The sequence below is a fragment of the Dryobates pubescens genome, chromosome 10 (assembly GCF_014839835.1).
Source record: "Dryobates pubescens isolate bDryPub1 chromosome 10, bDryPub1.pri, whole genome shotgun sequence".
NCBI lineage: Eukaryota > Metazoa > Chordata > Aves > Piciformes > Picidae > Dryobates > Dryobates pubescens.
In genome coordinates, this window is record NC_071621.1 from 33875561 (window position 1) to 34010735 (window position 135175).

At 43.9% G+C, this 135175-nt stretch overlaps 1 protein-coding gene across 1 annotated transcript; it reads right to left on the reverse strand.

Moving 5' to 3' along the window:
* Positions 1-11512: 11512 nt before the first annotated feature.
* On the reverse strand, positions 11513-73426 carry DEUP1 (deuterosome assembly protein 1). The gene is made up of 14 exons (XM_054164790.1): positions 73383-73426; positions 63620-63791; positions 60059-60154; positions 55339-55473; positions 51044-51157; positions 46452-46664; positions 42682-42827; positions 41964-42069; positions 38546-38743; positions 36342-36428; positions 32177-32376; positions 21613-21758; positions 14862-14902; positions 11513-11683 (listed from the first exon to the last, which is right to left on the reverse strand). The coding sequence occupies exons 1-14, from the start codon at positions 73424-73426 to the stop codon at positions 11513-11515; spliced, it is 1869 nt and encodes a 622-aa protein (XP_054020765.1).
* Between the last annotated feature and the right edge of the window lie 61749 nt (positions 73427-135175).

Sequence of the window (135175 nt, forward strand, 5' to 3'; positions counted from 1 at the left end):
GCTCTTTAACATCTTTGTTGATGATCTGGATGAGGGCATTGAGGCCATCATCAGTAAATCTGCAGATGACACCAAGCTGGGGGCAGGAATTGAACTGCTGGAGGGTAGAGAGGCTCTGCAGAGGGACCTCGACAGGCTGGGCAGATGGGCAGAGGCCAAGGGCATGAGATTGAACACATCCAAGTGCCGGGTTCTGCACATTGGCCACAGCAACCCCATGCAGAGCTACAGGCTGGGGACAGAGTGGCTGGAGAGTGACCAGGCAGAGAGGGACCTGGGGGTGCTGGTTGATGGTAGGCTGAACATGAGCCTGCAGTGTGCCCAGGCAGCCAGGAGGGCCAATGGCATCCTGGCCTGCATCAGGAACAGTGTGGCCAGCAGGAGCAGGGAGGTCATTCTGCCCCTGTACACTGCACTGGTTAGGCCACACTTCGAGTATTGTGTCCAGTTCTGGGCTCTTCAGTTTAGGAAGGAGGTTGACTTGCTGGAAGGTGTCCAGAGAAGAGCAACAAAGCTGGGGAGGGGTCTGGAGCACATCCCTGTGAGGAGAGGCTGAGGGAGCTGGGATTGATTAGTCTGGAGCGGAGGAGGTGGCTCAGGGGAGACCTTCTTGCTCTCTACAGCTACCTGAAGGGAGGTTGTGGCCAGGTGGGGGTTGGTCTCTTCTCCCAGGCAACCAGCACCAGAACAAGAGGACACAGTCTCAAGCTGTGCCAGGGGAGGTTTAGGCTGAATGTCAGGAAGAAGCCCTTTTTCATCCCAGTATTTTAAGGCACTCAGTAAACATTAACCTTCAGAAGATTTTGGGGAAGGAATTTGCGAACCCTTGACCGCTGCTTAAATGCAGGCAGCTCCAACCCCAGCAGTTCCATGAGTCTGAAACAATTTTGCTGTTTAGGCTGGATTTTAAGAAGAAATCCCTCCCAGAAAGAGAGATTGGCCATTGGAATGTGCTGCCCAGGGAGGTGGTGGAGTCACCATCCCTGGAGGTGTTTAGGAAGAGACTGGATGAGGCACTTGGTGCCATGGTTTAGTTGATTAGATGGTGCTGGGTGATAGGTTGGACTGGATGATCTCAAAGGTCTTTTCCAACCTGGTGGATTCTGTGATTCTGAATGTGATGGTGTTGCAGTGCATTGAAGCACAGCAGGATGTATTGCTGTGCCAAGAAGTCGAAAGACCCTTCAAATCTTTATTTGCCATGCTGTTGCTTGGCATGGGGGTAGTGCCAGTGAAGTCAGTGGGGCTGTTTGTGCAGGTGCCAATGACAGACCGTGCCATGCTTCCTGCTATAGAATAGAATAGAATAGAATAGAATTAACCAGGTTGGAAGAGACCTTCGAGATCATCGTTTCCAACCTATCATCCAACACCACCTAATCAACTAAACCATGGAACCAAGCATCCTGTCAAGCCTCGCCCTGAACACCCCCAGCGACAGCGACCCCACCACCTCCTCAGGCAGCCCATTCCAGTGGGCAATCACTCTCTCTGTGTAAAACTTCCTCCTAACCTCCAGCCTAAACCTCCCCTGACGCAGCCTGAGACTGTGTCCTCTTGTTCTGGTACTGGTTGCCTGGGAGAAGAGACCAACCTCCGCCTCACTACAACCCCCCTTCAGGTAGTTGTAGAGAGCAATAAGGTCACCCCTGAGTCTCCTCCTATGGCCCTGAGTATTGCTCTGATGCCAAAAAAATTCTTACTCAAGCAAGGAAATGCAGTGCCCTGCTTAGGGCTTTGCCCTAAGGCTCTTGTTTCCACGGTGGGGTGAATCTATGGACAGCTACAGACTAACCCAGTTCAGAATGAGACAGGCACTGAGTGATGCTGGGATGGCTACAGCTAATGGACGTGTGCTGTGCCACTGCTGTTGGGAATGTCCAGGTGTGGCAGTGTAGGCTGGGTCCCTCCTGTTCCTGCCACATAAGCTACACCTCTGGTGTCCAGAGTGTCCAACCCAATAAGGTGGACACAGGAAGCTGTGTATTTCATACCCATAATATCCTGTGCCCTATGAATCCATCTGCAAAGTCATTTTCTTCCTCTTCCCTCTGCTCCTGTGGGAGATGCTCCCTGTTGGGTGATGCTGGGGGAGTATCTCAAGGCCTCTTAGGCCTGGCCAGGCCTAATGCCAGGAGGAGAAGTGGAGAAGCTGCAGGGTGGGGGTGGGGGCAGTCTCAGACAAAGCCAGCCTGAGACTAGCCTCGTGGGGTGGGGAACAAGGGGGAGAAAGAGCCCTGAGGGGTTTGGGTATACCCTCAGGTGGGGAGAAGGGAAGTGTTGGGAGGCTTTTGGGTGTGCTGTAGGGGACTCTGCATGCTTTGGGGATTCTTTTGTCACTGTGCTTGTAGCTCCTGTAGAACACTTGCTGCTTTGCCATTTACACTTTCCATCACTTCTGCAATCCATTCGTGTGAGTGTCATTCTTTTGCCCCTCCTCAGGGGCAAGACAGGATCTGCCTGGCCTCAAACCAGGACAGTAGGTTTGAACTATCCTGGCAAACTAAAGATGTTTTAGAAACAGAAGAATTGCTGACAACAAAAAGGAAGGGTTGGGATGAAGTGGTAGGTTGGTTGCTTCCCCCCATGAGTTGCAGCAGAGTTGAGATACATGCACAACAAACCGCAGACAAGATGGGCACCGTGGCATGTCTGGGAGAGTGAGAGCAGCAGGAAGTCTGCTGCAGAGCCCCTGTGCTCACCAAGACCGACAATTATCTGCTTTGGTACTGAGAACTGCTTCCTTCAGCTGGAGAGATCTGAAGTGATGCATCTGTGGAAGTAATTGCTTAGTCTGTGTCATCTCCTAGCTGTTTCTCTTCTGCCAGGCACCGAGTCCTTTTTGTACTATTTTTGTGTTATCCCCAGTCAGGGCTGGCTGCAGTGGAGTGCTCTCTGATAGTCTGCCCCTTGCTGAAAGGAGGTGTTCAGCTGGAATAAAATCCATGCCTCAGGAAGTGAGCAAAAGCGTGTGTAGTTTGAATACCTGTGTTCTGCAGGGTTCTCGGTGTCTTGGGCACCTGGGAGAGCAGCAAAGCTTCTGCTACCCTCTTCCATCGATTTCTCCTCTTCCTCATTTTGCATAGATTCTTAACCAGAGCTTTCCTGGCCCTGCTCATTCTGTGATACTTTCTGACAGCTCTAGCAAAGTCCTTGTGACTTCCCCATCTCCGTGTAACAGGTTTATTTCAGTCTGTTCCACCTGCAGGCCTCTTTTATCAGCCCAAGCAATAACTGCAGAATTTGGAAAGCCTTTCCTGAAACTTAGGTGATTTTTTTTCCCCTCCCCCCCTTCATTTCCTGCAGGTGTTGAGTCTGTGAAGCACAGGAGCAGTTAACTGTCCAGTAACAACTGAACAGGCAAAAGGTCAGTTGAGACAGCTAATTAAGATTACTTCTGTAATGAGAAGAGGAGGATCAGGGGAGACCTTATTGCTGTCTACAACTACCTGAAGAGAGGCTGTAGCCAGGTGGGGGTTCTCTTCTCCCAGCACCAGAACAAGAGGACACAGACTCAGGCTCTGCCAGGGGAGGTTTGGGCTGAATGTTAGGAAGAAGTTCTTCATAGAAAGAGAGATTGGCCATTGGAATGTGCTGCCCAGGGAGGTGGTGGAGTCACCATCACTGGAGGTGTTTAGGAAGAGACTGGATGGGGTGCTTGGTGCCATGGTTTAGTTGATTAGATGGTGTTGGGTGATGGGTTGGACTTGATGATCTTGAAGGTCTCTCCCAACCTGGTTAATTTCTCCTCTTCTCTTCTCTTCTCTTCTCTTCTCTTCTCTTCTCTTCTCTTCTCTCTTCTCTTCTCTTCTCTTCTCTTCTCTTCTCTTCTCTTCTCTTCTCTTCTCTTCTCTTCTCTTCTCTTCTCTTCTCTTCTCTTCTCTTCTCTTCTCTTCTCTTCTCTTCTCTTCTCTTCTCTTCTCCCTTCCCTTCCCTTCCCTTCCCTTCCCTTCCCTTCCCTTCCCTTCCCTTCCCTTCCCTTCCCTTCCCTTCCCTTCCCTTCCCTTCCCTTCCCTTCCCTTCCCTTCCCTTCCCTTCCCTTCCCTTCCCTTCCCTTCCCTTCCCTTCCCTTCCCTTCCCTTCCCTTCCCTTCCCTTCCCTTCCCTTCCCTTCCCGTCACTTTTTCTTATGCCCTCCCTTTGTCTCCTGTCATCTGCAAATTCTTCAGGTCACAGTGATAATCCTTTCAGAGTGGAATGTGTATTAGTATGAACCTATTGCTTATTTCAGCTCCTTGAAATGTGCAATTTTACTGTGTGCTAATTGAGGGGAAAAGAGTGTTACACATCCTGGATCGTTGCTCACACAGAAGTTGGAACTGATTGCACAGTTTGACTCTTAGGGAAAAAAAAGAATGTTTTACTCTCCAGTATACAATGAAGTTGGATTCTGACATGAATAGAATAGAATAGAATAGAATAGAATAGAATAGAATAGAATAGACCAGGTTGGAAGAGACCTTCAAGATCATCAAGTCCAACCTATCACCCAACACCATCTAATCAACTAAACCCTGGCACCAAGCACCCCATCCAGTCTCCTCCTAAACACCTCCAGTGATGGTGACTCCACCACCTCCCTGGGCAGCACATCCCAATGGCCAGTCTCTCTCTCTGTGAAGAATTTCTTCCTAACTTCCAGTCTGAACCTGCCCTGGCACAGCTTGAGACTGTGTCCTCTTGTTCTGGTGCTGGTTGCCTGGGAGAAGAGACCAACCCCCACCTGGCTACAACCTCCCTTCAGGTAGTTGTAGAGAGCAAGAAGGTCTCCCCTGAGCCTCCTCTCCTCCAGGCTTAGCAACCCCAGCTCCCTCAGCCTCTCCTCATAGGGCTTCATAGGGCATCTCCTACCAAATCCCCTTGTACTGGTATGGGATGTGAGAATGCACACTTGGGAAAATGGTGTGAAGCCTCTGTAGACAGGAACTGTCACCAAAACTCACTGGGCCATGGTAGGGAGGTAAGTGAATGGCAGTTGCCCAGATGTCAGCTCCTGCGAACCTCTCCGCGGAAGGTGTAACCGCGTCTCTGGTTTTTTAACCGTCTGTATTACCCCAACTGTCAGCTGCCTTGAAAAATGTTTTAGCAATAGAGTTTCAAGCCTTTTCCCAGCACACAATAGCTTGTGGGCAAAACTGAATGATTTATTATGAGCATTTTACCAGAAAACTCCTGCTGAGCTACTTCTTCAGCAGTGTCTTATGATACAGTTTCCAGGAGCGTTCATTAGCAGGTGAAGTCATTAACAACCTGCCGTTGCCTTCTGACGAGTCGCAGAAGCCATTTTTACAGCCAGTTTTTTCAAAGCATAAATCACATCTGAGTCAAAGAAAGATAAGGTTTGAAAGGGGGGTTATAAATGTCTTCAAAGTGCAAAGAAAAGAGAGGCATTGTGCAGAGTATCCTTGCAATGGGTAAACGCCTGTCTGTGTTAGATGTGGCCCCGGCTCCCAAGCATCGGCTGAGGGAAGCCGGCGACGCTGCCTGTGGTCTGAAGGAAGAGCCACACTATACTGTCAGAGCTAGAGAATCACACTGAAATCTGTATGCCTCATCTTACATAGAGGTGCTTAAGATATTGCTGTGACTTAAAGATGCTCTTTGTCTGTGTGCGTTTCAGTAAGGTTGGAAAAGACCTCAAAGATCATCAGGTCCAACCTGTCACCCAGCACCTCATCACTAACTAACCCATGGCTCCAAGTGCCACGTCCAATCCCCTCTTGAACACCTCCAGGGATGGGGACTCCACCACCTCCCTGGGCAGCACATTCCAGTGGTCAAGAACAAGAGGACACAGTCTCAAGCTGCACCAGGGGAAGTTTAGGCTCGAGGTGAGGAGAAAGTTCTTCACTGAGAGAGTCGTTCATCATTGGAATGTGCTGCCCAGGGAGGTGGTGGAGTCACCCTCCCTGGGGGTGTTCAAGAGGGGATTGGACATGGCACTTGGTGCCATGGTCTAGTCGTGAGGTCTGTGGTGACAGGTTGGACTCGGTGATCTTTGAGGTCTCTTCCAACCTTGGTGATACTGTGATACTGTTCAGTTGCTGTCATTTCACTCAGGGCCCTGTGAGAGGAAGTTTTGGGAAGTGAATAGAAGGGGCAATGGTTTTAAACCGGAGCAGGGTGGATTTAGGTTAGACGTAATGTGCTGCTCAGGGAAGTGGTGGAGTCCCCATCCCTGGAGGTGTTCAAGAGGGGATTGGATGTGGCACTTGAAGCCATGGTTTAGTTAGTCATGAGGTGCTGGGTGACAGGTTGGACTTGATGATCTTTGAGGTCTCTTCCAACCTTACTGATTCTGTAATTCTGTAAGGAATTTGTAATGGGGGCAGTGAAATACTGGAACACATGGCCTGCCCAGGGAGGTGGTGGAGTCACCATCACTGGAAGTGCTTAAGAAGAGACTGGATGAGGCACTTGGTGCCATCATTTAGTTGATTAGATGGTGTTGGGCGACAGGTTGGACTTGACGAGCTCAAAGATCTTTTCCAACCTGGTTAATTCTGTATTCTGTATTCTATTAGAGGATGTGGTGGAGGCCCCATCCCTGGAGACATTCAAGGTCAAACTTGATGGGGCCCTGAGCAACCTGATGTAGATGGAGATGTCCCTGCGCACTGCAGGGGGCTGGACAAGATGATCTTCAGGTTTCCCTTCCAAGCTGATGCATTTTGTGAGTCTATGAATTGGACAGGAATGGTCTGGCAGAACTATTGCCAGATGAAACGTGTTGGCAACTGTGTGTACATGACCTCTGTTTTTCCTTCACTGAAAAATGCTGGTGGCAACCTGAACCATTAGGCTTTTTATTTAAAATGAGTCTTTCAGCTGGGAGCCAAAAAACTGCTTTGCAGTAAAGCTTTGAAAAATCATGAAAGAAACCCAGCAGCTTACAAGAATTTTCCACTGCCCAAAGTAGAACAGAAATTTTCTGTATGCTTTGGGGAATCTGTTCTGGGCCCCTCAGTTTGAGAAGGATAATGAGATACCTGAATGTGTCCAGAGAAGGGCAGTGAGGCTGGGGAGAGGTCTGGAGCACAGCCCTGTGAGGAGAGGCTGAGGGAATTGTTTAGCCTGGAGAAGAGGAGGCTCAGAAGAGACCTTATTGCTCTTTACAACTACCTGAAGGGAGGTTTTGGCCAGGTGGGGGTTGGTCTCTTCTCCCAGGCAACCAGCAGCAGAACAATAGGACACAGACTCAAGCTGCACCAGGGGAGGTTTAGGCTCAAGATGAGGATAAAATTCTTCCCAGAAAGAGTAATTGGCCATTGGGATGTGCTGCCCAGGGAGGTGGTGGAGTCACCATCCCTGGAGATGTTCAAGAGGGGATTGGATGTGACACTTGAAGCCATGGTTTAGTTAGTCCTGAGGTGTTGGGTGACAGGTTGGACTTGATGATCTCTGAGGTCTTTTCCAACCTTACTGATTCTATGATTCCATGATTCTATGGTTCTACAGTCTGAACACTGCACCTTGTCCTCTCAAATGAACTTATGATTAACAATTCACTTTTCCATTCATATCCTTGGACTCTTCTGACTATTCCTGGTTTGATGATACACATACATCTCCAGTCCCTGTTCATAAGGCATATACTGAGGTGTTTAGGAAGAGACTGGATGGGGTGCTTGGTGCCATGGTTTAGTTGATTAGATGGTGTTGGGTGATGGGTTGGGCTCGATGATCTCAAAGGTCTTTTCCAACCTGGTCTGGTCTGGTCTGGTCTATTCTATTCTATTCTATTCTATTCTATTCTATTCTATTCTATTCTATTCTATTCTATTCTATTCTCACTCCATTCTATTCTCACTCCATTCCATTCCACTCCACTACATTCCATTCTATTCCATTCCACTCCATTCCATTCCACTCCATTCCACTCCATTCCATTCCACTCCACTCCATTCCATTCCATTCCATTCCATTCCATTCCATTCCATTCCATTCCATTCCACTCCACTCCATTCCATTCCACTCCACTCCATTCCACTCCACTCCACTCCATTCCACTCCACTCCACTCCATTCCACTCCACTCCATTCCACTCCATTCCATTCCACTCCACTCCATTCCACTCCACTCCATTCCATTCCACTCCACTCCATTCCACTCCACTCCACTCCATTCCATTCCATTCCATTCCATTCCATTCCATTCCATTCCATTCCATTCCATTCCATTCCATTCCATTCCACTCCACTCCATTCCATTCCACTCCACTCCACTCCATTCCATTCCATTCCATTCCATTCCATTCCATTCCACTCCACTCCATTCCATTCCACTCCACTCCATTCCACTCCACTCCATTCCATTCCACTCCACTCCATTCCACTCCATTCCACTCCACTCCACTCCATTCCATTCCACTCCACTCCATTCCACTCCACTCCACTCCATTCCATTCCATTCCATTCCATTCCATTCCATTCCATTCCATTCCATTCCATTCCATTCCATTCCACTCCACTCCATTCCATTCCACTCCACTCCACTCCATTCCATTCCATTCCATTCCATTCCATTCCATTCCACTCCACTCCATTCCATTCCACTCCACTCCATTCCACTCCACTCCATTCCATTCCACTCCACTCCATTCCACTCCATTCCACTCCACTCCACTTCATTCCATTCCATTCCATTCTTTATTATTTCTGCTGTCCATCTTTCTTTCAACAGCTTTCCATGTAGCTTGAAACGTGGTACCTTTGTACAAGCTATTTTTGCCCTGATAACACCAGGAATATGCTGCTTGCTTCAGAAACCTCTCAGTCCAGTTTCTACCTTTTAATGCTGTCTTAGCTTGCACAGATATTTCCCAGCTCCTTTCTTCCTTGGTTTTTTCCAACCCCAAGATGCATCTCCCCTTAAATTGAGGACATATATATTTAGTTTGTTCAGATGTCCTTCCATCATCTTTTGATTCAGGCTTAGTTCCTCCAGCTGAGTCTAGTAATTTTTCCTGAGTTTCTCTGTGGAAGGCTCTTTGATGTCCTCATTTTCGTTACTCCTTTTATTGCCAACTGAGCCAAACTGGTATTTAAAATCTCAGTATTTTGCTTAACTGTGGTGCAGGGCATTTTGTCTTAATGGAAGTACAGCTTCCAAAAACAAGCCACATTTTTGTTTGCTGTGGTCCTGAATATTAATGAGGCTCCTTTTACTCACAAGCTGGAGCTGTTTGACAGTCTGGTTTTATTTTTACCCAGATTTTTTCCAGGAAGTTGGCAACAGTATGTGCTGGAAAGCAGTTCTCCAGTCTCTCTTCCACTGAAATTGGTGGTTCATCAACACTGTCTGTAATTTCTGTTTCGCTTGCACAGCAACAGAGTTCAGCAGGAATTGCAAATAAAAGGGATCTCATCAGGATGCATTTCTTGGGGCGGGGGGGGGCACATGGAGTTGAGTTGGCTCTGCTCTGTTTTAGAATGTTTTCCTCTGTTGTGGAAAAATATAAAGAGTTTAGGCCCTTATCTCAGACTGACCACAAGCTGTCTGAAGTTAAAAGGTTTTCATCCTTGTTCCAGTGTAGAATCCTAGAATCCTAGAATCAGGAAGGTTGGAAGAGACCTCAGAGATCATCAAGTCCAACCTCTCACCCAACAGCTCACGATGAACTAAACCATGGCTTCAAGTGCCTTGAACTCCTCCAGGCATAGTGACTCCACCACCTCTACCACCTGGGCAGCACATTCCAATGGCCAATTACTCTTTATGGGAAGAACTTTTTCCTCACCTCCAGCCTAAACTTCCCCTGGCACAGCTTGAGACTGTGTCCTCTTGTTCTGGTGCTGCTTGCCCGGGAGAAGAGACCAACCCCCACCTGGCTACAGCCTCCTTTCAGGTAGTTGTAGAGAGCAATAAGGTCTCCCCTGAGCCTCCTCCTCTCCAGGCTAAGCAACCCCAGCTCCCTCAGCCTCTCCTCCTAGGGCTGTGCTCCAGACCTCTCCTCATAGGGCTGTGCTCCAGACCTCTCCCCAGCCACGCTGCCTTTCTCTGGGCACGTTCAAGTGTAGTTGAACAACGAGCCAACACAGTATCAAAACATCAATATCAAAACAGATGCTTTCCAAGATAGCATTCAAAAATTCTACAGTGTTCATGTAAAGCATGGAAAGCACCTGAGATCAGGCTCTGCCCCAGGTGAAGTCTGGAGGTCCAGTAAAAGGAGCAATGTGGGTGGTGTCAAAATATGAGCTTTGTCATAGAATCATAGAATAAGGAAAAGATCTCAGAGATCATCAAGTCCAACCTATCACCCAACACCTCAGGACTAACTAAACCATGGCTTCAAGTGCTATGTCCAATCCTTTTTTGCACACCTCAGTGATGGTGACTCCACCACCTCCCTGGGCAGCAGATTCCAATAGGCAATTACTCTTTCTGTGAAGAACTTTCTCCTCACCTCGAGCCTGCTCTGTTCCTCTCACAGACCTGCATGGCTTAGAGCAGAAGAAAGAGTGAGCTCCAATTTCTCATTTCAAGACTCCCAAAGGCTATTTCCATAGCCAAGAATAACCAGAGCATGGATAAGCTCTTTATACCAGGAGCTGTGACATGGTTAAAGCCCCCTGTCTTTCTTGTTCTGTGCAATCTAGAGAATTTCTACTGGCTGATTATACTTTCAAGGGAATCATTCAACTTATTAGCCTGCTGTACATCATAGAATTGAAAGTGTCTTACTTAATTTATGCTGCTGCAACAGGGTCTCTGTTGCACACAATTTAATAATACAGTAAAGTAAGTCATATAGTTAAGTTATGGCCTGTATCAGGAACAGTGTTGCCTGCAGGAGAAGGGAAGTCATTGTGCCCCTGGACTCAGCACTGGTTAGGCCACACTTTGAGTTCTGGGCCCTTCAGTTTAGGAAAGATGTTGAGTTGCTGGAAGGTGTCCAGAGAAGGGCAACAAAGCTGGGGAGGGGTTTGGAGCACAGCCCTGTGAGGAGAGGCTGAGGGAGCTGGGGTTGCTTAGCCTGGAGAGGAGGAGGCTCAGGGGAGACCTTCTTGCTCTCTACAACTACCTGAAAGGAGGCTGTAGCCAGGTGGGGGTTGGTCTCTTCTCCTGGGCAAGCTGCACCAGAACAAGAGGACACAGTCTCAAGCTGTGCCAGGGAAGGTTTAGACTGGATGTTAGGAAGAAGTTCTTCACAGAAAGAGAGATTGGCCATTTGAATGTGCTGCCCAGGGAGGTGGTGGAGTCAGCATCACTGGAGGTATTTAGGAAGAGACTGGATGGGGTGCTTGGTGCCATGGTTTAGTTGATTAGATGGTGTTGGGTGATAGGTTGGACTGGATGATCTCGAAGGTCTTTTCCAACCTGGTTAATTCTGTTCTATTCTACTCTATAATACTCCTAAACCTGTAGGATGATTATCTTATTGAAAGCTTGGTGTTAAAAATACATACCATTGGCACTGTGCCGAAATACATTAAGCAGCTAGTTGCAGATTTAGTTCCAAGAGACTCATGGCTGATTACTTGTTTTATTTTCTGGATTGTGTGATTGGCTTAAGTATGCCTGCTCTGCTGCATCCTGACATATTTCTGCAGAGTATTTTCAGAGTGTCTTTGCAGCTCTTCAAGGTGTGAATTTAAACGTTCTGCAAACTCCCTGGTGTGTTTCTCTTCCTCTTGAAGGAGCTTTTCTCTTGTCGCAAGGAGGGACATCTCAGGGGAAGACTGAGCAATGAACAGAAAACCATGGTTAGTAAAACCAGCAATTACTAGAATGTGTTTTAGAATCATACAATCATAGAATCAGTAAGGTTGGAAAAGACCTCAAAGATCATTCAAGTCCAACCTGTCACCCTACACCCCATGACTACCAAACCATGGCTTCAAGTGCCACATCCAATCCCTTTTTGAGCACCTCCAGGGATGGTGACTCCACCACCTCCCTGGGCAGCACATTCCAATGGCCAACAACTCTCTCTATGAGGAACTTCTCACCTCAAGCCTAAACTTCCCCTGGTGTAGTCCGAGCCTGTGTCTTCTTCTTCTGGTGCTGGCTGCCTGGGGGAAGAGACCACCCCCCACCTGGCTACAACTTCTCCTCAGGCAGTTGTAAAGAGCAATAAGGTCTCCCCTGAGCCTCCTCTTCTACATTATCAGATGTTAGATGTGAAAAACACCTTAATCTACAGCAGCTAATAAAACTCTCCAAGAAACCCTGAGTTTGGGCATGTATTTTCAAAGGCATTCAGGTGCTTAGGTAAGGTACTGTGAGCATGATGTTTGAAGGTTGGACTTGATGATCTCAGAGGTCCTTTACAACTTTAATGATTCTATGAATATCTGTGATAATCACACCATTAGGATGTAGACTTGCCCCAAATGATGTGAGTATTCTTAGACAGAATCAAGCTGCTTCAGAACCTCCACAATATTTGAACCAGATAAAGGTTATGGTTCATCACTTGTATTATTTAGACCAGGACAGAGGACAATAATCTTGCTTTGGGGATTACAGAGTAGAACTAGTGTTGAGTACTGCTGATTGCCTCCTGTAATTTTAACTCTCTGCTTCTGTGATGTGATACTTGATGAGGAAAGGAAGGAAAACTATTCCTATTTTAGTACTCTCCACTTTGAGCCCTGGTATTCTGGAGACTGTACGAAATCCTATTTGCTGCAAGCAGCTCTCTGAGAAATCTTTTCGTTTCATAAGCATTTAGTAGACCAAGACAGAAACCATACCAAAATTGCTCTTAAAACGAGTGTCATGGGATGCAGAGACATGTAAAGCAAAGGAGTCTTAGATGAATAGAATAGAATAGAATAGAATAGAATAGAATAGAATAGAATAGAATAGAATAGAATTAACCAGGTTGGAAAAGAACTTTGAGATCATCAAATCCAACCTGTCACCCAACACCATCTAATCAGCTAAACCATGGCACCAAGTGCCCCATCCAGTCTCTTCCTAAACACCTCCAGGGATGGTGACTCCACCACCTCCCTGGGCAGCACATTCCAATGGACAATTACTCTTTCTGGGGAGAATTTCTTCCTAACATCCAGCCTAAACCTTCCCTGGCACAGCCTGAGACTGTGTCCTCTTGTTCTGGTGCTGGTTGCCTGGGAGGAGAGACCAACCTCCACCTGGCTACAGCCTCCCTTCAGGTAGTTGTAGAGACCAAGAAGGTCTCCCCTGAGACTCCTCTCCTCCAGGCTAAGCAACCCCAGCTCCCTCAGCCTCTCCTCACAGGGCTGTGCTCCAAACCCCTCCCCAGCTTTGTTGCCCTTCTCTGGACACCTTCCAGCAATTCAACATCTTTCCTAAACTGAAGGGCCCAGAACTCAAAGTGTGGCCTAACCAGTGCTGAGTACAGGGCACAATGACTTCCCTGCTCCTGCTGGCCACACTATTCTTGATGCAGGCCAGGATGCCACTGGCCTTCTTGTCCACCTGGGCACACTGCTGGCTCGTGTTCAGCCTACCAGCAACCAGTACCCCCCAGGTCCCTTTCTGCCTGGAGGGAACAAGTTCTAATTATGTAAAGCAGCAATTATTGTGGTTTTGTTTGTTTGGGGGTTTGGGTTTATTTTGGTTTTGCTAATACTTAAGATGCTTTCATTGGAATGCCTTTATCAAAAGAAATGTGCAGTAATGTCTCCCTTGCCTGGAGATACCATGCTTGTTGAAATCAACTCACCGTTTCTTTGTGTAAATGAATGCGATGTTATGATCAACATTTAGCTGTGAAAAAAGTGTTTGAGCTGTAGTACAGAGTGAGAGAAAGATAATTTGATGTCATTGGAATTGTGTTGAGGAAGACTGGCATTTCTTCTCCAGCCCCTAATAGTCTCTGATTACATGAAAATTTTTCCAGGCATCAGCCTAAAACTACCACGCCAGGAAGAAGTGCTGGCACAAATTCTGGAGATCTTTAAGCTTAATTGCCAAGCAAATACCTTCAAATCAGACCTTCTCCTGGGAGAGGATATGGGGAAATGTCACTCAATCCCTGTAATCTTTCAGTGTCTTTCTCACCCTGCCCTCTGCAGGGATAAATATGGTCTGATGTGTTTGCTGTAGCTATCTGGAATAAAACTTTTTCTCAGTTCCTGTCTATCCTAGAGTATGCAGGTAAGTCAGGAGGCAGGAATGTGATAGTAATACATCCAAGGGTCTAGGTCAGGCACTCCAGAGACAGAGAATATGGCCAGGGGGATGATGCCTAGTAACCATTATTGGAGGTGTTTAAGAAGAGACTGGATGGGGCACTTGTTGCCATGGTTTAGTTGATTAGATGGTGTTGGGTGATAGGTTGGACTCCATGATCTCGAAGGTCTTTTCCAACCTGGTCAGTTCAATTCAATTCAATTCAATTCAATTTAATTCAATTCAATTCAATTCAATTCAATTCAATTCAATGCTATTCTAATGAAACCATATGTTTGGTAGATTTAATAACTGATTATCACTTTGGCACCTCGGGTTTTTGTTTTGCCTGGATCGTATGAAGGAGTTTCTCTGTCAGCACATCGAACAGGAATGGTTTCCAATGATTTAAATATTCAAATGTTTTGTGGCAAAGGCCAATGCTGTTACACCTGTACAGTTTGATCCCAGGCTCCACTGCCTCAGAGTGGAGTGTTGCCTATTTCCATGGCAATTAGAGGCAGGTTCGGTCTTCGCTTTCAGCTTGGTTTAAAACTGCCCTATAGCAGCTGTTCAGACCAAAATATACTACCCAGAGAGGTGCTTTAAGGCACTGCTCTAATGCACTATTTTATTTCAAACTCTTTGCAGCAGACTGGGAGATGAAATGCAGAGATTTCCTACAGGAAACCTCTTTTCTTTTCAAAGTACAGCAAGTAAGCGATAGCTGGAAATAAATGCTGAGTGAAATACCCTCCTTCCAGTCCGAGACAGGCTTTCTGATGTATTGGGCCCTGAAAATGAAATGCACAGCAAAGCAGAAGCTTCCTTTTCCCAGTCCCTTCAAATTAGTGTTTTATCAGGGCAGGAAAGTGACTTAATTTCCTGTGTATGAATAAGGAATCCAAAGGTGCTGGCTCACTTTGTGCCACAACAGTCTTCCCTCAATCCCTGCACTAGCAGGGCTGAGAAAGAATGTTAATCTTTCATAGTTTGAGAAACTCTGGAGGGAGATCATAGAATCATAGAATCAATAAGTTTGGAAAAGACCTCAGAGATCAGCAAGTCCAACCTGTCACCCAACGGCTCAGGACTAACTAAACCATGGCTTCAAGTGCCACGTCCAATCCTCTTTTGAACACCTCCAGGGACAGTGTTCCACCACCTCCCCTGGGCAGCATGTTCCAGTGGCCAGTAACTCTTTTTGTGAAGAACTTTCTCCTTACCTCAAGCCTAAACTTCCCCTGGCACAGCTTGAGACTGTGTCCTCTTGTTCTGGTGCTGGTTGCCTGGGAGAAGAGACCAACCCCCACCTGCCTACAACCTCCTTTCTTAAATTGAGGGGCCCAGAACTGGACACAGGACTCAAGGTGTGTCCTAACCAGTGCTGAGTCCAGGGGCAGAATGACCTCCCTGCTCCTGCTGGCCACACTATTTCTGTTGCAGGCCAGGATGCCTTTGGCCTTCTTGTCCACCTGGGCACACTGCTGGCTCACATTCAGGCTACTCTCAAGCAGTACTCTCAGGTCCCTTTCTGCCTGGCTGCTCTCCAGCCACTCTGCCCCCAGCCTGTAGACCACCTGCCTTCTGGTTATTTCTCATAAACACAAGCATGACTTCCCATCCATAAATCTCTGGTGTTTTCATATGAAGATTTGTTCCTGAGATTTTGAATGCCACAGCTACATGGACATTTATTCCTGCATAGGTTAGGTCACAAATCTGGCCTCTCGTGGCAGCTGGATTTGGGGATAAGAGTTCGCAGTACTGCTTTGAAGTATTTGAAGAAGGCTTTTGTATAATGAAGAAGACATTAGGTTTGGAGGCTTTACTTAAAGGATCACCATGTGTTTCACTTACTGAGTACCAGCTCTGAAGGCTGATTCAATCCTGAGCAAATAAAAGATTTCCAGCTAGAACTGTAAGGAACTGGGGAAATGTGAAGCTGAAATAGGAATTTAATAGGTACCATTGCCTCAAGGGACAAAGTCACGGTGTCCTTTTCCACATGGATGGCAGAGCTACACCAGTGCTAGTCTGCAGAAATGTGCCATCAAGTTATGAGAGATTCTCAGGGATTTATTGCAACAATGGATGACTTGTCATTAGAAACATATTTGCCTCCTAATCAAGTGATCTTTCCCAAATCCTCTAGTCCTGTGCTTGAGCTGGTAGTCACTTGGAGGTGTTTTTATTTGAGAGACACTGTAAACTCCAAATGAGACATTTCTGAGTTGAGAGAACAATGTTTATCATTCCCTCCTTCCCTGGGGGTCAGACATTGCTGACCATCATTTTAGATAGGTCCCTAACACACTGGGTTTTACACACTTTGAGAGAAGGTTGTATCTAAACAGGTCTAAAAGGCAACATTTCTTGTTAGCAACTAAGATTTGCCCTCCGAGCCTTTTGGTCTGTTCTTTCACTCTGTCCTTTATTGGTTTTGCTTTCTGTGCCTGAGGAAGTAAAACCATAAAGAGACTGCTTTAATTCATGTCTCAGATGAGATTCCTGCTCCCTAGTTCTGAATTTCTTTTCCTCAGAAAACACTTCTGTTATGTCTTTGGGTTTTGCAGCTGGAGCTGGATAGAAATGAGTCCATTGGTAAAGCTTCCAGCCTGGCTCATTTGGGGACTGAGGCAACCAGGACTTCACTTTTGAATTGCTGTAGTCACTCAGTTCTGTATTTCTTTGGTGTTTGTAAGGAGAATTGTTTTTTGCATCATCATTTACTGAAAATGAAGGAGTGCACCTGACAGAGAGGCATATTCCCACATACAAGTATCTGCCATTTATGTCTTCCCAAGCATGAACCAACCAAAGAGCTTAAGAATTCACTCTGGATTGCTGGGAAGAAGCACTTCAGGAAACTAGGTCTATTCTCCCTCACAGGATGCCTAATAAATTTGTCTAGAGTTGAGCTCTTTTTTGCCCTGTGAGTTGTCCCAGCGTTCTTGGATGTATCTGGGGGTGCTGGTCCATTGTAGGCTGAACATGAGCCAGCAGGGTGCCCAGGTGGACAAGAAGGCCAATGGCATCCTGGCCTGCATCAGAAATAGTGTGGCCAGCAGGAGCAGGGAAGTCATTGTGCCCTTGTACTCAGCACTGGTTAGGCCACACCTTGAGTCCTGTGTCCAGATCTGGGCCCCTCAGTTTAGGAAAGATGTTGAGTTGCTGGAATGTGTCCAGAGAAGGGCAACAAAGTTGGGGAGGGGTCTGGAGGACAGCCCTGTGAGGAGAGGCTGAGGGAGCTGGGGTTGCTTAGTCTGGAGAAGAGGAGGCTCAGGGGAGACCTTCTTGCTCTCTACAACTACCTGAAGGGAGGTTGTAGCCAGGTGGGGGTTGGTCTCTTCTGCCAGGCAACCAGCACCAGAACAAGAGGACACAGTCTCAGGCTGTGCCAGGGAAGGTTTAGGCTGGAGGTTAGGAAGAAATTCTTCACAGAGAGATTGGCCATTGGAATGTGCTGCCCGGGGGGGTGGTGGAGTCACCATCATTGGAGGTATTTGAGAAGAGACTGGATGGAGCACTTGGTGCCATGGTTTAGTTGATTAGATGGTGTTGGGTGATAGGTTGGACTCGATGATCTCTGAGGTCTTTTCCAACCTGGTTAATTCTATTCTATTCTATTCTAAGTGATTCCAGCAGCTATCATTTCTGTTCCTTCACAAATGCAATAGCTAATACACAGCAAATAGTTGCTGCAATTCCTCTAATTTCATCCATCAGCTGAATGCTGTGGAAACTTGATTTGTCTTATAGCACTTTCACCAGAGCAGGAGGAAAGCTCTAACTAACACTTGGGTTATTTTACTATGTAGTGGTCAGACTATGACTGGTCACATCACAGTGTTAAAGCCTTCTCACATTTAACTTCTTCCACTTTCCTGGAAAGTTCTAACACCAAGGCTAGAAATCAGGCTGGCTAATTTTAGTCCTTCTGAGGCTAAATTTGGGAGCTTCTGGGAGTAGTTTCCTCTTACCCTACACTGCAATACATCTCAGGCAGCAGGTACAGATGCCTGTCTTCAGCATGCTTCTGTCATGTAAGAAACCAAAGCTGAGATGCCTAGGAGATTGCTAAGCAACATAGGAAGGCTTTTAGAAGGCCCTAGTACCTAATCAGCTAGGTAACAGCAATACCCAAGAGTGAGAGGCATGGACTGCAGCATGCCTCACAGCAGGATTAAGACTGTCCAAATCAGTCCTAATAATGTCCAGTGGTAGAATTTCCACAACTTAATATTGCAATCTATTTATTAAGCAATTTTTCATCCTTGATGTTAGAAAGTTTCCTAATGCCTTACCTACAGGTTCAGTTTTTCTTGTCTTTCCAAGCCTTGAAAGTAAGAATAGACAAGAAGAGAAGCAGGAGAAGATATTTGTGACTAAAAGATCCAGACTGGGAAAGGCAACATACATAACTCCTTCCTCCTGCTGAAATGGAGAAATTTGTAGAAACAGGCTGTTCTGAAGCTGCAAATAATCTTATTGGCTAATTTACATTTATTTACTTGTTTGTTTATTGGACATTGGACTGTTCTGTGTGACAGAGAACTTCCTAGAGACTGGGAATGGATCACAAAACCTTTTTCTGAAGCAGTTAGTATCAAAAAGAGAGCACAGCCCAAAATACTGGTCAGAGAAACAGTGTTTCCCTCAGTTTGAGAGGCCTTGTAATGAGAATGTTTGGAGTTGTGGGAACTCCCAGTGAATCCCATCTGACTGTTCTCATTTACTCTGGGGCAAGAGTGGTGTTCTCTACACATCTAACCTCTAAATAAGAATGTGAAAGAGCAGGGAGTTCCAGTGGAATATTTACTGAGATTGTCTGCAGATTCTGTACTAGGAAGAGAGATGTACATCTTTGGCTAAAGTCCTAGAGACTATTTTCTTTTTCCCCTTAAATAGCAGCAGAGTAATTTTGGTAGGTATCAGGACATGACCTGCAATTCTGGTGTTTTCAATTGGTGCCTCAAATATCCCTCAGGAAAACACTCCTTCAGAAGTCTTGCCCATGCTGGGGGTTTCAGTTAGGTGAGACACCAGTCCTGAAAACTCTGTCAAAGAACTCCAGTTTGCAACAGATTGTATGGTTCCCCCCCTCCTTTCTCCTTGATGCAGTGGCTTTACATTTGAGCACAGAACTCTAGAGAACAGACTGCTGAATCAGCTCTGCAGTACAGCTGTGGTTATCCAATGTTGCTCCAAGTGATAATTTCATTTTGACAATCTTCTGAACTTGTCCCTGCTTCAATGCCACTTATTTGGACCTAGGCTCTCGACAAGAAATATCCCTTGTTTAATAGTTTCATTATGTACTTTACCCACACACCAGCTGGAAAGTGTTTTCCTTATAATCTAGTCAACTCTCTTGGCATCAACCTTGTCCTGAGTGCCAGCTGGGGAATAGTTTCTCTACAGCTTGCAAAAGTGTCTCAGAATGGATATTTTGCCTAGGCTGGAAACAGAAGCTTTGTGGTCTGCTGTCTCTGACACTTCTGACAGGAGAGTGGAAAACTGGTCTTTATCAGACTCTCCTGAAAATGTCCAGACTTCTTTCACAATTAGCAGTTTAAAGAGGGAAACTCTCAAACCATGTGTGGTGGGTTGGAAAGCAGATCCTCCCTTGCCTCCCACCAGGGCAAAAAACCCGAGACTCACACAAACAGATTGCAGAAGGGATGGAAAGTTTAAATGGAAAAGCAGTGAATATTCTACAGAGAACCACAAGCACAGTGACAAAAGGAGATCCCAAAGCATACCCAGAAGCATCCTGACACTCCCCTCTCCCCACTTGAGGGTACACCCAAAACCCCCAGGGCTCTTTCTTCCCCCCCCTCCACTGTTAGGCTAATCTCAGCTGGCCAGATCTGAGATTGCCCTTCCCCCTTTTCTTCTTGCCATTAAGCCTAGCCAGGCCTTAAAGGCCTTGAGATAACTCCCCCTCCATTACCAGACAGGGAGCATCTCCCATGAGGGCAGTGAGGGAAGAAAGAGGAAGTGTAGGACTTTGCAGATGGATTTATAGGGAGCAGGACATTGGGGGAATGCAATATGTAACTTCCTGTGTCCGTGCACTGGGCTGGGCACCCAGGGCACCAAAGGTGTATCTTGTGTGATAGCAGCAGAAGGCACCCAGCCTAAACTACCACACCATGAGAACCCAAAAGCCATTTACTTAAAATTCCTGTGAAGCATAAGAATATAAAAAAGGCAGGAAGGTCAAAACCCCAGGACTATGTGGCTCTCACTGTTCTGTGACTACTGGGACACAGCTTCTGGGACCATGATCAGTGAAGGACTGCACTGCAATCCCTGCTTCCCAGGCAGCTCATTGCTGCGGTGCTCCTTTATTAACAATGAGATTCTGGACTATGGATATAGTTTTCCAGCAGCCCTGCCTCTGATAGGAAAGGATGTGTGCACATTACTGTGGGCTCTAGTGCAGATTTAACAAATTACAGAAGATGTTAAGTGGGAGGATAAAGCTCAAGTTTATGGAGAGATCCAAGTTCAAAGAACTATGAAGAGTTTTCCCTAAGAAGTTGCCCTAGGCAAAGTGGGATTTATCCCACGATGCTGCATTCTTACTCTTTCCATTTCTGGGGAGGGGTTTGGAGCACAGCCCTGTGAGGACAGGCTGAGGCAGCTGGGATTGCTTAGCCTGGAGAAGAGGAGGCTCAGGGGAGAGCTATGTCCAGTTCCCCCTTGAACATCTCCTATCTCCCAGGCAACCAGCACCAGAACAAGAGGACACAGTCTCAAGCTGCACCAGGGGAGGTTTAGGCTGGATGTTAGGGGGAAGTTGTTCACAGAAAGAGTAATTGCCCATTGGAATGTGCTGCCCAGGGAGGTGGTGGAGTCACCATCACTGGAGGTGTTTATGAGGAGACTGGATGAGGCACTTAGTGCCATGGCCTAGTTGATTAGATGGTGTTGGGTAGATAGGTTGGACTTGATGATCTCAAAGGTGTTTTCCAACCTGGTTAATTCTATTCTATTCTAAGTGATTCCAGCAGCTATCATTTCTGTTCCTTCTCAAATGCAATAGCTAATACACAGCAAATAGTTGCTGCAATTCCTCTGATTTCATCCATCAGCTGAATGCTGTGGAAACTTGATTTGTCTTACAGCACTTAGGCAGCAAGTTTGCAGGCATTATGGAAATACACTTAAAGCAGAGTGCCCTTACAGAAGGCAACATGAAGCAGTGCCCCAATATAGAAAGCAATGAGCTCAAATGCAGAAATCTCTCTCACAGTTGTATAATGGGAGGTAATTATCACCATGGTTATTAGAGTAGAGGTATGGCCCAGTAGGGGATGTTTAATCCCCAGGAAAAGTGCATTCATGCTAGGGAAAGGTATTTCCATTTTTGCTGGAGCAGCACTGTATAAATAATAAAGATAACGGGGGTGATCTAATTCTTGGCTCCTCCAGGGCTGCCTTCAGTCCACAGAGAAATTGTGGAAAATAGATTTTGTTATGGGGAAAGAGTTACTTACTGAGAATTTGAGGTCTTCCACATTGCAAGCAGGGCTCAGACAGCTGCCTGTTCTGCCCTGTTCAGCAAACAGCACGCCAAAGCCCAAAGGATGCCTCACTGGTGGTGACGGAGGTTTATCTTCTACTCTTTTTTCATGACCTCTGTGGAGTGTATGAGAAGATAAAGTGCTATCACTTTCTGAACCACTGCTATTGCCCTGGAAATATAAAGCAGGACTACAGTTTCCACTGGCTGTGAACACAGCAGTCCGTTGCTGTGCCATTTCCTCTGTGTTTTGTGTTTGGAAAGTTCTAAAAGACAAACAAATAAATACATCAGAGGTATGAAAACCAGTATCAAAACTGAGCTGTCACAGCACAGCCAAGGGTGGGGGCTTGTGATTTTAGTTGTGCAATGATAATTACTTATCTATTCACATGGAATGGAATGGAGTGGAATGGAGTGTAATGGAATAGGATAGGATAGGATAGGATAGGATAGGATAGGATAGGATAGGATAGGATAGGATAGGATAGGATAGGATAGGATAGGATAGGATAGGATAGGACCAGACCAGACCAGACCAGGTTGGAAGAGACCTTTGAGATCATCAAGTCCAACCTATCATCCAACACCATCTAATCAACTAAACCATGGCACCAAGCACCCCATCAAGTCTCTTCCTAAACACCTCCAGGGATGGTGACTCCACCACCTCCCTGGGCAGCACATTCCAATGGCAAATAACTCTTTCTATGAAGAAATTCTTCCATGAAGAACTTTTTCCAGTCTGCTGAAGCAGACAGAGAATGCACACTCTGACACTGACTTCAGTGGAAAGCTGCTGAATTGCTGCAAATTGGTAATGTTTAATCCCAGGCCCATAAGCTGTCTACAACTACCTGAAGGGAGGTTGTAGCCAGGTGGGAGTTGGTCTCTTCTCCCATACAGCCAGTACCAGAACAAGAGGACACAGTCTCAAGCTGCACCAGGGGAAGTTTAGGCTTGAGGTGATGAGGAGAAAGTTCTTCCCAGAGAGAGTTGTTAGGCACTGGGATGTGCTGCCCAGGGAGGTGGTGGAGTCACCATCCCTGGAGGTGTTCAAGAGGGGCTTGGATGTGGCACTTGAAGCCACTTAGTCCTGAGGTCTTGGGTTGGACTTGATAAGCTCTGAGGTCTTTTCCAACCTTATTGATTCTATGATTCAATGAACATGTTTTTGTAACAGCATGTGAAGTCTTCAAGCTTACAAAAGAATCTCCAAGTATTTTATCATGATGTTCCATAACTCTTGTATCCCACTTACAGTCATCAGAATGGGTGAAAAGTTACATATTTGTATTCAATTCTATTCCTGTAAAGCAAAACCTATTATGGTTAACAGCATCTTTAACAGAAGAAAGCTATTTTCTTCCCATTGAAAATACCTTCTTCTCCTCCTCACAGTCAACTGAACAATTCTGAAACCATACTGATAAGAGCAGAGAATTTGGAGAGTAGCTTGCTCAGATGTCTGCTGACTTAAAGTTTCACAGTATCACACAGTATAACTAAGGTTGGAAGAGACCTTGAGGATCATCGAGTCCAAGCTGTCTCCACAGACCTCATGACTAGACCATGGCACCAAGTGCCACGTCCAATCCCCTCTTGAACACCTCCAGGGACAGGGACTCCACCACCTCCCTGGGCAGCACATTCCAATGACGAACGACTTGCTCAGTGAAGAACTTTCTCCTCACCTCCAGCCTAAACTTCCCCTGGTGCAGCTTGAGACTGTGTCCTCTTGTTCTGGCGCTGGTTCCCTGGGAGAAGAGACCAACCCCTTCCTGGCCACAACCACCTTTCAGGTAGTTGTAGAGGGCAATGAGGTCACCCCTGAGCCTCCTCTTCTCCAGGCTAAACAACCCCAGCTCCCTCAGCCTCTCCTCACAGGGCTATGCTCAAGGCCTCTCCCCAGCTTTGTTGCCCTTCTCTGGACACGTTCAAGTGTCTCGATGTTCTTCTTAAACTGAGGGGCCCAGAACTGGACACAGGACTCAAGGTGCAGCCTAACCAATGCAGAGTACAGGAGCACAATGACTTCCCTGCTCCTGCTGGCCACACTAATTTTCAGTTGAATCTTCACTTATATACCAAAATATGCAAAAAAAATTATTATGACTTTTGTATTACAGTATGTCTGACTGAGATTGCAAATTTCCATTCTACTTAGAGCTGTGGTTATGATAAAGTAGACATTTTAGTCTTGGGGTGGAATCCCTATACTTAAACAATATAGCTGCGTGGGGATTGGTCTCTTCTCCCAGGCAACCAGCACCAGAACAAGAGGACACAGGCTCAAGCTGTGCCAGGGGAGGTTTAGGCTGGATGTTAGGAAGAAATTCTTCCCAGAAAGAGTAATTGGCCATTGGGATGTGCTGCCCAGGGGTGTGGTGGAGTCACCATCACTGAAGGTGTTTAAGAAGAGACTGAATGGGGTGCTTGGTGCCATGGTTTAGTTGATTAGATGGTGTTGGGTGAGAGGTTGGACTTGATGATCTCGAAGGTCTTTTCCAACCTGGTTAATTCAATTCAATTCAATTCAATTCAATTCAATTCAATTCAATTCAACTTCTATTCTATTCTATTCTATTCTATTCTATTCTATTCTATTCTATTCTATTCTATTCCATTCCATTCCATTCCATTCCATTCCATTCCATTCCATTCCATTCCATTCCATTCCAGTAAGACAGTCTGAATGATACAGGAAAGCAAATTATAAGCATGATGCTGTAATATTGTTATTACTGTGATATTGTTATCATACATTGTAACATAAAACTCAGGGTGGCATGCACCAAACCTCTCAGTTTTCTAAATCACTTAAAACATTTACCTTTATGGGGGCAGAGTTTTCTGCTTTCTTTCATGTTTTGCTTTAAATCAATACACTGCTCTTTGGGCACAGGAGCATGTCTTTTTTTGTTCCCCCCCTCCACTACCTCCTCCCCACCCCCCACCTCCTCCCCCCCTGTTTTAAAGTCCATTCCATCTATTGTTTGGATGAAGGGCACAGTGGAAAAACTGCCACAACTGAAGATAGATGGCATGAATAATAAAATCACAGATAGTTTTTTCCCTTTTCATCTTGTGTGCTGACCTTTTTGGAAGTAATTTCCTCTGTAAACCCACAGTAAAGTCTATGTGATCTGTGTTCTTCCCCCTCCCCCCCACCCCAAACTGTTTCTCTATGTATTTAATAACAGTTATTACTGTTGTATTATAGCTTACTTCACTAAGACCAGAACTACTTTTGGTAGTTTTTAGACAGGAAAAACAGACACCACCCCAAACCCCCCAAGGATTTCTGTGAATAGATAAGGCAATGCAGGACTGTGAATAGTCCCTGTCCCTGGAGGTGCTCAAAAAGGGATTGGATGTGGCACTTGAAGCCATGGTTTAGTTAGTCATGAGGTGTTGGGTGATAGGTTGGACTGGATGATCTCTGAGGTCTTTTTCCAACCTTATTGATTCTATGATTCATTTTTGGAAGGAACTCCTCTTGCCACTGAAATCCACAGGATTGCTGGGACTGTTTGCTGCTGTGGAAAAACACACCACTTACATTTAGGTGCTTTAATGCGAACACTGTGCCTTCACTTCAGGCAGCTCTCACAGCTGGGGTTTAAATTTATGCCGGTTCAGTGATAAATAATATCTAAGAAGGGAGTTCTAGCCTGAATGCAAATGCAAAGATAGGCAAGTATCTGCAAATTTGTAACCAAATGCCCATTTGTTAACACCAGCAATGCAAATACCCCATAACTGCAGTTAAATAGCTTATGCTTCCAGGGAGTTTACTGTCACAGGTTATTTAACATGTACTTCACGAGAACAGTATCACCGTTGACTTGGTGACACGTGGGACAAAAAGTGAAAGAACAGTGTCCTGGCAAAGGGAATTTATACAGACAGGATTGATTTTTCCAGACATATATAAAATCAGCCTGCTCCCTATGTGATCAATGACTTCAGCGCTGCCAAACACACACTTTCAACACATTCCGCTGCTGACGTACTTAGTCTTAGAGAAAGAAAGCAACAGGTCTGTAATGACCCAAGTGTCTTCAGGATTAGTGGTGGTGTGTTTATCTTGTGAGTGTGGCTGCTAGCTTGATTTCTCAAAATGGTAAAGCAGTATTTTCCAGAAGAGATTGTGCTCTCTGCTTCCAGTTTGTCTGCTGCAACAACTGATACAGTGGTGATTATGGTTAAGAGTGCCTGATGTCCAAAGGGTAAGAAAAACCTCCTTAAGACAGACATGACACTGTCAAAACAGATCTTTTAAGAGACAGCTATAAGCATAGAATAGAGTAGAATAGAATAGAGTAGAATAGTGTAGAATAGAATAGTGTAGAATAGAATAGAATAGAATAGAATAGAATAGAATAGAATAGAATAGAATAGAATAGAATAGAATTAATAAGGTTGGAAAAGACCTTTGAGAGCATCAAGTCCAACCTATCACCCAACACCATCTAATCAGCTAACCCATGGCACCAAGTGCCCCATCCAGTCTCTTCTTAAACACCTCCAGGGATGGTGACTCCACCACCTCCCTGGGCAGCACATTCCAATGGCCAATCTCTCTTTCTGGGAAGAACTTCTTCCTAACATCCAGCCTAAACCTCCCCTGATGGAGTTTGGAACTGTGTCCTCTTGTTCTGGTGCTGGTTGCCTGGGAGAAGAGACCAACCCCCACCTGTGAGGGGTATGCTTGGGATTTCTGTTAGCTGCCTCATTTGTTAAAGGCTCCTGGGACTGCTTCTGTAAATGGGACTTTGAGACTTTGTAATGCAAGGGATTCTACAATGCTATAATAAAGGACTTCTGGGAGGTCCTTCTGAGATTCTGTGCTCTCTGCATTTCTGCAATCTCGTTGCTACACAGCAACAGGGTTCAGGCCTTCATTCGTCACCCAATGGCACCTCGTTAAAAGGGGCCCACAGCCACCTTACATACATAGAATACATAGAATAAACCAGGTTGGAAGAGACCTTCAAGATCATCGCGTCCAACCCATCAACCAATCCAACTCCGCCCAAGCAGCTAACCCACGGCACCAAGCACCCCGTCAAGTCTTCTCCTAAAAACCTCCAGCGATGGCGACTCCACCACCTCCCCAGGCAGCCCATTCCAATGTGCAATCACTCTTTCTGTATAGAACTTTTTTCTAACATCCAGCCTGAATCTCCCCTGGCGCAGCCTGAGACTGTGTCCTCTTGTTCTGGTACTGCTTGCCTGGGAGAAGAGACCAACATCCGTCTGTCTACAACCTCCCTTCAGGTAGTTGTAGAGAGTAATAAGGTCACCCCTGAGTCTCCTCTTCTCCAGGCTAAGCAACCCCAGCTCCCTCAGCCTCTCCTCGTAGGGCTTATGTTCCAAACCCCTCACCAACTTTGTTGCTCTTCTCTGGACTCGTTCCAGCAACTCAACATCCTTCCTAAACTGAGGGGCCCAGAACTGGACACAGTACTCGAGGTGCGGCCTAACCAGTGCAGTGTACAGGGGCAGAATGACCTCCCTGCTCCTGCTGGCCACACTGTTCCTGATGCAGGCCAGGATGCCATTGGCCCTCTTAGCTGCCTGGGCACACTGCAGGCTCATGTTCAGTCTACCGTCGACCAGCACCCCCAGGTCCCTCTCAGCCTGACTGCTCTCCAGCCACTCTGACCCCAGCCTGTAGCACTGCATGGGGTTGCTGTGGCCAATGTGCAGAACCCGGCACTTGGATGTGTTAAATCTCATGCCGTTGGACTCTGCCCATCTGCCCAGCCTGTCGAGGTCCCCCTGCAGAGCCTCTCTACCCTCCAGCAGATCAACTCCTGCCCCCAGCTTGGTGTCATCAGCAAATTTACTGATGATGGACTCGATGCCCTCGTCCAGATCATCAATAAAGATGTTAAAGAGCAAGGGGCCCAGTACTGATCCCTGGGGCACACCACTGGTGACTGGCTGCCAGCTGGATGTGGCACCATTCACTACCACTCTCTGGGCTCGGCCCTCCAGCCAGTTCCTAACCCATCTCAGTGTGCTCCCATCCAAGCCATGGGCTGACAGCTTGGCCAGGAGTTTGCTATGGGGAACGGTGTCAAAGGCCTTGCTGAGGTCCAGGTAGACTACATCCACAGGCCTCCCCACATCCACCAGGCGGGTCACCTGATCATAGAAGGAGATCAGGTTGGTCAGGCAGGACCTGCCCTTCCTAAACCCATGCTGGCTGGGCCTGATCCCTTGGCCATCCTCTAAGTGTTGCGTGATTGCACTCAGGATGACCTGCTCCATAATCTTTCCTGGCACTGAGGTCAGGCTGACAGGCCTGTAATTCCCTGGCTCATCCAACCGGCCCTTCTTGTGGATGGGTACCACGTTGGCCAGCTTCCAGTCATCTGGGATCTCTCCAGTGAGCCAGGACTGATGAAAAATAATGGAGAGTGGCTTGGCCAGTTCATCTGCCAGCTCTCTCAGCACCCTAGGATGGATCCCATCTGGTCCCATGGACTTGTGGGGGTCCAAGCTGCTGAGGAGAGCTCCTATCACTTGCTCATGGAACACAGGGAAACCATGCAGCTCCCTGGCTCCCTCTGCCAGTTCTGCAGGCCAGCTGTCTGGTAGACGTTCTTTCCAGCTAGTAAAAACTGAGGTAAAGAAGGTGTTAAGTACCTCTGCCTTTTCCTCATCCTGTGTTACAACATTTCCTTCCATGTCAACCAAGGAGTGGAGGTTGTCCCTGCCCTTCCTCTTGCTATTAATATATTTATAGAAGGACTTTTTGTTGTCCTTCACATCAGAGGCCAGTTTAAGTTCCAAATATGCTTTTGCCTCCCTAATTTTCCTCCTACCTTCAGCTCCCCCAGGCCTAGGATGTGTCTATTTTAGCAAAAAGATGCCACTCTTGCATGTCTTACTTTGTAATATTTAGAAACTCACTGTATACTGCGAGAAAGAGGAATCCATGCTGCTCTCTAAACTGTCAAGTATAACTTCCTGCAGTTTCCTGTATTTTCTATAGAGGTCTCCTACCCAACTGATGACTGTGCCCATGGCCTAGGATTCTAGGTGAGACATGCCTGAAAAAATGTTGGTTTGTTTTGTTTGGAAACCATTCCCCACCCCCCACCCCCACTGTGCAAACCTCTCTAGGTTTCTGAGTGCAAACAGGAGGGGAAGAGGAAAAAAAAAAACCAAGAAAAAGTACAGCTTCTGCAAATGACTCTTTCAAACACATCCCCCTCCTTCCCTGCCCTTCCACAAACACTCTGTTTTCTATTTTTCTGCCATGAATAAGAAGTCTCTTTGCCCTTTCTCCACTGCCATAATTACCATGGAAACAGAACTGCAAATTAAAACAGAAAGGACGTGATTGACGCTCACAATAAAATAAAACATAGCCCAGAGTTTAAATCAATCAGCATCAATTACCTGGGTTATCTGCATCCATTGGAGGGATCAAAATGGCAGTTTAGCTTTGTGAGCAAATCCTGAGGTAGTTCCTTGTTTCATAACAGAGAACTGACATTATAGAGAGGGCCCAGTCTTAAAGTGACTGCCTAGCTGATGTGTATATAAAGCACATGGGGCATATTCACATTGTCTGAAATCTGAGGGTGCATTTTACTCAGCTAAACAGCTTTTCATTTAGGAAATAAAATGCATGCTTTGGATCCTGAAAATCAGGCTCAATATCTATTTCATCAGATTAATTAGAATAGGAATGTAAATTGTGTTGATTAGTGTGGCTGAGGCTTCTGTTGTGAGAAAGGGTAACTCTCCCAGGTTTCTCTCTCCCACTTTTGATGTGAATTGCTCTTCAACAGCTATGAAATCAAAATCCTTCGTATTGTAGAATCACAGAATCATAGAATCAGTAAGGTTGGAAAAGACCTCAGAGATCAGCAAGTCCAACCTGTCACCCAACACCTCAGGACTACTAAACCATGGCTTCAAGTGTCACGTCCAATCCCCTCTTGAACACCTCCAGGGATGGTGACTCCACCACCTCCCTGGGCAGCACATTCCAGTGGCCAATTACTCTTTCTGGGAAGAACTTTCTCCTCACCTTGAGCCTAAATTTCCCCTGGCACAGCTTGAGACTCTGTCCTCTTGTTCTGGTGCTGGTTGCCTGGGAGAAGAGATCAACCCCCACCTGGCTACAACCTCCTCACAGGGCTGTGCTCCAGACCTCTCCCCAGCCTCGCTGCCCTTCTCTGGACTCATTCAAGTATTTCAATATCCTACTTAAACTGAGGGGCCCAGAACTTGACACAGGACTCAAGGTGTGGCCTAACCAGTGCTAACTACAGGGGCACAATGACTTCTTTGCTCCGGCTGGCTACACTATTCCTGATCAAGGCCAGGATGCCATTGGTCTTCTTGGCCACCTGGGCACACTGCTGGCTCATGTTCAGCCTACTGTCAACCAGCACCCCCAGATCCCTTTCTGCCTGACTGCTCTCCAGCCACTCTGACCCCATCCTGTAGCACTGCATGGGGTTGTTGTGGCCAAAGTGCAGCACCCGGCACTGGGACCTGTTAAATGCCATCCTGTTGGACTCTGCCCATCTGTCCAGCCTGTCAAGGTCTCTCTGGAGAGCCCTTCTACCCTCTAACAGATCAATACCTTCTCCCAGCTTGGTGTAGTCTGCAAACTTACTGCAAACTACACCCTCCCTGTTACCAATGAATAAAATATTTAGATTCCTATGAATTTTTACTCTCCTGCACTATGAAATATTGCTTACTTTACTTTTTAGTTTCATTACTGCAATGCCATGATTACAACATGTCTGAACACAGGGAAATAAGAAGGAAGTCATCACTACAGTGTTTTCTGTGAGTCTGGGTATTTTTTAAGTCTCGTTATTTTGCACTAACAAGGAGTGTATTGCAGTAATGATTTATTCAGGCAGTCTGAAATGATGTTGTTTGTTGGTTTTTTTTCAATCAGGTCACATAAGAACACCAGAAGTAGACAAGGCATTAAAATACCTCTAATGAAACTTCCAGCAAATGAAACTGGCAGGACATAAAGCTTTTCAGCAGGACTTGTGGTTCAACTTCTTATCAAGATAACCTCCTGTGGAGCAGTTTACCTCTCATGTTGGTTTTTAGATCCTTTCCTTGTCTTGTTTTTGTTTGGCAGTAAAATACATCCTGTCCTGTTTTGTAAAACCTGGAACTAAGAATAACTCAAACAGCACAGAAAAACTTTTGTAAGTTGTTTCATGTGCCAAACACTAAAATAACGCTCAAACATTTCTGGGACTTCACTTATTGCCAAATTCAGTTAGCCATCCAGAAAAACGTAGGAAATTCATAGAATCATAGAATAGTTTTGGTTGGAAAAGACCTTCAAGATCATCAAGTCCAACCATTAACTCTACCAAGTCTGATGCTAAACCGTGTCCCTTCAGCACCACATCTCTGTGGCTTTTAAAAACCTCTGGGGATGAGAATTCAACCACTTCCCCCAGGAGCCTGTTCCAGTGTTTAAATCCCTTTCAGTGAGTAAGTTTCATCTAGTACTCAATTTAAGTCTCCTCTGGTGCAACTTGAGGCCATCTCCTCTTGTCCCATCATTTGTTAGTAGGGTGAAGAGACCAACACCCACCTCACCATAACCTCCTTTCAGGGAGTTGTAGAGAGCAACAATGTCTCCCCTCAGCTTCCTTTTCTCCAGGCTGAACAAGCCCAGTGCTCTTAGCTGTTCCTCACAAGACTTGCTCTGCAAACCCTTCACTAGCTTTGCTGTCCTCTTCTGGACCAGCTCCAGCACCTCAATGTATTCCTTGTAGTGAGGGCCCTAAAACTGAACGCTGCTGGTCACACTATTACTGATACAGGCCAGGATGCCACTGGCCTTGTTGGCCACACGCTGGCTCACAATCAGCCATATTCAGACCCAAAGCTGTATGTATTTTAGAAATGTATTCATGTATTGAGTGCTGTGATCCATCAAATCATTTCCTAAACAATAAGCAGAGCAAAGGGAATGCTCTTGTTACTGACTCACAGGGTGAAGATCCTGAATACGAACACTTAGTCCTTCAACAGCTGCATTGTCTTCCTCTGTGCTGTTTGGATAGGGATACACATGACAGTGATAGCAACCACACATCTTCTTAACTTTCTGGGCAATTTGTTCACCCTAATAGGACACTAAAAAACCAAACCATTGTGTGGTTTTGCCTGTATCAGGATCCTCCAGACACTCATCCAGCTCTGCATAGGTAAGAATAGCGTAGCCCTTACATGCTCGCCACAGCACTTTCTCAAACGCTTCAACTTGTGCCATGTGAACTAACCCAGATATAAACCCCAGTTTGGCACCCATTCTTACATATCTACTTCATAGGTATGATATTTATGTTGGTGGGAGTTCTGAATGAATAGAAACAGAAAAAAAGCTTGGCCAATTAGATGTTTCCAAGAAACTTCGAGGAAGTTTCACATATGTGTACAGGTTGGACTTGATGATCCTTGGGGTCTCTTCCAACCTTAGTTATACTGTGATACTGTGATACAATCAAAAGCTTACCTCTCTGCCTTTCCTTGCATGTTTGAAGGGGTTTGGTAGAGGTGCTCTGTTTCTCTGTATGTATCCATGAGACCAAGCATGGATGTCTCTGTGTCACTTTGTAGTTTAACAAGACTATTTTGTAACCTTATATTGTCATGCTCCAGTTTGCGAAGGCAAGCTGTGAAATCTCCATGTTCGTTGTTAGATAAATCTATACTCTGTGACAGGAGATAAAACCATCATTAAATAGTTCCTTTCCCCCCCCACAGTAAATGGATGTTCATATTTTTAACAAACAAGGCAAAAAAAAAAGCAAACACAAAAGCAGGTAAACCTGGAGGTAAAACAATGTTCTGTGCTACAGAAAGACACAGCTACCATATATAACTGTGCAGTACTTAGAGCAAGCCATGAGAATTGCCTCCAGAAAAAACACAAAACACTGCAGATAGATGGAAAAAGAAGGGATAACAGCCTCTATAGCACAATAAACCAAATTAAACTTTCTCAGCAAACATGCATTCAAAATGTTGCTGTTGTAAATTCATCTCTTGCTTTGTAAAACTCGTGACATAAAAGCAGCCGTAACAGCTACAGCTGCAGACTGTATTGCTCCCTCCAGAAACAATTCCACCAAAAATACTATGAAAAATGATAGAAGTGCTTTACTATTCTAGATACAAGGTATGTCTACAGGCACAGTTTAATACTGTGTCAAGATACAGTCACCTTCAGTTTCAGAAGCAGTGAAGCCACATGAGCACAGCGCTCTCCAGCTGTGTTACTACACTCTGCTTCTCCGCTGGACTAGCACACATGGTATACAAGTCAAAACACTGCAAGTGTAAGCAGCATGAGCACCATGACCAGGGGCTAAAGAGGCACATTCACTATGGGAATCAAGAGGGGAAGATGGAGATTAGCTCTGGAAGCTGACTAGTCAGGAGAACCTAATTCTTTTTTGCCCTGTAACTTAGTCCATGAAGTTTATGCTGCTAATTTGGAACCTGAGCTAGCTAATTTGGAACTATCTCCCTGCAGAACACTGCATGGCATAGTGTAAATATATTTGCAACAACTCTATTGTCATTAACAGAAAATTCCCCAAAGATTTATCAGATTACATACAGAAGACTAAAAAATTACACCTTTTATTAAGTTGTGCTTTCATGTGTTTCTAGATGCACCTTACTCTTTGGGACCCTGGTAATTAATGAGTAGTAAGGATTTGATTCTTCATATACTGCTAGCAGAACTGTGTTCCTGTGCCTAAAAGCTTGTCTGTTCCTTATATTAACTGGTCTAATGTCATCTTGTCCTATAAACCTTGCATTGCTTAGATAGTTTTAGGGGACATTCATGACCCAAGCTCACATAGAAGTTCCAGAAAGTATAAGAAAATTTAATGCTTTGTGCAAGGATGAAGGGCAGAGATGCAGCTATGTCTCCTAAGTGGAGAGAAGTGGCAGAACAGAGGAAGAAGGAAAGTGCTCAGTCACTCTACCACTAACAGCTCGAGAATCAGCAGTGCAGTTATAATGGCATGACCCCCAGATCTGAGCTGGCACAGCTTTGGAAGTTTAAACAAATAACCCTGCCTGATGCATGACACAACACTGACCTAAGCTGGCACTAGTGTGAGTGGTTTGTGTAGTGCTCTACTGTAGGGTACAAACACATCCATAAAACCCTCTCATCTCTGCAATATTAGCATAAAATGCCTCACAGTCTTTAGTGTTTAGACCCTCACAACACACTAGTAGAATAGGAAAGAATTACAAACCCCACAAACAACCCTGATACCTGTAGGGACCGTGGTGTGTCTAGTAAGTGGATTTTGCTGTTAAAATTTATCAAACACATTAAAGCTCTTCTCAGTCTTTGTGAAGAGTATTGTACTTAGCACTGGTTAGGCCACACCTTGAGTCCTATGTCCAGTTCTGGGCCCCTCAGTTTAAGGAGGATATTGAAATACTTGAATGTGTCCAGAGAAGGGCAGCGAGGCTGGGGAGAGGTCTGGAGCACAGCCCTGTGAGGAGGTTGTAGCCAGGTGGGGGTTGATCTCTTCTCCCAGGCAACCAGCACCAGAACAAGAGGACACAGTCTCAAGCTGTGCCAGGGGAAATTTAGGCTCATGGTGAGGAGAAAGTTCTTCCCAGAAAGAGTAATTGGCCACTGGAATGTGCTGCCCAGGGAGGTGGTGGAGTCACCATCCCTAGAGGTGTTCAAGAGGGGATTGGATGTGGCACTTGAAGCCATGGTCTAGGTAGTCCTAAGGTGTTGGGTGACAGGTTGGACTCGATGATCTCTGAGGTCTTTTCCAACCTTATTGATTCTATGATTGTATGCAGTAGAGGTAGAGCTGCTGGCATGCACACATCCATCTATGTTTCCACAATAATATATTACATATACACATACATAATAATATAGATGCATGGATGGGCAACATACCACTGATAGACATAGATGCTATTTTAAGGGTGTGGCAAAAAGTGACAGTCTTTAATGCATTTGTCAGCCTACAGTAAGACAACTGGCAGGTTACAAATGCCCCTAGGATGCATTTACAAGCAACATTCCAGTGGTTTTTTTCTAGTGATAGATACAATAACTGCAGCTGTTCTGTAAGCAGAGGACATTTAGAAGCTTTTTGTGGAAGGCAGTGTGTATAAGATTTATTACCTCCATATAAACTACAGTTCTGCATGATACTTGGCACACTTTTTATGAATGGAACTTTAAATATCCCCCATTTGGAAAGAAATAAATGCTGAACTCTGCAAATAAGCTGGGGGTGGGGAGAATGTGTTCACTTTTTTTAAACTGTTATTTAAATGTCACATGAATAAAGGGGTAAAATAGTAATAAAAAAAAGGGATTTATTTTTGTATCTGTGAGAATGACTGGCTCAAAATACACATTTTCTGAAATAAGTGATGTCACTTACAAAAAATAGACTCCCAGAAACTGTTTATGGTATGGGCAGTTACTGAAAGAATTAGAATAGAATAGAATAGAATAGAATAGAATAGAATAGAATAGAATAGAATAGAATAGAATAGAATAGAATAGAATAAACCAGGTTGGAAGAGACCTTCAAGATCATCGCGTCCAACCCCTCAACCAATCCAACACCGCCCAAACAACTAACCCATGGCACCAAGCACCCCATCAAGTCTTCTCCCGAAAACCTCCAATGATGGTGACACCACCTCCTCCCCAGGCAGCCCATTCCAATGGGCAATCACTCTCTCTGTATAGAACTTTTTCTTAACATCCAACCTGAACCTCCCCTGGTGCAGCCTGAGACTGTGTCCTCTTGTTCTGGTACTGGCTGCCTGGGAGAAGAGACCAACATCCGTCTGTCTACAACCTCCTTTCAGGTAGTTGTAGAGTGATAAGGTCGCCCCTGCATCTCCTCTTCTCCAGGCTAAGCAACCCCAGCTCCCTCAGCCTCTCCTCGTAGGGCTTATGTTCCAAACCCCTCACCAACTTTGTTGCTCTTCTCTGGACTCGTTCCAGCAAGTCAACCTCCTTCCTAAACTGAGGGGCCCAGAACTGGACACAGTACTCGAGGTGCGGCCTAACCAGTGCAGTGTACAGGGGCAGAATGACCTCCCTGCTCCTGCTGGCCACACTGTTCCTGATGCAGGCCAGGATGCCATTGGCCCTCTTGGCTGCCTGGGCACACTGCAGGCTCATGTTCAGTCTACTGTCGACCAGCACCCCCAGGTCCCTCTCTGCTTGGCTGCTCTCCAGCCACTCTGACCCCAGCCTGTAGCACTGCATGGGATTGCTGTGGCCAATGTGCAGAACCCGGCACTTGGATGTGTTAAATCTCATGCTGTTGGACTCTGCCCATCTGTCCAGCCTGTCGAGGTCCCTCTGCAGAGCCTCTCTACCCTCCAGCAGATCAACTCCTGCCCCCAGCTTGGTGTCATCAGCAAATTTACTGATGATGGACTCTATGCAATTAGTTTGTTTCCAGTTCAATTAAGATCAAACCAATTCCTAGCAATGCTCATTTTCAGATGCTGTGTGAATGCCTCTTGGTTTTGATTATGCCACATGCCTTATTTTCATGCATTTCTTTCACATAAACCAGGTAGCTCTAAATCTGCTACAATCTCCATCTACATTTGCAAGAAATGTGATACTGAATAGAGGTTTCAAAAATTACCATGCAACTTTTACCCTCCTGGTTTTCCACCATCTCTTTTATCTCTGTGTTTTCAGCTTTGATAATCTTCCACTGGAAATCCAGCAGCTAGGGAAAGATTCAGCTCTTAGTTAAATACAAGCATATTACTGTTAACTTCACAATAGCACTGAGCATGGATAAATGTCAGTTTAATTGTACTATATATATATATATAAAATACAGCAATACTAAAGCAGAAAGAAGTCTTAAACCACCTATAAAATATATACAAATGTGATACCTCTGATTTTTTTGTTAACCTTTCTAAAAGAATTAATCACTTCACCTGGGGGTACTGGTTGATAGGAGGCTGAACACGAGCCAGCAGTGTGCTCAGGTGGCTGAGAAGGCCAATGGCATCCTCGCCTGCATCAGGAATAGTGTGGCCAGCAGGAGCAGGGAAGTCATTCTGCCCTATACTCAGCACTGGTTAGGCCACACCTTGAGTTCTGTGTCCAGTTCTGGGCCCCTCAATTTAAGAAGGATATTGAGATATGTAAGTGTGTCCAGAGAAGGGCAACAAGGCTGGGGAGAGGCCTTGAGCACAAGCCATATGAGGAGAGGCTGAGGGATCTGGGGTTGCGTAGCCTGCAGAAGATGAGGCTCAGGGGAGAGCTATGTCCAATCCCCTCTTGAACACCTCCAGTGATGGTGACTCCACCACCTCCCTGGGCAGCACATTCCAATGACCAATTTCTCATTCTGGGTAGAACTTTCTCCTCACCTCAAGCCTCAACTTCCCCTGGCGCAGCTTGAGACTATGTCCTCTTGTTCTGATGCTGGTTGCCTGGGAGAAGAGACCAACCCCCACCTGGCTACAACCTCCCTTCAGGTAGCTGTAGAGAGCAAGAAGGTCTCCCCTGAGCCTCCTCTTCTCCAGGCTAATCAACCCCAGCTCCCTCAGCCTCTCCTCACAGGGCTGTGCTCAAGGTCTCTCCCCAGCCTTGTTGCCCTTCTCTGGGCCCAGAACTGGACACAGGACTCAAGGTGTGGCCTAACCTGTGCTGCTTACAATTTCCATCCTTATATGCATGAGAATTTTTCTAAGCAGATTTATAGAATTCTTCAAAAGCTTTTGAAAGAACTGAGAAACTAGGAAACGTGTGAGATCCTCTGTTAAAGTGTTCTGATGATACAGTGCATTTATTTAATAACAACAATCTGGATGTTTTAGAACAGAATAGAATAAACCAGGTTGGAAGAGGCCTTCAAGATCATTGTGTCCAACCTATCATCCAACAGTACCTAATCAACTAAACCATGCAACCAAGCACCCTATCAACTCTCCTCCTTTTCCAGATCTTTGTCACATTAAAATGGTAACTCTATTTGATGGTCAGAATAATTACATATTAGAGTCACAAGTGACATTTGCTGGTGCTTCCTTGCTCCAGCGCCCACTGGACTGGCTTAGTAACACTTCACAGATACTACAGTGTGCACTTGCAGCCTGGAAAGCCAATCAGATCCTGGGCTGCATCAAGAGAAGTGTGGCCAGGAGGTCAAGGGAGGTGATTCTCCCCCTCTACTCAGCTCTGGTGAGACCCCACCTGGAGTACTGCCTCCAGTTCTGGAGCCCCTATTACAAGAGGGATATGGAGGTGCTGGAGGGTGTCCAGAGAAGGGCCATGAGGATGAGCAGAGGGCTGGAGCACCTCTCCTGTGAGGACAGAGTGAAGGAGTTGGGGCTGTTCAGTCTGGAGAAGAGAAGGCTCTGAGGTGACCTAATTGTGGCCTTCCAGTATCTGAAGGGGGCCTACAAGAAGGCTGGGGAGGGACTTCTTAGGATCTCAGGTAGTGATAGGACTAGGGGGAATGGAATGAAGTTGAAGGTGGGGAGATTGAGGCTGGAGGTGAGGAGGAAGTTCTTCACCATGAGAGTGGTGAAGCCCTGGAATGGGTTGTCCAGGGAGGTGGTTGGGGTGCCGTCTCTGGAGGTGTTTAAGCCCAGGCTGGCTGAGGCTCTGGCCAGCCTGATGTAGTGTGGGGTGTCCCTGCCCATGGCAGGGGGGTTGGAACTAGATGATCCTTGTGGTCCCTTCCAACCCTGACTGATACTATGATACAGCACTGCTGATGAAAATTACAGCAAGAAAAGAAACATCTTTTGTTCCCAGACAATGTGTGTCGTTATCAATAGTGTGGAGCAGAAGGATCTAGATTGGTTTTGACTGCTTACATACCTGTTGTTTTGCTAACAATTTGTCTTTCATCTCCAACTCCATTTTTAACTGCTTTTCCAGAAGACTAGCTCTCTCCATGATAGTTGCTATAGTAATCTCCTTCTGATGAAGCTCTTCTGTCAGGTCAGAGATTTCTGTCTTCATTCTTTCCTGCTCAGAGCAATGGGACTGCTCCTCTCGATAAAGATGGTTTCTTATCTGTAGCAAATATGTTTCAAAATGAGAAAAAACAGTGCAGTAAATGTGATTGCATCACTTGCTACCTACCAGGGCCTTTTCTGTTGTTGCTTCCAAGACACTGACTCTTATAACCAAACCAGAGATTTTCAGATTGTATAATGAAATACCTTCACATGCCAGCACACATAGCTTTATTCATGTTTACATCTCTTTTCAACCCTTTTCTTGTGCCATCTTGTGCCTATTTACTATTACAAAGGAACAAAATACAGGGCATTTAAATAAACATTTTAAAACTAAAGTCCATTTTAAGAACAGGAATTTATGGCAAAGAATATCCAAGGAATTACCCATCCAATAAACCTAAGTATGATTTATCTATATTGTGCCTACAGTTAATTTAGACTGCATTAAGCTTATTTTAAATCTAAATTACCTTAGGAGCAACATAAATAAATCAATCTAGTAAGTCTTTAATGCAAAACTGTTAGAAGCTATGCTAGAAATAAAGAGTATATATATGGTAAATCATGAGAATTATTCTTGACATATATATGTCAAGAATATATATGTCTCAAGCTGTGCCAGGGGAAGTTTAGGCTGGAGGTGAGGAGAAAGTTCTTCCCAGAAGGAGTAATTGGCCATTGGAATGTGCTGCCCAGGGAGGTGGTGGAGTCACTGTCCCTGGAGGTGTTCAAAAAGGGATTGGACGTTGCACTTGAAGCCATGGTTTAGTTAGTCCTGAGGTGTTGGGTGACAGGTTGGACTTGATGATCTCTGAGGTCTTTTCCAACCTTATTGATTCTATGATTCTATGAAAACACAAATATAGACAGGGTGGAACATGGCTTAAGACCAGTCTTGAGCAGAAGGTTTTGGGGGTGTTGACTGATGAAAAAGTCAGCATGATCCAGCAGCATGCACTTTCAGCCCGTAAGTCCAACCATATCCTGAGCTGCATCTAAAGAAGTGTGACCAGCAGGACAAGGGAAGTGATTCTCCCTCTCTGTGCTTTTGAGACCCCATCTGGATTACTGTGTCCAGTTTGGTGCCCCCCAACACAAGAAGGATATCAAACTGCTGGAGCAGGTCCAGAGCAGGGTGAGAGAGTTTGGGCTATTAGAATAGAATAAACCAGGTTGGAAGAGATCTTCAAGATCATCGTGTCCAACCTATCATCCAACACCACCTAATCAACTAAACCATGCAACCTAATCAACCTAATCAACTAAACCATGCAACCAAGCATCCTGTCAAGCCTCATCCTGAACACTCCCATCCTGGAGAATAGAAAGCCTTAGGGGACACCTTAGAGGAGCCTTTCAGTTCCTGAAGGGAGCCTGCAAGAAAGCTGGGGAGGAACTTTTTACAAGGGCTTGCAGTGATAGGATGAGGGGAAATGACTTTAAGATGGAAGAGGGTAGATTTAGACTGGATATTAGGAAGAAATTCTTTATAGTGAGTGTAGTGAGACACTGGAACAGGTTGCCCAGGAAAGTTGTGGATGCCCTCTCCCTGGAAGTATTGGATGAGGCCTTGAGCATCCTTGAGCCCATGGCAGGGGGGTTGGAACTAGCTCATCTTTAAGGTCCAACCAGCCCAAACCATTCTATGATTTAGGGTCAAACTCCCTGCACTATCTTGTGTGCAGAGTTCTCCAAAGAATCAGCACAAAGTTTGCTTTCATAATCTTTGTACTGTAACTGACACTTTAGTCCTGATGGATTTTTATTGAAGAAACACAGCTATAAAAACCAGTAAAACAACCTTTTAAACCATTTTAATAATTTATCACAGCACTGTACACAATCAGTAACAGATGGCATTTCATTTTTATTTATGCAAACTGCAGAGAAACACCAGAATTGTAAACAAATAGATGTGGATGCAAAAATTCTAGGAGCTAGATCATGACTATGATGCCGAAATTGCTGCATCCAAGTCAGCTGCATCCAATTACAGGCATTCCTGCTTACATTGCTACTCAGCAAAACCTCAACATGCCTCTAAGAGGAGTTCTGAGCATCCTCTGCTTCCAGAGTGTTTTGGCCTGCCAAGCCATATGCCATCCCACAGAGCCATGCCACTACTGCTTGCACACAGCACTTCTGAAATGAACAGTGCAACGTGATGCATGGAGTCATAGAACCAGAGAATCATTTTTATTGAGAGAGACTTCTAAGATCATCAAGTCCAACTGCTACCCTAGCACTGCTAAGTCATCACTAAACCATGTCCCTAAGCATCATATCTACAGATCTTTTAAATGCCTCCAGGGATGGTGACTCAACCGTTTCCCTGAGCAGCCTGTTCCAGTGCTTGACAACCCCTTTGGTGAAGATGTTTTTCACAGTATCTAGCCTAAACCTCCCTAGCACAACTTGAAGCTCTTTCCTCTTGTTCTGTCACATGCTACTTGAGAGAAAAGACTGACCTGCACCTCACTACCACCTACTTTCAGATAGTTGTAGACAGCAATAAGGTCTCCCCTCAGCCTCTTTTTCTCCAGACTGAACAACCTCAGTTTCCTTGTCTGCTCCTTGACAGACTTGTTCTCTAGACCTGCCACCAGCTTCGCCAGCCTTCTCTGGACATCCTCCAGCACCCTGACATCTTTCTTGTAGTGAAAGACCCAAAACTGAACACAATATTCAAGGTGTGGCCTTATCAGTGCCCAGTACAGAGGCACTTCCCTACTTCTGATGGGCACTTGGGCATGCTGCTGGCTCATGTTCAGCTGGCTGTTGACCAGTTTTTCATGCCAAAGAGCACTGCCCTAGACTGAGCAGCAGGTGACTGATTAAGCTTAGCTTTGTGTGAGTAGCTGCCACAGTGATCTCTATCTGTTGAGCTGTTAGGATATTTTACATGTGAGACCACCTACAAGTTATTACTTACCTCCTACAGCCTATTTAATTACTCATAGCCTTGGAAGGTTTATTATTTGCATGGTATTCTCTGAATCACAGTGATGCTTAGGCATGGTCTCTTCTGTTATATGAGTAAAGTTGCTAGCTCTGCTGTTAGTGCACAGAATCAGAATGTCAATTTTACAGCTGCACAGCTACCTCCAGAAATGCAAATGCTTTCATATATGAACATTTCAGTCTTTCCTAAAGCCATGATTTATCCTCCTGCTCTCTTCTGCATATGCACAGACCCAGGGTCGGTAGCTTGCTCTCTTCTAAAAATCCTATATTGCAGTTAAGATCTGGATATTCTTAATAATACAAAATACCTTGTTTAGCTCTTCTTGTTGGCATTCTTGACTTTGTGCCAGTAGTAATAACTCAGTGCTTTTATTTTCTAGTTGCTCAGTAAGTTGTACACAAGATGATTGATGCCTTTAGATTAGAGATAAACAAAACATGAAACAAGCAGAATGTTCAATAACCTCTAGCTTACAGTATCCCCTCCACAATTTAAAACTGGAAGACCTGCTTGCTGATGAAAAAGAACAAAAAAACAAACAAAGATTTGCCTGAAACCAGGTTGGATCTTGGGAGATTTCTAGAGATTAAGGACAATGCAAGTGCATGCAAAAAGAATCCTGAACTCTCTTGTAGATTGGTATTTCATGTAATCTCAAATAGCTACAGTAGACTAGACAAACCACATAAAGATGACCATTCTGCTCAAAGGAATTTAGGGAGAATCTTAATCACCCAACTTCTAAAGAGTTTTAATGCTGAGAAAATGGAAGCCACTGTAAACAGACAAGTAGTACATTGCTTTGTAAAGATCTAGGCACTGCTAAAGCCTCTTAACAGAGCCTGCATCTATTGCCTGCAATCTTGTCACACACAACTGCTAACAAAAGTTTTATTCTAGAATTGTTTAGAATCTGACATTTGAAACCAGAGTACCCTTTTAAACAGACTTCACTTAAAGCAAGTGCAAGAAAAAAGTTATTAGCTCAGAAGTACTTGTTGATTTAAACCTTGTCTTCAACATACTTCATTTGAATTTCCTGCATATCTTTGTACTCCCTGATTTTCAGCAATTCTGTATGCAACTGTTGGTATTCCAGCTGTATCCTTCTCCAGAGAGCATCTCGTGACTGCAACACATTTCTCATTGCTGAGAAGCCTGCCTCTATGTTCTAGAGGAATGAGAAAATGCATAAATAAATAAAATGCACATAAATAACTAAAATACACATTTGAATAAAGTTCAACATGCTGTATTTTAGCACATTGGTTTGGATATCTGTATACTTTGCATGAAAGGACATACATGCCTTTATTTTGAGTTTCATTTCTGAAAGAGGCATTGCTCTCCTGTCAGTGTCCTCTCCAGAAATGCCATCTAAAGATGAGATGATGAATATTCTTTACATCCTGCAATGCTCCAATGCATCTCTCTCTGAAACCATCACAGGAAAGATCATTCAGAAGTTCTTCATTGTACTAAAGGCATCAAAAATAGTTGGCTTGTTTCAGCAGATTTTGCACCCTAGGAAGTTTCACATATGCAGGAATTTAGTGCTGTAAGTACTTTCCATTTCCTATTTTCCAAGCAGCACTTTCAAACTGGTAAGTTTGAAAACTGCAAGGCTATAGAAAAGCAGGATTAGGTATAACTCTTCATTAAGGAGACTGGAGGTTAGGAAGAAGTTCTACACAGAGAGAGTGATTGCCCATTGGAATGGGCTGCCTGGGGAGGAGTCACCATCATTAGAGGTGTTCAGGAGCAGACTTGATAGGGTGCTTGGTGCCATGGTTTAGTTGATTAGGTGGTGTTGGATGATAGGTTGGACATGATAATCTTGAAGGTCTCTTCCAACCTGGTTTATTCTATTCTAGTCTAGTCTAGTCTAGTCTATTCTAAACATTGCCTGGAAGGTGGAGCAGATACCTCTAGACTTAGGTAAGATACCTGCTCAGTCATCTCCAAAAGCAGTTCTAACTGCATGGAGTGAATTGCTGATTTCAATGAGCATCCAAACACTTTCAACTAATCACAAAATGGTTTTTCTTAGGGACTCCACAGATCTTATCTCTATTTCACTTTTACTTTCTGATGGATAATGCCATAGAAAGCCTGAAGGGACATGTTTATGTTTGGCATCATAAAATCTGAATCCTCAATAAAAGTCAGAATTCACCCAAAATATGCAGAAAACATACTCAGGATAAGAACTTGGAAAAATTAACTCACAAATAACAGAAGTAGTAGCTATAATGAGATTCTTGCAATGGGAATATCTAGAGAATGTTCATTTCCTCCTCACCCAAGATCCAAAAGCATGTTCCAGATTACAAGAAAAAAAACCAAAAAAGGATTTTCCAAGCCTGTTAATTGTTACCTTTAAAAATGTGACACTAAAAATCCCTAATATCTTTCACAACTTCTTCATTCTAATATAGTTTCCATGTTTGAAAGCAAAACTAAAGCCTTTAAACTTTCAAAAGACAAGTGGAATCCAGAAATGACACTGCAAGCTAGGAACTTCAAAGGTTTATTTCCCTTGGAGCCTCATATGAGAGTGACCTTCCTTCCAAGAAGCCTGTGGTTTGCCTGTGGTTTTCCTCTGGCTGAAAGGGCTGCTGAAGACAGATATGAAGTGCTTTTTGCCTTTTTCATAGAGGCTGCATGTATAGATTCATTCAGCTTACCCTTTGTTAAATTAAGGCTGAAAGCTACATTTATTTATTTTTTTAAAGTCTGAAATGCAAGCCTGGGCATATTCAAGTGAAATAAGCTTAATGAACTGTTAAACTTGTCTGCAAAACTTGCTCCTGACCGTATTCATCACTTCAACACTCAAGAAATAGCCACAATAATTTTATAACCCAGGAATTTGGGGGGAAGGTTGCCCCTCTGATTTCATTCTGGAGTGGATGAGGGGAATGAATGCTGGATGATTGTGTGGTAGAAGTCACATCATCTGTGGCAGGCTGCAGTCATCACACATATTTACATAAATTTTATTTTCTTCTGTGAATGATAATGATAGCAGGAACACCAGCAGCCACAGCAGCAGCTGCAGCAATAATTGAAACAGAATTTCAGGTCAAGAGTTTCACACATCACTTCAAAAAAAATCATTTAGATATGTACCACTTCAACTACTGCACCCACTTAAAACACAAAAATGAGAATGAATTTTGAGCCAGAAAACTTTGGGCTTTGTTTTAAAGCTCTCCAAGGAAACATAACTTTTTTTGAGGAGTCTATTTCGAGTTGACACATTTACCAAATCCTCTTTTTTTCCTGTGAAAAGTTTTGCTTTTACTGCTGAATAGAATAGAATAGAATAGAATAGAATAGAATAGAATAGAATAGAATAGAATAGAATAGAATAGAATAGAATAGACCAGGTTGGAAGAGACATTCAAGATCATCGTGTCCAACCCATCAACCAATTCAACCCACCTAAACAACTAACCCATGGCACCAAGCACCCCATCAAGTCTCCTCCTGAATACCTCCAATGATGGTGACTCCACCACCTCCTCAGGCAGCCCATTCCAATGGGCAATCACTCTCTCTGTATAGAACTTCTTTCTAACATCCAGCCTAAACCTCCCCTGGTGCAGCCTGGGACTGTGTCCTCTTGTTCTGGTACTGGCTGCCTGGGAGAAGAGACCAACCTCCGCCTGTCTACAACCTCCCTTCAGATAGCTGTAGAGAGCAAGAAGGTCTCCCCTGAGCCTCCTCTTCTCCAGGCTAAGCAACCCCAGCTCCCTCAGCCTCTCCTCATAGGGCTTGTGTTCCAAACCCCTCACCAACTTTGTTGCTGTGTTTGATATCAAAAGGAAGTCTCAAAATTTTTCTTACCAGTTCTTGCTCTAACCTCAAGGTCTCTTCCTCTCTCAAGGTCTAATATCAAAGGTCTCTACCAACCTGGTCAATTCAATTCAATTCAATTCAATTCAATTCAATGCTAGGCTAGGCTATTCTATTCTAATGCTACTCAAAGGTTTTTGGGGTGTGTTGACCATGGCTGAATGCCAGGTGCCCACTAAAGCAGCTAGATGACTTCACTCACTGGTCAGGGGAGACAAAAAAAAATACGACAAAAGGCTTAGTTAAGGGTCAAGGTAAGGACCAGGAGATATCACTCATCAAGGGCCAAACCTGTCACAGGCAAAACAGAATTGACTAGAGGAATTAAATTTAATTCATTGCAAATCAAATCAGGGTAGGATACTGAGAAATAAACCCAACTCTTAAATCACTTTCTGCCCACCCTTTCCTTCTTTCTGCACTCAATTTCACTCCAAATTTCTCTACCTCCTCCCCTTATTGAATCTATTATTCTGTGATTCTAAGAAGCCAAGTGAAGTAAGATAAGTTCCTGTTGATGCTATGGGTATAGGAAAGTTATAAAACCCTAGATAAAGAGACAGGTCACCATCACTGGAGGTGTTTAGGAGGAGACTTGACAGGGTGCTTGGTTGCATGGTTTAGTTGATTAGGTGGTGTTGGGTGATAGGTTGGACATGATGATCTTGAGGGTCTCTTCCAACCTGGTCTATTCTATTCTATTCTATTCCATTCCATTCCATTCCATTCCATTCCATATCAAACACATCCCTGGTTTCTCTTTGTTTTCCTAAAAAAGCGGTGCTGTTCTCAGCTCACTCAGCAAAGAATGCACCTAATGTACAGGTCTACTATATAAACACATCTCAGCCCAACTTTTTAAAGTATATTCCTAAGTGATTAATTCACCAACATGAATTCCACAGTCATCACACAAAAGAAAAACTCTTGCTACCTGGCACTGCTGTTGATACATTTTTAGATCCTCCTGGAGTTTCAGATTTTCTTCTTCTAGTTTATTCTTGTTTATTGCAATTTCATTCACAGTTGCCTTTAGCTTTTCAATAATGAACTCATCCTTTTCACTGTTGTGCTGGCCATAGGTAATTACCTCTTCTTGGTTTTGTTTCTTACTGCTTATTTGGAACGGATAATTCTGAGTCTGCTTCTACAAAACAAGAAAATCTTTTCAATTAAGTTCAATAATTGTATGTAAATTGTTAGAACCAAACCATTACCGCTAAAATCATAAAGCTATTTCCACCTTCACCAGGATTTGCTTAGAAAAGATCAGGAGGGCAGCCCGAGCCCAGCTGTCCCCAGCATCCTAGAGCCTGCCTTTCCTCTCCTCCTCCCCAGGCGACTGGCAGCCCACTGCTGCAGCTCCCTCCGGGGCTGCCGTTCCCCGGCCTCTCTTTACTCCTTTATTCAGTCATCAGCAAATGTGCAGATGACACCAAGCTGGGAGCAGATGTTGGTCCGTTAGAGGGCAGAAGGGCCCTGCAGAGGGACCTTGACCGACTGGACAGATGGGCAGAGTCCAACAGGATAGCATTCAACAAATCACAGTATCACAGTGCCAGGTGCTGCACTTTGGCCACAGCAACCCCATGCAGAGCTACAGGCTGGGGTCAGAGTGGCTGGAGAGCAGCCAGGCAGAAAGGGACCTGGGGGTACTGGTTGACAGCTGCCTAAACATGAGCCAGCAGTGTGACCAGGTGGCCAAAAAGGCCAATGGCATCCTGGCCTGCATCAAGAACAGTGTGGCCAGCAGGAGCAGGGAGGTAATTCTGCCCTCTGCACTGGTTAGGCCACACCTTGAGTCCTGTGTCCAGTTCTGGGCCCCTCAGTTTAGGAAAGGTGTTGAGACTCTCAAACGTGTCCAGAGAAGGGCAACAAGGCTGGGGAGAGGCCTTGAGCACAGCCCTGTGAGGAGAGGCTGAGGGAGCTGGGGTTGTTTAGCCTGGAGGAGGCTCAGGGGAGACCTCATTTCTCTCTACAACTACCTGAAGGGTGGTTGTGGCCAGGTGGGGGTTGGTCTCCTCTCCCAGGCAACCAACACCAGAACAAGGGGACACAGTCTGAAGCTGTGCCAGGGGAAGTTTAGGCTCAAGGTGAGGACAAAGTTCTTCAATGAGAGCGTCGTTCACCATTGGAATGTGGTGCCCAGGGAGTCACCATCCCTGGAGGTGTTCAAAAGGGGATTGGATGTGGTACTTGGTGCCATGGTCTAGTCATGAGGTCTTGGGTGACAGATTGGACTTGATGATCTTTGAGGTCTCTTCCAACCTTGGTGATACTGTGATACTGTGAAGATGGCACAATTGGAGCAATTTGCATTTTTTCTCTGAGGGATAACTCCTTTGCTCAGTTTCATGTTCCTTGCCCTCAGTTTAAAAATCTGTTTCAGAAACTTTCAAGGGCACAGAATTTTGTCAAGGATTTTTCTCCTCTGCTGCATATTTCCCTAGCACTTAATGTTAATTAGCCTCAAATGTGAAGAAGGTGATTATGGTGACCTAGTCAAAGCAGCTACCTATAAAAAATAATTTGAGAGAAATGTTCTGTGATTTATTGAACTCAGCCATTGTGTGTGAGCGCCTCAGGATAGATATTAACCTTTGACTAGAGAGCTAGCATTACACAGTTCATGTATAAACAGCTCAGCTACTACAGGAACTGTACTTTGATATCATTATCCTTGAACTTGGGGAAGGATCATTTGTACATTCTGCAGAGTCCCACACTCCACTCAGTTTCTTGCACCAATTCTACCCCAAAACTTCAGAAAATCTCTATTAAGAGTATTTGTGCATTCACAGGCATTATGAAGAATCATGATTACTATGGTGACTGGTTTTGCTGTTTAAAACACTGTCCACAGGGATGCCTCTACTGGGAGATTAACAATCAGCAATAATCTTTCAGAAGACTGAGAATTAGCTGAAAAATGGCAACAAAATATAACTGGGAAGCTATGTATCATGTTCAGAGATCAAGCCAAGGAAGAAAATGTGTATTAAAATTCAATAGGGTTACAAATACCATACTTCACTGACAAGGACAGCAAAGTGTATTTGCTAGACAGCTTTTGGTGTCATTGACTGTGTTCCCAGAATTTGTGTTGGCTGAACACCTAGACAGAACTGACCACTGGCTGCATATCAAATCAAAAGCTGAAAAGAAACTTGCAGGCAAAGTTCTTTTCTGGAGATAACAAATAAAGGTGCCCATGACATCTAAGTTCTGGAGTCTGACATATCAAAATGTCAAAGCATCCCATGAAAAATATTGCCTCAAAAGGTCTTAGAGGACACAGTCTCAAACTGCACCAGGGGAAGTTTAGTCTGGAGGTGAGGAGAAAGTTCTTCACAGAAGGAGTAGTTGGCCATTGGAATGGGCTGCCCAGGGAGGTGGTGGAGTCACCATCCCTGGAGGTGTTCAAAAAGGGATTGGATGTGGCACTTGAAGCCATGGTTTAGTAGTCATGAGGTCTTCAGTGACAGGTTGGATTTGATGGTTTTTGAGGTCTTTTCCAACCTCATGGATTCTATGATTCTATGAAATAGGATGAATTTGAGACACAGACAGGCTCAGTTAATGCTTTTGAAACAGTTAAGGGGTAACAGTCCACCAGACTTCCACTTAATAAATTAGTTGGTGGCATGTTAAAGTTGTGAAGAAAACTGTCTTCAAAGAAAGTCTGCTGATGGCAGGGAAAACCTCAACAGAAAAACGTGGATGGTCACCCTCAGTACTCTCTTTTGTCTTGCCTTTGCCAGGGGAGGTTTAGGCTTGAGTTGAGGAGAAAGTTCTTCACAGAAAGAGTTGTTGGCCATTGGAATGTGCTGCCCAGGGAGGTGGTGGAGTCACTATCCCTGGCAGTGTTCAAAAGGGGATTGGACGTGGCATTTGAAGCCATGGTTTAGTAGTCCTGAGGTGTTGGGTGATAGGTTGGACTTGATGATCTTTGAGGTCTTTTCCAAGCTTACTGATTCTATGATTCTATACAATCAACATTCATTAGTCAGATGTTTTGCCCCACCAAGCCTTGCTTTTGTGGAAGTGCAATAGCTGCAATACAATGCTTTCAGCATCTACACCCCAAAATTAACTGACATCCTTGGATATGGGTAAGGAGTCTCAGAGCAAATGCTCAGAATGTGTTGCACTAGATTAAGATCCAAAGATCTCGGTAACAGTGGAAAAGGGGATTACCAGGCAGCAATGTAATTGGCTTCCCCTTACTTAATTTCCAAGTTGTCTTGTGGCCCAGTTAATTTGTAAGCTATTTTCTGGCTTTTTACAGCAGGGTAGTTCATCAAGACATCATTAAATCAATATATATATTATTTTTTTTCTGGATTGGAAGGAATTAAAAAAATTAAAATCTGCTAGATCAATAGGCCATATATAAAATGCAAGAAGCAATTTGGCAAGTGAAAAAGAATCTCAAAGTCAACCAAGAACTGAGTGGAAACTTGGAGGCTAAAAAATATGATACAAAAGGGGTGAGTGAGCCAATAAACATCTCCAAGTGTGGTTTTAGAGTAGCACATAGATGTTAATTTCTCTACATAAATTATATTAATGCATATTTATGATCTTTAAAAAGGTAAGGGCTAGCTGAGATTTGAGAGAACTTTATATGTTAGTTAACACAGCAATGGCAGTTACTACTTACTTGGTAAGATACTTTTCAATAGCTTATCATCACAATTAATTGCATGTCAATAAATAGCATGGAAAAGTATCTCCACAGTATAGTTAAAATCTAAGACTTAATATCCACTGCTTCTTGCAGAAATATTGTCATTTCCATCATGAAACTTCTTAATGTCATTGTTTTCATGAGAAAAACCTATTAAAATGACTGTATCTTTCATTAGGTATTTCCTTATTGGGTCTGCCTTACTTAGTGTACAACAAAGTTGGTGAGGGGCCTGGAACACAAGCCCTGTGAGGAGAGACTGAGGGAGATGGGGTTACTTAGCCTGGAGAAAAGGAGACTCAGGGGTGACCTTATTGCTCTCTACAATTAGCTTAAGGGAGGTTGTAGAGAGGCAGAGGTTGGTCTCTTCTCCCAGGCAGCCAGCACCAGAACAAGAGGACACACTCTCAGGCTGCGCCAGGGGAGGTTTAGGCTGGAGGTTAGGAGGAAGTTCTACACAGAGAGTTATTGCCCATTGTAATGGGCTGCCTCCTCTTAACATCCAACCTAAATCTACTCTTCTGTAATTTAAAACCATTGCCCCTTCTGCTATTACTACAGGCCCTTGTAAACAGTCCCTCTGCAGCCTTCATGAGGCCCCTTCAGGTACTGGAAGGCCTCTATTTGGTGTCCCTGGAGCCTTCTCTTTTCCAGGCTGAATAACCCCAGCTCTCTCAGCCTGTCCTTGTAGGAGAGGTGCTACAGTCACCTTATCATTTTCATGGCCCTCCTCTGGACCCTCTCCATCATGTGTAGATTTTAAAAATTAAGTTAAAATAACTCTAGCTGAGCTAACAGCTCATTTTCTTCTTCAAGAAGGAAGGTAGAAATTTTACCTGAGATATATTACATTTCTCAGATGACAATTTTTGTTGAGCATCTAAATAAACACAGCAATTCTGGTAGATTGTCCCCTTCTTATCCCCTTCTCTTGATTCTGCTTTAAATTCCTGAAAGACAGCAAAACAAGGCTTGTAAATACAGGGAAAATATTACACACACCCACACCCACCCCCCCTTAATCTAATTTGCAGAGTTCTAAGGAAGATCTAGGTTTTAAATTCATAAATAATCTCTCCATGATTTTGGGAAGAAGAAAAAAACCCAGTGATATAAAACAGCTATGCAAACATCCCAGCCAGAAAGACAAAAATCAGTCTTAAAGGCTTGTAATCTAAGAAAAATATGTAGTAAACATAACCACTGAAATAAAAATTATAAACTATTTTAGATCACTTCTGTTACTGTAGAATTTGGAGATATGACTCCAAAGTAGAACTTAAGAGTTATGACTGGCACTTGGTGCCATGAGGTCATGAGGTCTGTGGCGACAGGTTGGACTTGATCTTTGAGGTCTCTTCCAACCCTGGTGATTCTGTGATACTGTGACTGAAATAGACTGTAATGTTATTGGAAGGGTAGTTCTCATGGTATTAAAGCTGTGTCAGGTAGAGCAGTCAGCAGGGAATCAAACCCTTAATATTCAGACAAATGTTTTGAGTGCTTGGGGTGGGTTTTGCTTTTGTTTTGGCTGGTTGGTTCTTTGCTGTTGGTTTTGGTTTTGGTTGGTTGGTTGCAGGGGTTGGTTTGGTTTGGGGGGTTTTTTGGAGGGGGGCCAGCAGCTACTGTGGATAAAGGTTACTTATTATAGATTTTTTTTTATTTCAGAAGAATTCTCACAAGTAGGTCTTTTTCTACACTAATAAGTGCCTTGAAGTTCTGATATGGTCAAACATCTCACATCACTCAGTAGATAAATGGAATGGAATGGAATGGAATGGAATGGAATGGAATGGAATGGAATGGAATGGAATGGAATGGAATAAATAGAATAGAATAGAATGGAATGGAATGGAATGGAATAAACCACTTTGGAAAAGACCTTTGAGATCATCAAGTCCAACCTATCACCCAACACCATCTAATCAAGTAAACCATGGCACCAAGCTCCCCATCCAGTCACTTCCTAAACACTTCCAGTGATAGTGACTCCACAACCTCCTTGGGCAGCACATTCCAATGGCCAATCACTCTTTCTGTGAAGAACTTTCTCCTCACCTTGAGCCTAAACTTCCCCTGACACAGTTTAAGACTGTCAATGAAGCACATTCCAATGGCCAATCACTCTTGCCCTCTTTATGACTGCTCTGTCTCCTTCCTGAGTTCATCTAGTTTAAACAAAATAATTGCTTAATAAATTCTGTTATATCAGATTCATCGAATCCTGGTTTTGTATTTGCTGTTATATTCCTATTTATAGAGTCTTTGAATTTGCTCTTAAATAATGACAAATCCTATACACTCACAGTTAGACTTTAAAGTTCACAACTAGACAACAAAATAAGTAGGAGAACTGCAGTGACTAGAACTGCTGCTCTTTTAATTTGAAGAACTAGCAAAATAGCAGTATACTGTTTTATACAGTGAAAACCATAATCTTTATAAGCTGTTATGAGCACTTCTTTTTTCATAAAGGAAAAGACTGAAGAATTTTTTACACTTATTATAAACTGGTATATTCCCCAAATTTTGAAAGGTAAGATTTTATTTGCTAACTGAAACAAAATCAAATGCTTTCCAGCATAGATTCATACAAATCTTTCCCCACAGCTTTCCTGATATCTGCTTTGGTATTTCAAACTAATAAACATCTTCCCATTTTATTCAACATCACACAAATGGAGTTTCAGATCACTTAATGAGAACTGCAGGTTCAAGGCCTTACTGAAGCACTGCTGAGCTTAGTAGATTTTCAACACAATAATTATTTCCTGAATACTAGAATTTGCTGAATATATTCCAAGCACTCATTTTTCATGCTGAATAATTAATCAAATTATAGCATTGTGCTACATTATTTTCACATTTTAATCTTAAATAAGGTCACTCTTAAATTAGGTAGATCAGACAGTTTTGTGGTAGGGACACATTTAGTCAAGGATAGATGTAAAACCCATTTATTATTCCTGGTGTAGCAGATGTTGGCAGCAGTGCTGCAGTCTAAAGCATAGTAGCTTTGCTGATGGCAAGCACTCTTCCACGTGGAAGAGACAGCAACAGTATGTAGAGATAGGATGTGTCTAGGATGTGGACTATTATGTATCAACAGTCACATGAAGGTTGCAGAAATTAGTTCTGTATCTTATATAATAACATAGAACACAGGCAAGTCTGAAATACAGATTCTAAATCTTAACTGCAGCTTAAGCACTTAAAGTCTACTAGGTCTTACATTCTGCTTAAGTATTTAAAATCTACTGGCTCTTATTGTGAAGTTCTCAAAGGGTCTAAAAAATCTTAAATCTACATAAATCTACATCATAAGTCTACATAAATCTACATCATAAACCTGTAAGTTTTCAGAATAGAGTAGAATGGAATGGAATGGAAAGGAATGGAATAGAATAGAATAGAATGGAATGGAATGGAATGGAATGGAATGGAATGGAATGGAATGGAATGGAACGGAATAGGATTAACCAGGTTGGAAAAGACCTTTGAGATCATCCAGTACAACCTATCATCCAACACTATCTAATCAACTAAAACATGGCACCAAGTGCCCCATCCAGTCTCTTCCTAAACACCTCCAGTGATGGTGACTCCACCACCTCCCTGGGCAGCACATCCCAATGGCCACTCTCTCTTTCTGTGAAGAACTTCTTCCTAATATCCAGTCTAAACCTGCTTAGCATCTAGGCAACTAGCTCCCACCTTCAACTGTGTTCCTCTGCTTAGTTTCCCTACAGGACCCAGTTCAGTCAACACTCAAAGCACACACTACTTTATAATGCCCTTTACAAATGATGGCAAAAAAACCCCATAAATATGTTTTTGGTGATACTTCTCTGCTTCATCAGTTAAGTGGTTAGACTGTTCTCCCTAATATGTGGAAGACTCAGTACAACAATCTTCTCTCCAGACAGAAACTGAACCAGAATGTTCCCTTGTTAATTTTCTACCTAACAAATGTTGTTTTCCAACAAGCTGTGCAGTTCTTTCTTTTTGGAGTTCTTTCACTTTGCACAGGATATTGGCAAATTTATTGAATATGTAAAATAAGAAGCAAAAATTAGTACAGCTAGAGATTACATCACTCAGTTATAAAGAATGAGATTGGATACAAGTTTTTGCATCAGTAGCCAAGACTAAACTACCTAAATTCCATTTTGTCCCCATAGGGATTGTGAATATGACCAAAGCTTGTCCTCAGTATCTCATAGTATCTAGCCTGCACTCAGTGTGCTGGATTCTGTGGAGAGTGTTCTTAAGTGCCTAACCCTTCCTCATGTGTTACCTAGGGAAACTAGTCACTGAGATCAAGGCTGCAGATTGCCTCAAGCACACTGGTGCTGACAAGATAGGCATAGAACAGGTTTGCAATCCTGAATCATTTTTCTGTCTAGCCCTACATAATCAAAGTTGTCCTAAGGTCTATAAAACTCGAATTAATGGCAGGTATTATGTGACAGTATCCTGCAGCTGTAAAAGATCTCATGCCTCAGCAGATTATATGGCTAGTACATGTATATTAAACATATATATTAATAGCTATGCTTATGAAGAAAATAGAATAGAGTAGAATAGAATAGAATAGAATAGAATAGAATAGAATAGAATAGAATAGAATAGACCAGGTTGAAAGAGACCTTTGAGATCATCGAGTCCAAACTATCATCCAGCTCCATCTAATCAACTAAACCACAGCACCAAGCACCCCATCCAGTCTCTTCCTAAACACCTCCAGTGATGGTGACTCCACCACCTCCCTGGGCAGCACATTCCAATGGCCAATCACTCTCTCTATGAAGAACTTCTTCCTAACATTCAGCCTAAACCTCCCCTGGTGCAGCTTGAGACTGTGACCTCTTGTTCTGGTGCTGGTTGCTTGGGAGAAGAGACCAACCCCATTCACTCATAAACTCATTCATTCATAAAACTATTAAAAACACAAATAAAACTTGTATAAAGGAACAAAACCTGAATATTAAACCATATGTCTTTTCTTGCCAGAGGAAGGAAATGATGTCATTTTTGCAGAACTATTAGGAAATTAAAGTTCACAACTGGAAATCACAAATTGGTTCCAAAGACATATTGAAATTAGAATGTAATAATAAAATATTCTTACCTCCAGTGTCTTGTATAAATTGTTCAGTTCAGGGGGTGTCTCTAGGCTTTTCTCAGTTTTTTCTCTGCTTTCAACCTTTTTTTGCTTTGAGTGATGTGCCTGTAGCTTTTCATAGCTACGTCTCAACTTTGAAAACTAAAAAGGAAAGCAGAGTTGAAGATGCAGAGTAAATCAAATATGACCATGTAGCCAGAGTTTTCTTTCAACTAGAATGGCCAACTGCAGCTTCAGCATCCTAAACATTCAATCAATGCAACGAAGAATCAATTAATAAAGTTAACTTCATAGAGATGAACAAGACTAAGCTCTCACACAAATGCTCACTAACTCTTCACATGGGTTGATTTGACGGCCACTTAATTCTGCTGAAGTTATTTATGGCACTGTTTTCAAAGTGTCATTTCCCCTACAAACTTTCTGTGGCATGTTCTATACTTGTTTACTGCCATCTTGTGTTGACATTTTTAAAGGGTGCTTCACTGGCCAGGAGGAAGGATTACCACAGAATCACAGAATGGTAGGGGTTGGAAGGGACCTCTGAAGATCATTGAGTCATGTACTTTAAGCTTGCATGTTTCTTTTTTCATCATGAAAATGGCTGAAACGTTACATGTGATGATTGCATTCTTCCTGATCATTAAGCATTAAAGAGTGTCTATAAGAATTAGATACTAAATACTCTTCTGATTATTGATCTTACCAGGAAAGCATGGCTTAGGAATCAGAGGTAAAGAAGCCAGAGGTGGAGAAGGAATGGTACCAGCAGAAGGTACCAGCCTCTTCAGAAGGTCCTGGCCTCTTGCTTGCTACACTGTGCAAGCAAAGGGGCTGTTAACAGGTTTGATACAGCAAACTGGCATTGTCTGGTAGAGATGTGCAACTAGTTTCAAGAAAGGAAAAAAAAAGGAATATCAAGGATATTGACAAAGAAAACACTAAAAATATGGTCCTGAGCCAAGTCAAGTGGAAGAACGTTGAGTAGGAAAGAAGCTTAGAACTGAGAGTACAGATCATTTCTCTTGTTGCTTTGTTCCTTTAGATTCAGGTATATATGATATTAACATTCCTGACTCTAACATATAAAGTCCTTATCTACTAAAAAAAAATAAAATTAGATAAAGTCTTATCTTTATATTAACTGTTCTAGAGAACTGCTGTCTGGAAAAGAAGTTCTTTCCAAGGAAGAAATTGGACTGTTTATGCTAAAAAAGCTAGGAAATACAGGGTGTAAGACTTCAGCAAGTCAGTCTAAAATGGAACAGATAGCCAAAAGGAGAAAATTCAGTTGGAATATTAGATTTTTTGAATGCAAGTAGGATATTTCAGACATAGTCTGGAAAGGAGACTAAAAGCCAAGAATCCTTTCATTCAGTGCCTAGTTACTTTAAAAATGAGGTCTGAGTTGTTCTATTTGCATGTCGTACAAGTGAAAGAGAAGAAAAAATGAGTCATTTGTAGTGAATTCTGTGGTGGGATTTATCTAAGTTCAGACTTCTGAAAGTTAGACATCCAAGCCTGAGCTGTTCTCCATTACAAAAAGCTGCCACTAAGTGCTTAGTCACTTCAGCTATCTTAAATTCTCATCATATGCTGACATGAATTATATTCTAGCAGTGTCCATTTTCGCCCACCGATTCTAAAGGGAGCCTGAGGTAGCTCAGATGCAGACATCTAGCTTTTAAACATCTAAGTAAGGCAATTAGCTGCTAAAGTGCTTAAAGCAAGAATGGATTCTTGTACTTTTTCTGAGGGATTTCTGGCATTTTGAAAATAAGAATAACTACTGAGCATTAATACAGAGCAAAAAAATGAAGGGAAAAAGTAATGAAGATGAACTCCTAAAGTGTTTGCTGTTTAATTATGACAAAGTGTTCTGCATTTGCATAGCAGCATGGCTTAAGACTTCCAGGTTACATAGCAGGAATTATTTCCCTAATACATGAATGTGGTGGTTTGGCCCTGGCTGGAGGCCAGATGCTCACCAAAGCCCATCTATCACTTCCCTTCTTAGATGAACAGGGGAAAGGGAAAACGTAACAAGAGGCCCCTGGGTCAAGATGATAGCAGATTAGTAAGGCAAGAGCAAAAGCAAAGGCCATGCATGGAAGCAAGAGCAAACAACAATATTATTCTCTACTTGCCATCAGCAGGCGATGTCCAGCAGAGCTTCATGGTGTGTAGTGGCTGCTCCCTGTCCTCCCTCACTTCCTTCTTTCCCTTAGCTTTTATATCTGAGCTGACATCATATGGTATGAAATACCCCATGGGTTGGTTTGGGTCGGCTGGCCTGGTTGAGCCCTCTCCTCAGCCTACTATTGTGGGGAGGGAATGTTGGGAAAGCACAACCTTGGTGCTGTGTGAGCACTGCTCAGCAGTAGCCAAAACACTGGTGGGTTATCAACACCCTTCCAGCTACCACTACAAAACACAGCACTACAAAAGATGCTATGGGGAGAAGTAACTACATCTCAGCCAAACCCAGTACAAAGAAAAACACAGGTTTTACTGCACAGAATAAGTTCAATGGGAATGTTGCTCATTAAACCACTGCTCTTATCAATAGCAAGGGTAAAATGCACAGAGGACCACAGAAGCAGTATATCAGAGAAGTTTTTTTCTGAACAGAGTAGCATTCTGACAGCTGGAAAAAGTGATTCTTTCTACCAAGATTAGGAAGGAACAAAAATTGGGAGGGATTTTAGGAGTACATCTGCAGAGAAAGATATAATGCTACTGGTAAATAGTAATGCACCATTTGTCCAACACTAAATTGTAGCTTTTATGATATACAGCACAGAAGGAAGTATAACTTTCAAATGAGGATTAAAAAACAAAAGAAGGGAGAAAAAGGAGATAAGGCAAAGATTCATATTGTTAGGAAGCACTCTATTTTATATTTGACTTTGTGCAGTTAAGAATTGGGGACATTAAAGTCATTCTATTGTAACATTGCAACACTGCAATGCAAGAAAAACTCGGTAAGGAGGTGTGGTAAATGCTGGAGGAGAGTGGGATAGTCCTACTGCTAGCATAGGTGCTTGGAATTGTTCTGGCAGGGATCCTAATTTCCACACTGAAGACCTCAGCTGGAGTACTACATCCAGCTCTGGAGACCTCATCACAGGAAGAACCTGATGGAGTGGGTTCAGAGGAGGGCCATGAAAATGGCAGCACCTCTCCTACAAGGACAGGCTGAGAGAGCTAGGGTTATTCAGCCTGGAGAAAAGAAGGCTCCAGGGAGACCAAATAGAGGCCTTCCAGTATCTGAAGGGAGCCTATGAGAAGGCTGCAGAGGGACTGTTTACAAAGGCCTGTAGTGATAGGAGAAGGGGCAATGGTTTTAAATTAGAGAAGAGTAGATTTAGGTTGGATGTTAAGAGGATGTTCTTTACCATGAGGCTAGAGGAACACCAGAACAGGTTGCCCAGGAAGGCAGTTGAAGCCCCATTCAAGACATAATTGTGTATGTTCACTGTTTCCAGAGAAAGGGAATAGACTGCAGTTTGCTCAGATTCATAATAGAAGTGGAAACACAGAGCAAACACAGCCAAATAGAATCATAGAATCAGAGAATGGTTTGGATTGGGAGGGACCTTTACAGATCACAGTATCACAGTATAACTAAGGTTGGAAGAGACCTCGAGGATCATCGAGTCCAACCTGTCTCCACAGACCTCATGACTAGACCATGGCACCAAGTGCCACGTCCAATCTCCTCTTGAACACCTCCAGGGATGGTGACTCCACCACCTCCCTGGGCAGCACTTTCCAATGACGAATGACTCGCTCAGTGAAGAACTTTCTCCTCACCTCGAGTCTAAACCTCCCCTGGCACAGCCTGGAGACTGTGTCCTCTTGTTCTGGTGCTGGTTGCCTGGGAGAAGAGACCAACCCTTTCCTGGCCACAACCACCTTTCAGGTAGTTGTAGAGGGCAATGAGGTCACCCCTGAGCCTCCTCTTCTCCAGGCTGAACAATCCCAGCTCCCTCAGCCTCTCCTCATAGGGCTTGTGCTCAAGGCCTCTCCCCAGCCTTGTTGCCCTTCTCTGGACATGTTCAAGTGTCTCGATGTCCTTCTTAAACTGAGGGGCACAGAAATGGACACAGGACTCAAGGTGCAGCCTAACCAATGCAGAGTACAAGGGCACAATGACTTCCCTGCTCCTGCTGGCCACACTGTTCCTGATGCAGGCCAGGAGGCCATTGGCCTTCTTGGCCACTTGGGCACACTGCAGGCTCATGTTCAGCAGGCTGTCAGTCAGTACCCTCAGGTCCCTTTCTGTTTGGCAGCTCTCCAGCCACTCTGACCCCATCCTGTAGCACTGCGTGGGGTTGTTGTGGCCAAAGCGCAGCACCCGGCACTTGGACTTGTTAAATGACACCATGTTGGCCTCTGCCCATCTGTCCAGCCTGTCAAGGTCCCTCTGGAGAGCCCATCTACCCTCTAATTATCTATTTTATTAATTCAGCAAGGTTTTAATTTATCAGTACCAAGTCAGGACATCAAGTATTTGTCTCCATAACAAATGCTGTGATCACATCAGAATCCATCCAAAGAGTTTGGACAGAAATGATAATGGAGCCAGGCAGGATGCTGTGGTCATCATTATTTGTGTGACATGATTCATCTTAACCAAACCCATAAAGGTACATACAGTGTTAGGCCTGCATAAGCTCATTCTACTGCAATCATAACATAATGAAATGGGTGTTTTTCTTACTTGGGACTGCAGTGCTTGAAGCTGAGTTTCATAATTCTCAACCATTTCGTATTTAGCTTTCTGCAGGTCTTCTAGTTTCCGCTGTAGTAGTCCCACCTACAGTGAGGATGAGGATTCAAATTTACTGCTTCTGAAGTGTTCAAAAATATTTCATTTTTGGAAGAGTCATTTGAAATTTGGGAGGCAGATGACTGCCTAAGAGAGAGATACTAAAAATACATGTTTATTCAGTAACTTCATAATAAAACTGGATAGAATAGAATAGAATAAACCAGGTTGGAAGAGACCTTCAAGATGATCGTGTCCAACCCATCAACCAATCCAACCCACCTAAACAACTAAACCATAGCACCAAGCACCCCATCAAGTCTCCTCCTGAACACCTCCAATGATGGTGACTCCACCACCTCCCCAGGCAGCCCATTCCAATGGGCAGTCACTCTCTCTGTAGAGACCTTCTTCCTAACCTCCAGCCTAAAACTCCCCTGTCGCAGCCTGAGACTGTGTCCTCTTGTTCTTGATACCACAAACCTAGATTGAGTTAACAACAAGTAAGGGATTTTACAATATAAAAATCTCATGATGTGCTTATGTTATTATTTAATGATAATGCTGTATGAATGTATCATGACAGACCATTTAATGAAAGCATTTCTGACCCAGATATACAAAGGAACTGCTGTGCCCCATTGCCAAAATCTTGCTTGGATCGCTGGAATAATGACATAAATGACTTTCAGCTACTTAGGAACAAATTACTGGGAGACACCATAGACTCATTTCAGCTCCCTAAGTACAGTGCCATTTGAGATAACTTGAATTATCTGAGTTTCAAAGAGATCTGAGAAATCTGACAAAGAGCACACATGACACCTGTGTTTTTCTGGAGGGGCAGCTGGAAGCTAGGTAGGATTTAATAAAATATTTCAGATAACATCTCTGTACAGGCAAATAAATTGATGCTTTCAATAATTAGAACCACAGAAACACTCAGGTTGGCAAAGACCCTCGGGATCACCAAGTCCAACTGATAACCCCTAAACCATATCCCCAAGCACCACATGATAGAATCATAGAATCAATAGGGTTGGAAAAGACCTCAAAGATCATTAAGTCCAACCTGCCATCCAAGACCTCATGACTACTAAACCATGGCACCAAGTGCCACGTCCAATCCCTTTTTGAACACCTCCAGGGACAGTGACTCAACCACCTTTAAACACATCCAGGGTTGATGACTCAACCACCTCCCTGGGCAGCACATTCCAACACCTGGCCACTCTTTCCACGAAAAAATTCTTCCTAATGTCCAGTCTAAACCTACCCTGTTGCAGCTTGAGGCTGTTCCCTCTTGTTCTATCACTAACTACCTGTGAGAAGAGACCAGCACCAGCCTCTCCACAATCTCCTTTCAGGTAGCTGTAGACAGTGATGAGGTCTCCCCTAAGCCTCCTCTTTTCCAAACTAAACAGCCCCAGCTCCTTCAGTTGCTCTTCATAAGATTTATTCTCCAGGCCCTTCAGCAGCTTCATTGTCTTCCTCTGCACTTGCTGCAGACTGACTAGCTGAATTATTCTCTTGTCTCCTTTGACTGCAATGACTAATAGCAAGCTCCTAATTGCTCATTATGGAGAGCTATTTAATTTTGAAAACTCCCACTGGCAGTTTAGACACCTAGTTCACACAAGGATGCCCATGTGTAAACACTCAACTTCAAATGCCTTGGACAAGAACTGCATGCTGTGCTGGGATGACTGATGCTTCTGATTGAATATCCAGCAGACATAACTGCAGATATGGACAACATCAGGTACACTGGGGTTCTCAGTTTGGTATCATAGTATCAGTCAGGGTTGGAAGGGACCACAAGGATCATCTAGTTCCAACCCCCCTGCCATGGGCAGGGACACCTCACACTCGATCAGGCTGGCCAGAGCCTCAGCCAGCCTGGCCTTAAACACCTCCAGGCACGGCGCCCCAACCACCTCCCTGGACAACCCATTCCAGGGCTTCACCACTCTCATGGTGAAGAACTTCCTCCTCACATCCAGCCTGAATCTCCCCACCTCCAGCTTCATTCCATTCCCCCTAGTGCTATCACTACCTGAGATCCTGAGCAGTCCCTCCCCAGACTTCTTGTAGGTCCCCTTTAGATACTGGAAGGCCACAATTAGGTCACCTCAGAGCCCTCTCTTCTCCAGACTGAACAGCCCCAACTCTCTCAGTCTATCCTCACAGGAGAGGTGTTCCAGCCCTCTGCTCATCCTCATGGCCCTTCTCTGGACACCTACCAGCACCTCCATATCCCTCTTGTAATAGGGGCTCCAGAACTGGGGTCTCACCAGAGCTCCAGGTGGGGTCTCACCAGAGCTGAGTAGAGGGGGAGAATCACCTCCCTTGCCCTGCTGGCCACACTTCTCTTGATGCAGCCCAGGATCTGATTGGCTTTCCAAGCTGCAAGTGCACACTGAGAGCTCATGTTGAGCTTCTCATCCACCAGCACCCCCAAGTCTCTCTCCTCTGGGCTGCTTTCCAGCCAGTCACTGCCCAGCCTGGATTTGTGCCTGGGGTTGCCTCGACCCAGATGCAGGGTGTAAAAAGGAAAACAAAGATTAATTCTAAATGAATTTCATTGGTCAGATGTGAGATGTTCCATAGCAAATGGCCTTCCAGTATCTGAAGGGGGCCTACAAGAAGGCTGGGGAGGGACTTCTCAGGACATCGGGTAGTGATAGGACTAGGGGGAATGGAATGAAGCTGGAGGTGGGGAGATTCAGGCTGGATGTGAGGAAGAAGTTCTTCCCTATGAGCGTGGTGAAGCCCTGGAATGGGTTGTCCAGGGAGGTGGTTGGGGTGCTGTCCCTGGAGGTGTTTAAGGCCAGGCTGGCTGAGGCTCTGGCCAGCCTCAGCTAGTGTGGGGTGTCCCTGCCCATGGCAGGGGGGTTGGAACTAGATGATCCTTGTGGTCCCTTCCAACCCTGACTGATACTATGACACTGCTATGAAATATCTCTCACATTCTTTTCTCTCACTCCCTCCAGCTTCAGTCTATCTTTTGTTTCTTGGCCAGAATGCATGCTGCTGACCCTGGCCTGAAACTGATCAGATAAGAAAAACTAACTTTCTTAACAAAGCTTTGAGCGAACGAATTTCCCTTAATATCCTTTTCTCTCTCTTTCTCCTTTTTCGTCTAATTAACTGGACAGAAAGGGAAGGGGGAGAGAGGCTGGGGGGGAACCCAAGGTGAAATCCTCCTTGGGAGGATCTGTGTTGTGTTCTTTCCTGTAAATTCATGTATGATACTGTAAACACTGTGTGTTTTGTATACATGCATTGCATTTCACTCTTGCTTGTAAAATACAGCTTTTCATTCGCTTCTCCGGCTGAGTTTAGCTGTGCTTTATGTTGGGGGTGGATTAAACCTCTAACCACTACAAGAACAGAAGCACCCTTCAAAACAAAACAGTAAGGAACAAGCAAGTCTCTTTATAGAGCATTTAGAACATAACATTAACTACCAGAATAAACACTTTCTTTATAGAAGGTGATATTCTGAAATACCTCTTGACCTTTTTGGTCCAGCTTGCTTCGGACGCTTGCCAATTCTTGATCCTGGATATCCATCTTTGCTTCTAAAGCTTTCATCTTCCTTTCCCATTCCACTTTCTTGCTGTTTACTATGACATCAATTTGATGCACTAATTCCTGAAGATCAGCCTCACATGGAGAAGCTCTAATAATAAAAACAAACAAACCAACTAACCAACCAACCCAAGCCAAATCCAAACCCAACCCAAACCCAAAGAAAAACAAATAACAAAGAAAGCCCAACCAAACAAAAAACCCAACCCAAACCCAAACAAACAATTTCAAATAGAATCATAGGAATCATAGGATCACCAAGGTTGGAAAAGACCTCAGAGATCATCAAGTCCAACCTGTCACCCAATGCCTCTAGTGTGAGGTGTCCCTGCCCATGGCAGAGGGGTTGGAACTAGATGATCCTTGTGGTCTCTTCCAACCCTGACTGATTCTATGATTCTGTGATTGCAGCTTAGGTCTGGAATTCCTTGTTTATTCCTTTCTTCATAGCCTCAGATGTTTTTCACCTCATCAAAGAATAGACAGTGTATCTTTTTTTATCCAGCCAGGTCTCCAGTCTGGTGTAACTGATATTTGTAACCTCTTCAAGGGGAATTTTAGATTGGATATTAGGAAACATTTCTTTATCAAAAAAGTGGTCAGGCATTGGAACAGGCTACCCAGGGAGGTGGTGGAGTCACCATCCCTGGAGGTGTTGAAGAAACATGTAGACATGGCACTTGGGGACATGGTTTAATGGCCATGGTGGTGTTAGGCTGATGGTTGGACTGGATGATCCTAGATGTCTTTTCCAACCAAAACCAATTCTATGATTCTGTGATTCTATATAACAGAATAATGACATAAGGTTAATTTATGGTGTATTAGAAGAGCCATCAGAAGCTGAAAGCAGTCAGAGTTGCCCTCTTTATTGTCCTCTTATAATTCTATTCATATATTAATTCTAAAAATGAAACTTTGCCTGGACAATGCCAAAGGGTGTTTAAATCTCCTGGCATATAACATTTTCCAGACATAGAAGATTTATCTGAATGTCAGTATGGAGATTTCCTTATTCAGTATTCATCCCAACTTGCTATTTGATGATGAAAATAAGAAAAAAGAAATAGAATAGAATAGAATAGAATAGAATAGAATAGAATAGAATAGAATAGAATTAACCTGGTTGGAAGAGACCTTTGAGATCACCCAGTCCAACCTATCCCCCAACACCATCTAATCAACTAACCCATGGCACCGAGTGCCCCATCCAGTCTCTGGATACTTCTTTGTGCATAATTCTTTCAGCACTCTAAAATTTATTTGTATGAGTGACAATTTCTTGTCAAAATTACACAGTCCTTCTAGGGTATATAAGATATTTTTTCCCTGAAGTGTTTTGGAGAGTTAACCTCCATTGCCTCCTGTTTTCATAGAATCATAGAATCAATAAGGTTGGAAAAGACCTCAAAGATCATCAAGTCCAACCTGTCACCCAAGACCTCATGACTAACTAAACCATGGCACCAAGTGCCACATCCAATCCTTTTTTGAACACCTCCAGGGACGGTGACTCAACCACCTCCCTGGGCAGCACATTCCAATGGCTAAAACTCTCTCTGTGAAGATCTTTGTCCTCACCTCGAGCCTAAGCTTCCCCTGGTGTAGCTTGAGACTTTTGCCCAGTTAACCTTCATTGGTTTCTGAACTGTTAACATCTCACAATCCATAAATTTTCAGCTGGAATTTCAGAGTTTCAGTGACTTATATCAAAGTCAGAATCGTTCTAGAACTCATGGATCTATTCAACATTCAGTGAAACATTCCAGCCAGGGGAAAAAAAAGAAGAGGGTATCAAAATGAAATATTGAAAAGTACCTGAACATTTTGTTTTCCTGATTTAATGATTCAGATCCACTAATGTAGGATTCTAGGGTTTGGGAAAAATATAAAGGAGACAATGTACACTCTCAACTAATTCCTAGGCCAGTCACTGGTGGTGTCCCCCAGGGATCAGTGCTGGGCCCCATGCTCTTTAATATCTTTATTGACGATCTGGATGAGGGCATTGAGTCAGTCATCAGTAAATTTGCAGATAACACCAAGCTGGGGACAGGAGTGGATCTGTTAGAGGGTAGGAGAGCTCTGCAGAGGGACCTTGACAGGCTGGACAGATGGGCAGAGTCCAAGGGCATGAGATTGAACACATCTAAGTGCCAGGTTCTACACATTGACCACAACAACCCCAGGCAGTGCTACAGGCTGGGGACAGAGTGGCTGGAGAGCGGCCAGGCAGAGAGGGACCTGGGAGTGCTGGCTGATAGTAGGCTGCACATGAGCCAGCAGTGCTGCCAGGTGGCCAAGAAGGCCAATGGCCTCCTGGCCTGTATCAGGAACAGTGTGGCCAGCAGGAGCAGGGAAGTCATTCTGTCCCTGTAGCACTGGTTAGGCCACACCTTGAGTCCTGTGTCCAGTTCTGGGCCCCTCAGTTTAGGAAAGTTGTTGAGATGCTGGAACATGTCCAGAGAAGGGCAACAAAGCTGGGGAGGGGTTTAGAGCACAGCCCTGTGAGGAGAGGCTGAGGGAGCTGGGGTTGCTTGGCCTGGAGAAGAGGAGGCTCAGGGGAGACCTTATTGCTCTCTACAACTACCTGAAGAGAGGCTGTAGCCAGGTGGGGGTTGGTCTCTTCTCCTAGGCAACCAGCACCAGAACAAGAGGACACAGTCTCAAGCTGTGCCAGGGAAGGTTTAGGCTGGATGTTAGGGAGAAGTTCTTCATAGAAAGAGAGATTGGCCATTGGAATGTGCTGCCCAGGGAGGTGGTGAAGTCACCATCACTGGAGGTGTTTAGGAAGAGACTGGATGGGGTGCTTGGTGCCATGGTTTAGTTGATTAGATGGTGTTGAGTGATAGGTTGGACTTGATGATCTCTGAGGTCTTTTCCAACCTGGTTAATTCTATTCTATGCTATGCTATGCTATGCTATGCTATGCTATGCTATGCTATGCTATGCTATGCTATGCTATGCTCCCTATAAAATAAAGGGGAATTTTATTCCATTAACACTCAGAGCTGCTTTTGGCCTGTTACAAGAAAGAATGAGTTACTGAACAAATTGCTTAACTAAGTGTGTGAGCACATAAATTCTCTGTAAAGCTTAATTTTTATCGAGTCATAGGGCATAAAAAAAAATATATCAGGCTGTTTTCTACCACTATGATTAATTACACATCACACACTCATCAAAGACTTCAATTTGATCTCAGTTTATTTAAATTGAGATACAAGACCAGAATTAGTTAAGAGAGTATTTGTGATACTTAGCACCGTGACAGAATAATTTTGGTTGGAAAAGACCTTTAAGATTATTGAGTCTAACCATTACCTAATTCTACCAAGCCTGGTGCTGAACCATGTCCCTCAGCACCACATCTCATGATGCTTTCTTCAGGTAACTTCAATTATTTTTATCAACTTCTTTAAAAAGCAACACCAAACCAAACCAACCAACCAACCAACCAACCAACCAAACCCACAAACCATCACAACCACAACTTCTAAGAAGTTTTAGTATTTAGAATCCTGCAAGCACCTGCTGCTGCTGAGATCTGAGGAGGTAATAGCTTCATATTTTAGAGTAATTCCAAGAAACACTGCTCCAAGCTGTTGGGTGGGGGGGTTGGCTGGTGGATTTATCTTCAGTGGAATTCACAGAATCAACAAGGTTGGAAAAGACCTCAGAGACCATCAAGTCCGACATATCATGCAACACCTCATGGCTAACTAAACCATGGCTTCAAGTGCCATGTCCAGTCCCCTCCTGAACACCTCCAGGGATGGTGACTCCACCACCTCCCTGGGCAGCACATTCCAATGGCCAATTACTCTTTCTGGGAAGAACTTCCTAACATCCAACCTGAACCTCACCTGGTGCAGCTTGAGACTGTGTCCTCTTGTTCTGGTCCTGGTTGCCTGGGAGAAGAGACCAACCCCCACCTGGCTACAACCTCCCTTCAGGGAGTTGGAGAGAGCAATAAGGCCTCCCCTGAGCCTCTTCTTCTCCAGGCTAAGCAACCCCAGCTCCCTCAGCCTCTCCTCATAGGGCTATCCAGAGCTCATAGAATGTTGGATATAGATATTATTATACTGAGTACCAAAAGGAGCATGTATCTCACTGAAGTGCAGGAAAACCTTTCATTGACTATTTTTAGCCAGAGGAATAATGTCTTCAATTTTTAAGCTTTTTGAGGAGTAGCATTTCTTTCAGTTCACTTTCTATAGATATTTACTTTCCATACTATTTTTTTTTAGTGTCATTTGTTATCAACATGTTTTGTTCTTGTATGAGTTAACTGCTGATGCTTTTCTACTTTTTCCCACTTCTCTTTTAGGGCTTTTTAAATACCTTCTGAGTTTCCTGTTCTAGGAAATAGAATAAATAAAACAGAATAGGATAGAATAGAATAGAATAGAATAGAATAGAATAGAATAGAATAGAATAGAATAGAATAGAATAGAATAGAATTAACCAGGTTGGAAAAGACCTTTGAGATCATGAAGTCCAACCTATCACCCAACACCATCTAATCAACTAAACCATGGCACCAAGTGCCTCATCCAGTCTCCTCTTAAACACCTCCAGTGATGGTGACTTCACCACCTCCCTGGGCAGCCATTTCCAGTGGCCAATCTCTCTTTCTGTGAAGAACAGTTGGCCCTGATGACCTTACAGTTGGACCTGATGATCTTACAATTGGACTTGATGATCTTAACAGTTGGACCTTAATGGTCTTAAATCTCTTTTCCAACCTAAGTGATTCCATGATTCTACATTCTGGGGGGAATGTCATTGATAACATGCCAAACAATTAGGACTCTGCTTCATCAGAGACACACTTAACCAAACACAAACTAAGCTATGAGCTCAAAGGTAATATCCCTATTGCTAGCAAACCTTCAACTGCTGAGCCAGCTGCCAGCACAGAACAGTAAGCTAATTAACACAGTCCACTACTGTAAATGACTGCAAACGAAGACTTAACATAAGCAGGCACTTTTACTCCTGGTCGTTGATATCACCATCTTATATGAGTGCTAGCATGAAAATGCTTCCTGCCTTTTCTGGTAATCTTTCACATCCCAGCTTTTTGGCCAGTGCTCCAAATGTCTGCCCTCACAGTGCCCACACAAACACACTGTGGTCACCTGGAATGTGAATTGTGCTCTGGGTGAAGTGCTGGTCACACACTCTGCATTTCATATCCTGCGTGTTCAGCCTCTGATTGCACTACACTAAAAAAAGAGTTCATTAACATAGAATCATAGAATAATTGGGTTGAAAGGGACCTTTAAATGTAATTTTTTTGGTGCTTAAAAGTTGCATTTCTAATTTGGATAATTATTACAGGAAATTGGAGAAAATTTGCTAGAATAAGTTCTCAGGGGAGACCTTCTTGCTCTCTACAGCTACCTGAAAGGAGATCATAGTCAGGAGGGGGTTGGTCTCTTCTCCCAGGCAAGCAGCACCAGAACAAGAGGACACAGTCTCAAGCTGCACCAGGGGAGCTTTATGCTTGAGGTGAAGAGAAAGTTTTTCACAGAAAGAGTTATTTACCATTGGAATGTGCTGCCCAGGGAGGTGGTGGAGTCACTGCCCCTGGAGGCGTTCAAGAGGGGAATGGACGTGGCACTTAGTACCATGGTTTAGTAGTCATGAGGTCTTGGGTGACAGGTTGGACTTGATGATCTCTGAGGTCTCTTCCAACCTTATCAATTCTACAATTCTATGATCTCTGAGGTCCTGAGGTCTTTTCCAACCTTGTTGATTCAATGATTCTAGATTTACAATTTCATAATTGAGCCAAAATGATTTGTTTTTAAAGCAGAATTCTTCAAAACCTTTTTATACCAACAAATACTTGAAGCTTAAGCAGTGTTAAGCTTGGAAAAGTATTTTTAAACAGACATAAAAGTTTGAATGCCTTTTTAATGTTAAAGCTGTTAGCAATGCCATTTAAAATTTAATAGGAGTCATATAATGACAATAATCAAAGTGCAAATGAGCAGTACACTGTGGTGTGCAAAACAAACACACCCCACTCCCAAGTGCCTGAAATTTATCTTGAAATACCATTAATGATGCAGTAGACTTTGATTGCCTCTGGGTGGATAATAAAAAGGGATTTTAAAAACAGAAGATGAAACAATAGTGCATCAGGACCACCTTTTATTTATGCACTAGCCAGAGCTTTCTAGCTCTGTTTATCTGCCCTTTGTTTCAGAGTTCTGCACAGATCCTGTTTTACATTACTGTTCCTTAATAGATGTATCACAGTATCACAGTATCACTAAGGTTGGAAGAGACCTCAAAGATCATCAAGTCCAACCTGTCACCACAGACCTCATGACTAGATCATGACGTCCAGCCCTCTCTTGAACACCTCCAGGGATGGTGACTCCACCACCTCCCTGGGCAGCACATTCCAATGGTGAATGACTCTCAGTGAAGAACTTTCTCCTCACCTTGAGCCTAAACTTCCCCTGGCACAGCTTGAGACTGTGTCCTCTTGTTCTGGTCCTGGTTGCCTGGGAGAAGAGACCAACCCTTTCCTGGCTACAACCACCTTTCAGGTAGTTGTAGAGAGCAATGAGGTCACCCCTGAGCCTCCTCTTCTCCAGGCTAAACAACCCCAGCTCCCTCAGCCTCTCCTCACAGGGCTGTGCTCAAGGCCTCTCCCCAGCCTTGTTGCCCTTCTCTGGACACATTCAAGTGTCTCAATGTCCTTCTTAAACTGAGAGGCCCAGAACTGGACACAGAATATTATTACCCATGCATTTTTAGAATAAAGTTATAATTTAGAAACTGACATTTTAAGAAATGTTTGATTCCTGTTGTCAGTCTCTACTTCATGCCTTCTGCTTCATGACTTCAGGTTTGCTGGCAAATAGGATGGCCATCTTTGCACAAATACAAGCAAAAGCTGTGCAGAACAATGTTGACAAAGATTTCAGTCTTGCATAGTACATTTGTTAGGTTTTGATCCTTTACCCAGCTTCTAGGACCAATAAGTAATTCATTTTACCTTCTGAAAACTTGCTTTTGAAATGGGAAATCTGTAAACCTGTTATGACAGAGTGCACCACTAGAATCCTCTATCCCAAAGTTCCATTATATGAATCACAGAATTAACCAGGTTGGAAAAGACCATCAAGATCATCGAGTCCAACCTATCACCCTACACCATCTAATCAACTAAACCATGGCACTAATTGCCTCATCCAGTCTTATTTTAAACTCTTCCAGTGACACCACCTCCCTGGGCAGCACATTCCAATGGCAAATCACTCTCTCTGTGAAGAATTTCTTCCTAACATCCAGCCTAAACTGAAAAATTGTTTTAGAATCATAGAATTGTTGGGGTTGGAGGGAACCTCAAGGATCATCCAGTTCCAACCACCCTGCCACAGGCAGGGACACCTCACACTACATCTGGTTGCCCAGAGCCACATTCAGCCTGGCTTTAAAAACTCCTGGGGAGGAGGCTTCTACCACCTCCCTGGGCAAACCCTTCCAGTGTCTCACCACCCTCATGGGGAGGAATTTCTTCCTAACATCCAATCTGAATCTACCCATTTCTATTTTTTTCCATTCCCCCTAGCCCTATCATTCCCTGACACCCTAAAGTCCCTCACCTGCCCCATTTCCCCCCTTTTCCCCTCAAATCCCAGAGCACCTGGGCTGTGTTTGAGTCTCCTCCCACCCCAGGTGTGGCCACTTGGCCCTCCCCACCCACTGCCCTATTTAATCCCCCCCAGGAAGGGCAGCAGCCCCAAGCTGAGCCCATCTGGGCTGAGGATCCTCCTCTCATCCCTGGTGAGTGCCCATGGTGCACACTGGGTGATGGTGGTGGTGACAACAAAGGCCGGGGGGCCTGGTGGCCCCCCGGTTGTTAGGGGCCATGCTTGATGACTCCTCCAGTATCACCCATGGGTGCTGGCTGGGCTTCCTCACTGGGGCTGAGCTCCTCTGGCTGGTATCTTGGCTGGTGAGGGCTCTGCCCCCAGCTCTGGGCTGGGTGCAGGAATGGTGGTGGTGGAGCAGCAGCTGTTTAACCATAAGATATTATGCTAACTACAGAATACAGAAATAACCAGGTTGGAAAAGACCTTTGAGATCACCGAGTCCAACCTACCACCCAACACCCAAACTATCACCCAATCAGCAAAACCATGACACCAAGTGCCTCATCCAGTCTCTTCTTAAACACTTCCAGTGATGGTGACTCCACCACCTCCCTGGGCAGCACATTCCATTGGCCAATCTCTCTTTCTGTGAAGAATTTCTTCCTAACATCCAGCCCAAACCTCCCCTGGTGCAGCTTGAGACTGTGCCCTCTTGTTCTGGTGTTTAGGTGGGATGGGTTGGTTGATGGGTTGATGGACGTGATGATCTTGAAGGTCTCTTCCAACCTGGTTTATTCTATGTATTCTTTTTTTCAGATTAACACTAAAATAACTAAACTAAAAGAAAAGTTGATTGTGTTGTGATGAAAAGTGCACTTGATGTTTGGGGAAAAAACAATTGTGGTTATTACTTGTGCAATGCAGAGAATGACTTTAGAAATTAATAGCCTTAGTTTTAAGATTTTTGAATGTTCTAAAAGCTGTGATATGTAAATTTTTACTGCTGTAGCCTAGCAGCTTCAACTTTAAAATCATAATAAAACATCACATCACTTTTATTCCACCCCCCTCCCCACCCCCCTTTTGTTCAGGTATTAAGCTTTAAAAAACTTAAATCACTAACAGGAATAGTCAGTAGATTATTTGCTAAAGCAATATCATAGTATCAGTCAGGGTTGGAAGGGAGGATCATCTGGTTCCAACCCCCCTGCCATGGGCAGGGATACCTCACACTAGATCAGGCTGGCCAGAGCCTCAGCCAGCCTGGGCTTAAACACCTCCAGGGACAGCGCCCCAACCACCTCCCTGGACAACCCATTCCAGGGCTTCACCACTCTCATGGTGAGGAACTTCTTCCTCACATCCAGCCTGAATCTCCCCATCTTCAGCTTCATTCCATTTCCCCTAGTCCTATCACTACCTGAGATCCTGAGAAGTCCCTCCCCAGCCTTCTTGTAGGCCCCCTTTAGATACTGGAAGGCCACAATTAGGTCACCTGGGAGCCTTCTCTTCTCCAGACTGAACAGCCCCAACTCCTACAATCTGTCCCCATAGGAGAGGTGCTCCAGCCCTCTGATCATCCTTGTGGCCCTTCTCTGGACACATTCCAGCACCTCCATATCCCTCTTGCAATAGGGGCTCCAGAACTGGAGGCAGTACTCCAGGTGGGGTCTCACCAGAGCTGAGTAGAGGGGGAGAATCACCGCCCTTGCCCTGCTGGCCACACTTCTCTTGCTGCAGCCCAGGATCTGATTGGCTTTCCAGGCTGCAAGTGCACACTGAGAGCTCATGTTGAGCTTCTCGTCCACCAGCACCCCCAAGTCTCTCTTCTCAGGATAAGATATGTTGTCTTAATTACCAGTAACCTCTCGTTTGCATAGAAAGCAGCAGAAGATATTGAGAAAGAATTACATGTGTTTCTGAAGTAATTAATATTAATGAACAATAATAATATTACAACAATGCTAATAGTAATAATATAATAATATTTTGTTTCACATTTTTAATAAAGCCACATCATTTGTTATACATCCAACTCCCAGACACAGGCTATTACTTACTTAGTGATAGCTTGTTCCTGAAGCACTTTTAAGTCCTGCTCCATATTGCTGATGGTAGGTTTAATCTGTTGAAACAACAAAAATCAAGTAATTTGTGCATTTCCACTCAGACAAGTAGCATGTACTGGCTAGTTCTGTGCTTCCCCTTCAAATTCTGTAACTGCCACTGCAAACAACAGGGACAGGGGAATGTAGCTCTAATTATAGGCTGGAATAAGCTAGATGAAAACTCATCTCAGTGTCAGCAGCTCTCCAGCACTGAAATACCAGAAGTGCTGCTATCTTGAGGATAACCCTGAGTTTCCATGAGGGATTTTGTTGTAGATCATTCCTGATTGTGTGATGTCAATGATTTGCCAGGACACTCTGCAACACAAACCTAAATTTGTCATAGATCAATGGCTGCAATCATCAGTCATGTCTCATACCCTCACACACCCTGATTAGCCAATCCCTAGGCCGTAATTGCTCTCCAACACAATTTTTAACTTCTAATGACTATTCACTCTTTTGCTTAGCAGATGTGGTGCTGAGACATAAAACCTTCAAGTACCTCAGCTGCTAGGACCAGCTTGGCTCTGTAGCTCCAGGAGGTCACAAAGAGATGAGGCAAGCCTGGCTGTATGAAAGAACAGGAACCAGCCACAAGACGGGTGACAGGGTGTCAGGAAACAGCCCTAATTCTTCGCGGGATGAGCAGTGATGCTCTCAAGGTCACGGGCATTAGTACAGAGGGAAGTGAGGACACCACCACATGGCCCTGCAGCCTTGGCTCCCCAGGCACCAAGCACCGAAGGTGGCACTGCCACAGGACCACCTCCCTTGAGTCCGTGGAAGAGCAGCACCTGAGCTGACACAAGCACCGGGGCAGCCTCGGCTGTGCCACGGCACCCCTCGAGCCCCCGCGGCCGGCCCCGACCGTTACCTGCTCCTCAGGCTGCTCCTCCTGCGCCTGAAGCGAAGTCGCTATGGCCGCGGCGCGAGCTCCGCAGCCCAGCCGCCCCCGCTCCCTCATCCCGCCCCGGCTCCCGCCCGCTGTCGCTCCCGGGCCGGCTGCGGGCAGCGCCGGGCGGCTTCTGCTGTCGCCGGGGTAACGCGAAGGGCGGCAGGGCAAGGCGGGAAGGCGGGCGGGCGGGCGGACGGGAGCCGCGGAGTGCGGCGCTGTGCCCTCTGAGACGGGGCAGGGAGCGGGGCGGGAGGACACCGGCTCCCACTGGTTGCTGGAGGGGATCCGGGGGGGCTGCCGGAGAGCTGAGGGGGAGCGGCTAGGATAACTCGGGGCACTCCGGGCTCGGGAGTGACGGTCTGTGGCTGCCGTCCGCCACCGGAGAGACGGCGTGGAGGGGGCCGGAGGGGAGCGGAGCGGCCGTGCCGGCGACACGCGTGTGCTCTGCACAGCACGCCTCCCTCCAGCAGCCACCCCACTGCTCAGGAGGGAAACTGCACCTCAGGAGACGTCCCCCGGGGTAACGAACCTGTACTTCAGCGTTAGAATAATTGAAAGAAATCAGTAGGCAGGGTGGGGGTTAATTTTTATTTTATTTTTCCTTTTCCCCTTAAAAATGCTATTATAAACGGTAATGGAAAGGTTTAATAATTGCCCTTTCCTTTCTCAATGACTAGCTATGCTTTTGTAAAATGGCCTCAAATGGTTCCCAGGTTATTGTGTGAATGACCTAGGTGTAGTTGACAATTCTATTTACCTTTTCATAGAATCAATAAGGTTGGAAAAGACCTCAGAGATCAAGTCCAACCTATAACCTAACACCTCAGGACCAACTAAACCAGGGCACCAAGGGCCACCTCCAATCCCCTCTTGAACACTTCCAGGGATGGGGACTCCACCACCTCCCTGAGAGGCACATTCCAATGGCTAACAGCTCTCTCTGTGAAGAACTTTGTCCTCACCTCCAGCCTGAACTTCCCCTGGCACAGCTTGAGACTGTGTCCTGTGGGTCTGGTGCTGGTTGCCTGGGAGAAGAGACCAACCCCCACCTGGCTACAACCTCCTTTCAGGTAGTTGTAGAGAGCAAGAAGGTTTCCCCTGAGCCTCCTCTTCTCCAGGCTAAACACACCCAGCTCCCTCAGCCTGTCCTCACAGGGCTGTGCTCAAGACCTCTCCCCAGCCTCGTTGCCCTTCTCTGGACACGTTCTTAGATTGAGGGGCCCAGAACTGGACACAATACTCAAGGTGTGGTGTAACTAGTGCTGAGTACAGGGGCAGACTTTGGTGGACTTCAGGCTGTCTTACTCAGTTACAAAACACTTTAAAGACTCAAGCAAGTCTATTTTAACATGTACAGCCATAGTTTGTGTTGCCAAACTCTATAGATTTTTATCAAACACCAGAGAATCTTTCTGGCAGGCCATTACCATTTGCTTTGTATTTATTGCCCTGAAATTGCATGGAGCATTTTGGGGTGCTGCTAGTCTATTTATGTACACTAAATTTGGAGCTTTGGGTTTGTTCTGCCTGGACTGTTTGCTTAAGTTATCCAAGTGAACTGCATTTTTTATATCAGTTCCAAGAAATAATCTATTTCATTTGTTTCCTACCTACTGTGCTAAGGCAGATGGTTTTCATGTCAGCAGAAATACTGTTTCAAGCTATGAATTATGGAGAAAAAAAAGCTTTTGAAAATGAAAGATTAGGTTAAAATTATATGCAGAATTTCAGGAAAGTTCCTGATAAAGTTTGCTTGCTCACCCCAGAAAATAACTGGCAATTTTCCCCCTGTAGTTTGCTTAAAGATTCCTGAAAATGGTTTTATTTTTACTTTACACCCTGGCTATATTTCATTTCAGGAATACCTCAGGAACAATTTAGGTCTCTGTTTGTCAGGCAGCAGCAGGAGCAGATGGACAGTGCTCTCTGCACCACAGCACAGTCCCTCAGCAGCCAGCCAGAAGAGCAGAGTGGGGAGAGGGGTGGTGTCTGGGGTCCACAACAGCCAAGTGATGGCTGAGGTGGTGGGCAGATCTGAAGTGACACCAGAAGGCGTATCAGCAAAATTAGGAGTAGCAAGATGTGGTGCTGAATACAGGCACAGCTCCAGTATTGCTCAGACTGAGCCCAGGGGCATGGTCCTGAGCTGAAATGCTACTTCAGAGCTGAGGTAATAGGCCCCCAACACATCATCTCAAGGCTGTCTTCTAGCAGCCTTGGCTCCAGGTTATGGCTGTGCTGTCAGTGCCCTGAGGACAGGCATCCAGACCCCTGGGGAAACAGGACAGAAAGTTGTGGGACTTCTTCCTGCACTCAGAGCCCTGAAAACATTAAACTTCAGTAATTACACTTCTCTTCACTATTTGCTTACTCTAACAAAATGAATGTGAAGAAATCACACGGAAACATTTGATTTTTAATTTGGGAGCTGTTTCAAATATAATTTATTATAATGGAAAAATCTGTAATAAGAATTGGTTGTAAAACGGTGAAAATCAGAAAGATTTATTTAAAACACTTAATTTTAACTTGATTTGTATCATGTACCAGAAATGATTATATATATTTTTTTTTTTTAATATAACTGCCAGCAAAATTCCATTTGTTCATCTGCAGCAACTGAACTTTTCAGACATATTCCCACAGCATATATTTTAATTTCCTCCCTGTCTCATCATCTCTCGGTGGTAATCAGTTATTCAGAAATTTAACTTCCATCTGTCATGCCCAAATAGAACTGGAGGGGGAAGGGGGTGTGTGTATGTGTGTGCAATGTAAAAAAAACCAACAAAACAAATCAAACCAAAAACCATTAAAAAAATTTACATCACTTATCAGCATTTTCAAAGCTTTTTTAGGACAGTTCCACTGCACTTAGCCAGAGTTGTGAAGAGATGCTGAGGGAGCTGAGGTTGCTTAGCCTGCAGGAGAGGAGGCTCAGGGGAGACTTTATTGCTGTCTACAACTACCTGAAGGGAAGTTGTAGCCAGGTGGGGGCTGGTCTCTTCTCCCAGACAAGCAGCACCAGAACAAGAGGACACAGTCTCAAGCTGTACCGGGGGAAGCTTAGGCTGGAGGTGAGGAGAAAGTTCTTCCCAGAAAGAGTAATTGGCCATTGGAATGTGCTGCCCAGGGAGGTGGTGGAGTCGCCATCCCTGGAGGTGTTCATAAAGTGATTGGATGTGGCACTTGAAGCCATGGTTTAGTTTGTCATGAGGTCTTGGGTGAAAGGTTGGACTTGATGATCTTTGAGGTCTTTTCCTACCTTATTGATTCTATGTTTTTATGACTGGGCACTGTTCCTGCTTTAACATACATGGTTGTGGCTTGTCGTCTGCTGCTTAAGGCTGTGGCACACACTTGGACTGCTGGGATTCAGTTGAGTCCTCCCACTCTGGGCTAAAGTGGCTCAAGCTGTGCCAGGGGAGGTTTAGGCTGGGTGTTAGGAAGAAGTTCTTCCTAGAAGGAGTGATTGGCCATTGGCATGTGCTGCCCAGGGAGGTGGTAGAGTCACCATCCCCGGAGGTGTTTAGGAAGAGACTGGATGAGGCACTTGGTGCTATGGTTTAGTTGATTAGATGGTGTTGAGTGATAGGCTGGACTCGATGATCTGTAAGGTCTTTTCCAACCTGGTTACTTCTATTCTATTCTAACTCCCTGATGTGCCTTTACATGTCTCATTCCCTATATTCAAAAAATCCCTTATAAAATTGTTGACATTTTCTATTTTGCTCATCCACATTAGCTCTTGACTGGAGCTTGTCTTGTGAGATGCAAAACTTGTTGACATCAAAGAACATGCTTTAAAAATTATGATTGCTAGAAAAGAAACAGTCCAAAGCCAAAAAAAAAAATAAAGGAAGCTACTTTCAAAATATCTTAAAATTAGTGGAAAGATATAAGCACCTTTGTACACAGAAAGAAAAAGTAGGTAGGTCAGGGGAGGGATGCAACAGAGTGTGACCAAATGTGGAACAAGACAAGGTATACCTATTGATATTTGTATAGAACCAAGGGAAATTAGCTAGGAAGATGCCTTGCAGAGGGATCTAGATAGATTGGAGCATTGGACTGTGATTAAGAGGATTAAATTTAAGAAATCAAAATGCTGAATCCTGCACCTAAGACACAACAATGCCAAGCACAAGTATAAATTCGGAAAGGGACAGCTGAGGACTTTAGGTTTGTCTAGTGTGGAGAAAAGGAGGCCAAGGCACCACTTCACTGCTCTCTGCAGCTTCTTGAGGCAGGGCAGTAAAGAGAGAAGTGCTGATCTCTTCCCCACTAGTATCCAGTGACATGAATATGGGAATAGTTCAAAGCAGCACCAAGGAGATTTAAACTGGACAGTAAGGAGTATTTCTTTACTGCAAGAGTGGTCAAACAGTGAAATAGTCTGCCTGAAGAAGTGGTTGGTGCATCAAGCTTGTCAGTGTTTAAAATACAGTTGAGCAATACCCTTAACAAAATCCAAACCGAACCTCTCAGGGGAGACCTTATTGTTGTCTACAGCGACCTGAAGGGAGGTTGTAGCCAGGTGGGGGTTGGTCTCTTCTCCCAGGCAACCAGCACCAGAACAAGAGAACGTAGTCTTAAGCTGCTCCAGGGGAGGTTCAGGCTGGGTTTTAGGAAGAAGTTCTTCATAGAAATGGTGATTGGCCATTGGAAGGGGCTACCCACGGAGGTGGTGGAGTCACCATCACTGGAGGTGTTTAGGAAGAGACTGGATGGGTGCTTGGTGCCATGGTTTAGTTGATTAGATGGTGTTGGGTGATAGGTTGGACTGGATCTCAAAGGTCTCTTCCAACCTGGTCTGGTCTGGTCTATTCTGTTCTGTTCCTATTCTATTCCCTTCTCTCCTCTCTGAACCTCTTCTCTCCAAACCTCCCCTCTGCTCTCCAAACTTTAGGGAAAGCCAAGTAATGACTGAAGCACTGTAGTATACTATACACTCATTAGCATGCCTCTTGCTCAGCCTGGCCCTGGGATGCATGTAGGAAGGTGAGATTAACAGCTCCAGTGGAAAAACCAGAAGCAGCAGCAGCATAAAGAGAAATGTTGATCTTTATGCCTCTCTGAATTTGTTTTCTACTTTTTCTCTTGTATGTCACATTGCAGCATGTTATTGATAGGTGTGCTGTCACCAACAGAGAATATGCCACAGACATTCCTGTTTTGGAGAGAACCATGGAAAGTGAGTCCTGTACAAAATGCTTTTTGTTATTGGTGTGGGTTTTACAGGAAGCTGTCAAGCTCTTGTTAATAATTACTCAGCACATACCTATTTTAACAGACTTTGCTGAGAGGAAACATTATTTCTGTTAACTTATCTGTTCCAGCACCAAATTGTTATGTGAGATTTGAAGAAGTCCTAAATCAAGCAAAATTCTTTTAGTTTAGCAATAATTTTGAGACTTTGGTCCATTTCTAATAATTATTTGATAATACACAATTCACTATAGCTTATTTCCAGAGCAGAATAAGAGACTGTCCTGGTTTTAACTCAGCTGGCAGCTGGGCCCTGGCAGATATGATGTTAAAGGAGTAGCATAATTGAGATGCAATTTAAGTTATTGTGGTGGGTTTAGGCTGTGCCTTTAAAATTTAGTTACAGATTTCAAGCAGAAAAGTGGAAAAATAGAAATAAATCACTATTGGGTGTAAAAAGGTAAACAAGAGATTATTCTAAACAAATTCATTGGGTAAATATCTGGAATAAGAGGAGCTGTACCATAACAATTCTTCCTTTTCTCTCTTCTTTTCTGATCTCTGGCTGGTTTTGCTTTGCTTAGGAGAGATAACCGCTTCTGACTGGCCTTGGGTAAGTCTAACTTCTCTGCTCCTTTCTCTTGTCCTTTTTGTACTGGTGGGTAAGGGGGTAAGGGAGGGAGAAGTTAGTAGCTTCCCCTGGTCCTTGTGCTGTTTATTAATTGTAAATATCTGTATGATATTGTAACTCCTGTATATTTTATACACATTTATTGCATTCCATTGTGGAGTGTAGATATTGCTTGTAAATACAGCTCCATTTGCTCCTAACTGAGTTGGTCTGGCGTAGTTAATGCTGGGGGGGGGAACTTCAACCCACCACAGCTATGAATTATTATATACCCCACTGGTAATCCTTCCTAGATAACTGCCTCCTGAATTGTTCAAGATATGTTATTTTTGTAGTGTAATATGTAACAGTTGGTAAAAGCTAAGTGCATTTGTGCATTTAGCTTTAAATGAAGTTTTTATTGACAGGATATATTCATACCCTACCTGCAGTTTCAGGCAAGTTAGATTGAGCATTCTGTTGCAGAAGGCTCAGTGCAGCTCTCACAAGAAACATGCTCATTTCTTTAGCATAGAAATCAGGTGGGTTGTGTGATAGTTAAGTGATGGATTCATAGCAGCTCTGTAATAGGTTAATAATTACATTCTGTGCATTAGTTTGGATGTTTCTGAGGGTAATTTACAGAAGTGATAGAAAGGAAAAGGAATAGCTCGGTATAAGCCATCCATCAACATATATGCAGAAGTCATGAAGAGGCAATAAAATCTACCCCAAATCCCTCACATAAACAATAAGAGAAGAATGACATTTTAAAAAACAACCTTTGCAAGAGGGACTTCTGTTTGTGGAAATTAGACAGCCATAAAAACTGCTTGAGGCTTCTGAAGGTGCCTAACTAATTTACTGTCAGGAGCTGATAAATCCTGACATAATACAAACATAGGAGTGCTGTGCTGGTTCTAAATATTTTGTTTCTAGTTTAAACTGAGAACTATTCTTTTCCTAAGCAGTTTATGAGATCACTGAAGGGAAGAACAGAAAGAGCTGGGGTTTAGCTGGATTTGCCAGGTAAACTGCTTGCTAAGTCATACTGCAGGATGGGACCTAATCTAAAAGTGGAGAATTCTAAGAATTTATCTTGTAATAGGAAACCTGAAAATTAAGGGTAAAATTCTGTGAGAGAACACAGAAAGGAGAAGAGGGTTCAGTTAGGCCTGTTGGCTGTAACAATTGCAAGTTAATCTTTGTGTCAATCTTTAATGAATAATAATAAAAACGATTACTAAGGTTGGAAAAGACATTTAAGATCATTGAGTCCAACCATTGACCTTATGCTACCAAGTCCACCGCTAAACCTTGTCACTAACACCACATTTACATGTCTTTTAAATACTTCCAGGGATGCTTACTCCAATGCTTAACAACCCTTTTGGAACTTTTGTAATCTTACATAGGTTTATGATTTACTTTTTTGACTCACAGAATCATGGAATGTTAGGGCTTGGAAAGGACCTCCAGAGATCATTGGGTCCAACCCCTCTGCCAAAGCAGGATCACCTGGGGAAGGCTGCACAGATCATTCAGGCAGGTTTTGAAAGTTTCCAGAGAAGGAGACTCCACAATCTCTCCAGGCAGCCTGTTCCAGTGTTCTGTCAGCCTCACCATAAAGAAGGGTCTCCTTGTGTTGGGGTGGACCTACTGTGTTCTCATCTGTAGCTGTTGTTCTTTGTCCTATCACTGGGCATCACTGAAAAGAGACTGGCAACTGACACCCAACCCTCAGATATTTATAGATGTTGATAAGATCCCCACTCAGTCTTCTCAAGACTAAAGAGCCCCAGGTCTTTCATTCTCTTTATAGGGCAGATGTTCCAGTCCTGCAGTCATCCTCATAGCTCTCCATCGGACTCTGTCCAGAAGATCCCTGTCTTTCTTGAACTGGGGCCCCCAAAACTGAACAAAATATTCCAGGTGTGGCCTCACCAGGGCAGAGCAGAGTGGGAGGAAAACCCCTCCAGACCTAGACTCAAGCACATTAAGGGAAGATTCCATTGGAATAGCTTGTAGAGAAATAATTAACAGTGCTGACATTTAAGTTGTCATTCAGAGTTTGAGTCAGCAATTGAGGAGATGACATGGGAGTTCACATTACTCACTTGCATAAGAATGTTTTCATACAGAATGCTGCACTATATTGGTTATATTGAGATGGTATTTTCAGGTTATGCTTGGATGATCATGTGCCCTGCCCTAACTAATTTTATTTCTTTTATCTTGGTTGTGCCATTTAGTTTTCTAATGATCTGAATGTGGTTATTTTTTAGTGAGGTACAGCAGTAGAGCAATTAACATTTATTGTTATGTTGCCTTATACACAAGTTCATTATGAGTTCTCAGCTGCTTGGCTGGCAAAGTTAAGCCTCCATTTGACTCAAAAGTAAAGGGGTATTTGGTCAGTCAGGGACTCAGTGGCAGGCAGTTAGGGTACTGCTTATTTTACTTTCTTGCTTTTCTTTAGAAACAGAAAACTGCTTTTTAACAATTTCACATCTGAACTCAACCTTCAGACCCTGACACACATCATTCTCTTTAGAGTGTGAACAGCAGTAACACAACATTTACTTTCCTTGCCTTCTGCAGACTCTCAGTTGTTTACATGCCCAAGTCTGACCTGCTTGAGCATCAGGTTCTGCTTAACAGTTGCCATTCCTCAAGTCACAAACTTCAGTCAGGATGAATGCTCCCTGCAGGACCAGCTGCCTTCAGATATATAAGAGCGCTGGTAGCAATGAAAGCTTTGCTTCATCTTGCTGGAAAAGACAAAAGCAAACAAGATTTTCCTAGACAACTTGAGCTAACAGAAATAACTCTGAATTTTTAAAAAGCTGAAATTGAGGGCTGGAGTGCTCTCCTACTCTTCAGCTGGAGGAACCAGATGAGTTGTAAGGGTGGTAGCCTTAATCCTTGACTTTTCCTCCCAGCCTGGACACCACCACCACATAAGGCCACATAACAGGCATCGCTAATCATTGCATTGTAAGCACTATGCAGATATCCAAAAGAGCAACTGGTTGGATGTAAGCCATTGTATTGAGAGCAGCTGATCAAATTAGAGGGGAAAATATGAAAAACTATGGGGAAACACACAGACACACACAAACACAAGCATGCACTCTGAATCTTACACCTGCTCTGGCCAGATGTGCTGGTTTGAGCTTTATCTGGAGTATAAAAGCCCACATGGTAATGGATTGAGATTCCTCCCCTCTCTCTTTCCCAGTAAGGTAAAAACAAATCAGGTAAGGGGAGGTAAATTCACAAAAGAAATGGTCTGGAATGGGTTTAGAAGTGGAAGTACTTATATATATATATATTTAAATGGTAAATAAAATATTTTATATATATATAATAATTATATATATCAGTAACAGCACACCAGGGTAAAAGATTTTTGGAGATGCCTGGCTTTTGAAGCATCCAATAGCTCAACTCAGTGGGTGTGGCAAGAAAAAAATACTACAGCTAGCTCTGACCTCTGGCCTTTCATAGCTTAGGGGGTTCCTTGGACAAGTTGCCGATGGACATTTCTGGGTATTAGGCTGAGTACTCCTCAAAGCAGCTGCTCTTTCTGACCTCCCTGACCAAATGTGGCTGAGCTCTCAACTTGGTGAGTGTTTTACCTTGCTGGTACTTTCAAACCTGCCTAGTGCTACTTGTTGGCTCCAACCTGACCTAGGCCAGGTCTCAAGGCAAAGCAATGAAGATACCAACAGTAAAGACAATTTATATTGGGGAATAGTTTTCTGGTGTTGCTGAGATCAAAGTCTGATTTTACCTGTACACTGACCAATCTAATGTTTGAGAATGCAAAGGAGCATCACTATTCAATTTTAAGAACTTCAACCTCTGATTAGTCACCTTTTCCATTGCCTTTCCTGGAAAAGAGTAATTGGATCTGTTTTCCTTTTCTGTGCATGCTGTAGAAGCTGATATCATTACTGTAAAATGATGACAAGAAAGTAGGAAAGAAATCAGCCCTGGTTTTCTTTTTGCCTTTGAGCAAAAGGATTTATTTTCTGCTTCCCTCTTCTTATCTGAAACGCAAGACTTGATAAAGAAGATGGTTCTGTAGCAGCCTTCAGAGTCATCAGTGTGGTGTGTTCAAAACACAGGATTAAGGGAACAGCTGAGAAAGGCTGAGGGAGAACCAGGTAGATGAAAGAATAAGGGGAGTGGGAGCAGTGCTGACACAGACAGGGTGGAAACTGAGCATGCTGAGGATAGATACAGAGGACAGTGGTTTGCTATAAATCAAGAGGAATGAGATTCTGCTAGTACAGAGCAAAACCACCTTTGTGTGTTGGGGCTGTTTGGGATCCTAGTACACTTGTGCTGGGCACATTCAAAAGACAAATCTTATATGTAACACAACATTTATACTTTTTACTCCAATGTTATGATGTACCTGCTTGATGTAATTGTCAAGTCCATCATGCATGCAGGCATGCTGCCCTTCATGGCTCCATGGCTCTCCCTGGAGAAGGAAAGGATTACAGATCAGCTGAAACAGAGGACTGAACAAATGGAAAAGGGAGAATCAATCCACCTTTCAAACTTTTTAGAACAGGTATGAAGGAGAAAGTTTGAATGGTGAATATAATTTTGTTTCCAGAGCTTTGTCAGCTACTCTCTTAACATTCCATTGAAACCAGATGTACTGCAAACATAGGTCTGCAGAGATCTTCATTCAGGAAGAAGTTAATTGTTTCCTAAATAATTAAATAATGTGGTTATTTAGTAACATGAAAGCCACCATGGAATAAAAAATTAACTTTGGCTAGAAATGCAGTTTTCATCAGCCTCTACCAACTCAGGAAAGCCTCCACATTTGTTGCCTTTCTGTTGCTGCTAACTTTTCCAGTCCAGCTGTAGAATGATGAAATTGTTGACTTCAAGTGTTGTCTGATGATATGCTGTAAGCACAGGGGTGTGCATATGAGATCAGTGACCAAAATGTCCTTGTCTAGTTCCCTGTTCCAGCTGGTTTTGTATTCCTGACCAATATCTGATCGCTGTAATCTATGGTTGAGTGAATATACTTTTCTTTATGAATAGCTTGTTGACATCCTAGGATCCTCTGGGACAAAGGCAGCTGCATACAGAGAAGGTGATATTAGTATTTTCCATCTTATTAGAAAAAGCCCACAGCTGGGGAGATATTAAAGCAATATTTTCAGCTCTCCACATTCTCAGTAGTTTCAATTGAAAAACCAAATAGAAAATTGCTGACTAAAAATAGCTTTCCCCCCTCGATTCATAGTGTTATAAAGAACCTCCCCCATTACCTACTTCTCTCAAGCCATAATAATCTTTAAAGGCCAATTCTAATGATCATTATATCCAGGCTAGATTTTATTGACTGAAACAGTATCAGTCTTCTGGAGATTTTCTTCAACAGACAGAAAGGACTCACTGGTGTAAGTGTTCTTTTGTGTCTTTGTTCAAGATTTACTTAGTTTCACTTTGTCATTTCACTAAGTAAGTCCTCTTCCTACATAATGTCTAGACCAGGGAGATGGGGTCAGACACACCTACATTTCAGAAATTTTTCTGAGGTCTTTCAGGCTTCATAGCAAAATCATCCACTTGCATCTGTGGAACTCTTTGGTAGTGTAACTGATCACCTGAATTTCCAGAGGAGGCTTGAAAGCAGTCAGCCTGCATGGAATTCACGACTTCTTATACGTAGTTACTGCAAAAAGAGAGAAAGTGTGAAGGCCAAATTTACACCCAGCCAAGAAACTTGATCCAGGTGGGCAAAGAGAGCCTTGGTTTTCCTCCTCCCAGGAAGTGGGGTCCCCTGGATCAAAAGTGATGTATTCCACTCCCCCCATGCTCCCCTATAAAAAGGGCAGACATCTTTTACTTCTCTCTCTTTCCCTGCTTTGCCTGCTTGAAAGAGGTCATCTGCTGGTTCCTGCACTGAGCACTGTGGTAGTTTGGCCCACCAGCTTCAACAAAAACTCAGCTCACTCAGTCAGGAAAAAGCAAATGGAAGCTGTATTTACAAGCAATAACTACACTCTACAATGGAATGCAATGAATATGTACAAATACGCAGTATTTACAATCAGAAACCAGCAAAGAACCCCCCTGAACCCCTAATGGGATCCCCCAAAGGAATGGGGGCAACTTCTCTGCTTCCCCCCAATCTCTCTGCCTTTTTGTCTAATTAGAAGAAAAGAGAAAGAGATATTAGAGAGGTAGTGCTCTTATCTCAAGGTTAGCCTGATAAGGTCCTCTCAGCTGAGCAGAGCAGAAAGCAGCCTCAACAGCCGGAAGAGGGAGAAAGGAATGAAGTGGGATGTGAGATATTGCTAGGGGTACAGCTCACATCTGGCCAATGAAATTAGTTTGGAATAATCTTTTGTTTTCCTTTTTACACCCAACTGTGAATTGTTTATGCTTCTTCAGTCTTCTGCCCAAAAACCTGCAGTTAAGTTTAAAGGCATAGCCTGAAACTGCCACAACCACGTGGTGGGGGCCTACTTTCCAAGCTGCATCCACGCTTTCTAAAGAACTGAATCCACTGGCATCCAGGGAATACAAGGCCATCTGGGCTTGGTTTTGTGTATTTTTCTGTTTATCCTTACCCTATACCTTTGTAAACTCCCTTATTACTGATATATATACATATATATATATAGTTTAAAAATTACCTCTTTTACTTCAAAATTGATTCCAGACTATTTCTTTCACGAATTTACCTCTCCTTTCCCCTACCTGATTTGTTTTATCTTTACTGGGAAAGGGAGGGGGAGGATTCTCAACCTGTTATCATTTGGGCTTTTAGACTCTGGGGGAAGCTCAAACCAGCACACAGTCATAACATTCAGCAAATAGAGAAGTAGGTTGGTTCTGTGAACACAAGAGTTCCGTACTCAACTCTGAACTTTGTCATAGGCTTCATATGTGTTTCAGGAAACCTTTTGGCTTAGTTTCCACATATGAAAAACTGATGTAATATTAATTATCTTCTAATTTGTCTATCAATCCTTTGTTACAGCAATGACTATTTCCTATTTATTGTATGTACAATGTTTAAGAAACAGTTCTGGCTTGGTTGACAAGTCCTCCCATTACATCCAATAATTCTCTTGGCTGGGATTCAATAACTCAGTGGCCATGACATTAATAATTCATATATGTTCTTCATTCACAGACTGTTCTTACTCACTTCAGCAGAAGTATTTTAATGAAATTTCATCTTGCCTTACAGAGATAAATCTAAGCCAAACTAATGTTTCATTAATATGCTGTAATGAGAAGGTGTTCTGCATTCTCATCCTGTTTTCCAGTGCAGTTCAACTCATTTCATTGATCATTTTACAGAGTGACTGCTGGAGTTTAATGAAATCAGAGGGATCGCATTCAGATCATCAGAATCAGTGAAACACTGGAAATGTTTAGATGGCCTTTAAGTATTACTACATCTGGAAGCTAGTTTTTATAATATGCTTTTTGAATTCATTTATTGAAATAATAGGTTGTGTAGAAATAGTGCAAGTGTCTTTGTGGCAGCTTAGCATCTTTGGACTAAATAGCAGCCAGCTTTGACCATTTAAGATTGAGCTGCTGTGATGGTTCTTGTTACAGAGTTTAAAGGGGTTTTCCCACAAGGTTTTCTGCTGGGGAAAAAAAAAAATCCACAGATCAAAGCATCAACTGACGTGCTGATGAAGACTTTTTTTTGTGCTCTCCTTGCCTTTTTTCAAACCATGGGAATAAAGCTTGTGTTCTTTTGAGCTGTTGAATTCTTTATTGGTGCATAGAGAGTAACTGTATTTCCAAATTTACAGAGTGATTTCCAAAAAAAAAAAACCCCAACAAACCAACCCAAACCCTCACAACATTGCTCTCCTTTTCTTAAGCTTTGAGAAGTGAATGTTACTCCTTTATTTTAAGAGCATTCCCAAGCCACACAGCAAGTCATCTGTTACTGCCACCTGGAGCCAAATCTGCCAACATTTCTCTTTCCGCCCCCTGCATCTTTTCAGGGTCTAGTAGATTATTTTTCATAGCTATAAAACTTGGCTTGTTGTACAAATGGTGGATTGGGAGATATTTTCTATCCCTTTTAGAGTATACCCAGACTTCTAATTATGCATCCTTCTCACTGCCTGGAAAGCCAGTTACTGTTGGTATATGCTTGGTAGGTGTGTATTTTGTGTAAGGTGTCATGCTTAGTTGGTATAACACAGAGCGAAGTGCCCTAAAGTAAAATCTTTTAACCAAGAGGGTGATTTTAGAATAGAATAGAATTAACCAGGTTGGAAAAGACCTTTGAGATCATCAAGTCCAACCTATCACCCAACACCATCTAATCAACTAAACAATGGCACCAAGCTCCCCATCCAGTCTCTTCCTAAACACTTCCAGTGATGGTGACTCCACCACCTCCCTGGGCAGCACATCCCAATGGCCAATCTCTCTTTATGGGAAGAACTTCTTCCTAACATCCAGTCTAAACCTCCCCTGGTGTGGCTTGAGACTGTGTCCTCTTGTTCTGGTGCTGGGAGCCTGCTCAACTGTGTTTGAAAAATTGCCTGAAGGAATCATTGGTCAGTTGATAATACATGATTTTGTTATTAAGTTGTTCTCTGTTTCAGCTCATTTTGGAGATATAACTATTAGCCTTAGTAAAGGCAGACTGCCTGTTGCTGCTAAGGATTTTTCCCAGGCTTTCATTACCCTTTGTACATGTGCAGTGAGATACATAAAAAAACAATCCTTTGGGTCTTTATTTTACACAAACTCAAGCATAGGTTTAAAACTATTTTATAATTCCTTGGAGCCAATTGTGTGAACTTTTTATTTTATTCTATTTTAATCAAGTCTGGTTCAACTGCATCATTTTTATTCCATTAAGTATCTTTTCTATAGCTGTAAGTTCTGGGTGCCACCTTGTATTCTAGAGATTTTAATGAGTTACTGGCAAGCATCTGGTTCAAAGTATAGCAGCTGTTTCATAGTGATTTTACATTTTTGTGGTTTTTTGATACTCAGCAAATGGTAAGTATGTGCTGGGTTAGGAACTGGCTAGAGGGCCAAGCCTAGAGAGTGGTGCTGAATGGTGCCACATCCAGCTGGCGGCCAGGCACCAGTGGCATCTCCCAGGGATCAGTGCTGGGCCCCATCCTCTTTAACATCTTCATTGATGATCTGGATGAGGGGATTGAGTCAGTCATCAACAAATTTGCAGATGACACCAAGTTGGGAGCAGATGTTGGTCAGTTAGAGGGCAAAAGGGCTCTGCAGTGGGACCTCGACCGACTGGACAGCTGGGCAGACTCTAATGGGATGGCATTTAACAAGTCCATGTGCTGGGTGCTGCACTTTGGCCACAACAACCCCATGCAGAGTGACAGGCTGGGGTCAGAGTGGCTGAGAGCTGCCAAACAGAGAGGGACCTGGGGGTGTTGATTGACACCTGCCTAAACATGAGCCAGCAGTGTGCCCAGGTGGCCAAGAAGGCCAATGGCATCCTGGCCTGCATTAGGAATAGTGTGGCCAGCAGGAGCAGGGAAGTCATTGTGCCCCTGTACCTGCATTGGTTAGGCTACACCTTGAGTCCTGTGTCCAGTTCTGGGCCCCTCAGTTTAAGAAGGATATCGAGATGCTTGAACGTGTCCAGAGAAGGGCAACAAGGCTGGGGAGAGGCCTTGAGCACAGCCCTGTGAGGAGAGGCTGAGGGAGTTGGGATTGTTTAGCCTGGAGAAGAGGAGGCTCAGGGGAGACCTTCTTGCTCTCTACAACTACCTGAAGGGTGGTTGTAGCCAGGAAGGGGTTGGTCTCTTCTCTCTAGCAACCAGGACCAGAACAAGAGGACACAGTCTCAAGCTGCACCAGGGGAAGTTTAGGCTCAAGGTGAGGAGAAAGTTCTTCCCAGAAGGAGTAATTGGCCATTGGGATGTGCTGCCCAGGGAGGTGGTGGAGTCACCCTCCCTGGGGGTTGTTCAAGAGGGGATTGAACGTGGCACTTGGTGCCGTGGTCTAGTCATGAGGTCTGTGGTGACAGGTTGGACTTGATGATCTTTGAGGTCTCTTCCAACCTTGGTGATACTGTGATACTCTAAATTAAGCTGGCTTAACCCTCAGTCAAGGAAGCTTTGGGTAAGAGATTCATCTCACAGAAATTTTATAATTTAAGGAGACAAATCATGGCATCATAAAATTATAGACTCAGAATCATTTGGGTTGGAAGGGTTCTAGAATTTAAGATCCTCGGGGCATCTAGGAGGATGTACTCCAAAGGTTATGACCCTGGACTTTAGGCATGCAGACTTTGATCGCTTCAGGCATCTGCTGGCCAAAGCATTGTGGGACAAAGCCCTAGAGGGGAGAGGGGCCCAGGACAGCTGGTCAGTGTTCACCAGGGTTGGAAGAGACCTCAAAGATCATCAAGTCCAACCTGTCACCACAGACCTCATGACAAGACCATGGCGCTAAGCGCCACGTCCAATCCCCTATTGAACACCTCCAGGGATGGTGACTCCACCACCTCCCTGGGCAGCACATTCCAGTGGCAAACGACCCTCTCAGTGAAGAACTTTCTCCTCACCTCGAGCCTAAACTTCTCCTGGCACAGCTTGAGACTGTGTCCTCTTGTTCTGGTGCTGGTTGCCTGGGAGAAGAGACCAACCCCTTTAAGGATCACCTTCTCTGTGTCCAGGAACAAAATACACTGACAGAGAGGTAGACAGGAAGGAATGTTAGGAGACCTGCCTGGATGAGCAAGGAGCTCCTGGACACTCTGTCACACAAAAAGACATTATACAAGGAGTAGAAAAAAGGACAGGAAGAATGGGAGGCATATAAGGAAGCTGTCTGAGCAGCAGGAGACCTGGTTAGAAAAGCTAAAGCTCAGTTAGAATTAAATCTAGCTGGGGAGACCAAGGGGAATAGCAAAAGTTTCTCTAGGTTGTTCTGTCTGGAGAAGAGAAGGCTCTGAGGACACCTTATTGTGACCTTCCAGTATCTGAAGGGGTCCTACAAGAAAGCTGGGGAGGGACATTTTAGGGTGTTGGGTACTGATAGGATTAGGAGAATGGATCCAAGCTAGAGGAGGGTAGATTTAGATTAGACATTAGGAAGAAGTTCTTCACCATGAAGGTGGTGAGACACTGGAACAGGCTGCACAAAGAGGGGATGGAAGCTCCATCCCTGGAAGGTTTTAAGGCCAGGCTGGATGGGGCTCTGGGCAACCTGATGTAGTGTGAGGTGTCCCTGCCCATGGCAGGGGGGTTGGAGCTAGATGGTCCTTGAGGTCACTTCCAGCCCTGACAATGTTATGATTCTGTGATTTCTTTTTTATTATTCTAAGTTAATCAAAGTCTCAAGACCATGAAGATCTATGTAGTAGTTGTCTACAGTTGCAATTTGTGACTTTCTGTCCCTTGACAGGCCATGGGAAGAGCTAAGGATTTCTAAGCCCCAATCATCTTTTCCTAATGTGTTTATCTAAAATGAGATGGATGAAACTTCTCTTCAGATTCCCTCTTTCTGTCTAATAACTATCAAGGGATGTTTGGATGCCCAGTTCACATATAAAACTGTATGTTACATGTCTAAAGCTAAGTGAACTGAATCTTAAACTTGGGAAACACTTTTCACATCAATGTGAAAGTTCCATCTTCTAAACTAATTAGAATAGCAGCAAGTTCCACAGAGGCAGTTTGAGTATATGGTCCTTTCACTTAATGTGACATTCCTTTCTTTATAAATGCTGCTGCTAATGAAATGATATGGGGAAGCCTGTCACAACAATGTCTCAGGAAGTGAAAAATGTGATTTAATAGAATTTTGATTCCTTGGCTTGCTGTATTTTTAGTTTTTCAAGATTGCTTTTTAAGTAGTGTTTTGAATGCAGGGGAACAGGAACCAATAAGCACTGAATCTCAGTCTGAAAAGCAACCTTGTGACATTTCCTAGAATAAGGCATTCACAGAATGAGTTACTCAAGTATTGTTTATTCAGTAGAGGACTGTAACCTCTCAGAGGACCCCAAAGCCAAATGAGTAATTGATATCTTATTTCTACACATTTAGTTTTGAGATCTCTGACTTTGAGTTGGGGTGTTTCTAAACAGCAGGGAGTAAAGGAAAAGCTTTCCTCACTTAGAAGGTTGTTTTTTAGATGCTTTGCTAATTCTGATTAACAAGATGAAGAGAAGATGAGTCATAGAATCATAGAATCAACAAGGTTGATCATCAACCTTGAGCTCATCAAGTCCAACCTGTCACCCAGCACCTCATGAGTAACTAAACCATGGCTTCAAGTGCCACATCCAATCCTTTTTTGAACATCTCCATGGACAGTGACTCCACCACCTCCCTGGGCAGCACATCCCAATGGCCAATTACTCCTTCTAGGAAGAACTTTCTCCTCACCTCCAGCCTAAACTTCCCCTGGTGCAGCTTGAGACTGTGTCCACTTTTTCTGGTGCTGGTTGCCTGGGAGAAGAGACCAACCCCCTCCTAGCTACAACCTCCCTTCAGGTAGTTGTAGAGAGCAAGAAGGTCTCCCCTAAGCCTCCTCTTCTCCAGGCTAAACAATCCCAGCTCCCTCAGCCTCTCCTCACAGGGCTGCACTCCAGACCTCTCCCCAGCCTCGTTGTCCTTCTCTGGATATGTTCAAGTGTCTCGATGTCCTTCTTAAACTGAGGGGCCCAGAACTGGACACAGGACTCAAGGTGTGGCCTAACCAGTGCTGAGTACAGGGGCAGAATGACTTCCCTGCTCCTGCTGGCCACACTATTTCTGATGCAGGCTAGGATGCCATTGGCCTTCTTGGCCACCTAGGCACACTGCTGGCTCATGTTCAGCCAGCTGTCAGCCAGTACCCCTAGGTCCCTTTCTCCCTGGCTGCTCTCCAACCGCTCTGTCCCCAGGTTTTTGTTACTTTTGGGGGGTATTTTTACATCATTTTCACAGTCTTTTGCTGCGAGTTTCAGAAACTGTTGCTAGTTAGATGTGAAGTGTTTGGCAAGCCTGGCATTGGTTGCTTTGGATGCTATCGACCACGCAGTGTTTCTACAATACCATTTATCACTGGAGAACAGTGGCTTGTGAGTGGGATAGTGAGATGTCTCTTGAAATATTTTGTTCACTCCAAGGCTTGCATTCCTTTTAAGTAAAAATAACTTCCAGCTTTTTTATTCATGATACTTTTCATTGGGAAGCTGGAGGTTTTATTTGTACTTTACAATTTTAGAATACTTTTAATCACAGAATTTCACAGAGTCAATAAGGTTGGAAAAGACCTCAGAGATCATCAAGTCCAATAGGTTGGATCTGATGATCTCTCAGGTCTTTTCCAGCCTTATTGACTCCATTGGTTGGACTTGATGATCTCTGAGGTCTTTTCCAACCTTATTGACTCTGTGGTTTCTATGATTCTATCACCCAACACCTCATCACTAACCAAACCATGGCTTCAATAATGAAAGGAAATACTGAGACAAACCTATCCTAACATTCTGCAGCTCATTGTTCTAGGGATATCTTTGTTTGTGAACTTTCAATAATAACTTTGTCAGTAGGGTCACTAAGTCACTGTCTTTCTCTTGTATTATTGACAGTTCTTTTGCCAAGGTGGCAGCCATGTCAATAATCAGTGGCTTAGTTAATTCTGGTCTAATGTGGAGGGATTTTTGTCAAGAACCCATATATTACACATGAGTATGTTTCTAAGATCTTGAACAATCATTATCTTCTACAATATTATGGATTAGCTTCTGGCACAAAGTTAATGTGAGTGTATTCTGCTTTCTCAGATGATTATTCCTTTGTGACTGCCCTGCTTACTGAACTCTAAGGAGCTTTGTGTTACTTTTTTAAGCTCTGTAACTACCAGTAATGCAATGGTATGCACCACTAAATGATTTCTTTCTCGACTGGATGTTTTCCTCTGTCCCAGATTATTTTCCTCTATGTTTCTGTGGTGGTTTTAGGCTCTGCCTTTAAAGTTTAGTTACAGATTTTGAGCAGAAAAGTAGAAAAATATAAATAAATCAGTGTTGCATGTGAAAAGGAAAACAAAAGAGTATTCTGAACAAATTCATTGGATAAATATCTAGAATAAGAGGACTTGTACCATAACAATTCTTCCCTTTTCTCTTCTCTTCTGATCTCTGGCTGTTTTGCTTCACTCAGGAGAGATAACGTGGTTATCAGCTGGCTTTGGCTAAGTCTAACTTCTCTGCTCCATTCTCTTGTCCCTTGTGTAAAGGGGAATAAGGGAATAAGCTAGTAGCTTCCCCTGGTCCTTGTGCTGTTTATTAATTGAAAATATCTGTATCAATATTGTAACTCCTGTATATTTTGTGCACATTCATTGCATTCCATTGTAGTGTGTAGGTTTTGCTTGCAAATACAGCTCCATTTGCTGTTAACTGAGTTGGTCTGGCAAAGTTAATGTTGGGGGGGACGGAACTTCAATCCACCACAGTTTCATATATGCTATCAGCTATCTCAGGTACCTTATGGTGTCTACTATGGCACCAAACATCAGCATTTAGGCACCCTACCACACCTTTTTTTTACTTAATGCTTGTCCTCAGCAGATAGAACGAACTGATTTGTGCTCTTTTGAAATGGGATAAAAAGATTGCTTTGGCCTTCTGATTTATGGCTCTACAGAAGATGGCTTTGGCCTTCAGATTTATGGCTCTACAGCTCCATAGTTTACATGGACTTAGAAATGTAATATTTTTGTAGAGATTATGTCCTGACATTTATTTTTACCTAGAAAGTCTGTGGCTAACTTACATCAATTTTACTTTGACTATTTATTTCTTTTCAGCTTTCCTTTCTTTCCTTTCTTTCCTTTCTTTCCTTTCTTTCATTTCTTTCCTTTCTTTCCTTTCCTTCTTTCCTTCTTTCCTTCTTTCCTTCTTTCCTTCTTTCCTTCTTTCCTTCTTTCCTTCCTTCCTCTTCCTCCTTCCTTCCTCTTCCTCCTTCCTTCTTCCTTCCTTCTTCCTTCCCTTCTTCCTTCCCTTCTTCCTTCCCTTCTTCCTTCCCTTCTTCCTTCCCTTCTTCCTTCCCTTCTTCCTTCCCTTCTTCCTTCCCTTCTTCCTTCCCTTCTTCCTTCCCTTCTTCCTTCCCTTCTTCCTTCCCTTCTTCCTTCCCTTCTTCCTTCCCTTCTTCCTTCCCTTCTTCCTTCCCTTCTTCCTTCCCTTTTGCTCCTTTACACTGCACTGGCAGTCTTCTGACTTCACATATGACACTGGGGGGCCCAACTAGAAAAAACATTAGGAAACACAAGATGCAGAGCTGTATTTGAGATGGAATTTGGCTTCACTACAGTGTGGCTCTGGTTTATGTGTGATTCCTGTGTCTTTCAGGAATCAGAGAGACAAATGTTGGACATTGACTGGGGTTGTTCAGCCTAGAGAAGAGAAGACTGCAGGAAGACCTTATTACCTGCCTTCGAATACCCAAAGGCATCCTACAGGAAGGCTGGAGAGGGAATTTTCATGAGGGTTGTCTAGCAGTGTGTCAAGGGGGAATGGTTTTAAGCTGAGGGAGACTAGGTTTAGACTGGATTTTAGGAAGAAGTTCTTCAGTACAAGGGTGGTGAGACTCTGGAATATGTTGCCTTGAGAGGTTGTAGATGCCTCCTCCCTGGGGATGTTCAAGGCCAGGTTGGATGAGGCCTTGAGCAGCTGAATCTAGACGAGAGGCGTCCCTGCCCGTGGCGGGGAAGTTGGAGTAGATGACCTCTGAGGACTCTTTCAACCTTAGCCATTCTATGATTCTGTAATTCTATGACAGTAATGGTTTGAAATATTTCCTGTACCACAACCCTCTTGTTAGAAACTTTTAGAAAAAGAAAAAAAAAATCAAAACTGACCTTACCCTTCCAAAGTCTGAGGATCTCTGGCAGAGTGCACTCTCTAACACTTCTGTTGGAGCTTCATCAAGCTGCTGTATGCAGAAGAATTCAAGATTAATGAGACCACAAGGAAAAAAAAATACAGAGAGCTAGATTCTGCAGACATACTTTGATGAGAGTAGTCTTGCATCCTGATCCTTGTTAGTTGTCTGCATATATTTTGTATGACTTAAAGTGTAAATGACTTTCCAAAACCTTCTTATCATTAGATTCCAGAGCCTGGAATATAAGCATACTTCTAGAAAGAAGAGACAAACTAATGGGACAGTGCAATCTAAATAGGTGGGTGAGACAAAGGCTCGACAGAAAGTCATAGCTAATAATTAGTATCATGGTTACCTGCTGCCTGCTGGTTTTAGTTCCTGTTTTATCCACTTTTTTAATACACTTTTTTTCTAGAAAGGCTGCCTGGCTTTCTGCATTTTCCTTGAGGAAGGTGGAAAAATGATAGGTAATGTGTTTGAACACGAGGGGAATGGTTTTTATCACAAGTCATTAGTCTCTCTAGTCTATATTGCCACCCAGCTGTGATCAAAGAAACTAAGATACTACAGGGCTTGAATATTCTGCCTTTGCTTCTGTTCAAGAAAAGATTACAGGATGGATTTTGTTTGTAGTGAGAGTATGAACACGCTGCAACATGAATGATGGAAACCAGGCATTGGCAGCAAGAGTCACAGCCTGAACTTGTAAAGAAAGAACTCCCTCAAAGGACCCAAGAGCTGTGGGGATCCTTATCCTATAGGACACTGTACATGAACATGACAGCTGTCTTTTGCTGTCTATGATACCTCCTCTTTTCTCCCCTTTGAAACAGCTAAGCTCAAGCCCACAACTTTGTGTTTTAGTTTCACTAAGTCTTCAAAGCATAAAAATATTGAAGCACTTTGTTCATTGTCATCACACACAGTATAATCAAGGTTGGAAGAGACCTCAAAGATCATCAAGTCCAACCTGTCACCACAGACCTCATGACTAGACCATGGCACCAAGTGCCACGTCCAATCCCCTCTTGAACACCTCCAGGGATGGTGACTCCACCACCTCCCTGGGCAGCACATCCCAATGGCGAACAACTCGCTTGGTGAAGAACTTTCTCCTCACCTCGAGTCTAAACCTCCCCTGGCACAGCTTGAGACTGTGTCCTCTTGTTCTGGTGCTGGTTGCTAGAGAGAAGAGACCAATTCCCTCCTGGCTACAACCACCCTTCAGGTAGTTGTAAAGAGCAATGAGGTCTCCCCTGAGCCTCCTCTTCTCCAGGCTAAACAATCCCAGCTCCCTCAGCCTCTCCTCACAGGGCTGTGCTCAAGGCCTCTCCCCAGCCTTGTTGCCCTTCTCTGGACACATTCAAGTGTCTCAATGTCCTTCTTAAACTGAGGGGCCTAGAACTGGACACAGGGTGTGGCCTAACCAGTGCTGAGTACAGAGGCACAATGACTTCCCCGCTCCTGCTGGCCACACTATTCCTAATGCAGGCCAGGATGCCATTGGCCTTCTTGGCCACCTGGGCACACTGCTGGCTCATGTTTAGGTGGCTGTCAATCAGCACCCCCAGGTCCCTTTGTTTGGCAGCTCTCCAGCCACCCCGACCCCAGCCTGTAGCTCTGCCTGGGGTTTATAGTACCAGTACCTGAGATTTTGTGTTCAGCACTGAACTAGGAATAGAAGAAAAAAAATGACCATATGTGTATGACAAAAATGCAAATTAATCAGAATATTGTAAAACTTTCATCCAGTTTCCAGGTTTGTGAATACACAGGCTTAGAGAATAGAGAGAGAAAGAAAATCATTAGCCATATTGGATGAGTAGAAAAGGGAGTACACAATAAAGATAATTATGCATCCATGCTTTACTTACATTTTTTTCTTCATTTTTTTTTTAGTTTTGTAGAAGCTACAAAGTACCAAAAAAAAAAAAAAAGAAAAGAAAAGAGAAAAGAAAAACAATCTTTTGCTGTAGATTTTGCAACAGCTACACAGCAGAAATTGTCCTCCCACACAGGCATGTAAGATGTAACACCTATCTAAAGGTAGCCAAATAAGAGCTGTGTGTTTGCTACCTTGCTGGCTGCGTTATTTTGTCAGGTGATGAACTGACTGTCTTCTACTGTGGTGCACTGAAAAAACAGTTGTGTCCTTGTGGCATTAAATTCCATGAATACCACCTTCAGTGTTAGTGGCTCAGTTGTGCACAGCTGCTTTCGGATCGCCTTCACTCCTCAATCAAGCACTTTCTTCTCTTTGTTCTCTCAGGTTCTCCTCAGAATTTATCCACGTGCCCACGCTAAGTGTGTTGTATGGCAAGCTGATTTCCTTTGCCAAATTAACTGTATATTGACTCTGAGATTAGGAGCTCTTGTGGTGTGATATGCCAGGAGCTCCAGCACAGGGAAGTGAGTCATGCTGGTTCAGAATGTGTCCAATGCAATCTAAAGAATAATTCATCAAGGAGCTGTGATGTTTGAAAGTGGATGAAAATGGTAACCACGAGCAGAGTTTTTCCAGAGGGGAAAAACTACTCTCTTTAGAATAGAATAGAATGGAATGGAATGGAGATCGAGTCCAACCTCTCATCCAACACCATCTAATCAACTAAACCATGGCACCAAGTCCCCCATCCAGTCTCTTCCTAAACACTTCCTGTGATGGTGACTCCACCACCTCCCTGAGCAGCACATTCCAATGGGCAATTACTCTTTCTATGAAGAACTTCTTCCTAACATCCAGCCTTAACCTCCCCTGGCACAGCTTGAGACTGTGTCCTCTTGTTCTGGTGCTGGCTGCCTGGGAGAAGAGACCAAACCCCACCTGGCCTCAACCTCCCTTCAGGTAGTTGTAGAGAGCAATAAGGTCTCCCCTGAGTCTCCTCTTCTCCAGGCTAAGCAACCCCAGCTCCCTGAAAAATAACTTACATATTGCAGGAAATACATGTAGGTAGAATTCTAGATCACATAATTTTGACTCTTCCTGGAGCTTAATTTCTTAGGAGTGGAATATAAGTTTATCATTAACAAAGGATTGAAACTACTCTTTATGGTTTAGGTGACCTGCTTTTCAATGTGAGCATTAGAGCAGTGTCCCCAGAGAGCTGTGTCGAGGGCTACTCTCAATATACAGTTAAAGTCAGGAAAGTAGACAAAATAGAATGGTTGGAGTTGTGTGAATTGAGAGGTACAACATATAGGAACCATGCTGAGTGTTTCATAGCACTTTCTGGGCACGTAACACTGATAACATTTTTGTACTTCTGTGAGCGCTGCACAGCGAGAGGCATTCTTGTCCTTTGCTGTCACTGATAAATGAGTTGCATTCTTATGACTGAAGACATCAGAAACTGAGAGAACTTGGCATGATTATCAACTCAATCTATCTGCAGCAGGTTTTAGGACAAGTAACAGCGTGGTCATTCAAATATGCCCAAGTAAAAAGCTTGCAATAGAGGAAGCAAGGAGACAATAAAAGATGCATCCATACAGTGCCATTTGACATTTATTTCCAGAATATTACATTTCAGAGTATTACTGCCCTTCACACATTACAACCATACTCACAATTCAGAGATGAATTGCAAATGCACCAGAGGCCAGATGATATTTGGTATGAACAGAAATACAAATTCCTACAAAGAAGTAAAGCCAATGGAGTTCTCTTTCAACAGGGACTTTCAGGGATTCCAGGGTCTGTTCGTGCCCTTAAGGAAGTCACAGTATCCAAATACCAAACTGGTTATGAAGAACTGGAAATGCATGGACATGTGGCAATTAAAATTGCAATACAGGGTAGAACAAACCTACAAATGTGTTGAAGTTTCTGTATCTGCTTTGTTATAAACCTTCCTGCCTGCAGATGGGAGAGAGAATAGAATAGAATAGAATAGAACAGAATAGAACAGAATAGAACAGAATAGAACAGAATAGACTAGACTAGAATAGAATAGAATAGACCAGGTTGGAAGAGACCTTCAAGATCATCGAGTCCAACCTATCATCCAACACCACCTAATCAACTAAACCATGCAACCAAGCATCCTGTCAAGTCTTGTCCTGAGCACCCCCAGTGATGGCGACCCCACCACCTCCTCGGGCAGCCCGTTCCAATGGGCAATCACTCCGTCTGTGTAAAACTTCCTCCTAACCTCCAGCCTAAACCTCCCCTGGCGCAGCCTGAGACTGTGTCCTCTTGTTCTGGTACTGGCTGCCTGGGAGAAGAGACCAACATCCGTCTGTCTACAACCTCCCTTCAGGTAGTTGTAGAGAGCAATAAGGTCACCCCTGAGTCTCCTCTTCTCCAGGCTAAGCAACCCCAGCTCCCTCAGTCTCTCCTCATGGTCATGGTCTCCATGATTCATGGTCTCCCTTTGCTCTGGGATGCACTGCCTTTTCCAGGCTGCCCTGTTCATACTTTGAAGAAGAAAGTATTTTGTTTGCTATTACATATAGAAAGTATTTTGTTTGCTATTGCATATACTGAGCAGCTCAGCTACCTGTCACCAGAATTGCATTCATTGTCTCTGTTTTTCTCAAATTTGGCATACAATGTTTCCTCTGACTAGTTTGCATTTCCTCTCGTTTGTTTGTCCTATCCATTGTTTACCTTTTTCTTTCTCTCTCTCTCTCCTTTTTCTTTTCCCTTTACAGAAAAGGTTCAGTTATTTGTTTTGTGTTGCTGGAGTACCTAACAAGATGCTGAGGCACTGCAGTGATCCTGCAGAACAGCTAATCAGCAATAATAATGGTACTAGTAATAGAAGGGCTGGGTTTTAAAATACATTTTGACAGGAACTGATATAGCTGACTCAGAGTGCAGTGAATGCTGCCTGACATTTTCCTGGAGACATACATCACAGTCTTCCTAGAAGAAGTAAGCAAAATAAGAGAAAAGAAAGGAAAAAGAAAGAACTGCAGACTGGTTAGTGCCCTCGGGTCAGAGAGAATATATAGCTCCTTCTGCAAAAGCTTCAGGAGACCAGAGTGCACAGAGATGTTAAATGGCTGTTAGATATCAGAGGCTGTCACAATAATGAACTGTTCTGGGCACCTCAATATCAAAAAGAGGTTCAGAAAGGCTCAGAAAGATTCAGAAATTAAATTCCAAACACCACCATGTGCTCTTAGAGATATACTTCAATAAAATAAAGCAAAATCACAGAGCTAACTCACTTCTCCTGATTGGTTTATGACATTTTCTTTTTCAAGGGAATATATGCATCCAATTTAATAATAGTAGTTTTCAACTGAAAACTTCTTACTGAAGCAAATGTAAGACATTTGAGGTCTATTTGCCTAACTACCTTAAATGGGCCTCTGAAAAGCAGCACAGAGATACCCAGATGAGCACTCAATGAAAGCCACTGATTGTATAATAGAACTTAAAAAACCTACTTTGCACATCAATTAATTAATGTCAACAGAGGCAAAGCAGAGGGTAACAAAACATACTGCATATATTCTGCTAAGTGGACAAAAAGCTTTTGGTGGCACTGAGTAACCAGGGCCTGTTCCCAATTGCTGTGGATCTATTCTCATCTGCGGTCATCTGAAGGGCTTAACGCATAGGATGAAGCATAATGGTTCAGATCATCATGACAGGGAAGAGGACATTATTGGCTGAATCTGAAGAAAGTCAGGTATAAATTGTAAGACAGATCTGAAACTATCAGCAAAGCACAAGCCCTGTAAGGAGAGGCTGAGGGAGCTGGAGTTGCTTAGCCTGGAGAAGAGAAGGCTCAGGGGAGACCTTCTTGCTCTCTACAACTACCTGAAGGGAAGTTGTAGCCAGGTGGGGGTTGGTCTCTTCTCCCAGGCAACCAGCACCAGAACAAGAGGACACAGTCTTGAGCTGTGCCAGGGAAGGTTTAGGCTGGATGTTAGGAAGAAATTCTTCACAGAGAGAATGATTTGCCATTGGAATGTGCCCAGGGAGGTGGTAGAGTTCCTGTCCGCGGAGGTGTTCAAGAGAGGATTGGATGTGGCACTTGAAGCCATGGTTTAGTTAATCCTGAGGTGTTGGGTGACAGGTTGGACTTGATGATCTCTGAGGTCTTTTCCAACCTGATTGATTTTGTGATTCTGTGATCTCCAATGTGGAATCTAACAAGACACTCAAAGAAGTGAAGCTTGAGAATCGTTGCCTCTGAAAAGAACTTTCTACTCAACCCACAGATAACCCATTGCTGTTTTCATAAATACATACAGGGGGACAGCAATGAAATCATTTAAAAAGCCTTTGTATTTCCTAACTTTGAGAATCAAGTACTTCATTTAATGAAGTAATTACATGATTGAAAGAGGGTATTGGCACAATGAGGCTTCTGTATTGTTACCTTGTTAAATGGACATCTATCCTATTATGGTACTGCACAAATGATATCATTTCCACACATAGTTTAGAAAGCAAAATGGCTTGCAGCTGACCTTTTACCACTGCCATTAAGCCTGGCTTTCTGTAGTGAGGAATTTCCACTTTCAGCTTCAGTGAACTGAGTGCTCTGGAAGCTACACCTGATCAGTCAGTATGACGAAACACCAGATTTGTGTGTTAGAACAAAGACAAAGGGCAAATGAGAGCAGAAGTAGAAATGCCACACTTGGTGGACCAGACTCTCATTTTATTTCCATCAGTTACTGCAATGTAGTGCAATTACTTCAGTGCAATTCTGCCATAAACAAGCTATCATGATGCTATCATGGCTGGAGAGGAAGCACTACCTAGTGAATAGAAAAGAAAAATTATTTAATCTACTCTCATGACAGCCACTTATTTGCTGCATGATCTTTGTGCCTCAGTTTAAGAAGGACACCGAGGCACTTGAGCATGTCCAGAGAAGGGTAACAAGGCTGGGGAGAGGCCTTGAGCACAGCCCTGTGAGGAGAGGCTGAGGGAGCTGGGGTTGCTTAGCCTGGAGAAGAGGAGGCTCAGGGGAGACCTTATTGCCATCCACAACTACCTGAAGGGAGGTTGTAGCCAGGTGGGGGTTGGTCTCTTGTCCCGGGCAACCAGCACCAGGACAAGAGGACACAGTCTCAAGCTGCGTCAGGGGAGGTTTAGGCTGGAGGTGAGGAGAAAGTTCTTCACTGAGAGAGTCATTCGTCATTGGGATGTGCTGCCCAGGGAGGTGCTGGAGTCACCATCCCTGGAGGTGTTCAAGAGGAGATTGGACGTGGCACTTGGTGCCATGGTCTAGTCATGGGGTTTGTGGTGACAGGTTGGACTCAATGATCCTCGAGGTCTCTTCCAAACTTGGCAATACTGTGATACTTTGTCTTGAGAAAGTGACTTAGTCTTTGTCATTCTATTTTGTTGGTGTGGTTTGAATAGGCCTCTCTAACACTTTGCTACCTTGTTGGATTGTTGTGAGGATAATTAACATTTCTCAAGCACTTTGGCACCTTCAAGTAAAAGGAATTAAAAGATGTCACGACATCTTCTTTTTCTAGATTGGAGTGAAAGAAGAAGTTGCAATTGGCAGAAGTTTATTCATCATCTCAATGGTTGGTATAATGAGCCCTTTGCATCAAAGTTCTGTAATCCAACTACTTATGTGAAACTTATAGTGGAGTGTACAAAGTAGATCTTAATGTCTTAAAAGGGACTGGATGACTGTGGTTCAGAAAGAGATGTTTTTTTAGCTGAATGGGAATTATAGAATCATAGAATCATAAAATCCATAAGGTTGGAAAAGACCTCAGAGATAGAATAGAATAAACCAGGTTGGAAGAGACCTTCAAGATCATCGCGTCCAACCTATCAACTAATTCAACCCACCTAACCAACTAACCCATGGCACCAAGCACCGATCATCAAGTCCAACCAGTCATCCAACACCTCAGGACTAACTAAACCATGGCTCCAAGTGCCACATGCAATACCTTTTTGAACACTCCACCACCTTCCTGGGCAGCACATGCCAATGGCAAATCACTCTTTCTGGGAAGAATTTCCTCCTCACTTCCAGCCTATACTTCCCCTGGTGCAGCTTGAGACTGTGTCCTCTTGTTCTGGTGCTGGTTGCCTGGGAGAAGAGCGACCAACCCCCACCTGGTTACAACCTCCTTTCAGGTAGTTGTCAAGAGCAATGAGGTCTCCCCTGAGCCTCCTCTTCTCCAGGCTAAGCAACCCCAGCTCCTTCAGCCTCTCCTCATAGGGCTTGTCCTCTAGACCTCTCCCCAGCCTCGTTGCCCTTCTCTGGACATTTTGGCTAGTGCTGAGCAACAGAAACATGCCTGGAAAGTTTAGGCTCGAGGTGAGGAGAAAGTTCTTCCCAGAAAGAGTAATTGGCCATTGGAATGTGCTGCCCAGGGAGGTGGTGAGAGGTCTTGAGCACAAGCCCTTTGAGGAGGGATCCAACCTGAATCTACCCATTTTTGCTCCATTCCCCCTAGTCCTATCATTCCCCAACAACCTATAAAGTCCTCCCTTGCAGAGTATTTGCCACAGAGGCAGGAATAATAACTTCACAAATGTTTGTTTTCAATGAACAGAATTCAAGCACATTGGACATCAGTGGAATTAGAGGTCCACAGGCCTTTTTGAAAATCCAGGTATGAGCACCCTAGCTGTAATTCTGCATGTCTGAAAACTCTCAAAGTCTTGAAGCATTGCAGCAAACAAATATTAAAACTCTGTTGAGCTGTGAGACGTCTACTGAGATCTATAGTAACATCTGTTAGTGCAAGGTGGCTGGTTCACATCTTGCTGAAAAAGCAAATTCTACATACATGAAAAATAGTTTTGAGAACTAGGATGAGATGCTAATACCCCAGAAATGTTAATGGAGCCAAAATTGCTCAATCTTTAGCTGCAGATGCACTCCAGGGATATAGAAGGCTCCTCTTTCACAATATTCTTTCACAATATTTAGTAGGGCCACACCTCGAATACTGGGTTTTGGGGTGAAAACTGAAGTTTTGGGGTGCTCTCTCCAAGGAGGACATTGAGGTGCTGGAGTATGTCCAGAGAAGGGCAAGGAAGATGGTGAAGGGTCTAGAGAACAGATCTGGTGAGGAGCAGCTGAGAGAAGTGGGGCTGTTCAGTGTGGAGAAAAGGAGGCTGAAGTGACACCTCATCGCTCTCTATAGTTCCCTGACAGGAGGTTGCAGTGAGGTGGGAGTTGATCTCTTCTCCCTATTATCAGGTGATAGAATGAGAATAAATGGCCTGAAATTATGCCAGGGGAGGTTTAGGTTGGATATTAGGAAAATTTTCTTTGTTTCAAGAGTGGTCAGGGATTGGCTCAGGCTGCCCAGGGAGGTGGTGGAGTCACCATCCCTGGAGGTCTTCAAGAAACCTGTGGATATGGCATGTTTGGGACATGGTTTAATGGCCAGGGTGGTCTTAGGTTGAAGGTTGGACTTAATGATCTTACAGGTGTCTTCCAGCTGAAACAATCCTATGATTCTGCTCTGTGGCCAGCAAAAGAGTCTGAGAGCTTTGGAGTTGGAGGTGCAACAAGCTTTCTTGTTTGGGACAGGGTGAAGCTCTTAAGAACCTGAATGTAGAGTTCACTACTGAAGTGCATGCTCTTTCATTAGACAAATATTTTCTGAAGAAACAGTGTGTTTAGCTGTTATGTTTAGTCCTCTCCAGTCACAGACCTCAAAAGCTGCAAAATCAGAAGGTTGTATGGGTCTCTGGTGGGGAATCAGGCAAGCTGGCATGAAACTAGACAAGTAACCATCAAAAAAGTGATGTGAATGAAAGACTCCAGTAAACAGCTTCTCACAGAAAATTTCTGACCAGATGAGGTGTCATTTACAGAGTCTTGATACAAATGAAAAGCACAGTCTAAAGTAGTCTGCCTGGACTGATGTATAAGATTATTAGGAATTCAGTTGCTCCAATTTGCTCCTCATTGCTCTCTACAACTACCTGAAAGGTGGTTGTAGCCAGGAAGGGGTTGGTCTCTTCTCCCAGGCAACCAGCACCAGAACAAGAGGACACAGTCTCAAGCTGCACCAGGGGAAGTTTAGGCTCAAGGTGAGGAGAAAGTTCTTCACTGAGAGAGTGATTGGCCATTGGAATGTGCTGCCCAGGGAGGTGGTGGAGTCACTGTCCCTGGGGGTGTTCAAGAGGAGATTGGATGTGGCACTTGGTGCCATGGTCTAGTCATGAGGTCTGTGGAGACAGGTTGGACTCAATGATCTTTGAGGTCTCTTCCAGCCTTGGTGATACTGTGATACTGTAATTTGGTCATGAAAGAGAACAAAGAAAATGCATTTCTGATCCAACCCATCTTGCTGTCTGAAGTATTATGTGATAATGAAGAAAATCATGTTCTGCTGCTCTCCAAGGATACAGTGTGCTAATTCTGAAAGCTGAAATGGCAGAACAGAAAAAGCCAAGACTCTCCCAAGAAATTGTTTCCAAGGTGTTTGGTAATGTTTCAAGCTATTTGATTTATTGTCAAGGTGTTTAAAGAGTTTGCAACTGAAATTACTTGCAAGTTTTATTTTGAAAAGACCAGACATTAGCAAGAGTTTCTTGGTACCAGATGATAATACAAGGAACTGGTAGACAGATGCTAGGGCAAGGAACTCGTGAAAAAATTAGGGCAAACCTATGAGCTAATCACAGAATCATAGAATTGTTTTAATTCATCAGATCATCAGGTCCAGCTGTCAATCTAGCATTACCAAGTCCAGCACTAAATCATAAATTCAGCAAGTAATTTTGGTTGTAAAAGACTTTTAATATCATTGAGTCCAACCATCTGGTGCTAAACCATGCCCTTTAGTGTCACATCTATGCATCTTTTAAACAGCTCCAGGGATGGGGATTCAGCCACCTCTCTAAGGAGCCTATTCCAGTGTTTAATAACTTTCAGTACAGAAGTTTCTTATAATATCCAATCTAAATCTCCCCTACTGCAACTTGAGGCCATTTCCTCTTGTCCTATTGATTTTTGCAAGGGAGAAGAGACTGGTCCCCACCTCACTGCAACCTCCTTCAGGTAGTTATAGAGCGAGAAGGTCTCCCCTGAGCCTCCTTTCCTCAAGACTAAACAGCCAGTCCTCCTGAGATCTGTTCTTGAGACTCTTCACCAGCTTCATTACCTGTGTCCCTCAGCACCACATTTATACATCTTTCAAATACTGCCATGAATGATCACTCCACCAGTTCCTAGGGCAGCCTGTTCTAATGCTCTGCAACTCTGGCTGTGAAGAAATTTTTTCTACTACTCAACCTAAACCTCCCCTGCACAACTGAGGCCATTTCTTCTTCTTCTGTTGCTTGTTATTTGGGAGAACAGATTGATCCCCCACCTCACTACAACTTCCTTTCAGATGGTTTTAAAGAATAGAATAGAATAGAATAGAATAGAATAGAATAGAATAGAATAGAATAGAATAGAATAGAATAGAATAGACGAGGTTAGAAAAGACCTTTGAGATCATTGAGTCCAAGCTATCACCCAACACCATCTAATCAACTAAACCATGGCACTAAGTGCCCCATCCAGTCTCTTCCTAAACACCTCCAGTGATGGTGACTCCACCACCTCCCTGGGCAGCACATTCCAATGGCCAATCTCTCTTTCTGGGAAGAATTTCTTCCTAACATCCAGCCTTAACCTCCCCTGGTGCAGCTTGAGACTGTGTCCTCTTGTTCTGGTGCTGGTTGCCTGGGAGAAGAGGCCAACCCCCACCTGGCTACAACCTGCCTTCAGGTAGTTGTGGATGGCAAGAAGGTCTCCCCTGAGCCTCCTCCTCTCTAGGCTAAGCAACCCCAGCTCCCTCAGCCTCTCCTCACAGGGCTGTGCTCCAAACCCCTCCCCAGCTTTGTTGCCCTTCTCTGGACACCTTCCAGCAACTCAACATCTTTCCTAAACTGAGGGGCCCAGAACTGGACCTGAGAGAGAGGTCTCCCTGTGCTTCCTTTCCTCCAGACTGAACAACCCAAGTTCCCTCAAACTTTTTCTCCAGACCCTTCACCAGCTGTGTTACTCCCACGCCCCAGCACCCATGCTAATTCCTAACTTCAATGTTTAAAGAAGTCTTGGTGGTGATCTTGTTTTATGTGATTAAATTTTGGCACATATTGAAAAAAAAAACACCATTCTTCTGCAGTTAATTAGGAGGTAGGTATCTTGAATATCTATTTTTAAGATGGGAGCAGTTGCCCATGGCTGTCCATAGGGCCACAAGAGACATATCTATTTATGTTAGATTGGTAAGGTTATGTGAAATTCATCCTTTCTCTGAGAAGGAGCACTTTGAGAACAAGACTGTGGTTATTTTTCCTTCACCAAGGTATGACACCATTTCTTTACCTTGAGTTCCAAACAGCAAGTAATTAGAAGAGTGCTTTTCATTTTTGCCCTCTACAGCTATTTAGTGATCTCAGTTTTTCCTATGTGAACAAATGTTTTAAATGAACCTCCTGTCATGTATAATAGGTTAAACCCACAGATGTTAAGCACTGCTCTAGTTAACAAAGAAATGTGCAGATGTTGATGAGTCACCAGTTTCTAGGTGTGTTTCTCAAAAAAGAACTGTCCATCAGGGAGCTTTGATATTAGCAGGAACTAAGGGCTGAAGTTTATGACACTGCCACACTTCCATCTGTCCCCCAGATTGATGGTGGCACGTGTGTCTATCCATGTGCCATTTTGTAATGGGCTGAAGCTGAGAACCATAAATCATTGTGTTGTCACAGTAGTGACAGATGCAGGATAACAGATGCAGTCTCCAATACATTAAGAGAATGCCATGATTTATGTGCATTAAGGAGGTCTGGGGTTAGCAATCTGCTTGAAACTAGATAACCGGATGGTGCATGGCTGCCGAATGAGACTGTTTGCCTGTAATAATGTACTGTATTAAAGGCAAGTTCCACTATTTAGCCTTGGAAAGTGTCTCTTGACACCTGTGTCAGCTTCTTGAGATGCCTGAAGACTACATTATGTGAGCTGAAGTGCAGAATGTCACCAATCTTGTGACAGCAAGCTTGGCGAGTGGGTGCAAATGTGCAATAGAGTGAAGTGTTTAAACACTCAAATTTTCCCATTGGCCTCTAAGTTAGCAATGTGCTAACAACCCAACTGCAGGAGGATCTACAGAAAGAAGTTTTATGATGAAGCAGTAATTGTTGTACTTCTCAGTTGTTGGTATAGATGATGCTGCTGAACATGTGGGCACAGTCAGGACAACAGGGCAACGAAGTTGGTGAGGGGTTTGGAACACAAGCCCTATGAGGAGAGGCTGAGGGAGCTGGGGTTGCTTAGCCTGGAGAAGAGAAGGCTGCACCAGAGGAGGTTTAGGCTGGAGGTTAGGAAGAAGTTCTATACAGAGAGAGTGATTGCCCATTGGAATCGGCTGCCTGGGGAGGTGGTGGAGTCGCCATCATTGGAGGTGTTCAGGAGGAGACTTGATGGGGTGCTTGGTGCCATGGGTTAGTTGTTTAGGTGGTGTTGGATTGGTTGATAGGTTGGACGTGATGATCTTGAAGGTCTCTTCCAACCTGGTCTATTCTATTCTATTCTATTCTATTTTATTCTATTCTATTCTATTCTATTCTGTTGTAACTCTCTGATTAAGAATATAGAAATAAAAATTACCAGAACTGAGGTGCACACACACAAAACAAATCAGTGATTGATGAGTTCAGGTAAAGAAAGCTATAGCTCTGATAACAGTACATGCAGCAGATCTCAAGGCAGGGAAAGCATGAAAATGCAGTGATGTTACTTAAGGGTGGTTAAAAGGGTTATTTATTTAACTACAGCTCCATTATTCTGATCTCAAAGGTGTGAGAAGTTTAAGAACATAGTGTCAGGGAACAGCCAGGACTGTCTGAAGGGTTATGTGGAGGCCTCAGGCAAGGTGGGTAAGGGCAGTTAAGGCCTATTAGTGCCCTCAGGGCCCTGACACATAGTTTGATGGGAAAAAAGAAACTGGAGACAATGAAAAAATGAAGAATGAGATAAATTGCAGCTTGGGTTTGCTGAATGTGGATTGCATTTGAATAGCCTGACATCTTTCTTTGCTAACTCATTTTGCTAACTCATTTTCTAGACAAAAGAAATGCCATGGGTGTCATCTATCTGGACACCATATGGGAAATTGGAGAAGGTGCAGGTTAGAAGAAGGTTCAGGGAGAGGAGGGACAGCAGCAGGGGCTTTTGGAGGGGAATGTACTGATCACTCAAGGAGTAGCTTAGTGACTGATCTCTTAAATACTTTGACATTGTTTTAGGGGTAAATGTGGAAACATGCTGACAAAACTTGCTTCTGTCATTGGATGCTGGAAGTGATTAATATAGAAGAGGCTCAGACTACCATACAAGAAATAAATAGATGATCTTTAGAGTCAGAGTATTACAGCATACAATATCAAATCATGAATCTAAGGAATAATGAAAAGAATTTCTGCAGTTACCCATGAGGTCATCTCTTGAAAACAACTGAGAAGAAGGATTTCAGTAGACTACTTTTCTACAAAAACATTATGAGCAACTGCATAAATGCACCTACAAAAGTGTACAAACAATGCTAGGACACTGCAGCTACAGCATGCCTAGTAGATAAGCAGATAGAATCATAGAAACAATAAGGGTGGAAAAGACCTCAGAGATCATCAAGTCCAACCTATCACCCAACACCTCAGGACTAACTAAACCATGGCTTCAAGTGCCATATCCAATCCTTTTTTGAACACCTCCAGGGACGATGACTCAACCACCTTTAAACACATCCAGGGTTGATGACTCAACCACATCCCTGGGCAGCACATTCCAATGGCCAATTACTCTTTCTGGGAAGAACTTTCTCCTCACCTTGAGCCTAAACTTCCCCTGGTGCAGCTTGAGACTGTGTCCTCATGTTCTGGTGCTGGTTGCCTGGGAGAAGAGACCAACCCCCACCTTTCTACAGCCTCCCTTCAGGTAGTTGTAGAGAGCAATATGGTCTCCCCTGAGCCTGCCAGATAAAGATGTCATTGTGCAGGGTAATATCATGACAATTGGATTGATGCTCTTCAAGAAATTTGTCTTTCTCCCTCTCAACTAGCCAGAAATCAGATGTCTGATTAAGACTCTTTCTAGATGGGTGAAAGAGGTAAAATAAGTCATACTTTAATAATTAGTTGTGAATGAGGGATGTTTCATTGGTGCTGATTATACAAAAGAACAGTAGTGAACCTGTCTGGGCACCTCTCCATGCATCTCCCAGCAGCAGCTTTCCTTTGCTGTCATCAGGTTCCTAGATTTGGTGAAATGAAATGACCTGAACTCACAATAGTCTGATTTTAGGACCTATTTCTTGATAAAGATTCTATTGTCAACTAACTGGATCTAACAGGAAATGCCCAGACTTATCTAAACCCCTTCTCATCTATAGAGTCAAAGTACTACCTGAAGGGAGGGTGAGGGTTGGTCTCTTCTCCCAGGCAATCAGCACCAGAGCAAGAGGACACAGTCTCAAGCTGTGCCAGGGAAGGTTTAGGCGGGATGTTAGGAAGAAGTTCTTCCCAGGAAGAGAGACTGCCCATGGGAATGTGCTGCCCAGGGAGGTGGTGGAGTCACCATCACTGGAGGTGTTTAAGAAGAGAGACTGGATGAGGCACTTGGTGCCATGGTTTAGTTGATTAGATGGTGGTGGATGATAGGTTGGACTCAATGATCTCAAAAGTCTTTTCCAACCTGGTTAATTCTATTCTATTCTATTCTATTCTATTCTATTCTATTCTATTCTATTCTATTCTATTCTATTCTATTCCATTCCACTCCACTCCACTCCACTCCACTCCACTCCACTCCACTCCACTCCACTCCACTCCACTCCACTCCACTCCACTCCACTCCACTCCACTCCACTCCTCTTTGAAAGATGACAGTAAGAACCTGGTATCAATGCTCTCTTCACTAGAGATAAAGAAACACAGTGATGGAATAAGTTGCCAAAAACCACAGAAAAGGAAGTCACATAGACAGGAATAGACCCCTACAGTCTTACCTACTGGTGCATGCTAGCCCCACAAGGGGTAATAAGATAGTTTGCAGAGATGACTGATAGCACTCCTGAGAGAGCAGCTGTCCACTAGCTATTCTTCCAGGCTGTTAGAGCAGCAGAGGCAGTTTTTTGAAAGAAGAAATGTAAGGCTCAGAGACAAAGATGCAGCATTTTGTGGACAAGAGTTTGTAAATGTAGAAAGAATAGACGAGAAGCAGCAACATATTTTAGGCTTGTTAGGCATTAATTCAGAGGAAGTCATTACAAACCCCAAAGTGGAAATGCTATGCACCCTAGGCATCAGCAATAAATCACTGAAGTGACTGATTACCCAGCTGTTTTATGCAACAACATCCACACAGATGTTTTACAGAGAGTGTGTCTGGATATGACTGATGATACAAAGAACTGAGATACATCAGCTCCGGTAGGAATGACCATTTTGAAGGAAAGACCAAAAACTCACAAATTGAAGAAAGGGGAAAAATAGAAAAGGGAAAGGGAATAGGAAATGGGAAAGGAAAAAAGGGAGGAGAAAAGGGATATGAAAAAAGAGAAGGGGAAATAGAAAAGGGAATTTTCCATGGCAGCCATCTGGGAGGTGAAACAGTGGTGGAGGTGGTGGTTCTGGTGGTGGTGAGCATTCCCAGATACTCATTCTCTCCAGTGCAGCTGGTGATCCCTCCCAGATAGGATAGGATAGGATAGGATAGGATAGGATAGGATAGGATAGGATAGGATAGACCAGGTTGGAAGAGACCTTCAAGATCATCGTGTCCAACCTACTATCCAACACCACCTAATCAACTAAACCATGGCACCAAGCACCCCATCAAGTCTCCTCCTGAACACCTCCAGTGATGGTGACTCCACCACCTCCCCAGGCAGCACATTCCAATGGGCAATCACTCTCTCTCTGTAGAACTTCTTCCTAACCTCCAGCCTAAACCTCCCCTGGCGCAGCTTGAGACTGTCCTACATTAACGATATGGTTTTACCCTAATGCACTCCACCTCTTTATTAGTCACCTGTACTCATTACCCTAATCATATTTCTTAGGGGATGTTTTGATCACACATGCTGCCTGTGGTTAGGCTCCTCACCCTTTTTTGCAAATGTATTACTGGGCAGTGCTTGCTGACTACGTAAAACATTGCTATCTCCTACTGGCAGCTACTAAGCACTACATGTTCTCTATCAATTTTACACACCAAATGCCACAAAACAAAGGGTGAACAGGGAGAGAAAGCCAAGAAGGGTGTTTCACACAGTGGCACCAATTGCTTCTCGTGAGGAATCGAACGCAGCAGCCAGAACTGGAAGTGCAGAGCTGGGAAGATGATAGCATTTTGGACAGAAGCACAAAACTCTGCCCCAGCACCCTCGAGGTTATGAAGATGTGCATCTGGACAGAAAAGTCACTGACAGACCACAGTGTTGCAAGAAAAAGGAAGCAGAGGTGCAAATGCAATCTTGGCACTATGCAAGCTGCATCAGAGCTGCAGCATGGCAATAAACCTCCTCTGACCCTGCAAGGAAACAGCTAATTTCTGCAGTCAGGGTGAGGCTTGAGGTGCTTTCCTTAACGTCAATGCCTGAGCACCAAGAGATAAGACTTCCTGACAACATCCTGTCTCTCTGTCTGTCACCCTTCCCATCCACACTGGCTTTGGGAAAACCACTTCTTCTTCTACATCCTCCCTAAAAGGCAGTTAATTTTTTTCTCCCTACATCATGGAATATCTTAGTTTGTGCTCAAAACTTTGTGACTAAGGAATTGTTTCATTTGAAGATGCCTTTGCCGCCTTCTGTGTCTCCTGATAAAACAGGGGCTCACGGTCTGCAGTCACAGAGCTGGAAAAGCTATAGGATTTATGTGACATTCATAGTTTGCAAAGAGAGATTTGGTAAAAAGAAAAGAACCAGGTCCTAGTCATATTCCCACTTTTATCACGTGCTGGTAGCATTGTAGCTCATAGCTGCAATTCTGTACACGTATTCCAAGTTCATAGCTCCCGAGTAGGTCAACCAGAGGGTAGCAACAATTCAAAAGGTCTCTGGCATATGATTACAAACTCTTTTAAGATGTGCAAGTGGGCAGATACAGAAGAAGAACATTGTCCTTTTAATACTTCAGGAAACATAAAGATGATCATGGTATGAATGACAAACAGTTGGCTTTGCACAGGTGCCATCTGATATTCATAGATTCACAGTTTAAGGCCAGAAAGGAGGCTTAAATAATTTTTATTGACTCACTGCCTTTTAGAAGTTAATAGTTTTCACCCAGAGAAGTGAACATTTCTTCTTTCAGGCTACAATGCATGCCATTGAAACACCTTTCCTCACCATAGCTTCAGGTGCTGCTAAAGCTATTTTTCTTGCACAAAGTTTCTCAGCGATCCAGATGCTTGTGATTCTTACAGGAAACTCAAAGCAGTAGTGAAGTATGTTTGAGTTGCTGACCTTTGGGCCAGCTGGGCTTTTTTATCAGCTCTCACAAACGTTTCATCTTCTCTTGTTAGGAAAATCTTTCCACTGCCAACGTCTCCCACTGCACTGACATGCTGTTTATTAGATTTCCGTTGCTGTTCTTAATTAGACCACGGAAATGTGTTCCCAGCTCTAACTTCGCATACCAGGGGATTCCACATAATGCTGGAATCTCAGTGGCATCCCATTAGCCATCATCATTTTGGCTTGCCTTAATTGTGGTCACCTTCAGGGATAGAATATAAAAGTGATCATCAAATATTCTTCTGTCTCCAGTCAAGCTGAGTAATGAGGGCCTCCTTTGCTGCCCATTGATTTTACAGTTACTGCTGACCCCAAATGGCTCTTTCATTGCTGTATAGTAAAGCACAGAGTGCCTGGCTTTGGAAGGAGTCCAGCTTCCCTGAAATAATGATGGGCACAGAGAATTAGCATTAACTGTTGTTTTTTTTCCCCCCTAAGTCTTCTTTTCTTTCAACATCTCTGCTAATGACTGTCACCTTCTTGTGTTCCTATGCCATTTGAACCTGGATTTTTTTTCCCCTGTCTTCATCATTCTCACTATCATCACATTAATAAGACTACTTACTGTTATTTTAAGGACTTTTATTTCTCTATATATACCTGCATGCAGATTTTTTACACAAGAATTCTGTTATTAGGGATGTAGGACTGAGTACAGGAAAATGAAAAACACAAGCATGATTCAAGTTAGGGCACTAAGGTCTGGATGGGGGTAAAACTAAATGAGTAGACTAGACTAGACTAGACTAGACTAGAATTAACCAGGTTGGAAGAGACCTTCGAGATCATCGTGTCCAACCTACCATCCAACACCATCTAATCAACTAAACCATGGCACCAAGCACCCCATCCAGTCTCTTCCTAAACACCTCCAGGGATGGTGACTCCACCACCTCCCCAGGCAGCACATTCCAATGGCCAGTCACTCTTTTGGGGAAGAATTTCTTCCTAACATCCAGCCTAAACCTCCCCTGGTGCAGCTTGAGCCTGTGTCCTCTTGTTCTGGTGCTGGTTGCCTGGGAGAAGAGACCAACCTCCACCTGGCTACAACTTCCCTTCAGGGAGTTGTAGAGAGCAATAAGGTCTCCCCTGAGCTTCCTCTTCTCCAGGCTGAACAATCCCAGCTCCCTCAGCCTTTCCTCGTAGGGCTTGTGCTCAAGGCATCTCTCCAGCTTTGTTGTCCTTCTCTGGACACGTTCAAGTGTCTCAATGTCCTTCTTAAACTGAGAGGCCCAGAACTGGACATAGGACTCAAGGTGTGACCTAACCAGTGCTGAGTCCAGGGGCACAATGACTTCCCTGCTCCTGCTTGCCACACTATTCCTGATGCAGGCCAGGATACCATTGGATGCCATTAAGTAATAATTAATGAAAAAGCTGTTACAGGTTTTGTACAGACAGGGACTTCCCCTCTTTAGGCTGGCTCTTCTTGCAGTGCACCACGCACTGGCTCTTTGACTCCACTGGCAGTGATTTCCACATGGTACTTGTGTATCACAAGAGCAAAATTTCAAGTCATTTTTCAAAGCTATGTTTTCAAGTAAGACCAACAGCTGTCACCATGATGCTCAAGAATCCAAACAAAAGGACTGAGGTTTCAAAAAACCCATGTGTACTCAGTTTAGTTTTTCTCTCTGACCATTTCAGAAGAGAGAGCAGAAGAATGCTGCCAGCCCATTCTTTAGAGGATGTAATGAAATCAGCACTGAGTGGAGAGAGCTGGGTTTGAAGAGCAGCTTCACCCTCATGCTGTGTTAAATGTTTATGCAGAGTGAAGGGAAATATAAAGTACTGGTGTTTGATGGGCTTATAGCTATTAAGTTAATATCTGAACAAAGTTATGTTGTTTCCCCCCCCCCCCCCCCCCCCCTTCTCTTCTTTAGCTTTAAGATCTTAGCAGGTCGCCTCTGGCTTTTTTATTGGCACCACCACATTTTCAACAGATCTGAATTCCTACATGAGAAGAAATAAACTAGCATGGTACACTAAACAGTTTGATAGGACAAGATACCACAGTCTTAGCAATAGGGAAATAAACCAGGTAATATCTGGGTTGTGAAAGCTTCCCAGAAGGGCAGCAGCTCACTTTTCAGTAAGAACTCAGAAGAGCATTGCAGACATCAAATGTGACATTTTTAATAGGGTTTGTACCATTGAAACACAGCTGTGCTCAACGGGCAGAGCAGCCCAGCTTGCTTCTTTCATTAATTCTCTTTCTTTCTATTATTTGCACTGATGCTCTTCAGAACAGATGAGTGGGTCAGATCAAAGGTCTGTCTAGCTCAGTATTCCTCCTCAGAAAATTTCCAGAGGTACATCCAGAGGGAGCAGAGAAAGTGCTCAGCAATCATTCACCAAACTATGCTTCTAGAGTTCAACACTTTGTAGCTTGGGGACTTCCTGAGCCAGAGGTGAGGTCTATGTTTTTAGTCAACCTCTAAGGTTACTTTTGTACAAATGCATTCATCTAGCCTATGTAAACCCTATAGTTTCCATAATATTTTGTACAAAGGAATTCTACAGTCATTTTTGTTTTCAAACCTGACTACCACCTACATTTGATACTTCTTAGCTTTTGTATAGGGAGAAGCAGATAACAACCGAATCCATTCCACTTCAGTTGTCATTTTACAGATACCACTGTCAACCACCACTTTTTCCTTCCCAGAATATGATGAGGCATATCCAGCAGGTAGATGTAGAATAGAATAGAATAGAATAGAATAGAATAGAATAGAATAGAATAGAATAGAATAGAATAGAATTAACCAGGTTGGAGAAGACCTTTGAGATCATCAAGTCCAACCTATCACCCAACACCATCTAATCAACTAAACCATGGCACCAAGTGCCCTATCCAGTCTCTTTTTAAACACCTCCAGAGATGGTGACTCCACCACCTCCCTGGGCAGCACATTCCAATGGCCAATCTCTCTTTCTGTGAAGAACTTCTTCCTAACATCCAGCCTAAACCTCCCCTGGCACCGCTTGAGACTGTGTCCTCTTGTTCTGGTGCTGGTTGCCTGGGAGAAGAGACCAACTCCCGCCTGGCTACAGCCTCCCTTCAGGTAGTTGTAGAGAGCAAGAAGGTCTCCCCCTGAGCCTCCTCTTCTCCATGGAGAAGATAAGGACTTTTTTTTTTCTGAGGATTAGTAACTTTGCTGAAACTGGACATTTCAGTTAAGCAAAATGTGAGGTCATGTTGAATCTGATAAATAGTGAGGAATGCAAAAGAGAAGGAAATTGAAACCCAGCATTTTGGCATTTTCAGAATGAGGTATTCTGTACTGCTGAAATGTTTGGGTTGACATTTATCTAAAACCTCTGAAGTTTATCAATTTTTAAATGGCATCTAAAAAAAGGTCTCTTTTCTGAACAAGGAAGGGGAGTGCAAGGCCTACAGAGAGACCAAATAATCAAAAGTCAACCAAATTAAACACTTTATTTGGGAGCAAAGAAAAGATTTCTGTTTAAACCCAAACTGTTCACCCCAGTTTACTTTGTAGACATATTTGAATAGAAATGTTGTTGTATTTTGATTCAGGCAAAACTACTGCTGTGATCCTGCAGTGTGGCTGTGGAACAGAGACATCTGCCACGTTCCCATCCTGATTTACAGGGCTCTGAGTGGCTTCCCCTTTTCCCCAGCATTTTGGTCCTTATTTTCAGTTGCCATTCTCTGACTTGGTGTCTTGGTCCAGAGAGGGAAAGAGACTCAGTTCTTTTGAATATTCCCCTGTTATGAAATGAGAGGCACAAATGAGGCCAAGATATCAACAGCTAGACTATTTATTACACAATACAGTGGATGGATCAGAAGGAGAGGGAGAAAATAGAGAGGGAGAGAGAGAAGGAGAGAGAGAAGAGGAAAGGAATTATATTACCACACCCCTCACCCCACAAGAGAGTTTGTAGAGAGCTAGGAAAGCTTTGTTTGTAGAGGAGATGTTGGGTCTGTAGAGGATGGGTGCTGCAGCTGTGTCTGTGGAAGAGATGTTGTCCTCTGAGCAGCCTCTTCAGCTCCATGAGTTGCAGCAGGCGGAACTTAGGACACGGAGAGAGGGCTCCTCTTGGTCTGCTTCTTCCAGGCTACATGGTGATGTCTCTGTCATTTTTCTCTCCTGGTATTCTCTCTGTTTTTCTTCAGAGCAGCATTGTCCAGGTCTTTTCCTTCTGTATTTTCCTTCTACTGAGCCAGTAGTTGCTCAAGTCTTTTTATGCAGTTTTTCAGTCCTTAGGTAAGTGTCCAGGTATTGTTCCTCAGGAAATCTTCCTGTGTATTCCTTTGTGTTTGGACAGGGATCTGGAGGAAAGTGGTGGTGGTGGGGGGGGCTCCACCTCCTCCTTCTCCATTTACCTGCCCACACACCCAATACACATCAGGGGCCAGGTGGTGAATCCCTTGTCTCACCATCCTCCCTTTCCAGGGTACCTGATGGGTGGAGATGATCTTGTCCTATGCATATTCCCTATGGTATCAATAGCAGTGGCCTCGGTCCACTGTCTGGGCCAGCAGCAAAGGTGATTTTATCTTTGTTGAGTCACATCAAGAGACAAGATTTAGTCACTCACACTTGGTCATACCCATTTGTGCAATGGTGGGCATGTACATTCTGATTTGATATTACTAATTGAGGAAAGACCTGGCAAGACTTTGGATTGTTCAACCTTGCAAACCAAAGGTTTGCATGAAATCCAGCTGCTCCATATAGCTACCTCAGGACAGGCATGCCAGGGCAATGAGGACATAATCAGCACAGGAAGTAAAAAGTGCAGATGATTTAAACTGGGAGACAAAATCCACCAAAAAATCCCAAGCCACTTCCTGAGAAAGAATTTAGTTAGGAAATGATACAAAATTTTTGTAACACTCTGAGAAGCAAATTTATGGAGACTAAAGGGAATAGAAAAGAAACTGTTTAGGATAGAACCTGATGAGTTTATGAAAGATTTGTATTATACAGTAGCCTGGGATAACCCCCAGAACTTCATGACTGTTTTGTGCCTTATACACACTTTACAGAAGTATAAGGGCATAGGTCTCTCATTTGCTACGAATCCAGCACTAAATGTGTCAAAAGAGCACAGCACTACTGCCACAGGTGGATGAATGTTTTGCTGAAATAGATCTGTATCCTGAATCCTTGGTGACTGGATCCTGAGTAAACATAAACCAGAAAAACTGTTACATAGTCTCATTCCCAAAAATGTTGAGCTCTGCAAAATAAATTGTTTACACTAAACTGAAAACAAACTCCTTGCCCTCTGCAACTACCTGAAGGGAGGTTGTAGCCAGGTGGGGGTTGGTCTCATCTCCCAGCAACCAGCACCAGAACAAGAGGACACAGTCTCAAGCTGTGCCAGGGGAGGTTTAGGCTGGATGTTAGGAAGAAGTTCTTCACAGAAAGAGTAATTGGCCATTGGAATGTGCTGCCCAGGGAGGTGGTGGAGTCACTGTCCCTGGAGGTGTTCAAAAGGGTATTGCATGTGGCACTTGAAGCCATGGTTTAGTAGTTAGTCCTGAGGTGTTGGGTGATAGGTTGGACTTGATGATCTCTGAGGTCTTTTCCAACCTTATTGATTCTATGATTCTATTATTCTATGATTCCTTCTCAGTTGTCAATATTAATCCTAAACTTTTGCAATTGTAATTTGCTTTGTGGATGTGTTTTCTATAAATCTGCCTTAATAAAAACAACCTAGAACTTACCTTTGCCTCCCAGGAAAACCCTGCTGTCAGAGAGATGGGATGTCCTCCAGAAATATCATTGTAGTGATAGCAGCTGTACAGTGATTTTACATTTTAGGGTGCTTGGTTGGTCACTGTCAGTGATGGTGTGATTTGAGCTGGACTGTTTGCCATCCTTGTGCCTGATGTCAAAATGGAAATGCAGTTGCTGCTATGTTAGAAGCAGTTAAGTGCCTGCTATTTGTTGCTCTCCTTGCACTCATCATATGATGTATAGAAAAGATTTCTACACCATTTTCACTCTTCAAATCATGCCCCATCCTCAGTAGTGTCAATATTTAGTTGATTAGATGGTGTTGGGTGATAGGTTGGACTCGATGATCTCAAAGGTCTTTTCCAGCCTGGTTAATTCTATTCTATTCTATTCTATTCTATTCTATTCTATTCTATTCTATTCTATTCTATTCTATTCTATTCTATTCTATTCTATTCTATTCTATTCTACCCTATCCTACCCTATCCTATCCTATCCTATTCTATCCTATTCTATTCTATTCTATCCTATCCTATCCTATCCTATCCTATCCTATCCTATCCTATCCTATGCAGTAACACAAGCACCAAAAGTCTACAAGGCAGAAATCATTTCACTATTTTTGGGTTTTAGCATATCTGAGGGGCTAATATAACTCCAAATGTATCACACAGAAGCTAGCCAGGTAAGTCTCCATGTGCTGTCAATGGTACAGACAGAAAGGTTTCTGCAACAAAAAGATGATGCATGAAAAACATGCGTGCCCAGAGGGAGAGGAAGCAAAGGGGAGCACATCATACTGCTAGACTGAGTGCTTCTGCTAACTTAGCTGCAAAGCAGGTCAGCTTCAACAGCAGTGATTGAAAGGCATCACTGGGAGCAGCCTGGAGTTGTGCTTTTTGCTCAGGTTGGTGGGAAATGAGAACTTCATTCCTGCTAGACTGAGATCTGCCCCTTGCTGTGGGCTGGGCTGCTCATCACTGGACTGTGTCTGACCTCAGTCTGCATCTCTGTCCCCTTGCTCTGCCCCTCTGGCTGGGTGCTGCAGAACATCACTAATCTGGGAAGGGCACTGCCCTGTCAATTGCCGTCACCCCTCGTTCCTGGGTCACCTTGCCCTTGCCCAACCCCTGCCTGACGCTCTGGAGGGACACCTCAGTCTGTAGGTGGTTTTAGGTTATGCATAAGAAATTACCCTGCTGTCTTGAACGCTGGTGAGGCTGCAAGAGGCTCATTTCTCACAAAGCATGGACTTGCACAACTGCTCACCAGCTTCCCTACGGCACAGTCCTCAGCACAGCGTTTTGGAAGCGCCAGGTTTGTCGGCAGCAGCCGAATACACTGTGCTGCTGGTTGTCCATTCCCACGGCTCTGGGGGACACCTGAAGCACTAAAGCACCAGCGTGCATGAAAGCGGGGTGGGGGCTGTGTGTCCCCTTGGCGGTTTTGCTGGCTTCCACTTGATGGCAGCAGAGCCCACAGCAACCGGGCGTGGGCAGCTCTGTGAGGGGCTTTCTGGTTACTACCGACTGGGGAACGCGAGGGGAGCCAGCAAAACCCTGGCTTTGAGGAAGAACATTCATTATGTTTTGGATTGTGAATGCAATGGTGATGAGACCGGCTCTGGCAAGCACTGGAGTCCTCCTGCCTGTTTCCCAAACTGAGAGGCAAAAAGGCAGTGTCTTTCGCAACAGATGACATCTCCACTGTGAGAAATTATGTACCAGACCAGATTGACTCAGGTCCTCAGTCCTGAAAAAAGAATTAAAGGGCTCGGGGAAATAGTTCAGATTTCATCTTTGTTTTTGCCTGTGTTCAGGACAAACAGTTCTGATGATGTGGTAAACAGAAAGCAGCCTGAAGTTGATGATTTCTGAGGCTGAGCCAGTTTTCGGTGTTGGCTTTTCGGTTGTTTGGAGGCAAGCGGCCACAGATGAAACCAAAAGAGGAAAAATTGCTGAGAATAAACAGAAAAACACAGAAAGGACATACAGTTACAGAAAGAATGTGTTCTGCAAGATAATGAGCTGCTTTGTAGCCAAGACTGTGTTTTAATTAGGTCAGTATTTGCAGGTGTTTCCTAAGAGCCTATCAGCTGGGGGAGTGAGGCGCAGGGAGCGGGGAGGAAGAATATTTGCTGTAAACTAGAGAAGCTTGAACTTTTCTCAGCTCTGTCTCCAGCTCAGGACCCATGTGTCACCTGACAGCTGCAGCATTTACTGTGGTGCTGGTTGAACACTTCTGGCATGTTGGAAGGTCTGGAATGGAGGCTGCATTTCTTGCTCTTGTCTTTGTTCCAAGGTTACATGAACAGAAATAGAATATATATTTCAAGTCTCATCAGACACCAGTATACAAAAATGCAACTTAAACATTACTCTCATCTTCTTGGAAATGTTTGCCATTGCTCTCCACTGGTTAGGCCACACCTTGAGTCCTGTGTCTAGTTCTGGGCTGCTCAATTTAAGAAGGACACTGAGACACTTGAATGTGTCTAGAGAAAGACGATGAGGCTGGGGAGAGGTCTCAAGCACAGCCCTATGAGGAGAGGCTGAGGGAGCTGGGGTTGTTTAGCCTGGAGAAGAGGAGGCTCAGGGGTGACCTTATCGCTCTTTACAAATACCTGAAGGGAGGTTGTAGCCAGATGGGGGTTGGTCTCTTCTGCCAGACAACCAGCACCAGAACAAGAGAACATAGTCTTAAGCTGCTCCAGGGGAGGTTTAGGCTGGAGGTGAGGAGAAAGTTCTTCCCAGAAAGAGTAATTGGCCATTGGAATGTGCTGCCCAGGGAGGTGGTGGAGTCACCATCCCTGGAGGTGTTCAAAAAAGGATTGGATGTGACACTTGAAGCCATGGTTTAGTTGGTCATGAGTTGTTGGGTGATAGGTTGGACTTGATGATCTCTGAGGTCTTTTCCAACCTTATTGATTCTATGCTTCCATGATTTTCCTGCCAGGAAAAATAATAGTTTTGAAAAGGGACTTATTCCTCATTGTATAGATATGCACTCTGTAAACTGAAAGAAGCAGCCAAAATGTCAGCTGCATTGGATATCTCTGCATAATGGCTTCTGGTGGAGTTGCAGCAGGCATGCTCAGCCAGGTGCTGGGAAAGGAGGGCAGAAAAGTTGTGACAGAGATCACCAGAAGTTCCCAGAAAGCTCATCTACCTCTCTCCCTGACAGGTCAATTTTTGATCATGTTTGCTCTCTGTGTAGATACAATATGCAACAACATCATCTGTAGACATACTCTAGGAAAAAAGCAATAATATGAAACAATTTCTTATAAACATTAAAGAGGTAAATAGAGAGGCAGATAATCCCTTCTCCAGACTTACTTAGCCTGAAGAAAAGGAGACTCAGGGGTGACCTTATTGCTCTCCACAACTACCTGAAGGGAGGTTGTAGATAGGCAGAGGTTGGTCTCTTCTCCCAGGCAGCCAGCACCAGAACAAGAGGACACAGTCTCAGGCTGCGCCAGGGGAGGTTTAGGTTGGATGTTAGGAAGAAGTTCTATACAGAGAGAGTGATTGCCCATTGGAATGGGCTGCCCAGGGAGGTGGTGGAGTCACCATCATTGGAGGTGTTCAGGAGGAGACTTGATGGGGTGCTTGGTGCCATGGGTTAGTTATTTAGGTGGGTTGGATTGGTTGATAGGTTGGACACAATGATCTTGAAGGTCTCTTCCAACCTGGTCTATTCTATTCTATTCTATTCTATTCTATTCTATTCTATTCTATTCTATTCTATTCTATTCTATTCTATTCTATTCTATTCTATTCTATTCTATTCTATTCTATTCTATTCTATTCTATTCTATTCTATTCTATTGCAAGTCCTTAGACTGGAACTGTGATGTTTTACATCCTGCAGGGGCCCCAGGAGGAGTTAGCAGGAATAGCAGTGGTATTTGAGACTGAGTTCCTTTCAGGTTCTTAATCTGTCTTTCATGAGAAAGTCTCAGGGAAATGACAGAATAAAGTGGACATCTCACTCCATCTTCTCCTTCTGTGTGGAATTCTTCCAGCTTCAAGCTCTCCACAGGGCTAACTTCATGAAGACTTTAATTGCTTATGGGATGGACAGAGGTCAAGGGAGCTGCCAGAGACACTGGATTGAGGCACAGGGCAAGATGCTCACTTTCTTTCTCTGAAGCTTTCTAACATTACTGCCTCCAAAGATGCTTCCCTGCTTTTTATTTCATTTCATTTTAGGAAAGCTGGTGACATGTTCCAAAGGGAGCATTTTTGGTCTCCTTTGCTCTGTTGTCCATATCAGTTTGTAATGCATAAATAACTACTTAAAGCTGCTGACTCCATTAAAGTGTTGCTCTCATCTGAATATTGATTGTTTCTTGGTGAATGTAAACCCATTGTATGTTTAATTATGCATTAAGGCATTTAGTGTTTTGGTGGCTACCATTAGATTGTTATTCAGTCAAAGGAATGAGATAACAAAGCTTTGCTTTGTCACTTAGTAAGGTCTGCTTTAAACATAATTACTTCTCCTCATGCAATGTCGTGATCTTAAATTTAATTAGACCTTTCCATACCTTCCTTTAGGCACCCAGTTGATCTCTGATATTATTTATAAGGTAGCAGACAGTGGTGTAAACAGGCTTTCAATTACTCTTACTCATAAAGGTTTGAAATTGGGGCATGAATTGGAAAATGCTCTTCAAAGGCATTCAGGCTGGATGCTACTTTTCTAATATAAAACCCCAAACAAACAAACAAACAGCTTTTTTTTCCCCCCACATGAAATGCCCAGGTCCTTTGAAGCTTGTGTGGCTCTTTCTGGTTTTGATATTTGTGAAAATATATCAAGAGATTTGCCAAAGGTTTTGCCTTTTTGGTTTTTTAACTCAGCAGAGAAAAAGAAAATTATCAATAAAGGCCCTGTGAAAGGCTTTCTGGATCAGTGCCTCCAGGTTCTCCTGCTACAAAGAGCCGTAATACATCATCCTTGCTGCTACTGTCAAAAATTAAAACTAACTTTTCTTCCCTTCCCTTATTAATCCTTCTGAAGTTTTTTCCCTCCCCACTCTCAGTCAGAGTTTAAAAGCATTCTTCCAGTTTGATAAATAAACCCAGTTACAGTAACATGCTCTTTCTTTACCTTAAATATTTCTTCTTTTATCTTCTAATCCAGCTAGATCTCAGCTCTTGTTTGGCTAGATGAAGCAAGCTTAGCTCTGAGTTTTCCTCCCCAAACTGGTTTTCCTCTGACTGAATCATAGAATCAATAAGGTTGGAAAAGACCTCAGAGATCATCAAGTCCAACCTGTCACCCAACATCTCAGGACTAACTAAACCATGGCTCCAAGTGCCACATCCAATCCCCTCTTGAACACCTCCAGGGATGGTGACTCCACCACCTCCCTGGGCAGCACACTCCAATGGCTAACAACTCTCTCTCTGAAGAACTTTCTCCTCACCTCCAGCCTAAACTTCCCCTGGTGCAGTTTGAGACTGTATCCTCTTGTTCTGATGCTGGTTGCCTGGGAGAAGAGACCAACCCCCTCCTGGCTACAACCTCCCTTCAGGTAGTTGCAGATAGCAATATGGTCTCCCCTGAGCCTCCTCTTCTCCAGGTTAAACCATCCTTCAAAGCACCTGCATCAGCTGAATTTATCCTTCTTTGGCCTGGGGTGTATGAAGCTGTACACAAGGTTTTGGATCAGAGGTCACTGTGATTTCTGCAGTGTCATTACCACCACCTCTTTTTCCTTGCTACCTGCTTCACCTAATGCTAAATCTGAACATTGATGACAGAGCAACACTTGCCAAGCTGAGTCTGCCTGTGACAAGGCAAAGGCAAGGACTCTTGACAGGAGCTTTTTCATGAATCCACATGACATGGATATGGGTTCCTTCACTGGAGACAGGATGAATTCTGCTCACAGAGACCCCTTCAAAATGACCTTTTGGTGATAGATTTTGCCACCTTGTTTTCTGAAACAAATAATGGTGTGTGCCACAACTGGGGTATTTTACCTAGGAAATGAGTTTCAGATACCATGGGGCAGTTTATTTTGAGACCTCAGTTGGGGACTGGGCCACCTGCATTTTGCTTTCTGCTCTGCCTCTGGTTTGGCAGAGTATGTCCCAGGTATTCCCTTGCTCATGGAGAAGCATATAGCCAAATGGGAACAGGGAATGACTGAGCTTCAGAGCAACTTCTTGGCATCTTCTCTTGTCGCCTTGTGTCACATAGAGATTGTTCAGCCTAGAGAAGAGGAAGCTCAGGGAGACCTTTTTGCTTTCTACAACTACCTGAAGGGAGGTTGTAGCCAGGTGGAGGTTGGTCTCTTCTCCCAGGCAACCAGCACCAGAGCAAGAGGACACAGTCTCAAGCTGCACCACAGAAGGTTTAGGCTGGATGTTTAGGAAGAAATTCTTCACAGAAAGATAGATTGGCCATTGGAATGTGCTGCCCAGGGAGGTGAATAGAGTGGAGTAGAGTAGAGTAGAGTAGAGTAGAGTAGAGTAGAGTAGAGTAGACTAGAATAGAATGGAATGGAATGGAATGGAATGGAATGGAATGGAATGGAATGGAATGGAATTAATCAGGTTAATTTTGAGATCATCAAGTCCAACCTATCACCCAACACCATCTAATCAACTAAACCATGGCACCAAGTGCTTCATCCAGTCTCTTCTTAAACACTCCCAGTGATGGTGACTCCACTACTTCCCTGGGCAGCCCATAGAATAGAATACATAGAATAAGCCAGGTTGGAAGAGACCTTCAAGATCATCATGTCAAACCCATCAACCAATCCTACACCACCTAAACAACTAACCCATGGCACCAAGCACCCCATCAAGTCTCCTCCTGAACACCTCCAATGATGGTGACTCCACCACCTCCCCAGGCAGCCCATTCCAATGGGCAATCACTCTGTGTAGAACTTTTTCCTAACATCCAACCTGAACCTCCGCTGGTGCAGCCTGAGACTGTGTCCTCTTGTTCTGCTTGGCCATCTTTCAGTGTGTATCTTTCAGTCTCTGTATAAGTTCCAAATTCTAGGTAATTTTTTCCCATGGAAGAGTGATTTGAGATGTGCAAACATGTTGCTGAGAAGCAATCTTTGTGCCACTTTTATGTAGACAACAAGAATCCCCTTGCCACTTTCAAAGCTGGAATATCCTTCTGACCTTCATCTACACTTGTGGAGAGCAAGACAGCCACAGGATAAGATAACTTACTGCCAGAATAAAAGACCTACAAGTGTCTAAAGGTGATCTGATAAAATTGTTCTCAGGTAATTCCAATCATCTGTATTTTTAGATCATTATTAGCTTTTTAAGTCTTAATTGGTGCCAGATGTGTCCATCATGTTACCTATTACATCACCTGGCTGACAATTTAAAAGTTACATAATGGGGCATAAAAGCCCAAAATTAAAGACAACTTAATGGCACTTATTGTGTTGACCTAAAAATAGCAAATCACAAGGATGATATAGTACCAGCTGGACCAGCTTATAAAAGACCTGTACCATCGACCATGGATGTGCCTTACAGATTGCTGTGCTTTCACACAAGTACTAAAGCAGCAGCACAGGGCCAGTTGCTTCAGTAGAATAACCAGCATTGGCACAGAATCTGACCCTTTGAACTCCACTGAAAGCAAGATGAGAGGTCATAGAATCATAGAATCAATAAGGTTGGATGAGATCATCAAGTCCAACCTATCACCCAGCACCTCATGACTAACTAAGCCATGGCTTCAAGTGCCACGTCCAATCCCCTCTTGAACACCTCCAGGGATGGTGACTCCACCACCTCCCTGGGCAGCACATTCCAATGGCCAATCACTCTTTCTGTGAAGAACTTTCTCCTCACCTTGAGCCTAAGTTTCCCCTGGCACAGCTTGAGACTGCATCCTCTTATTCTGGTGCTGGCTGCCTGGGAGAAGAGACCCACCCCCACCTGGCTACAACCTCCCTTCAGGTAGTTGTGGACAGCAAAGCACAAAGCTTTGAAAACACCAGCTGGGTGTATGCACCCAGCATGACCACTTTGATATCCAAATACATGTTTTATGGGAATTCCAAACCTCCAGTCCTCAAATCACATTGGTATCTGTTTGCTTCCTCTGCCTTTTGTTATTCCACACACTGGCTGCCAGAACCCAGAAAAGGGTTATTGATTAGGATATTCACCATAGGCCTAATGGGAACTGATTTTAAAATTGCCATTAATTATACTTTACAAATTGGGTGTCTTCAGCTAAGATTGAAATTGATATTTCTAATTGTCTTGGTCTCAGCCTTAAAATGAAGTTTCAGGAGTTTTATGACGACAACATGAGGGAAAGAAAATAACTCTGATAATTAAAAAGGCACAATCACTGTCCCTAAGATGAGTCTCATTACTCTGGACAGCACATTTTCATCTGAAAATATTGCAGCTATCTTTGTTGCATTTGTCTTCTGATAATTAGTTAGTCCAGTAAGTTTTGCCTGGTCCAGATATAGAATGGAATGGAATAGAATGGAATGGAATGGAATGGAATAGAATAGAATAGAATATCACACAGTATCACAGTATCACAGTAACTAAGGTTAGAATAGAATAGAATAGAATAGAATAGAATAGAATAGAATAGAATAGAATAGGTTGGAAAAGACCTTTGAGTCCAACCCATCACCCAACACCATCTAATCAACTAAACCATGGCACCAAGCACCCCATCCAGTCTCTTCCTAAACACCTCCAGTGATGGTAACTCCACCACCTCCCTGGGCAGCACATTCCAATGGCCAATCCTCTTTCTGTGAAGAACTTCTTCCTAACATCCAGCCTAAACCTCCCCTGGCACAGCTTGAGACTGTGTCCTCTTGTTCTGGTGCTGATTGCCTGGGAGAAGAGACCAACCCCCACCTGGCTGCAACCTCCCTTCAGGTAGTTGTAGACAGCAGTATGGAAAAAATATTACTTGATCTATTTCCTTTCACATTGTCATTCCACAGTTAATCAGATGGGCAGTGCCTTTCCCTGCAAATGCACAAGATAACCCTGCTTCAGAACTAATAGAAGATGTGGAGGTTGGTCTCTTCTCTCTGTGACAGAATGGGATGAAATGGCCTCAAATTGCAGCCGGGGAGGTTTAAAGTGGATATTAGGAAAAAAATTCTTCACTGAAGGAGTGGTGAGGTATTGGAATAGGCTGCTCAGGGAGGTGGTGGAGTCACCATCCCTGGAGGTGTTAAAGAAATGCATAAATGCCATTGTGGGATCTGGTTTAAGAGCCATGGTGGTGTTGACAGTTGGACTCAATGATCTTGGCAGTCTTTTCCAACAAACCAGTTCTAGGGTTCTGTTACTTTTAACAGAGAAAAGAAACAACCCATAAACAGTAAAATCTTGCCACTCTACTGAAGTACTTCAGGTTTTAAAACTCCAATAGAGCTTGGTTTATATATTTGGGAACTATTTATCTGCTTGCAGAAATGTTCATAGTTTTATTCTGAGGTCTCTGGCACCATGCTGCTGATGAAGAAAGGACTGTGAGCCATCAGTGAGTGACAGGGGCTGTGGGAAGCACCACCATGGTGAGTGGGGTGGCTGAACAACTACCTGACATTTCACAGCTACAGATAAGCAGGCTAACGTGACTGCCAGCTATTATCTGTGGTGTGGGAGGCTACATGGTAAAAGACACTGTGATGTTCAAAGGATGTGAACAAAAGAACTGATGTCAACATTGATGAGCAAAGGGATTTCTGCTGACAGGACTTAGGTTCTGCCATGAGAAACCAAACTGCCTTCATGGAAAGGCTGGGAACTGATCACAGTTTTGACTGTGATCCCTCCTGGTTTCCTCATCCATCTCCCCAGGCCACAGGTGTTGCAAACTTAGGAGGAGGAAGGGTGGGGGTGGGGCCACAATTCCTGGACATCCAGGATCCACATTTTGGCTCCTAATCTTCCTTTCCTTTACTTGCAGAGGAGCAGGTGCAAGGAAGGTGGTGCCCTCACAGGCACAGCAGTTGCAACACCAGCTGATGCCATCATGCACAATGCAGGATGCAGGCAGAAGCAGCAGGCAGAAGTCACCACTGTCTGCAGTCACACCCTTGTCCTTGGGCACCTCTCTGGTGTTACAAGGGGTCCCAGGTCTTGCACACTAAAGCAAGCAGCTGGATGTGGCCAGTGGATACACGGGGTAATCAGCAGTATTTCTACCCTGAGAGGGATTGGGGCACCTCTTCTGCTTGTGCCACTGACTGTCCTGCCTCTCCTTACAGCCTGCAGTACACAGTCAAGAGATGAACACATCCATCACCACGAGCGGCAGCCAGCTGAGCTAGACTGAAGTCCAGGTTGCTCATGGCTACCAAGGAATTAAAAGCCAGTGCTGCTTCAGTTCAGCCAGAAGGGATGGGGCTTCCAGCAGCCTCAGGAATGGGACCACTACCCAGCCCCTGCAAACAGAGCCACACAGGGACTGCCATACCCAAGAGGGGTGCTGCCTCACCACAATGGTAACCATGCTCTGTATTACTATCAGCACAGAAAATTGTGTTCCACTATCATGGCAAGATCTTAACAACTTACATTTTAAGGGAGAGAAAAGGGTGGAAGTTGACTTTGTCCTGCAGTTAAAAACTGCAGTGTATCTGAGTACAGACTGGGTACATTGAAGTCCTTCACTCCCTCAGTGGTCCAGGAACATCCCAGCTGATGAGAGAATGGACTAACTGTGGACAATGAAGCTACCAGAGACTGAACCCCTGTATGAAATGTCTGGCACAACCAAGTATTTCACTAGCTGCTACAAGAGCTCTCTAAGTGGGAATTTCAAACAGCCATGAGGGTTCCACATGGTATCTCCTGCTTTGTCTAGATCAATCCACAGGCACAACTTGTGTGTTTTGTTAAGTGGACTAATGTCCTGGGTGGAGGACCTGGCCATCCCAGAAACTCCTTCAGGTGGTTCTTACAGCAAAACTGATCAAACTCTACACAGATAAAACTCCTTAAAGTAGTGTAAACTCTTCCTACAGAAGGAGGAAGGTCACATTGGACCAAGTTGTGTTGACAGTTATGATAGATAGGGGAAGTTTCTTATGTAGTATCAGGACTGATGGATCTTGTGTGTGCTGGGATGGTCATGCAGCAGCACGGGCCAAGTGGCTCTGTGAACATTATGTAGCTTTTACAGTTTGCTTAAAGGCTGTTTTAATGACCCTTCTCTATCATCAGTTTGTAATTGTGGAGGCATTTATCTCTTCTTAAGCATTGTTTTAAAATCCTCAGGTACTTCAGAACTTGTTTTGCATCTTAGATCAACAGCTGTAGCACACTTGGATACTATATCATCGAGCAGAAAACTTGTTTATCCAGGAAGCCTGCTTGCCATTGAGCATCCACCTCTGCCCCCATCACTTCTTCCTTTTAAAGCTTTTTCTGGCCACCTTGTTTAAGCCCTAAGCATCCTGCTTAACACCCCAGGTTATCATGTAGCCTCTGTTCAGATGACCAATTTGCCTTTTAGTGGCAAATCACTCCTGCAGAAAGGAGATTTATACCCCCAGAATCTGCCCACCCAGTGGCACACTGGTATGTACACAGGCACTAGTATGTAGAAATGATAAAACATGAAACTGTCAACAACAAATTTAACCTGTGCATAGAGGGCTTACAAGGGATGCTGATTGCTGAGCTTCCCCAGCCTTTTTTCCTTTTCCCTTGCACTGTTGCTGTCCTTTCTCTGTCTTCTCCATTTTCTTTGATTGCTGCAGGCCCAAACAGAGCTGTTAAGCAGCCTTCGGTACCTCAGTCACCTTGTTCAGAACCGGCTCAGGTTCCCCTCATGTCATGGAATTATGGTCTTGAGACTGAACCAGTGGACTCCAAAAGAAGGGCTTAAACAATTTCACCTTGCTGTCAGTATTATTTCAGTTATTGTACCTCACCTTTGGGGAAAGGTTACCTTCTACTACCTCTCTTGTAATCTCCTAAAATGAGGGAGGCAAAAAGTGAAAAAAAAAGTATGTCAGGGGAAGCAAAATGTCTTTTTGCTACTTGAAACCATGTCTCAGACTTCATTGAACTTCTCCTGAAAACTTTTGGAAGAAATGGCTACCAGGATTCAGAAAGGAGCTGTGCAACCCACCAAATATTTGCAGGGTATCAGTTCATATATCCTTGGCTGGCGGTCAAGCCATTGTCTTGGGTAACTTAGACTACAGTCAGGGTTTGAATAATAAAATAATAGGAAGGATCAGGATGGGTGATTCTTGTGTGCATGTGAATATAGGGTGTAGAAGGAAGAAGGCTGAAGCCTTTCCTTTGTCCTCTGTAGAAGACAAAATATTCCCTGCTTGGCTATTTTCACTTCGATCCTAGCATGATCACAAGGCTTTACTTCTTTACTCCACAAGGCAACCAGCACCAGAAGAAGAGGACACAGTCTCAAGCTGTGCCAGGGGAGGTTTAGGCTGGAGGTGAGGAGAAAGTTCTTCCCAGCAAGAGAGATTGGCCATTGGAATGTGCTGCCCAGGGAGGTGGTGGAGTCACCATCACTGGAGGTGTTTAGGAAGAGACTGGGTGGGGCTCTTGGTGCCATGGTTTAGTTGATTAGATGGTGTTGGGTGATAGGTTGGACTTGATGATCTCAAAGGTCTTTTCTGACCTGGTCTATTCTATTCTATTCTATTCTATTCTATTCTGCTCCATTCCATTCCATTCCATTCCATTCCATTCCATTCCATTCCATACGTTCTGGTAAGTAGCACATGCTAACCCAACAGAGCTTTCCAAAACTGGGGATCCCTCACAGAGAGTGAATGCCCTGACAGCTGCTGCTTCATACTTCATTTGAAGTTCCACACAACTATGCTCAGCCATGAAGAAGTTTCCATAAACCACAGAGGAAAACAACCCAAGTTAATCTCTGTAGGATAGTTCATTAAAATATGATACCTTATGCAAATCTGGTAGTGCTGCTCCCTTCAATATTGTCCATAAGGTTTTATTTAAAGTCTAGACATGCTCTACAGAGAATGTAAAACATGGTGTGTTCTGGCAAGGAGCATGTGCTAACCATCCAGATTACCTCCAGGGGGGCTCCAGCAGCCCTTCTCTGACGTACACAGAATTCATTATCGGTGCATGGGCTCTCTGCTTGGCTTTGGCTCTACCAGCTCACGCCATATGAAAGGAGATATGCCTTATGGGCATCAGACTTCTCAGCTCTGTTAATTAAACCCTACAGGCTGACTTATGTCAATATAAATTCTTTATATCCCCTTCTAAATGTGGTCAATTAATATTTGGCAGGAGAAGATTATTTTTTCTTTCCCTCCAAAGAGGGTCAATGAAAGCAACAATTTGAGCATTGCCCCCGAGAGTATCTGGGAAGAAAAGGACACTGCCATTACTGGCAGATTTCCACCATTCATCTGTATTAGCCATGTGCTGGCTTCTGTCAATAAGATTTTATTTTTATCCACTTTTTCCTTATGGATATTGGAATTCTTTGCAGCCTTTTAGGCCATTTGAAACCACACTTAGTGATCCCAGCTGCCCCATTCCTCCGTCCCCAAGGGAATTCAGTGTCAGCTTAGGCTTGTGAAGCAGAATAATGTGGTTTGTTGTAAGAGGGAAAACTTCTTGTGCAAACAGACATTAAAATACAGTCAGTGAAAACTGCATTCTTCCTGGGCACAGAGAGAGAGAGAGAAGATTATGTACCCAGTGCTGTAATAAATGCACTGCTTTCCAGAAAGGAGGCAAGAACCAAAGAGAGTTAAAATGCAAGAGCTGCAGGAGAAGTTGCTTCCATTCCATGTGAATTTGGAAGACTGTACTTTAAAAATAATTTCTCTTTCTCTTTCTTTTTTCTCTCTCTTTCTCATTCCCTTTCTCTCTTTCTCTTTCTCTTTCTCTTTCTCTTTCTCTTTCTTTCTCTTTTTCTCTCTTTCCCCTTTCCCCTTTCCCTTTCCCTTTCCTTTTCCCTTTCCCTTTCCCTTTCCCTTTCCCTTTCCCTTTCCCTTTCCCTTTCCCTTTCCCTTTCCCTTTCCCTTTCCCTTTCCCTTTCCCTTTCCCTTTCCCTTCCCCTTCCCCTTCCCCTTCCCCTTTCCCTTTCCCTTTCCCTTCCCCTTCCCCTTCCCCTTCCCCTTTCCCTTTCCCTTTCCCTTTCCCTTTCCCTTTCCCTTTCCCTTTCCCTTTCTCTATCTCTTTCCCTTTCCCGCTTCTCTCTCTTTTCCCAACATTTCAGTGAAACACTACTGTAGGAGTTGGAGCAAGCCACACAATCTGCCAAGGCCTGACATCCTCTATCTGTAAAAACCCTACCAAAATATCACAAAAGAGTCCTGTGGGCCTCAGCCTTTCAAGTTCCTGTGCAGCACCTTGGGGCTGTTGCCGAGCATTATGTACCTGCCTGCTGTTTCATGAATTTTGTGTTTCTGGAGTGGCAATGCTGATTTACCTGCATTCACTGAAATGCTAATCAAAGAAATACAGTCTCAGATGAAGATTTTCCATTTCTTTGAGTCTTCCCACTTAACAGAATGGGACAGCCCTCCAGGAGGACTCAGCAGGAGAAGAAACCTCACTAGTTTAAGGCTGAGCTCAATGAGGTTGCAAATGGCATTAAATGAGAAGTCTGCCCCATAATTGCAGGCAGCCCAAGTGTCCTGCTGAGTCCCCTGTCCTCTACTCTGTATATATATATATTAAAAAAAAAAAAGAGAGATGAAAAAAGGACCATCTTTTATTGACTTGGGAACAGTTTTGCTAGAGTTCACCACCTGCATCACATTAGCACTTTGGGATAAACTTCCCCTGACACTTATGATACCACTACAATTACAATGGCAGACTGATGACAGAATAGGGCCCTTGGCAATTCCCTTACTGCTATCACCAAATGGTACCACAGAGCAATGCTGTTAGCAGCTGTTTTGC

What these genes read in the sequence shown, in the direction of transcription:
- DEUP1 (XM_054164790.1), bottom strand. Translation starts at nt 73,426, where the DNA reads ATGGAGCAGGACTTAAAAGTGCTTCAGGAACAAGCTATCACTAA. An exon ending in CAGGAACAAGCTATCACTAA is followed by an intron (nt 63,792 to 73,382) that starts GTAAGTAATAGC and finishes TTTTATTATTAG; the next exon opens with AGCTTCTCCATGTGAGGCTG. An exon ending in AGGAGGGTAAAAGTTGCATG is followed by an intron (nt 32,377 to 36,341) that starts GTAATTTTTGAA and finishes CTCCTGTCACAG; the next exon opens with AGTATAGATTTATCTAACAA.